We start from the raw sequence: 121896 nt of genomic DNA on the forward strand, positions 1-121896 counted from the left end.
CGAGGCAGAGCGGCGGCTGCGCTCGTTGGGCTCGTAGAAAAAAAAGGCTGATCTGGCTGGCGGGCATTTAGAAGAGAAGAGAAGAGAAGAGAAGAGAAGAGAAGAGAAGAGAAGAGAAGAGAAGAGAAGAGAAGAGAAGAGAAACTATCTTCTCCCGTATTCACCAGATCTGGCGCCCCGTCTCGCGGTTCGGAAGCGGTACTCTTCCCCCCGAGACGAGGGCTTGACGCTGCGTCCTCCGAGGAAAAGGTGATGTGACGAGCGTTGACGAGGTTTCGCCGCCTCTCTCGCCCCAGTGTGAGGAGCCACAAGAGCCTGCAGTTTCCCCCGATCTCCACCGAGGTGTTGAGATCGCGGGTGGAATCTTTGAGGGCAGATGGTATGCGCGCTCTCGAAATTCAGGCGGCTGCTGGGCGGGCGCAGCCTCCTCCGCATACCGGCTCCTCGCGCAGCAGGTCCTGACGGGCGAGCCCCAGGACCGCGGAGAGCGACCCCTACTGGGGTGGAGCGGCTTGCACCGCGGCACACGGTGACCGTCTCCCCTCGGTGCTCTCCGGGGATTTGTCTGTCAACCCTGCAGTTCCAGGGCACGGCAGGTCCCAGCGAGTGTTTTTCTCAGAATTCCCCGCCGGTAGTGACTGCGGGCCTGAGAAACTCGCCTCAGTTGCCAGAGACCGCGTCTCCCTCCGAAGCTCCGCAGCGAGACAGCGGTCTGGCCATTTCTCTGACACCAGAGGTCAGTTTCGAGAGCCTGATTCCCTTAGTAGACCATTGGGCAGTGAGCTGCCGAATGCGTTTCTTTGGGCCCTGCCTGGCAGGGTCTGGTTCGTTCAGAGGTCCTGACGGGCAAGCCCCAGGACTGCGGAGGACGACCCCTACTGGGGTGGAGCGGCTTACACCGCGGCACACGGTGACCGTCTCCCCTCGGTGTCCTCCGGGGATCTGTCTGTCAACCCTGCAGCTCCAGGGCACAGCAGGTCCCAGCGAGTGCTTTTCTCAGAATTCCCCGCCGGTAGTGACTGCGGCCTGAGAACCTCGCCTCAAGCGCCAGAGACCGCGTCTTCCTCCAGACTTCCGCAGCAAGACAGTGGTCTGGCCATATCTCTAACACCAGAGGTCAGTCTCGAGAGACTGATTCCCTTAGTAGATCATCTAGCGGCCAGGCAGCGGCTACCAGATGTGTCTCTTTGGGTCCTGTGGACGGTAGAGCATGGTTATTCCATCCAGTTCGATGGGCCACCTCCGCCGTTCAACGGGGTTTGCGTGACTACGGTCCGCCCCGAGCAGGCTCTGGTTCTGGGACAAGAAGTCGACAATTTAGTAAGGAAGGAAGCCATCGAGTGGTTCCTCCTCATGAAGTCCACGCCGGCGGCTCAGCCGGCACTTCATTGTTCCAGAGAAGGATGAGGGGCTGAGGCCCATACTGGATTCGGGGTTCTGAACCACTCAGCCAGAAAGCTGAAGTTCAAGATACTCCCTGGCAGGCAGATCGTGTCTCAAATCAGGTCCGAGGACTGATTTGTCACGACAGACCTCTCCAGGTACCCATCCTTCCCTTTCACAGGGAGTTCCTGAGGTTCGCTTTTGGGGGCAAAGCGTATCAGTATCGGGTTCCTCCTCTCGGCCTTACACTCTCACCCCGCACTTTCACTAAGTGTGTGGATGCGGCACTGGTCCCGTTGCGACTGCAGAGCATTTGCATACTCAATTGCATCGACGATTGGTCGATCCTCGCTCAATCAGAGCGGGTGGCGATTCGGCATCGAGGTGTCGTTTTCGCCCATGTGAAAGATTTGGGGGTTAAGACTAAACGCAGAGGAAAGTGTGCTTTCTCCAGCTAGAGAACCACTTACCCAGGCGTAGTGAGGGATTCAACCACGATGCAGGCTCGTTTGACCCCTGCTCGGATCGAGTCGATCCTCACGGCAGTCAAGAGAGTGCGAGAAGGCCAGCCATTCACTGTCAAGCAGTTTCAGAGACTGCTTGGGCTCATGGCAGCTGCGTCCGGCGTGACTCCTTCTGGCCTGCTGTACATGACGCCCCTACAGTGGTGGCTCAAGACCAAGGGGTCTCCCTGAGGGGAGACTCGCTCCGCGCTGTCTAAGTGTCACGCCGCTGTCCGTGCCTTAGACATGTGGAGGAATCCTTGAGTCTTGTCTCAGGGCCCGGTGTTGGGAGCTCCTTGTTGCCGCGTTTCGCTAGCGACGGACGCTTCCCTCACCGGCTGGGGTGCGGTCATGAGTGGCCACCCTGCCCGCGGTCTGTGGAGTGGTCGCCACCTACGTGGCATATCAACCAGCTAGAGATCCTAGCCGTGTTCCGTGTGCTCAGGCATTTCCTCCCAGACCCAAGAAATCACCACGTGCTGGTGCGAATATGGGAGCAGACGTCCTGTCGAGACAGGGGCTGAGGCCCGGGGAATGGATGCTTCACCCCGAGGGGTGAAGCAGATTTGGAAGGCTGTGGCCAGGCACAGGTGGACCTCTTCGCCGCTTGAGAGTTAGCGCAATGTCCCCTCTGGTTCTCTCTAGCCCCTCCAGCTCCTCCGGGACTGGACGCTATGGTACAGACGTGGAGACCGAGGCTCCGTCCGTACGCCTTCCCCCCCCGATCGCTCTGCTCCCGGGAGTTCTGGAGAGAGTGCGCCGGGACGAGGTCAGTCTACTGCTGGTAGCACCGTTCTGGCCGGGCCGAGTATGGTTCTCGGACCTGATTTCTCTTCTCGACGGCACCCCGTGGCCGGTGCCGATCAGGAGAGATCTCCTCTCACAGGCCGGGGGCACCATTGTGCACCCCCGCCTGGAGCTATGGAAGCTGTGGGTATGGCCTCTGAGGGGGCACAACTCATAGTTTCCGGTCTGTCAACCGAGGTTGTCGAGACCCTCCTCCAATCCAGAGCTCCCTCCACGAGGAAACTGTACGCCCGGAAGTGGAAGCTTTCACTTCTTGGTGCGGAGACCGCCAGCTCGACCCAGTCTACTGCCTGATTCGCGCAGTCCTGGAGTTCCTGCAGGCCCGCTTCTCCGCAGGGTTAACCCACTCCACTGTTAGGGTCTACGTGGCAGCTATCTCTTTGTACCACGCCCTTAGCGGTGGCCAGTCAGTGGGCAGACACCCCCTAGTTACACGTTTCCTCCGGTGCGCTGAGGCTGAGGCCTCCGGTACGATCATGCGTCCCGACTCGGGACCTGGCTGTGGTTCTGAGGTTCGGTGCGAGCACCTTGAGCCTATCGAGGAGATAACAGATGGACTCCTCACCATCAAGACCGTCTTCTTGTTGGTCATCACTTCTCTGAGGAGGGTGTGTGGCCTGCAGGCCCTGTCTGCGGCCCCTTTGATGGTGACTATGCGCCCGGTTCGGCTAAGTCTTTCTCTACCCCTGTGCGGGGTACGTACCGAAGGTTCCGGCGGTCATATCACAGCCAGTCGTACGCCAGGCCTCTGTTCTCCTCCCTTCGGGGAGCCCGGCCAGGAGAGGCACAACTGTATGTGTCCAGTGTGAGCACTGGGCACGTACATCCACAGAGCTGCCCTGTGGAGGAAGTCGGACCAACTGCTCGAGGGCCTTGGTCCGCCTAAGAGGGTAGGGCTTGGTAGCCCACTCTTAGTAAGTGATGTTGGATGCTGTCAATTTTGCTTACGAGGCCTCTGGGCTTGCCCATCCGTGGGAGTCAGAGTGCACTCAACCAGAGGTATGGCGGCCTTCAAGGCCTTTTTGGACAGATGTACCGATCAGGGCATCTACGACGCTGCTGGGTAGTCCACGCCCCTGACTTCGCCAGGTTACGACCTCGACATCCGAGCCACTACAGGCTCTTCTGTCCTCTTGGCCTGACATCAGGCAGGGACTTGTCAGTCTGGCGGCGTTGGTATAGCGTTCCCATATGCGTTTTGACGCAGCTCGACGTTCCTGGAAGGGAACGACCTAGGTTACGTATGTAACCCAGGTTCCCTGAAGGGAACGAGTGTTGCGTCTCGAAGCCATACTTCCGGCATCCCTGCCAGCGCTTGCTTCATGACATCAAGCTGACGCGGGCTCCGCCTCACGTGCTTATATACCTCCTGGCCGTGACGTCACCCCGCCTGTGACGCCTCACCCTTCTATTGGACTTGTTGTAGACGATATTCAGAGCGTCGGTTACGCTGATGGCGTTCCCATATGCGTTTTGACGCAGCTCTCGTTCCCTTCAGGGAACCTGGGTTACATACGTAACCTAGGTCGATTCTGTGTACTGTTTTTTTGGTCCAATAACTAATATCTCTGTCTTATCTGAATTTAATAGGAGGAAATTATTGGTCATCCAATCTTTTACACAATCTATTAGCTTAGATAGTTGAGAAGTTTCATCTGGTCTTGTTGAAATATATAGTTGAGTATCATCAGCATAACAAAGAAAACTAATCCCGTATTTTCCAAGGGGCAACATGTATATTGAAAATAGCAGAGGACCTAGGACAGATCCTTGTGGCAAATAGTCGATATTAAAAAAATAATTTTGCCTAAAAACTTAAAACTACAAACCACAAGTTTAGCATGTAGCTTTAGTTCTGGCAGGTCACATGAGTCAAGCTTGCATCAGCTGACTCTCAGCTGATCACATCTATCTATAGGAATACAACACCTACTACGGCATACCTATATAAGCTCTATTCAGTATTATTCAGCAGATTTTTGCTTGCTCAGGAGCAAGTTACCCTCCTCCATCCCCAACTCCTCCTTTCACCACAGTGAGGACTTGGCTTTCAGATAGTCCTTGTTGAATCAAACTCCTTTATCTTGAATAATGTGTTACACTTAAATATCATTATGTACATTAATGATATCTGCTTTGTTCTGTTCTGTTTACCCTAGGGGGGGTAATATTGCTGCTCTCTGAATTAATTTGATCCAAAAATACAGTAAAACAGCAATATTGTTAAATATTATTTCAATTTAATATAACTTTTATTTATATATATATATATATGTTGTATACAAAAAACAAAAAGATGCCTGTGGATGAAACTGTCAGCTCTGAACTCTCACTGACATTCAAGGGTAGGCTTTAAGATAGTTTAGATCCTACCTGTCCGATCGCTACCACTTTGTTCATTTAAATGGGGAGTCATCTCAATTATCACCAGTAAAGTATGGAGTGCCACATTTCTTATTAAAACAGTTATGACACTTAATATTTTTGTGGAAACCATGACACATTTCTTTTTCAGTATTTGAAAAAGAAATCTTTTGTAATATCAAAAATTACATTTCTGTCACTTTTGATTAATTTAATTATTAAAATTTAATTTTAACCTACACTGGTAATGTATCCAGTATAAAAAAAATGCTAATTAAAACTGGACGACAACCAATATGATCGCTAATTCCATCTACATCACATGACAACTAAAAGAGAAAGCAGGCTGTGCTTTTCACAAACTCCAGAAAAGTTCAGTCCTTGACATGGACATGGTTTCGCACTGTGCCTAAAACCCCAAAATAAAACATCATCCAGACACATATCAGCTTGAGGACATCTTCCGGCCTGACCACAACTGGGAGCCCGGTCTCGGCTCTCCTGGAGACAACAGTAAATGACTGAGTGACAGTGTCATCTCCTGAGAAGTGCTCTGTGGTTTCTCCACTACAGACCTCTAAATACATTCCGCATCTTCTCCTCCTCCTTTCTGTCAGATAGACGAGACACCTGTTATGGAGAGGTCATTAATGACCCAACTGCCGGCCCCCAGCTCCCTCTTCAATTGTCACTCCGAATCCAATTTCGCCAATATTCACTAGAAGCTGGGCAAACACTGCTGGATCCCCTGTCCATCAAAAACACCTGGTGTTTATTGACTCTGTAACAAAACAACACGAGAGCAGATTCTATTTACATCATCGTCTGCGGGCATACATACTGTATATGCACATTCGATTATATTTGGTCTTATATTTTGTCCTCCCATGGGTGACATTTCTTGATTTAGTATACAAAAAACAAAAAGATGCCTGTGGATGAAACTGTCAGCTCTGAACTCTCACTGACATTCAAGGGTAGGCTTTAAGATAGTTTAGATCCTACCTGTCCGATTGCTACCACTTTGTTCATTTAAATGGGGAGTCATCTCAATTATCACCAGTAAAGTATGGAGTGCCACAAGGATCTGTCCTAGGTCCTCTGCTATTTTCAATATACATGTTGCCTCTTGGTAATATTATTAGAAAATACGGGATTAGTTTTCATTGTTATGCTGATGATACTCAACTATATATCTCAACAAGACCAGATGAAACTTCTAAACTAAGCTCATAGATTGTGTAAAAAATGTAAAAGATTGGATGACCAATAACTTCCTCCTATTAAATTCAGATAAGACAGACATATTACTTATTGAACCAAAAAACAGTACACAGAATCTCTTGGATTACAATTTTCAACTAGACGGATACACTGTTACGTCCTCTAAAGTCAAAAATCTGGGTGTTATATTAGACAGCAACTTGTCCTTTGAAAATCATATTTCCCATGTTATAAAAACAGCATTGTTCCATCTTAGAAACATTGCCAAACTTCGAAACATGCTACCTGTTTCTGATGCAGAAAAGCTAGTTCATGCATTCATGACCTCTAGACTGGACTATTGTAATGCACTGCTAGCTGGTTGTCCTGCATCTTCAATAAACAAGCTACAGGTAGTCCAAAATGCAGCGGCTAGAGTTCTTACCAGGTCAAGAAAATATGATCATATTACCCCAATTTTACAGTCTCTGCACTGGCTACCTATTAAGTTCCATATCATTTACAAAATATTATTACTTGCCTCTAAGGCCCTAAATGGTTTAGCTCCTGCGTACCTAACTTGTCTTCTACCACGCTACAATCCAACCCGCTCTCTAAGGTCGCAAAACTCTGGACTTTTGGTAGTACCTAGGATAGCAAAGTCCACTAAAGGAGGTAGAGCTTTTTCACATTTGGCTCCCAAACTCTGGAATAGCCTTCCTGATAACGTTCGGGGTTCAGACACACTCTATCTGTTTAAATCTAGATTAAAGACACATCTCTTTAGCCAAGCATTCACATAATGCCAACCCCTCAGAGGACCTCAGAGGATGCCAATGCTCAGACAACATACAGAATTACCAAATTTTGCCATAAGTTAAATATATTAAGGTCCTGCAATATATAAATATATTGTGGAAACTTAATTTCCTGTAGAGCTGCTTTGCAACGATTTGTATCGTAAAAAGCGCTATACAAATAAACTTGAACTTGAACTGCCCTGCTGTTAATTTTAGCATGACACTATAGGAAGATTCATGTAAAATGGATGTTAGATTAGCTTATATAAAGAACAAATGTAAAGATGTTACATAATCAGCAAACTAGCACATAGTGTCATGTACTATTGATGTGGATTCTGTCGAAGGGGCAATTTACATTGACAATATTCACAAGCAATGTATGCAAAAATAGCCGTAACACTATAAGCTTGCTTTCTGACATCAAATATGCAATCTGTACATATCTGTAATGTGAGAGGATTTGAAAAATAAAACAAGACAAAAAGCAATAACACTCTCATCTCCTCAGAGAAACGTGAATTATTCATACGCACCTTGTCAGCTAACTGGAAAAATACTAACAGCCAAGGAATATTATTCACTTGAGGGACACAAAGTAGAGATCATGTACTTTAACTTAGTACATTAGAAACATTTTATCGGTTTGTGTTGACAATTCAGTGCAACACTTCTTTAATGATACATTGTGCTACTGTTATTTATTTTTTATTTTTTTACACTGAGAATCAAATTTCTCTTTATCTTTCTTATACTTATATTCTTATAATTTCTTAATACTTTTGAACAGTTTGGGATTTGTAATTTTATTATGCTTTTGGAAGGCTACATTTATTTGATTAAAAAGCTGTAATATTGTGAAATATTATTCCATTTAAAATAAATACACTAATGCATTTGTAATGTAAGGTATTCCTGTGATGGCAAACCTGAATTTTCAGCAGCCACTGCTACTCTGTCTTCAGTGTCACATGATTCTTCAGAAATCATTGTAATATACTGATTTGGTGGTCAAGAAACCGTTCCCATTATCTATGTTTGAAAACAGTTGTGTTGCTTATTATTTGTGGAAACCATAATACTGTCACGATGCACACAGCAGGGAGGAAGGAGGAACACGGAGACGAGGATGAAACTCAAATCATAGTCTTTAACAAAGACATCCAGGCAGGGCAAGAGAAGACAAGGCATGGCTGACACGGTCAGAAACACCAGGGAGTAACAAGTAGACCAGACGAAATCAAACTGAACAGACAGGACTATAAATACGCAGGATAATCATAGATAACGAGACAAAAACAGCTGGAAAAGAATGAACTAATAATCACACTAGACGTGGACAGGAAATAAACCAAATATGGAAACGAGAGGCTGGAACAAATGACACACACGGCAGAGGACTGACAGATACATTTTACATTCAGGTTTCATTAATTAATAGCAAGTTCAGTAAAACAGCATTTTTTTATTTTATTTTAGTCTTTACTGTCACCTTTGATCAATTTAATGTGTCCTTGCTGAATGAAAGTATTAATTTATTAAAAAGTACACAATTATATATAATAATGATATAATATTCTGTCTAAATAAATATAAACACTAAAATTAAATTAATCATTTTACTGCTAAAAACAAATTTAGGTATCACAACATTATGATGCATTAAAAATGTTAATTTATTTTTAGATTTGCTAGAAATTACACTTAATAGTGTTATTAAATTAATAAGATTTTAAAAGATTACCTTTGATGTCATCTAACGCTCACTTAAAAGTACATTTAAAATCTAAATGTAAAAATGAGCATGAACAATTAACATGCAACATCATCCATGCATTTGAATTAAAATAATAAATAAATAAAATTCCAATATCAGCCAAAAAGCAATAAGTTAAAGCGATATATGCAATAAGTTAAAAGTTGTATAGTTAACAAAGGTCTGGGAAAAGGCGGAACGATTTTCTAGAAAAAAAAGATAATACAGACAGAAAAATCTAACAAGAACATTCAAGGACTAACAAGATTTTGCAGCAGCCTTTCAAACAAGATCTATCAAAGGTGCAGGGGCTGAATCTTTGCGATAAGGACCTCGGAAAAAAAAAGAAAAGGAAGGCTTTGAAACTTCAAACATCAAACACAGTAAAACCTATACAATACATCTAAAGAGGTGGTATACATGCACTGTAAAGGCATGAAGTGTCACCTGAGAAAAAGCCACAATAGAAGAGAATTATTAATAATGCACACTTCAAAAATTGGATATGCCTGAATAACTAGAACAATGAATCACTGTTTGCATCTTAAGCAAAGAGGCTGGGGCACATAGGGCGTAGCTCTTGGTCAGATGCACAGAGATTTGTCAGAGATAGTGAGAAAGGCAGAAGGGAAAAAGCATCTAATATCGCATGGGTGACAGCAGGAGAGAAGAGAGAATGGTCGAAATTGCATCTCCAAAGGATCAAGGCTCTGTCAATTTGCACTTTAAAATGAGCAGCTGTAAATTACATGGACTTAAAGATGGACGAAAGCAAATGAAGAAAGCAAAAGAGCAGCAAAAAGAGGCTCGAGTGGCTCTTTTCCTCCTGTTCCTCCTGATTCGCTTTGATTTTGATAAACAAACCCCTCCAATCTGTATAGCAGGAACAGTAGGCCTACTGCATGTGCACTTTTGCTGTAGGGCTCTCTATTTGTAGCTCTAGTTTGTTCATATCTGCAGGAGAGCAGAACACCACGAGGTCTTTAAGGTGGAATTCGGAAGCGGTTTGACAGCATCGCGCCACCGTGTAACCCTGAATCTTATTATAACATGGTTCAGCCTTGCAAGGACATGGAGGTGTCAGTGCAAAGGAAGCATTTGACAGTATCATGGTGTGTTTGTGTGGAGAACGCTCTGTTGAACACCGCCATGTAAACAGGCTCGAGAGATACTGCACACAATAATATTTCCCATCAAGACTGAATTGATGACATAAGGAAAAGCAAGAAGATTCATTAGAGCTAATTATAATATAACACAATATCTTTTTGTTTGATCACACAGAGTGGAAGTATATGAAGCTGTTTCGTTGGTTCCAGAGATCATTTTTCTGCCTTCATTAAAATGAGAAACTGTGAGCCATGAAATTACTGAATGAACTATTGTCATCTGTGCAAATATTTGTGTAATATCAATATGCAAAACAGGATGCAGGAAATAAATTATTATGATTATTATGTGCCGCTGGTTTTCATTTTAATTGATTTTTCTCTGCGTGAGTGGGCATCATTAGTGCCAGCTTTTATTCTTAGATCTTTCTCCCACACACATCACTATGGACAGTCTCATGTGAGAAACCAAGAGATTATAATTAAATTTGGACTAATTGCACAAATATTAAGCTATTTGTCAAACAGTGAAGTCAGAATCAAAATATATTTCAGTTTGTATTGAAGACCTATACCTGTCACACTGAGAGTGAGAGTTTACCCTGTGGCCAGTGGAACTGAGTTTGATTGTGTTTTCATTCATTACTAGCACATTGCTCTATAATATGAGCAAACACTGCCCTCTTGTGTGCAATGGGTCAATGTTTTTGTATCCATCTGTCGTCTAATCATCTGTCTCTGTGGCAGCAAAAATTCAAACCACTGACTATACACTAGTGTTGTCAAAAATATCGATATTTCGATAAATATCGATACTGAAATATCTGAACGGTACCAATATTAATTTCCCGAAGTATCGATACACCGATACTAGCCGAGCTGTCACTTTCACTTCTCTCCAAAGGCGCGTGGACAAGCACCACACGTGACCGCACTCGTCTCCTTCGCTCTGGTTAAATAGCAATAGTGAAGTGAATAGAAAGATGACTGCTCTGGTTGTTAAAGAACACAGCAGGAGCGCTATCTGTAGGGATCAATGATCTCCGCGATGCAGAGAACGCGCACGGAATCCAGTCATACAAACGGAGTTTACAGTTTAAAGCGGAATGTCACGGAATTTGTCAAAGTTTGGATGAATTAATCAAAAGTAGGTCATTACACTTAAATCAAATCGCGATATGGACAAGTATCTGTAAATATTAAGCTGCAAAAGTCGATTTAAATATGAATCCTGCATGTTCTGCGCGTCTCTGTGTGAATGTGCTGCACGTGCGGTTGTGTTTACTAATGTGGCGCTCGCGATGATTTCAGCGTCTGCTGTCTCAATGAGGACATAAATACATCAACAATATCTCCAGAACTGATCTGAAAGGCACTTTACGAGCATTTTACCATTTCATTTGAGTAAAACTAGCATCATATCATACACACACAGAACTTAGAAGTATTCACGGCAACCCGTCAAAATAAAAGTTCGGTTTAACTTAACTTAAAGACCGTGTGCCAGAAATAGGCTATATTAATATTATTTAGTAGAATGTACATAATACTACTACTTACTACTACTGTTAATTTTTTTAAAGAAATAATCAAAGTATTTTAATTTTAATAGTAAATCCACTTCATTTGCCAAAAATGTAAATGTTTAATTTTCATTAATTCAAATATAAATTTATTAAAATTGTTTTATGCCTTCATCTGATATCCAGTCAAATTTAAATACACAACACAGAATTTCTGAGGGGGAAAACACATTTCATAAGGCTACTGTAAGAATAAATAAAAATTGTTTGTATGCATTCAAATAATAGACATGCTAAAACCAGAATTTGGTAACAATAAAACAAGGTGAGAAAAAAATAAAACATTTCATACGGCCCTAAACGTGTCATTTTTGTTACACTTTTAATAAATTAAATGTTAAATTGTATAATTTTCATGATTTTAATGAATTAGACATGCTTTTAGATTGATAGCATTTAATTTGACCATTAAAAAAAAGAGTCCAGAAAAATTCAAACAGAAAAAAACGGAATCCAGAACAAATAAAATGGAAAAAATTGAATGTAGAAAAAAATAAAACTGAATTTGGGGAAAAATAAAACGGATTTCATAGGGCCCTATATCTGGAAATATTTTGGTTATGAAGCAAATGAATTTGATTGAATTTAATCAAAATGTCTCCTGCACTACAAGAGGACATAAAACATTGGACCACGTTTATACTAATGTGAGTGATGCCTACAAAGTCACACCCCTCCCCCACCTGGGTCAGTCTGATCACCTCTCTTTGTTCCTGCTCCCCAAGTATACCCCGGTCATCAAACGTGTGAAACCTACAACAAGGACTGTTAAAATCTGGCTGGAAGGTGCTGACTCCACTCTTCAACATCAATTCCAGCTCACAGAATGGAGTGAGTTTGCTGCCCAGGCCACCACAAACTCTCAGATTAACATTGACACTTACACCAACTCTGTCATGGAGCACATCAACAGCTGTGTGAGCAGAGTGACTACACACAAAAAAATAAAAATCTTCCCCAATCAGAAGCCCTGGATGAACAGAGAGGTTCGCCTCCTGCTCAAAGCAAGAGATGCAGCCTTCAGGTCTGGAGACCAGGAGGCTTACAGCTCAGCCAGAGCCAACCTGAGGAAGGGTATCTGCCAGGCCAAACTCACACACAAACAGAAGATTGAAGATCACTTCAATTCTTCAGACCCCCGGCGTATGTGGCAAGGCATACAATCTATCACGGATTACAAACCACCTAACTCTGTGCCCCCCTCCAGCTCTGCCTCCCTCCCAAACGAGCTCAACCACTTTTATGCTCGTTTTGATCAAAATAATAAGGAGATCTCACTCAAAGCTGAGCATCAACCCAGTGAACTGCCTCTCACTCTCTCCACATCAGACGTTTACTCCACTTTGCGTAAGGTGAATGCACGGAAGGCAGCTGGCCCTGACGGAATACCTGGTTGTGTGCTTAAAGCCTGTGCGGAGCAGCTAGCTGAGGTCTTCACGGACATTTTCAATCTGTCCCTGGCCCAAACAACTGTCCCCACTATCTTCAAAACCTCCACCATCGTACCAGTACCGAAACATTCCACTGCCTCGGTCCCTAACGACTTCCGTCCTGTTGCACTCACCCCCATCATTGCCAAGTGTTTTGAGAAACTGGTTGCATCCCACCTAAAATCCTGTCTCCCTGCTACACTGGACCCATTCCAATTTGCCTATCGCCACAATAGGTCAACAGAGGACGCCATCTCAACAGCGCTTCACTCTGCCCTCACCCACCTGGACAGTCAAAACACACATGTGAGAATGCTGTTCATGGACTTCAGTTCTGCATTTAATACAGTAGTCCCCTCCAAGCTGATCTCCAAGCTCAGCCAGCTGGGAATCAGCACACCCATCTGTAATTGGATTCTAGATTTTTTGACTAACAGACCTCAGTCCGTCAAGTTAGATAACCTCTCCTCCTCCATCATCACCCTGAACACCGGCGTGCCACAGGGCTGCGTACTGAGCCCTCTCCTGTACTCCCTCTTCACCCATGACTGTGTTCCTGTTTATGGCTCCAACACCATAATCAAATTTGCAGATGACACCACGGTGGTAGGTCTGATCAAGGATGACGATGAATCAGCCTACAGGGATGAGGTGCAGCACCTGGCTGTATGGTGTGCCACCAATAATCTACAGCTAAACACCCAGAAGACAAAGGAGATCATTGTGGACTTCAGGCGGACTAGGAGTCATGCACACACACCCATCTACATCAACGGAGCTGAAGTGGAGCGTGTGTCGAGTTTCAAGTTCCTTGGCATCCACATCTCTGATGACCTCACCTGGTCCCATAACACCTCTACTCTGGTCAAAAAGGCACAGCAGCGCCTTTACTTCTTAAGGAGCCTTAAGAAAGTTCACCTGAATCCCAGGATCCTTGTGGAATTCTACCGCTGTACCATTGAGAGCATACTCACGAACTGCATCTCAGTATGGTACAGCAATTGCTCCGCATCTGACCGCAAAGCACTCCAGCGGGTGGTGAAAACTGCTCAACGGATCACCGGCACCCAGTTAACTTCCATTGAGAACATTTATTATAAGCGCTGTCTGGGCAGGGCAAGAAACATCATCAAGGATGCCTCTCACCCTAACCATGGACTTTTCACCCTCCTTCCATCCGGCAGGCGTTACAGGTGCCTACGCTCTCGCACCAGTAGGCTCAGGAAGAGCTTCTTCCCCGAAGCTGTGACACTTCTGAACGCCACACCACTAATCTAACTCCTGCACCTGCTTATTACTGCACTGGTCACAGTACTTTACACACATGCATTTGCACTACTCATATTTTGCACAGACTGCACATTGTTAAAGTCATTACACTATAAACTGTTTAAAGTTGTTACTGTACAAGCACAGTAAACTATTTCTATAAAATATTGCACTACTGCTATTTTGCATAGAATACATTGTTCTATCAATACTTTGCACACTCATCCAGCTGTATTTATTTATTACCACTGTTCTCACGTTTCTGCTGTTCATAATGTGTATATATAATCTGTAATCTATATAATCTACATTGCTCTGTTCATAATGTACATACAATCCCTACATTGCATTCCTATTTTATATTCTGTATATACTCTGCTCAATACTGTATATAGCAATTCCACTGTATATTCTGTAAATCATATCTTCACTTACTCTGCACTTATATGTATATAAAACACTATATTCTTGCACTTCTGGTTAGATGCTAACTGCATTTCATTAGCTCTGTACTTGTACTCTGCATAAATGACAATAAAGTTGAATCTAATCTAATCTAATCTAATGAGAATATCAACAAATAGAACTTTGGATTTTAATTAGTACATGTATTAGTAAACGTTAGTTTCAATTAACATTTAGCTAAGATTAATAAAAGATTAATAAATAAATCAACAAATGCAGTACCTCAAGACATTTTTTGTTCATGTAAAATATACCGCATGTTCTCGACTTGTTACATTTATCTTTAAATTAAAAAAATTACCCCCTTAATATTGTAGCAGTTTTTTCTCCGTGGTATCGAAAATGGTATCGAATATCGATATTTTTCAAGGTATCGTATCGAAGTTAGAAATTCCAGTATCGTGACAACACTACTATACACTCTGTTCTTTGGGGTTCTATATAGAACCCTAGGGTTCTATACTCAACTCCAAAGAACCCTTTATGCCAAAAAGGTTCTATAAGGAGAAAGAACCCTTTTTGGCACAAAAGGGTTCTTTGGGCTAAACTATGCTTTATGTTTACACATTAGGTTATATAAAATTATTATACTACATTATATTTGTGCTTTTATTTCAATTTTACTTTGACACACCTTTATTCCAAAGAAAATAAAACTTAAAATTTACATCTGCACTGAATCAACCTATTATTCCAACAAACTGATCTGGTAGAAATACATGTGTTCTAGCAGTGTATAGCAATCTGGACAGTTTGATCTATTCATTAATAGGTGCTAGTCTTCTATTTAATCAGCACACTAACATAATAAGTTCTAGTTATCATGTCATGTAAGATGTCCTGCAGCTGTTTTATTGACGAGCAACATGCTCATATGAGTTTCAGTGTTTCAGTTAGATTCTAAAAGGCTTTTCTTATAACTCATCCCCCCAAACAGATGCATAAAATGATCTTTGGCATAAACGGCAAACAACTTGAACGTTTGTCTATGCGCTGATCAGTTTTGTCCCGTCTGCACAGCGGCGCATTTCAGTCGCGCGTCTCTCGCGAGAGTGACCACTTAAAAGCGCGCGAGCGCCACAGTTTAAACTTCAACGGTTCACGGTGCGCTCAGCGCTCAGCAGAACGACGGTTACATTGGTAAGTGAGAAAATGAATTCATTTGAGCTTATTTTAATTACTTTTGCCTAAACCCTTGTCATTTTTAGTTAGACTAACGTTACACGTTTATTTCAAGAAGCTAAAAGAAGAAAGGTGGTTTATCGCGTTGTCCAGACCTGCGCAATTCTCCGGGAGGTTTGTCATTTTTAACATGAATCCCTGAAGTATCTTGATAAAAACTTTTGTGACTTGATTAATAATGCTGGCGAGAGTTCATGATATAGTCTAACGTAATTTTTATTTAATTTTTTTTTTTTGCCCTGTAGATTGTATTGGACCTATACATAACGTTATAGGAAAAGATGAAACAAGGTTTCGGTCAAATCACCGCCAGACTGCCGTTAAAAACATGAATTCAGGACCAAGAAGAACAAACAGAGAAGCAGCTGATGGAGATGTTTCCTTTTTTTCTGTGGATAACTGTGAGTATTTGGTGTTTGCAGTTATAGTATAGTAAAATATAATTATTTGTTTTGCTGAAGTAATTGTATAATATTCTAAACACGCTGTATTTGGTTGTTATAGATGTTCCTCTAACTCAGAGAGCACTTTATCACCAGTTTGAGTGCTGAAAAGTGGAAGTCAGAGGAAACATGACCAACCTGCTGCAAAACAATAACACAAAAGGTACATTATTTCTTTTTCCTCACAGTACCTACTGAAACTCATCAATCAGCTGATCTGAAGTTACTGATAACTTTTTTTTTCTTCTATATTCATCAAAACCAACAAAAGAACAGCAACATGCAAGTGCTATTACAAGTCTTGGTTAGCCTAAATTTATAAATCATATACACAGTTATTCAAAACCTAAAACTCTTCTTTCATGAGCTCCTGAGTACATTTATGTAGCCTGCAAGATTGAAAGATTCATGGTAAACACGAAAGCAAGATTTAAACCAAACTTTTTTTTTACTGTAAGCATTTGTGGTTGTGAATATAGTATTACACAGTACGAAAGAAAATAAATACATCAACCATGTGTTTTTGTGTAGATGTGTATTTATAGGCCTATTCTAAAGCCATGATTGGTTGGTGTAACCATGTTTGCACGTTTGGAATTAGTGTGACATTTTGACTGGTTGTGTTTGAAAAAGGAAATTGTGATACTTCCTGTTAGATTTTTGTGTTACATAGGGAATTGTGTGTTGTGTTTTGTAAAATGTTTTTTATGCAATTGAAAACTGAGTGAAAGGCTGAAAATTTGTGTGTTCTAGTGTTTGAGTGTCAGGTTTCAGAAACTGTGTGACAAATAAATATTGTAAGCAATATTGTTATCAATAACACTGAATTGATTATTATATTACACATATAATAATTAAAACATATAGGCCTATTAGAAAAAAAAATGCTTCATGCTTTTAGGGGCCCACCAAAAATTATCTGTATGTAGGCTACTAAAACACAATTAATTTCGCTGGTATTTGTGACTAGTGACAATAAAGGGCTACTACTACTAATACTACTACTACTACTACCACTACTACTACTACTACTTTGTTTGTATTTTGCTGAAAGAAAAAAAAACTGTACTTTGCTCAATACTTTTGGGTGGTGTAGTTACATATTCTACCAGCAGGGTAAAAAGGGGTGCTCAAGAGCAAGAAATTATCCACTAATTTACAGAACAAAAAAAAAAAAAACGCACCGAAATGGATGTTCAAACCTTGCAGGCTCATTAAAGTTACTAAAGGTAAGCAGCGATAACTAGATGAGTCAAATAAGGTGAGGATAGTAATTTATTATCCTGGTCAGGTCAGGTAATATAAAAGAGGTTTCTAAGATATATGAAGTAAATTACCTCACTTTCCCTAACAGATTTAGTAAGAATCTAGTATTACTATTGTAAAATACAATAAATGCCAATACAGTAAATGCCCATGTACTTATGCAAGAGCAACCCAGCTCTGTACCTGTGGGTATATTTGAAAGAGGGGATATGTGAAGAGAATACAGCTTGAAAGGAGGAGCTTTTATGGAAGGTCAGCATCAGAAGCATCAATCACTCTTCACTTTTTGGTCTACCAGGTACTTTCTTTGTTTTTTCTTAAAAAAAAAAATCCAGTGAGCAGGAGGCAGAAATTGGAATATGTTTATCTCAAAGGACCCCAACACACACTTATGAGCTTGGCATATTGCTTCATCCTTTCTGGCTATACTGCTTGAAAATGTGCATATGTGAGAGCCTACGGCACAGTTGCTTTGTCCTCTATTTAGGCATTTCCTGCAAGCAAACATGCTGAAATTTAAATATGATAATATGATAATTTCATAAATTCCACCTGCTGCAGGGTAGGATTTCAATCCACACTGGTAGCATATCCTGGCTTACTTACTTTCTTTTACCTTAGCAACCAAATGACTTAGAACAGTAGCCTTTGCCCTATAGATTAGGTTGGAATCACTGATCCATTGGGGGTTGAGGAAATAAATATTAATCAGGTATCATATCAATGCTTTAAAAATGCTCAAATAGGGAGTTCAAAGCCACTCTGAGAGAAAAAACAAACAAACATAAATTTCTAATTTATTTTAACAGATAAAATAAAACAAAATATCGTCTTTTATTTGAAATGGCAGCTGCATAACAAAAATGGAAATGAAATTAAATGAAAACTGAAATAATACCTGTTCAAAATGTCAACCATTTTTAGAGTAGTGAAGTTAACGCTATAAACTACCCATGTTAGATATTTTCCAGGCTTATTTTCTCATAAAACTTTAATCAAAATAACAAAACAAGGCTGGATTATAAACGTTATGTCATTCATTTATAAAAGTTGGCAATCCGACCATGCTGTACTCCACTAGATGGCAGGCTTTAACTTCACAATGGATTGTTCTGATATATTTAGATTATTACAATAGAACAGCATTTCACTTCCACTGTGCGTTATGTGCTACTTAAAGAAAACATTGTTAGGGACGTGAATTGCAATGGCAAGTGAATTTTAAGTTTATTACATTTATTTCTGATCTTGCAGTGGAAGATTCATCTATTGTTTTTATTTAATTATTTTCAGTGGTCACACTGTTGATTACATCTGTATCAATTACATTTAATAAATTTGAGAGAGTAAATAAACATGAACCCTACAAATGAGACCAATTTAGTTTTAACATGTATAAAGAGTAGTTGTATACCATCCTTAAGTTTGTGTGTGCGATATCTAACATTTTATTTCAAGTGACATCTGCCATGACATCTGTGTATAATTTTCTTTTCTGATATATCCTTGCTTCAGCATGAATCTAACTTATTATCTTGTGATATTTAAACTAGACAGGGGATGAATGCAAGGCTTTTTCTTTAAAGCCCTCATTGACAGTACTAAATACAAAGTCAGCATTTTTTGATAGAGGTAGGAACACTGTGTTTGCCTCCCCTCCAACAAAGCCGAATTCTCTTTGTGGACTCAGTATGGGGTTTGGACCTCTGCTTCTGTGGTTTTGGCAAGTTTGTGGTTCAGTAATCACAAGTGTTCATGTTCTCTGAGCATTAGGTTGATTTGCACTCCAGTGCTTTAAAAAAAAAAATATGTGATTACTGATATTTGTTCTGTTCATATAACTGTTTATAGTAAAAAAAAAACTTATTTGGGGCTGGTTTAAAGTTTGGATAGAAATATGAATTTGCAAATGTAGTGATCAGGCCATTTGAGTGGAGATCTCTCAGTGGAATGTATAATTAGACAGAGGCCTGTGAAGGGAGAGAGGTAGGCATCTCTCCAGCCCTTAGGCTACCAGCTTCAAAACATTCATAACTCCATCCAGTACGCAGTAGCTGGTATATTCCACATTTATTTGGGTATATGAATTATATTTTTTTGACAGATGAGCATATTAAAGGAATAGTTCATCCAAAAATGAAAAGTTGCTGAAAATTTACTCACCCCCAGGACATCCAAAATAAGTTTGTTTCTGCATTGGAACATTGGATTTAAAGAAATTTATCACAATGGATCCTCTGCAGTGAATGGGTGCTGTCAGAATGAGAGTCCAAACAGCTGATAAAAACATTTCAATAATGCACAGTAATCCACGCAACTCCATCAATTTACATCTTGTGAAGCAAAAAGCTGAAACAACCATCATAAAGGTGTTTTAACTTTAAACCGTTAACCATAACAGCACTTCCTTCAGCAAAGAACATCCATCCTCTGTTGTTTTCTCTCATCAAAATCACCGGCAACTTATTTGTTTGGAAATGTTTTGGACTGTTTATGCTTGTAAATGGTGCTTGATCTGTGCATATTTCGCTCCTGATTTAGACAAGACATTTTTTTTATGCCTTGATGATTGATTTGTTAATTACAAACATTCAGATTTCACTTCACAAGACGTTAATTGATGGACTGGAGTCTTGTGGATTATTGTAATGTTTTTATTAGCTGTTTGGACCCTCATTCTGACAGCACCCATTCACTGCAGAGGATTTGGTAAGCAAGTTATGAAATGCTACGTTTCTCCAAATCTGTTCCAGTGAAGAAACAAACTCATGTACATTTTGTTTTTTTACTATTTCAAACATAATATTAGTTGAGCAACAATAACAAAGTTAGAGCAATATGAGTGAAGCTTAGATATTCGATTAATATGGCTTGTGAAAAAAGCTCTTACGGGAAAAAAGGAGCTATTCTTTTCGTTGCCCTTGACAAGTGAACAATAGAGACGGTATTGTGGAGAGAAGGTCAGGTTGTGAAGCAGGTAGTGTCTGTGGCAGGTAACTTGGGCGAAGCATGGGGCTTTTGTCTGCGTCTGGCTCTCTGTCTGGACTCCCACGGCACTTGGTACCCCTCTACAGCAGTGACCGGATTCATCCTATTAGAATGCAGCTCTCATTCGCTGCCTCAGATCACTGGTGGAAGAGAGATGAATGATTTTAGCTGCATGGGAGAATGCCATGCAACCCAGTTTTTCTGCTCTTTGGATCCATAATCCCAAGCAGGTAGCAAACTATATGGCATATTTTATACTCCAATGCCATCATATCCTCCTCCTAAAACAGCAAGGACTACTTTGAACTGTTAAAATCATCTGTAGTATCCCTTACATAAATTAACAATGGTTTTATAGTAACCATGTTTTTTTGGCGTATTAATTAACATTTGTATAATCACAGTTTCACTACAAATAGCATGGTTAAACTATGGTTACTCTAGCAAAAGCATGGTTCATTTGTGGTTACCATGCATTAACAATAGTAACCATGGTTTTTTGGTTTTATTTGTATTAAACCCATGGTTAATTTTTGTAAGGTATGTGCTGTGTAGAAAAGTCTCGGTATATTTCTTTGAAAAAAACAAGCAGGAGAACAAAGTTATTTAACTTTTATTGAACTTTATTGTCTGGTCAAAAGCACTTTGAAAGAAATAAAAGAGTGCATTTCTGTTGTATTCTGTGTGAGAGAGAAGCAGAACGAGAGAAAGAGACAGAGAGAGAGTTTCAACAGTTTTGTAATGCATCTAATAGTGTGTCTGGTTTTACTTGGCAGTTGCTGTGGCAGCCCGGGAACTCATTGACCTCTCAGCTTATCTACACGGAGATGTGCTAAGTCTGAGGAGCTTCGCTTAAACACCGTCGACTGCCTGCAAATGAAACACACAGCACAGTTTCAGCAACAATCGCACATATACATCATTTCAAATGGCCCTGTGGTATTTCAATTCGAGCCGAAACCACACATTTACCATCTTATTAGAGGGTTTTAGAGATTGGCGCTCGACTCATCTGCGGTAAACCTACATATCGGCCATAAATAACAGTTACATTTCCATATGAGGCACAATATGCACAGTTTTTCGCTAACAGAGAAAAATGACAGTAAGCATTCCATGAAAATACCCCTACAATTATAGTGAAGTTAAAGCTCAGTATATGAGACATGCAGTGAGGTTTTCCTGCATTGAAGGATTATTTAGCCAGTTTCAAGAAAACATGTCAGCAAAATGTGACCTGGTGGCTAAGAAAGTGCAGGCAAACTTAATCATAGGATACTGTGTATTCAAATCAAATAGTGTCTGTGCACATCGTGTCTGCTCAGTAGCTCACGGACATGAGGGCTGCCGTCTTTGGGAGACAGACTGCTGAGAGAAAGTGACCTTGGTGGTGCCGATACAAATAATGCCACGGTGCACCACGTTGACGCTTGGGAGCTGAAATATGGGTGCACAGGGATTGGGTTGTCATGGCAACACCTACAAAGCAATGCAGTTGAGGGCACCAAGTAGACGGAACAGAGTTGAAGAGGGACAATGGGAGATTTAGAGCCAGAATATCATTTGCATCAGTTACAGACTGGATCCAAATGACAACACTAAAGTGAATCTCACAGGCGCTGAGTTGTCTGACGGTGCATGGTTAAAATTAGGCAAAAAAGATCATAAAATATTGATTTGCCTTGCAACAGCACATTTTCAAGAGATTATTACAGTTGAGCAAGAAATTGAAATGTGAAAATGTCATCTATATGCAGCGTATTGAAAGCAATGGCAGCAGCGCTCTCAAATGGAGTGAGTTTTCAGGTGACTGTCTGGGCGCCTGCCGCAGTGTCTGAAAAACCCAGACATCAGCCAACTCTGATCAACCCCAAGTGTGTGCTTGCAAATACGTGTGTGTGATAGAATAGAAGAGAAAGGGGAAAAGACAAATAGAAAAGAGCTTCGACCAAAGCAACTATTGTGTCCTTATTTGACTCTCATTTAGTAAATGGAGACAATAGCTTCGACCTCAAGCATCTTTCTTGCAATATCTGTTAAGAAATTCAGTCACTTTGAGGCCTTCCTTGACCTCCATGGGAGTACATATTTAATGCATCACTTAAATTGGGCAGAAATCGTGCCAGCTCTGCACTATAGAAATTACCCGCAATTCATGACTCATACTGTTACTGCTCTTGGTGGTAAATCACTGTAAAAGTCCACAATCAAGATATTTTATTCAATTTGCAATTCCAAATAAATCAGATTGTGATGTACCAAGAAAACGGTCCAACCAGCCTCATGATTTACTGCCAATTTCTTCCTCAATTTGATTTGTAATTTTCACAGTACATAGAAAAGTGCCTACTCTACAGTTTCATAAATCACTCACCATCTTATTGCCAATATCCAGCAAGCTGTAAACCATCAAGTTAGATGTTTTCCACTTTGAAACCCTTTTGAATAGTAACCCAAAGTGAAGTGACATACTGCCAAGTATGGTGACCCATACTCGGAATTCGTGCTCTGCATTTAACCCATCCAACGTGCACACACACACACAGCAGTGAACACACACACACCGTGAACACACACCCGGAGCAGTGGGCAGCCATTTATGCTGCGGCGCCCGGGGAGCAGTTAGGGGTTCGGTGCCTTGCTCAAGGGCACCTCAGTCGTCTTATTGAGGGTGGAGAGAGCGCTGGACATTCACTCCCCCCCACCTACAATCCCTCCCGGCCCGAGACTCGAACCTTTGGATTACGAGTCCAACTCTCTAACCATTAGGCCATGACTTCCCCAAAGGTACGCAACTCTAAAGTTAAGTCCTCTTTCCAATGTTTTATTTCACTGACGCACAGTGGCTGCTTTTAAGTGGGCATGCGTATTCGGCTGAGTGACTTCGGGCTTACTGTGCCATGCCTGACTGTTTTGTATTCATGTGGATGACTATCTCGCTACTGTTGCTGGGGGCTCTGTGGAGCAAGCACCTATTAGCTGGAAAACTGCCACGGCTTGGAATGAAGTTTAATAAATATATAAAAGCTATACAGTGCGTAATTGGATGGTTAGCGTCAGAGGACAATCAATTTTGTTGAGGTTGCATTTTTATTCACTCTTCTTTTCTTTTTTTACTCATTCTAGAGAGTCAGGGGTTCAAAAAACTGATAAAAATGGAGCAAGAGTCAATCTGAGTGATGTAATCAAAAATAATACTTACTGTATATATATTTATTTTTCTTACTTATTAATAGCAAAATCTTACTTAGCCATTGGCTTTATAATTACACCTCCACAATAAATGTAGGCTAATGCAAATGGGCAGCAGGTACTGGAATAGAGAATTATTAATATGAATTCAATATGAAGCAGGCAGGCATTCTGCAGAATTATGCTATTAATCCATAAATGGTTTGAAGACTCACTTACAGCTGTCATAAACCCAAGCAATGACATCTTGAAGCAAAGCAATTATCCTCAGACCTGGAGTCTGATTGGAAACTTTATCGACAAGTAAAATATTTGAGTGACGGTAATAAATCCCTCCTGCTCCTTAGATAAAAAAAATACACTCCTAATCCTCCTTCATTGTTCACAGACAGCACATGGGCAGTAATGGAATATACTGACCTTTTCCACCTTTTATTTCCATTGTACTTCTTGCCTCCGTGATAATTCCATAATAAAGGAGCCAATCTGCTTTTAATTAATCTGCCAGAGAACTTCTTCGAAAAATGATTGAAACCAGAATTTGCCCTCCCTACACTCTCGACAGTCTCTGTCTCTGCCAATATACTGTAATAGTAACCATATGCCCAGCAGGAAGCAAACCAAATGCATTACCTACATATTAAATTCCCAGTGAATTCTCCTTTTGATACGCCTTTTAATGCATTAGCTGTGCTTGTGAAAGAGCCACAAGATACATCTCGGTTTACCGAAACTGCATATAAAGAACATGTACATTTAGCTGTATTTAATTAGACATTTACTGTAGCATTGTAATAAATTGATGCTCTCATCTGAGAACTTGTTAGATGGAAAACCACCTAATCAGACACCTTTGCTGCCAGATGTGTGGTATTTCCCAATTTACAAACCAGTTGTGCCTCAAGGTGATAAAATTGTGTGAAATGTTACATTCAATTGTCATGTCAAGTTCAGAGTTTAAAATACAGAAATAGCCTGTGGGATATTCACACTTGTCATTCTAAACCCGTTAATGTAATCCCAGGTTCACTTTCACTTGTTTATTCTTGGTTAGTTTCACACAGTATATTTCACAAAGTATATCTGGAAACTAAACATTAACATTCCTATTTGCAAAATCAAATCAAAATGTGTGACGTGAACCTGTTTAATATGTGGAAATGCCACATAAACTGCTATAAAATCTTTTACAAAATATGTAAACTACAAGAATATACAATCATTTGTAGTACAAGAGTATACATTTTTCCCCATCAGATGCTAAAACTGACTGTTAACTGATTGCTTAAATCTCATGAATATTTAATGAGGTAAGCAGCGAAGCAATTTATGATTGGTTATGTGATGATAAACAAAACTCAGTACTGCATTGTTTTACATATACATTTTGGCACAACAATTAGAGGGTTAACATCACAAAATCCTTGTTAACCCTGCTCTAACCCGGGGGTTAACTCTCTTTCAAAAGCAGAAGTGAGAAATGCTTTGTCTACCCAGGGTTAAAAGTGGTGTTAACCTTGGATTAAGCGCAGTGTGAAAAGACCATATACATAACACAATATGATTAGTATTTGCTAAGTTGACAAACAGACTGTTGCACAAGCACGTTTGACTTTGTGAGAGAGAATTTTTTGGAGAGGTGCTAAAGCCCTCCACCTGTCTCCCAAGCTCCTGACCCGTGATTTTGAAAGAAGAACTCACGAGTTAGGGTCTCAGGGAACAAGAGGAGGGCAGCCATAACAAGCTAAGGCTATCTCTTTTCTTTCATCAAAGCTGAATTCAGCAGCTCCTACACTGCCAAAAGTTTGTGTCTGGCTGCATCACATCTGCTTTGTGTCCTACAGGATCACTGTGAAAAGACATTTGTCACAAGTAAAATACAAAGACATTTGCGCGAATATGCACGAGATGGAAGGCAAAATAACAATAGGATGATGGGGCGGAAAATGGAATGGCAAAGAGCTAAATGACAACTTGTGAGACTTGTTTCCTCTTTTTCGGATTGGACTTTCGATAGACAAATGCCCTCTGCTCTGCAGTCTTTGTGTGTGGAGAGGAAACACATCCCCTCCCCACCTCCATCTCAGAGCCAGACGGTCAGTCCTTCCTCTTTGTTGTCTTCTCTAAGTCATGACGGACTTGCAATCCCGCAGACACCCAGCAGAGACTCAAGGTGCGTCGTCCACATCACAGGTAGGACAAAGCGACCTTGCATTGCAGTTATATACATCAGACAATAGCTTTAGACATAGAAATCCCCAGCGAAAGTCTGCGATACTTTCAAATTGGCTGCATCGGACATTCAAACCCGTTTGCGATTACACCGAACTGCCTCAAGACAAAGATGTCAGTCGGTTATTTAGAGACGCGACTAGTTGGCAACTACATACAGATGTGGCAAACATCCGAACACCAAACCCCACCCCCTCTTTTACCTCTGCCGCCACTATTCAGTACGCTTAATTAAATCTCTCCCATCTGTGGTGGCAATTCAGTCTCTCACCCCAGCCAAAACATGAGTGATGTTATTCCCCTCACCTCTCCCGGCTCCTCCCCCAATCTCCTCCCGCCCCCCATACCTCTGCCCCGTGTCCTCCCCCGAGGCGGACGAAGGGGGGGGAACGGACCGAAGTGATGCTCCTGGGAATGAGTAGATTATTATCGGCGTTCACAATTTACCTCTGGCTTTCCGAACAAACGAGACGCCATCGCTGCCACCATCCATCTCTGAAGAAGAGAAAAAAAATCAGATTTGGAGGTGAAGAAGAGAAGAGCCGGGTGCTGAATCAGATGCAGACTGGTCTTAGGAGGGGGGCGGACTGAAAGGCGCAGGTTATTCCCGCCCCGGCGTTCGCTGCCATTGGCTTATGGGAGACATCCATCACCCTGTCCCGCAGTGGCAGGAGGCTGCGGCACATGAGTGAGACGACCGCTTCTCTTCAAGCACAAGGCAAATGGCCGGTGCCAGAAAGTGGAGCTGAAGATCCAAAGAAAAACCTCACGAACTCGATATCTTCCCGACAGCCGACCCTGTCATCAACCCCGTCCCGGCTCAGGAGACGCTAAACCTGAGGAGAGCAATAAAGCTTTCGCACAAACTATTCTGCGGTTGGTCTGGGTCAATCGCTGACATACTTTTTGCAAAATTAACTATTAAGCAATCATTTACACCACTGCTGATAGCATGTTATGAATAAGTCTATGCTTAATGACTAATTCATCATTAAGTACATCTAACATTATAGCACAAACACTGAGAATGGCAGAGAGGGTGCGTGTAACGATATAATGACTTGCAGAACAGCATATCCTGTGGTTCAGTTCATTCCCTGTTTCATTAACACTCCTGCCCTATGCAGGCATCCTCAGAGGAGCTCTGAATGTCAGTATATAATCTCCACTGCACCACAAGGAACAGAGCCATTTCTACAGCAACACATAATTCAAGTCCAAGTCCGCTTGGACTCCAGACTGCAGACGCTGGAGACTCTACAGGGCCAAGGGACTTTTAAACCAAATGAAATCAATGCGGGCCCTAAACTAGTGCCTGTAATCAATCAACTCTATTACAGCCTTTGCCTCAGTGTCTGGACACTGCTGACCCCCACCTTCACCTTTGGGCATTAAGGATGCAGTGAATACATTTCCAGCCTCACTCCTTGTGCAGTTGAGTGTTATACAAAACCATTCAATTAATGTACTCTTTAACACTATATCGGAATTGTGCAACATTCAGAATGTAACTGACTCTCTTTCAATTCATAAGTGCATCTATCTATAAATCTATCAAAGCTTTTTTTTTTTTTTTTCAGTACTTCCAAACAAGCCAATATTCATTGCTTGTCTTGACAAATTTGCTTTTCTAGTTAAAAATTAGTCATTCTCAATTCAGAATAGTGGACTTTTTTAGCATTTCTTCTCTGCTTGACTAAAATATCTTCTAGACCATGAAATCTGTCTAGTAATATTTCAGTTGAGATTGACTGTAATGGCCAATAGTGTAGAGTGTGCAAACATTAATAACTATCATGTCTTGTCACACCAAATGACAGCCTACTCTATCGACGCTGCCCATGCCCCTTGAGCTCAATGCTATTGATTTCTCTTAGGGGTCAAAGGGCGAGCCCGCATTGATCCATGAGACTCTCTGACAGCACCGAAAAGACCAGCTCCAGACAAATCGATGACACCTCAGTGCACCACGTACACATTATGGTTATTTACTGGACATGAAGCAAAAGCAAGCTTTATCACTTGTCTGTCAGGTACGGCAGAGCTAAGCAAAATTCATATTAAAACTTCAGAGAAAAATCCGTTGGGCTCATGAAATGGCTAAAGGGTGAACAGATGAGTGAAAAATTCCCCTCATGGAAACTTGTTGGGTTGCCATTGAAATTATGAGTGAAGGTCAACTGCTTTCTTGTGGTTTTACAAGATGAATGGACTGAGATGTAGACAAATACAGAATCAATTCTGTTCACCCTGTAGTCGAAATATGAGTCTCATTCTAGTGCAAAGATAGATGCATGAAATGAACTGTAAAAACAGAGACATCAAGGAAGCTAACAATAGGCCTTGGTTTTGAAAGCATTTGTAAGATATAAAACATTCTATTTCAGACTATTTTATCGATTTCAGCTGCAATTGAAGTGATTGGCTGCAGCTTTGCATCTGACAGACATAATCCTCAATGACTGGCAAGGTTATGCATGAATCTTTAATTCCATTCAATACTAGTGAAAGGATATACAGAAGTCCATCTCTCAGACAAATTCAGGTAATTCAAATGCTCGTTCCAAATAAAAATGCATTACATTAGATCACATTACTTAATTTGCCTTAGGATATTTATAAAAGTAGACAAAATCTCAAAGTTTTCTTTTAGTTTAGTTTATGCTGATCGGTGGCTTGTGAGCTCCAAGGAAAGCTAGAAGGTTGTACAGTTAACTCCCAGGGCAAAATTCTAAACCATACAACCTACTACCTCAACCTGGATGCACACAGTCTCTGTTGCTGTCATCCCTTTAGAAGAAGTTTACATAAACGTCAGTTGATAATAAATTACAATAGACAAGTCTGAGCAACTTCAATATGTACAGAAAAAGCAAAAGCAGGCTGGCTTTACATGCTGGACGACTTTCTACCACAGAGACAGAGACCCATAGAAACGAGCTTGTGCCATCAAACTTATCACAAGATCGGATCTACGGGTTAATGACAAGTGGCTGCTCATTTGATCATGGACTTGGAAAAACACTGCAGTGATTGTCCTACACTATTTAGAGACATAAAGATTTATGTTAATACTAATAATTTATGTGTGCAGCAAAAGATAATTGAGCTTCACAAATTAGTGAAGTGGCTCTAAAGGGGACCTATTATGCAAAAATCCCTTTTATAAGCTGTTTGAACACAGTTGTGTGGCCGCAGTGTGTGAACACAACCAGCCTATAATGTTAAAAATCCACCAACAAATTTTTTTATAAAACCAATAAATCATAAACAGTCTCTCCAAACGAGCTGTTTCAGATTCTCCCTCTGTGCACGTCACTGAGGGGAAAAAGTCCCGTCCATTTGTGACGCTGTCTGCCCTATTAGCATAAACACATCCCTGAGCGGTCTGCCATTACTGGAGATCTATACAGTATCATCACCAAAGAGGCTTTACAAATGTTGTGTTTTGGGATGCACTAATGAACATAGGAGTCGCCATAATCTCCCCCCATCTGAGCCGAGGACACTGTGGTTAAATTTCATTTTCGAAGGAAATATCTCGGAAAAAATCGGTAACGTCCCCTATATGTTTAGGAATCAATACCAATGCTTTGTGCATGGACGTCAGCTCCAGACAAAGTAAGTATAATGCGTTTGTTTTCCAAATTGCCCTTCTGAAAGAGCTTATTGGCACTCTGTAAGGTTTATTGCTAAAGCTATCATTGTCTTTGTGTGTTTTCACTGATGCTGCCTTCGAGTGCTATCAGAATGATCATGAATAGGAATGTGGTAGTTAAAAGTTGCATATGAAAGCAATGTGAGTCGATCGCTTGAAGTTGTCGAGCTCATAATCAGAATTGGAACTTATAAAGTTTGTAATAGCATGAGACCAGCTATGTTGTTATTTTTATCCCGCCGTGCTCCCCGTCTGTGTAATTCATAAACACAAATTTATTATGCATAGTATAATCAGATGACTAACTTTGAAACCGGGTAGTTTTCTGTAAAGATAACAGGCTTGTATTAATAGTGGAATGTTTATTTGCAAAGGCTAGCACTGTCTGCTAATGCAGAGCTTGAGCTCTTGAAGCTCCGCCCTCTTCTCTGTGAGCAACAGCTCACTCGCATTTAAAGCAACATACTCAAATTCAGCCCGTTTTGGCTCATACCCTAAAAGTGCCAATTTTAACAAGCTATAAAAATTTATCTGTGGGGTATATTGTGCTAAAACTTCACATATATGCTCTGGGGACATCCGAGACTTATTTAACATCTTGTAAAAAGGGGTTATAATAGGTCCCCTTTAAGAAAAGAGCTAGAGCAGTGAAAACTAGTTCCACCATCAGGGCAATAATTAAGAATTTCCAATCAACATAAAATGTTATGAATCTGCCTGGAAGAGGACATGTGTCTATATCGTCCTAATGCACAATGAAGAGCACAATTAATTTTTTTTTTCATTTTATTTCTATAGCACAAAATAATACAACCATTGTTGCCCAAAGTGCTGTACAAAAATAGAAAACCAAAAAGCCAAAAAAAAAAAAACAAATAAAAAAGAACATTTTCATAAATATACAAAGACAATGACATAGCACCACACACAAAAAAAAGAGACAACAAAAAAAACATAAAACTCAGCACTCAGAGATGTGAGATGTGCTCAAAGAGAAAGCCTGAGTTAATAAATAAGTTTTTAACAATGATTTAAAACTAGAGATCGTCTGAACTAATCTAATACTTTCAGGTAACAAATTCCACAGTTTCGGGGCAGCAACTGAGAAAGCGCGATCACCCTTAAGTTTTAATCTAGCTCTGGGAATTGTTAAAAGTTGCTGATCAGAAGATCTCAAGGAGATCTAGCAGAAGTATGACGTTTTACTAAGGCATCGAGATATGTTGGAGCTAAGCTATTTAAGGATTTAAAAACAAACACTAAAAGTTTGTATTCTATTCGGAAACGAACTGGCAACCATTTGAGAGAGAACAAAATCGGTGTAATATGCTCATGCTTGCGTGTACCTGTCAGCAGCCTGGCTGCAGCATTTTGAACTGCTTGCAAACGCGCCAAAGCTGTCTGGTTAACTCCTATATATATATATATATATATATATATATATATATAGTGTTACAATAATCGAGTCGCGAAAAAAATGAAGGCATGGATGAGTTTCTCAAGATCAGTAGCAGAGAGAAAAGGTTTTACTTTAGCTAGAAGTCTCAGCTTAAAAAAAGCATGATTTAACAACATTGTTGATTTGCTTATCAAATTTGAGTTCTCTGTCAAACCAAACACCTAAATTTTTCACAGCTACTTTGTTGTGCACAGCCAGAGGACCCAAATGTACATTTACAGAGGCTAAATTTTCAGTTTGTCCAAATAAAATAATCTCTGTTTTACTATCGTTAAATTTCAGAAAATTTGAGGCCATCCAGCTTTTTATGTCCCTTAAGCAATTCAGAAGTAGAGTTAAAGCATTCTTGTCATTCTTTTGAAATGGCATATAGATCTGTGTGTCATCGGCATAACAGTGGAAAGAAACACCATGTTTTCTAAAAATAGATCCCAAAGGAAGCAGAATTTGAGTGGCCAAAGACTCTACAAGGACCACAGCTGGAGAAATGTTGAGTTTTGGGGTCAGAAAACATTGTCAAAACTTGTCAAACAGCCCCTACATCACCACATGTTGTTCAGGAGGGTTTCAAGAAAAATTCTCCTCACTCATCCAAAAACAATCTCCAGCATATTCAGTTGTCAGACACGACTGGAACTTCAAATGGGACTGCTTCTATGGTCAGATGAAACTAAAAAAAAAGAGCTTTTTAGCAGCAAACACTCAAGAAGGGTTTGGTGCACACAGGGATAAAAAAAAAGTACCCGATGTGTACAATGAAATATACTGCTGTATTTTTGATGTTGTGGGCCTATATTTCTATATTTCATCTTGTTTAGACACATGGCATCATGGATTCTATCAAATACCAACAGATAAAAAATCAACAAGTGACTGACTCTGTTAGAAATCTTATAATGGGTCATATTTGGATCTTCCAACCGGACAATAATCCAAACACAAACCTCAAAAACAACACAAAAATGGGTCACTGGGCACAAAACCAAGCTTCTGCTATGGCTATTCCAGTCCTGAACCCTATAGAAAATGAGAAGAAGCGCCGTCATGGAGCTGTGAATCTGAAGGATCTGGAGAGATTCTGGATGAAGGAATGGTCTCTGATCAGGTGATCATGGTCAGGTGTTCTCCAAACTCATCAGGCATTATAGGAGAAAATTTAGAGCTGTTAAACTGGCAAATGGAGGTTTCAAAAAGTATTGAATAAAAGGGTGCCGTTAATTGTGGCCAATGTGTATTAAAGAAAAACATTTATTTCATATTGATATTTCCTCCCATTTTAAATTCTTATTCTCCATTGAGAGGTTAGACTTTTGTGAATTTTTTTTTTAATAAAAGGTCAAAAGGATTAACAATGCAGATTACTTTTCACAGCCTTCTTTGATCATATTTACCAAGGGTGCCAATAATTCTGACCACGACTGTATAAGAACATAAATAAATAAATTTGCTATACTTGAACACAAAAATTCCTATTTTATTACCTGTAGCGCCTAAATAACGAACTACATGAAATTAAAATCGCAGTAAGGATGCACTTTTATTAAAATGCCCAATACAGAAAAGCACATAATTATTTTGATGTTAGGCCAATAATAATAAATAGCTAAATAGATTAGATTTAAATTTTATACTATTTTGTGTAAAATAAATAAATGCACTACAATAAAATCTATAGTTTTAAATGCTACGCACTACAGTATTATGACAGAAAGAGATTTTAAAGATTATGTTTAACAATGTTATTTTTGTTATTAAAAATGAACTCCGATTTCAGCATATTACATATCCAAAAGGAAATAATAAGAAAACAATAACTAGCATCAATAACTGTTATTGTTCCTATTGTGCATTCCTTACTTATACAAACTGTTGAAAATAAAATCAACCTACATCCCTATAAATGTAAAGCAGTTATGATGGTTGGGGAGTTTTTTTGATGCAAGAGCTCAACTTTGTTAACGGAAATGGCTTCACTGAAGAAAAAAAAGTAGGTAGCTCAACAGATCGTGTTCCCCAATAAAATCTTTGACAAGTTCAGTGATTGATAACACAGAACTCTTGCCTAGTCCAAAACCTCAACAGCCTTTCCCACTCATGAGTCACTTAGGTAATCTTGCTGTAACAATTTATAAGCTCAATAGGGAAATGTATATAAATAATTATGATTAATTACAATTATTTATATCGGCTGACAGTAATAACTGTAGCAAAATTAAATTGCCATCAACTGATCTGTCCATCCAGCGAACATTCAGTGCAAGTTCATATCAACTCTAAGAAAGGATATTTTCTTGGCCACAGAAAACACCTTCTTAAGTATTAATACATTAGAGCATGTAGTAAGGGTCAAAATCGTAAAGGAACATTAATTTGCAAGGCAGAACCAGAAACTCATGTAATTTGTGCACACAACTTTTATTAACTAAACACTAACGCAAACTAGTCTAACAAACAAACATACATACGTACAATCACTCATACATGGGGAAAGGGCAAATGAGAGTTGATGGATGAAGCCATCAGGAAAACCAGAGAATGCAGTTATGGAGAAAGTCATTTAACCATCACCAGTAAAACCATCAGCACCATTTATAATGGGGTCTATAACTTATACTAAACCTCTGTTTCGTTTAGTTAAATGTTATACTTTCACTGCCTTTGCATTCCGGACACTCGACCCGACCAGTCTCAGATGAAAGTCTTAATGGTTTCAAAGTTTTGGACTCCCAATCACGTTCTTCCAGGTTGAAGAGTGATGAATTCCAAAGATGTTCTGAGGTAGAAATGTTCTTCCAAGTAGTGAGTGGAAAAAAAAGCTAAGAAAGAGATCTGTTGAGGTCCAAGGAGCTTGGTTGAATGGAAAAACTAGGCCGCAAGGCCTGGCACAAAACTTAAGGTGTTCAGAAGAGTTTTAGCTCTCATCTTCCCCATCCTCTTAGGATCTAACAGAACCGCAGACTGCCGGGGCGTCACTTACGTGAGAGCTTTATCTGCTATACAGGTCACAACTCTGGGGTGTCAAAGAGCCAATGGAGTCCTGAATTTTTGGAGGGAAAGTTTTACGATTCTTTGTCTCTGGACATGGTAATTTGCATAGGTAATTCAGCTGGGTTAATGCACAAACTTCTGAAGATTCTTAAGACACTAATATGTTGCATCATATAATATTCTCTCAATTAGATCATCTGAAGACGAATTGATAGAGACTAAACATGATACAGCTAGAGTGATATTAACTAGTGATCTATCATAAGCATGCATAAAATGGTGTACAATACACACAAACATATACAAGAACAGTAATAATATACACAATGACCTGAAGATATGTGTGTTCATTCAAAGAAAGGTTTTTCTATGAATTAATTAGAGAAGATTACATTTTATGACGTAATGTGTCTTTCCTAAGAGGAAGTGTTGCTCTACCCGCATTCCATTGAGCAATAAAACAAGTGTTATCAGATGGGTTGCCATGAAACCAGGGGCCTGTTCTACCTTCTTAGGTGTTAGATGCATTTCGGGGGGAAGGGTCCACAGATCCTCATAGTTGGCCTTTTGGTTAGGTGAGGGGGCATAAGAGATTATTTGTTAAATATAACAAATATTTGTGTGTCTGATTGGTCCAAATGTTACATTGCTTTTTCAAAAAAATAGCCAGAAATTCAAATACCGGCACGCCCTGGGCTGTCAAACTATGTTCTGTGAGGAAAAGTTGATCTCTCTTGCTAAGCTGAAAGCAAAGCTGCATCTTAGCATTACTTTTAGTAACCCTAACTAAACCACAGTTAGCTACTATTCCTAAACATCAAACAACATTGTAATGACAGTCTAAAGACTCACTAAGTACAGTATCAGTTTCATTACCTCTTGACCTCTCGCTTGACTGACAGCTTTTGTAGAGCGAACATTGTATGGGCGCACAGTGGTAGACAATGTTGGGCTTGGAATGAGAAATTTACAACCACCATCTGAGCTCTTTACTGTTTTCCATAACAAAACATGATGAACCAAAAACATCTTCCACTGAAATGGCCATGTAAGGTCAAACATATGTCTCTTTGATTTTGTGGTCAGCTTCCAAGTTTAACCTTGCCCATAAGCTGGTTCACATTACCAGTAAATTTAAATGGAGCATGGTGAATAGGAACCAAGCTATGAGGCTTTGCAAATAAAGAATGTGGACATGTCAGAATATACTGGCTAAAAAATAACATTTCATGCTCCCCACGCCAAAGAAAAACTCAGGTATCATTAATAGTCAACATGTGTATATATCTATAAGAATTATACCATTATACCAAAATACCATTAATTTTAGTTTTGTGTGAGAAGCGTTCTATCAAACAATAGAGCAGAGGAAGCATGATAAAATGTATGCCATGAAAGCAGTGCAAGTTGTTTTGAATAAAAGCCAAGTGCAAAAAAGGTAAATACACTAAACAATTTTTCACTCTGAAATTAATAGTACATTTTACAAATAATTACAAAGAAATGGCAAGTAATTGAAATTAGATGGCAATTTAAAGGAATAGTTCACCCAAAAATTAAAATTCTGACATGAGGGTGAGGATTACCCTAAATCCACAAGACATTCAATCATCTTTGGAACACAAATTAAGATATTTTTGATGAAATCCTAAAGCTTTCTGACCCTGCATAGATAGCAATGTAACTACCACATTCAAGGCCCAGAAAGATAGTAATGTCATCGTTAAAATAGTCCATGTGACATCAGTAAAGAATAATTTAAAATACTGTGTGTTCTGAAGATGAATGAAGGTCTTATGGGGTTGGAACGACACGAGGGTGAATAATTAATGACAGATTTTTCATTTTTGGGTGAACTAACCCTTTAAGTCATTATAAATGAATGAAAATGATTAATTTGTGGCCTTTTACTCACTCAAAGTTGGCTTATGGCTTCAGAAGACTTCAGAAATCTTGTCAAACTCAAAAAATGGCTAAAAGCACCATAAAATGGCTCCCATCGTTAATTTTTTTGTTCATTTTTAGAACTGGAAAGCCCCTGGTCACCATTGACTTGTATTACACGGAAATGAACAACGTGAACATTTTGCTAAACAACTTTTTTTTGTGTCACACATAATTACATTCCACTTGACATGGAACAATGGCAGAATTTCATTTTTCGAAATTTACTTGCATAAAAGTTTTTTTCATCCTGCCAGTTCCATTTCTTGTAAACAAAGATTAGCCTTGAATGTGACAAATCCTAGTTCATTTATGAAGAATATTTCCATGTATCATAAATTCCATCCCTTAGTGGATTTGTACCGTCTGACATGTGAGAATGGAAACCTAGACTGATCGATTAGTTTTATCCCAAGCATTAACAAAATTAATGAAATCAAGGACAGATAGGGATTGTTTTGGCAGTTTATCTGAAAAAGGGAGATATTTTTGGCTACAGACTAACTGTTTGTGCACACGTGAAGTGAACTCAATGGTGCCATTAGTCTTAAACAAGCAAATGTGAGCAGCAGCTGAGTAGGGCCCCTCACGTGCCATTTGGCTACAAGGCAGTGTTACATGCGTCGAGGAGTCACTCGGTTCATAGCAATTACTCAAACATATGACAGGACTCATGACTCACACACTGCACCGCATTTTGCTGAGTGAAAACAAGACTGGTCTGAATCTTATTAAAGTCAAGGAGAAAACTGACAGATCCACCACACTTCTCACTGCAGCTCTCCAGACCTGACCTAAAAAGGTTTACAAAGAGAACCCTTGCCATAATGTGATTTAATTCTCCAGCTGTTTGGAGAAAATATTTTCACTGAAAGCAGGAAAAAGCCAGTTCTTTCAATTATTTAATTAAAGCTCCTTTGCATTAATGGAGGTTACTTATGACTTATGATAGAGGTCAATATCTAGTTAGTACTTCACCAGCAAGGTGCATTTGGCCTTCACCTGTCTCATCAAACTTGTTTTATTGAATATTCCTTTTTGCCAACTTGTAAATAATTCATCAAAAAGTGAAGATCAACTAATGACTGAATCATTATAAAATACATTTGGCCAAAAAATCAGGTCCTATACCAGTTTGAAGTTTAGCCAACTACATTGAACCAACCCACTCTAACTTAAGACGAATTGGAGATAGGTTATGGGAAGTGCTTCTCTGTAATAATTCATAGGCAATTTTAACAGCATCATGCACCTGTGTGTGGTTTTCCAGGAGGAAGTTTTGGCCGGTGACACGCAAATACCACTGACAAACGGTGCACTTTTCCAAATGTAGAGATGTCACAGAGAAAATCCCTCTTTTGCTTGATAAATAGTCAATACTCATTAACTATGAGACTTCAATTAAGGTAATTCCCAACTGTTGTTTATATCACAATGTGTAGTTGAAACTACAGTAATTACTGTGAAAAATAATTAAAAGGAATGAATCACTGCAAACACCTTTTGGAAGAATTGTTTTACTTTTAGCATAATTTATTCTCGGAAATTATCATTTGGCTATCATTTGTATGTATGTGTATATATATATATATTAGTTACACTACTTGTTACATTTTAAATAGGGTAACTGTAATCTGTAACCTATTATATTTCCAAAACCTTCCCAACACTGATTGTTGGTAATGATTTTATTGGAGTACATTTTACAAGAAAATTTCAGTATTTCTACTTCAAAAATTCACTGTAAATTCAATGTTTTATTTGCTGTTTCTTTGTATTTGTCAAATTTAGTAGCGGTTTCTAAGTAAAATAGTTTAAAAGCTGTTTCACACATACACTGAAATGTTTTTAAAATACTTCAAAATAAATTAAAATTCATACCAACACTTGCATTTCTTGTCTCACTACCCTTCACTCACCCATCCATTTGTGTCAATTTTAAGCAATTATTGCTTTAATGGATGATTGGAAGAGCTGAGGCTACGAGCCTGAGGCGTGCAGGGAAAGGTCTTTTGTCAGCCCCTGTGGAAAGGGACCTGATAGCGCTAGTTCGATTCAAGTAGAGATTTGCTGGGAGAGGCTCCAAGAAAATGACTTTGTTTGACCCAGCTGCCAATCAATCTCCTCGCACAGTGCCAGACTAAACACTGTCAGTATTTTAGCGGGACTTGTTGGCGGCAGTTGTCGGATAATTGAGGGGAAAACTGGGGTCCTATTCGGGGAGAGATACATGAAGCAGCAGTAAATAGACACTCACCCCAGTGTCTGCGGATACATGACTGCAAAATAGTCAGAAGTCTGCAAAAGTTACATTTGGCCTACAAGCTGGTCATCACAAAAAGATTTCCGTATTTATAATATCATTTGTTTGAGGTGTCATGGTCGAATACTTAAATGTTAATTATTACACAAAGATAAACTTTTTTTTTTTTTTTTTTGTCGTGTTCATTTATTTTTCTATTAGAACAGCCTTGTATAAATATATAAATATTCTGACTGGTTATACAACACATACAGTCATTAGACTATCAGTAAGGCTGAGTAGTTAATTTATTAAATAGCAAATGCATTTAATTTCCATTGATTGATCAACATAGTACAGTAATTATTACAAGTTTTCAAACCTGAGCTGGGCAGCTTTCCTTTATTATATATTTATATATCTCAAAAGTGTTGAGGCCAATGTGATGGAAGTATATATTGATAATTTCTCACCATACAAGACTACTGCCAAGCACAACATTAGATGATTATGAAAACAGCAATACTTTATGAATTTCAAATGATCTAGGCTTGAAAATAACCATAAGCATCAATATGGCTAAATAAAGCATTATTTCAGGATCAATGCGAGCAAAGAGCTTGTGAAAGCATTCATTAGAATCCCCTTCCAAAAAATCAAATGCTATTTCAGTTGAATTACTTAATTTGTTAATTATTTTCATTGTCTGCAGATAAACTATGCTAAGCGTTAATTGCTTACCATAGGCGTGTGTATGTTATCCATTAGACGCCGAATCGCAGTACAATGAGGATGGTGAAATGCAAATGAACTAAAATGATACCAACTGCAATCTGCACTGAAATTTTGGTCCTCTCTCTCTCTCTCTCTCTTAAGGTCTTTCAGTTAATCACGGAGCGAGCAGTACTGGTCTTCATCTTGAAATGATATAAACTTAATATAGAAAACTGACTCTTTGTTTCTAAATATTTCAAGTTGTATTGAAGTTGCAAAAGTCTGGAAATTTCATAAGATTGAGCCAGACTAATGCTCACGCCTCAAGTTTCAACAGCTGGCATGTAAAAATGAAAATTCCCTCCATTTCATTTAATTACTATATGCAATCCTTATTCCGGGAGCTGGAGAATGTCACATGATCCAGTACCGATGTCTCAGTATCAAACAATACCAAACAGACCAGCCAAAATAAACTAAACCAAAGCTGATCAAACAAGAATATTTGTAATCCAACATTAAAAGCTCAAAATTGAATCAAAAGGTTCAAATTAATGTTGTTCCATTCACATATATATATTTATTTAGAATAGTATTTTACGGCAACACAACACTTGTTTATCAAAAAACTGGTAGCTTTTACAAAGGTTTCACTGAAGCAATAAAACATGTAATTAAAATGTATTATTATTAGACTAAACCACATAAGCCATGCTGAATGCTAAATGATTAACATGACAGGTTGCAAAATATTTACAATTTTGGAAATTCATTAAAAACAGCAGACATGTGATTTGCATGAAACACCTCCAAGAACCATATCAACCAAGTAAAGATTTGAAAAATAGTTCTTGATAAGTAGAGTTTTTTTAACCTAAGTTCCTGCAGAAGCACTTAAGAACCTTCATTTTTTTAATGCAATGCAACCTGCGTGCTTAGTATGTTTCTAAATAGTCGAATGACTCATGAACACCACTATCCCTTGGCCTCTAGATCCATTCAAGATCACAGCAGATGAAAATATCCATTCATTCAGATTCTGAACAGCACTGCTGTCATTGCCGCAGGCTGCTCTCACTAAAGAGCACCTTAGTGCGAGACTGCAATAAAGAATAATGACCACATTACCAAACATGCTGGTGGCACCATCGTAACAGCACTGGCGAGCTAAAATGAGGACAGAAATAAAAGGGTGAACCCCATTTTCAAAACCGCAGAAAGCTCATTGAGTTCAGGACATCAATGGAAACTGGAAATGCATTCAGGAAACTCGGGCTCATATTTTGGACTCTGCCTGGACCACAAACACAGACACTGAAGTTTGCACCTTAATTCTCAGATCTCTGAAAGCATTTACCACAGCACCACAAGGGGTGAGACTAAAATGTCTTGTGGCATTAGTAAAGCGTAGAACTTAAATGCCATTCAGAAGGTCATGAGAATGGGTTTTTAAAAATAAATGAAAAATAGGATCTGACCAGCCATGCATTGGCTTGATCGACAACAGCTGCTGTTATGACAATGTTTGGGAAATAAAACTGAATTAAATCCACTTCAGAAAATTTTTAAATTGTGACCAATCTAATGCTTTTCACTCAGTATTAAGTAACTGTTCACTATAAATTCTGTTTTTATATATATAACTATCCTCTTTAAAATGTTTTGTTGATTTGTTCCTTTTTTAAATTGAATTGTTATTTTTCTACTAAATTATACCATAATATAGTATGCTAAAATTTAAAATAATATTTTTTTTTTGTATATTGTTGTATTTGTAAACTTCAGTTTGCAAAGACAAAACCTATTGGTTAACTAAATCACAATAAAAAAAAAATAAAAAAACTTTCTATAAAAACTGATAATTTAAAAAAAGAAGTCTTGTTCTCTCTTTCTCTACTTTTGCATTCACTTCTGCTCTAGTATACGCTTTGCATTATGTTCTGCAAATATTGTTTGCATTTATGGTAAATGATTTGAGATGTTCCTCATTTAGATAAAAGTGTGCTAAATGACTGATTATATATATATATATATGTGTAATATATATACAGAAAATTTAGTTTTCTTTTGTGTTCATTTGAGTTGCAAATTATTATTTTTCTAGATTTGTGAAAGAGAAAAAAATTATACCATGCTTTTATTTTATAGAAATATAATTTTGTTTTTCACAAATGTAGAAATAAAAAATTAAATACAAACTATATTGTGTGCTTTGTGAATTGACCCTTATTTTTTGAAAGGATTGCACTATATTGTAAATTACATGATACATAATATTTTTGTATCCAACTAGTTCCTATTTATGAGCAAACTGAATGTTTCATAACTTTAATACTCACAGTTGCATTGCTTAGCATGTAAGAATCTGTGCACACTACAGTCTCTGGCAGGCAAAAGCAATGCAAAGTGGGATCCCTCAACACTACGGCTAATGGAAACAGAGTAGAAATGCATCATAATGAAAGCTGGGGTCAAACGAGGGGAACGATTCCTCAGGGGCGAAATCAAAACAAGGAGCCGCATGAAACTGGGACTCAGATTTCACTGCTGCACAATTCTATTGTGTGATACCACTCAGTGCTGCTATAATATTCATAATTACGGTAACACATTGAGAAGGGAGTACACTTTCTTCTTATGATATAATGTGATCAATGCTTGTTACAAACAAACAAGATTCTGAAATTACAGTGCACTGAGATCATGAAATATATGGGAAACATGGATCTAAATATTTATCTTCTACGTTGCTTCTCATGAATTAGCTGAACTTCAGTGTGGAGTTTGATACATACATACATACATGCCTGAAATTGCATGTATAAATTGCATTTGCTTACATGATACTGATTAGTAAATTAATGCACATTTGCATTATAGTTTCATATCTTTGGTTCATAATTTCATCATGTTTTAATGGTGCTCAGAAGTGTGATTAAATTAGTTTCTAACAAACTAATTTCAACAAACCCTCTGAAATGAAGTCAATCTCAGGTCAGGCTTAAGCTTCATTCTCTCCCTCTATTCCCCCCGGAGCAGACTCCAAAACTGAAATCACTCCAGGGAAACAGGGAATAAATGGTTATGATCCAGTTTTATGGAAAGCAAGGCAAAGAAATGTTCAATCAAAATCAGAGCCAGTAGAACAAAGAGCAAGACTACAGTAATAAATATTTGCCAAAACCTAATCAGAGTGCAGCAGAAAAGCAAACCTTATCTAAATCATTTTCCAGGTCAAGTACACTACTCGAGGGCAGCGAATGCTCAGCACCGGGGCTTTTTTTGTATAACTAAACAAATCAGGGGTATTTCTTTGCGGCGGCGGGGGGGGGGGGGCTCAAAATGTATGGAAAATATGCAAAAAAAATAAATTAAGTTAAATGAGTACGAGTTAAATTAAGGCCAACTGTTGGGGAAGTGGATCATGTAGATTCCTGGTGTTTCCGACGTTCTACCCCTGCTGTGTTACATGGCCTCAACCCCTTTTGTGTAGGGTTAACCCGTTAAATCCCACCAAAGTGGCTATTCAGTGGAGTGCCATCCACCCCAGGGGTTATTGTGACTGGCCTTTGTTAAGAACAATAGACGTAAAGAGGATAAGACACCAGTAGCACTTCCTAACTTCCCCCAAAGTCTTCTCACTTTCTCTACATTGGTAGGGCAAGTGCCTGGAGCGATTGATCTCCCCTTTTCCTGTTTAACGTTGAGGAACTTGTTTGTTTGATCCCAAGTGCACTGAAATTACATTAAATAGCCTGGCATTTTTCATACAAATGAAAACAGTGTCTTTTAAACTTTGCTCTTCTGTGGCTGCAGCTTGTATTTTAGTCAAAGTGTTTATTATAGAAAAACAGAAAGCAAAAAAAAGATAAAAGCTGCCTGTCTAGATGAAATGTATCATATTTAATAAACTCTGTACTTGCCAGAGCCACAAATGAATAAATACCATCAGTGCAACCTCATAACCAAATCAAAAATAAAGAGTCAAAATGCATCTTATACTGGTAGCATCAAATTATTTTTCCTTCATAATTTTGTAGCTATTTTTAGTGTCCGATTTTTTGTTTATTAAATCTGTGGGAAATAAAAAATAGTCTGTCATTAAATAACAGTTCTGTATCATAAAAAATGTTTATCATAAAATCACAGATTTAAAATAAGTTAAGTGCTTGGAATTATATGACAGTTTTAGCCTTCCCTTTAATTATGGGTCACTGGTTAGAAAATATATTCTTACTCTTGCCTCCCTCTAAGCAGGTGAACTGAGCTCAAGACTTTCCCACGATCCCTCAGTAAATCTCCCTTTGCTCTGCCCCTTTCCTCTGTCCCAGCCATCTGTCTATTTTTTAGAGTGCGTCTGGTGGAGCAAGTGTCAGCTGCTGGGACAAGTCCAGCATTCCAAAACAGATTTCACCATAACGCTAGAAATACAAATATTCTGATCCAAAAAAATAAAATGATTTACTAAAACATTGGAATACCGAATGACCTTTCTTTCTTTTTGTCCGTCTCTCATTAGAAAGAAACCCGTGGCATTCTGACAAGACCAAGAAAAGTGAATTTAAGAGGTAAGCATGTTTTTTATAGTCTCTGTGCTTATTTAAAACGATTCCCCATCAACAAGCATCAACATCTTCTAATATTATTTTTCTGACTAATTAAAATAGCACATAATACATCCAACAAGAGAAAAGAGCCAACGAGAATGTAACCAAAATTGTCAAGTATCCAACGGAACACAATAAAACAACATCTGCAACGTATCCAACAACATTTGACCTTCACACTCATCTTAAAGATTTTAATTTGGCTCTTTTGGAGTGAAATCGGACCCGTAAAAGCAATAGCCTAAATAACACCTCGCGTTAAAAAAAAAAAAATATTAATAAATAATAACACAGCTATATTACGCAGTCATGTGACATAGAGTCGCCTTTCTATCCTCCATCATTTTTCCTTTCTCTGGTGAGCAGCCCGTGCACGTATCATTAGAGCGTTAAAAGAAGCCGTGGGTCTCCTCCTGTGCTGCCTTTCCTCAGAACGTGTGACATTGGCTGGCTGAGAGCATGAGAACGGAGCCTTTTGAATAGCAGGATCCATACTTGGTTAGTAACCATGGAAGCAGATGCCTACTCTCTTTGCCCTCCTTACCTCCTTGCACCCTCAATGAAAAGAGGGCACGCCTCGCTTTCTTCTTCCTGACCGAACTTGCCTGGCCCTCAAAGGGAGCGATTGAGCAGGTCACTGGTCTAGACTTGTTTGCGTGGTCCACGGATCAGCCTTGAGGTAACCCTTGCTCCCCGTGCGTCGCACCAGCGCAGACTGCAGGGGGGGACATCGGAGATGTGAATTTGAAAAGGAGCTCCGTCCGATTTTGCCTTTGTGCCTTTTCCCTCATCAATCGGCTGAATATCGAACCCTCTGTCTGTGCATGTGTGAAACAGATAGCTTAGTAAGCATTTTTTCTAATCAAGCTCGCGTTGTGGGCCAACTCTCTCGTTTTTCTCTCTCGCACTTAGCCGCTCTCGAACCCTCCCTCTCTCTCTCTCTCTTTCCCTCTTTCTCCATTTTTCTCTCTCTTTCTCTTTTCCTCTTTCTGATTTCTCTTCCTCTTCTACGCTTCTCTGTTTTGATTATCTGGGACGTTTGGATAAGTATGTTGTGATACTTCTTATCAATGTCTTTTTTTTTTTCTTTTTTTTTATCTGTTATTGATTCTGAAGTGATTTCAGCTTTGTGTTACCTGTGGATTTTGCATTCTGCTATACAAATGTTTGCTTTTTCAGTTTCCACTGGAATGACTGCTACAGATGGACTTTTTAGACTATTTAAACAAAAAATTGGCAAATGCACTGCTTTTGTTTCCATTCCATCTTAAAACATGCTTGGATGGCAAATGGAAGAGTTTCTTTAAAAAAAAATTAAAACAAAAACAAATATTAAATGACATACTGATGTCTCACAAGGTGAGTATAATTATGTTCTCATATATTGCATATGGTATAACTGAATTTTTAAATAAGCTGATGTAAAGGATTAAATGGAAATAAAAAAAAAATCTTTTTTTTTTCTAGTGTTTAATGTATCTACCTGAAACATTTATGTTGCGTATCCTGGCATTAAAGCTGTGAGTCTTTGAACTTATCTGTGCCTCTCGGCACTTGGATGTGTTGCAATTATTGTTGGATTATTGGGCTTTCACTGTGTACATATTGTGATTACATATTTTGAGTACTGAATTTTGTCAAACATCACTGAATTAGTATTAGACTTCTTAAATACTAATGAATACAATGTGTTCTTAAATACATTGTTTTCATTAGGATTTTAGTCTGTGTCTGTTCAGAAAGGGAAAAAGACAACAAATAAAACTATTAAAATAATTTTAGTGATGCTAAATGTCATTCTTTAATTTGTGTTGAAATTATTTATATATAAAATTTTCACTATATATGAAAATTACATAGAAGTATGATATATAAATGCATCAATATAATATAATTTAAATGAAATAAATACCAAAAAGCATACTAAATAGCACAAAAAAGTTAAATATTTCTAAGAATATATGACAGCACAGTACATATTCTCTGGCAAGAAAAAGAATATGGCAAACATTAAAACTGAACGAAAATTATATTATATATTTTTATGGTGCAATATTATTAGACTGTATTTATGTTTTAATATTAAGACATTTGTTAACTAAACATTTCTGGCTATAATCAATTGTACGTGCTCAGTATTATCTAGTGTTTAAAAATATTTGAAAAAAAATATTATTAAATAGTAAAATATATAATCATTAATTTTTAAATGTAACTTCAAAAATATCCCATATGCAAGATGGGAAAAAGTATTTACTGAAATATATTCTAATACATAATATTTTCAAATGTTATTTAAAAGATTAATGCTAGCAAAGAAATGCTAGCAAGGATATTCTTGTGCTACTGTTTTTCTGATCCCATATATTTATTTACATAAATTACAATTTGTACCATTTATGGTCAATGCAGTTTCATAAAAATAATAGTTTTGTATCTTATCAGCCACTGTGAACATTTGTTCTTTGTCTGCTCAATTACGTTTCGGTGAAAGCACCAAACTGGGTGTTTAAGGGTGCTGAAGAGGGGATTTTTTGGAGAAATTTGATTGGACGGAGCCCCACGCAGTGTACCACACGTGCCATGTCAGTAGCTGGTGGTGAGGTCACAGAAAATGGAAGCTCAAGGTCTGAGTTGAGTCTGGAAATTACCCACTGTCTGATTCCATTTACTGCCTATTGTCTTAAAAATGCAGGCCTTAAAATGAACAAACATTAAAAAGTAATTGGAAAATTATTTCCAGTCTTTGCATTTTGAACAGCTGCTCAGAATGCAAAGCATTTGTTTTAATTATGGAGCTTTGGAATCTATGACTTTCACTCAATCATGTTCTCTTTTTTTCATATATAATTTACACAACTTTAATCCAAATTTGAACCATAGAACAAAATGGTGTTAGAAAGCCAAATTGTGGTGCTTGTTTTCATGGTGTAAATTTGTAGACTCATTTAGAAAGCTATTAGAAAATTACATTATTTCTATAAAAAATATAAACAGAGAGAGAAAGAGACATTTAGATACTGTGCCTTTCAAAATCATTTTAAGAAAATTTCTGAACAGCATTTAATTAATCTAAAATAGTGATTTATAATCAAATATCAAATGGAATTTAAAGAAAGAAACATAACTTTAAATAAAAATAATAATAATTTAAAGAGAGAAACTGCATTGCCAATGGAACAAACTCACAGAAAACCAACAGTCAACGTGACTCAGCCAATGACTTTCCCCATAATGCAATTTTATCACTTGCGGTATGCGTTAAACGGCCGTGTCCGAAAGTGTTATTTGTGATGTGCATCTTAGTGTTTTGACTTTGGGACAGCCGTTCAATAGGTTCTTTTGGCTCGCTCAAACGTGTGACTCACAATAGACAATGAAGCCAAGACCAGCTGTGATTTTCTGTTGAGCTCACTCTATGCATTATTTATAGTCATATCAGTAGATTAGGCAGAAAGCTTGACCCTACCGCATGACATTGTATCCAGCCCATTCATGTTCTGGTCACCGCTAACAAACGATAACCTCGTCTATCTGCCAATAATCTCACTGCTTTTCAGTCTTCGTAATACATTTTAATAGAGCTGAGTCTCGATCGCTCTGTCCATTTCACATTAATCTGTCTTTTTTCCTACTTCCACATGTAGGTTTTTATAGAATTTACCAAACTAAATCTGGCTCAATACATTCATTTTTGTGGATTGTACCTCAATCACCCTGTCGCTCTTAAAACAAACAAGAACCCCCTCAATATACGCAACACAAAAAGATCCCCTATGCATTACACAAGCTAACAAAACACCATTATCTGTTTAATTGCCTGAGAACTGTTAAATACCCTCTATTTACATGACAAGATGCAGCTAGTTGTGAAGTGTGACACAAACGAGTCAATACACAAAAGATGACGGTGGTCACCACCGCCCCTGCACCCCCCAAAGGCAGGAGTCCGACTCATGAATGACAGTGCTGCAACAAGCACCCTGAGCAAACACAAACACACACACACACACAAACCTAATTGCTTTTTAAACAGGTTAACAGAGCTTTAGCATCAATTCCAGCATTCAAAGACAGAAGCACACTTCACTGTACAGATGTTAAAGAAACAACCACAGAAGTGTCAGTGTGACAGTTACTATATGTGTGTGTGTGTGTGTGTGTGTGTGTTAAAAATGTAAAAATATATATATATATATTTAAATATAAAAATAGTTTATACATTTTAAACATGAAAAAATGTGGATACAAATTTTAGACTTTCACATATTTTTAGATAAGATACATTATATACAGTATAAATTTGTACAATTCATATATATATATATATATATATATATATACACAGAACATATGTAAAGTCCAGATGCACAGATTAACAATATTCTAGTTTTTAGAGTGTAAAAAATATGTATGCACATTTTATTTTATATTTATATTATATATGTTTTATATACTATACATTTTTGTGTAATTTATAAAAATATAAAAAATGTAAAACATTCCAAATAAAGTGCAGATGCACAAATATACAATATACAAATATAATATATTCTGCAAACATAAAATTATTTTTAAACATATTTGCTATAGTTCTATAAGGAGAATTTGGTTTGGTTATTTTGACACAGTGTGATAAAGTCTGAGATCATTAGAAAAAAAAATTCTACTCTGTATTTTTAATTTGATACAATTCAATTATATATTTCATTACAAATAATTTCATATTGGGATATTTATTACAAATATAATAGCAAATAAGATAAAAACTATTTGAGTAAAAAATTACCTAAAGCAAGACAAAATATTTGTTAGTGTAAACCAGATTTAAGACCTCATTCATGACTTAAGAATGTTTCACATGGTTGATTTTTTTTCACAGATTTGTCTATTTAATTAGTTATTTTTAAATGTTAAATATTTATTTTTCATTTCACATATCATATTATTTTTAAAATCCTGAAACTGAGAAAATGCTGGTATCACACTGCGCGAGAAAAAAAAAAAAGAAGCGTGAGGGAGAGAGATGGAGTTCATTCTGTGTTTTCTCCCTCTCTCTCTCCTTTCTCCTGCTGCCTTTTTGTGCCGTGCAGGAATGCGCTTGCTTTTCATTTCTTTCTTTGTGTCTTCCCCTCAGGCCCTAGCAGGCAGTGTCTTATGCCTCAGCAGGGTCATGGAAAACACAGAGACACATTCATGGCCACATCAAGTTTATGTGAGAATCTGGTCCTTCCTTGCCCCTCATTTCCATATGAATTGTTAATAAAATAGCAGTCCTGTGAGGGGGAGATCGCTCTACGAGGGGAAGTCAAGCAAAGCAACCTTGCTTTTAAAACGGCCTCATCCCTTCTGTTCTTTTGGTGCCAAAATGCTCCAAAACGAGCACTTGTCATCATTATTGAATGTTCAGCGTTTACCGCAGCCCAACCACCTGTGAACTTTTTTACAAAACACTAGTGGAAATTGTATATTTATATTAATAGCTCAATGTAAATAATGTGGATTTGAGAAATACCCATGTGACATTTCATGTTTTGTTATGTATAACAGTTACATCTGAAGTTTCTCACATAAAAGGCAACAATCTTTATTAGCTAACAATAAAATAAAATGGAGTTTGGGATCCACAAACAGATCCGCATTTTTAGGTTGGGAAAACAAGCTGTTCTCAAGCCAGTCACAGTTTGGGCCTTCTGGACAGGGAGCAGGATGCATCTTGATGGGCTGGCCAGTTGATTGACTATTCTTTGGGTTCAACACACGTGTCCAGTGACCCCGCCACACTTTCCCATGCCCTCCGATACCCCGTCTATTCTAACAGACATCCCTAATTCCCCCCATCAGCCTCGGCCATCACACTTGACAGCAGCCGTGTGCACGGCTTCCCTCTGTGATGTCGTAGAGGTTTGCTGTCCAATTATTAGAGGGCGAGGAAGGGTCAGGATGGGATGACGGGTGGTGATTGGACCAAATCAACCTGCTTCGGCTGTTCTTTATACAGGACATCTGCATCAATGATGTTTCACTAAATGTTTTGTGACAAGGAGCAAAAGTAACTTAAATAAAATCTTAAAGCGCAACATTTCTACGTGAGGCTGCTTAAATAAAATTGTAATATTTCCATACATTTCCATTATATTAAGGTTATATATTAACGTGTATTCATGTATACACATTTATTTAATCATTAAAAAAAAAAATTATATATATATATTTCAAATATATATATATGTCTATACACACACACACACACATATATATATATATATATATATATATATATATATATATATATATATATATATATATAAGCAACAGTAAAGACATTTTATATGCATGCATAAGATATGTGTGTATATACATATATGTACATACACACACACACACACACACACAACAAAACAAAATTATTATTATAAAAAAAAATTACATTTATAATAGAAGTAAAAATAATAAAAACTAATATCAATATTTCAAAATAATTATTTAAAATATTATTTATTATTCAGAAACATAAAATATAATCATATTTAATATGAATTAATAAAATAATTAATATAATTTGATTAATTATAAAATGTAAAATGACAAAATAATTAAACATTTTCGTTGACTACAAGATTTAGATTTTTGTTATTACAAGTTTATAAAATATTGCCAACACCAATCTTTATACTACTTAATGCGTACATTAGTTGTAAAAAAAAAATAAAAAATACTGGAGTATGTTTTAAAAGAAATACTATTTAAAAAAAATACTATAAATATACTAAATGAAAATACTAATCCACTGTATTACTTGACAATTCTTTGTAATTATTTGGGAAATTTACAAGCAATTTCTGAGTGGCAATTGTTTCAAAGAAAATTATACACCACAATTTTATATAGTGCTCAGGCCCTAGAATACTTCTATTTAGTGTTTTTTTTTTTTTTTTTTTTTAATCATTGAATATTCTGTATATAATTTAATAATATATACATATGAGATTCTATAAAAATCTTTGACGTCTTCTTTAAATCCTATAAATCTTCATTTCACAGGATGTCAAATCTCATAATCTCCCTCTTAATAACTCGTGTTATCATCTCTATCGTGCATCTGAATGAAGGGCTCTTCTGCTCAATCCTGCTTTGTGGTTCTGTACATCTGTTATTCATACAGCGCTCTTCTCATGATTAAGTCATCTCTTTGTGGACATGGATGTCCTCACTCTTCAGTGTTTTTGGACTTGCGGACAGATCATGCTGTGAATCGAGGGTATGTCTGCCAGCTTGATACACACAGAAGGAGAGCATGACATCAGGTCTTTGTCATTTGGAAGATCTATTCAAGGATTACAGTGGAGAATGAGCCCCTGCCTGGAGGAGGCTTATTTTACTGAAACCCTGGCTGTTTTTTCTCCAAGTACTTCTGGAAGTACGTAGCTTGGGAGAGTACTATAGTTGACATGACGTATACCTCCTATTTCAAATCTGAGTCTTTTAACCCTTGGGTGCCACTTCAAAATACACAAGAGGCTGTGTGGCTGCATAATAATATCACATGAGCTCCCTCAAAAGTGATAAAAAATGACAAACACTGATACTATAAACTGTTTCTGGGAAGTTAAGATTAAAAAAAATTAAAGTCTTCATTTTAGGTCCAGGATCTAAATTCAGTTCAAATAAGCTAAATTCTTGGCTATCAAACAAATGAAGTAGACTAGATTATGTATTACTTTCATAAGCATTCACACATTGATTTACTCCTTTTATTTGTTTTGTCATGAAAACATCCATAGTTCTGTAGATGTCATATTAACAAGAATTTATTTTTCACGGCAGTATTGAAGAAATAAATGGTTGTTTTGGCTGGCAGAATATCGTGCATCAAATCACCTTAAACCACTTATTTAAAAAAAAATTAAAAGAGAGAAAATAAAAACTGTTTTGTTTTTCTTCACTGCAAAACAGACTCTAATGGTGACAAGTCTGACATTACTTGCTGTTTGCTGAACCCGAGTACAAACTCTCTCGCTGTCTCTGCAGCACAGCACAAGACATTTCCTGTGGATATCAGTGAGCCATTCCACACACATACGGCTTCTTTTGTCATGTCATTTTCCCAAACAAGTGTCCTGTGAGTTTTTTTTTCCAATTTGCATTTTGGAAATTGTATACTTCCTTTGTATTCATCACAGGTGTTTGTACAGCTTACTTTTAAAGGAGATGATACATAAGCAGAAGCATGTTCAGACAATTCCAAGTAAAAAGTCATGTTTCACTTTGACTGGGATATCAGCCAGAAAGATATATGAAAAATAAATGAACATGCCAGGAATTGATTTTGATGTTTAAACATTTAAGTAATAACTTTTCTATGGCATGTAAAAAACATTTTATTGTATTTATTACTGATTTAAAATTTTCCAAGCAAAGCATCAGGATTTCCTTATATTACAAATTAACCTACAAAGCAAATAACAGATTGATAATTTACAATTATAAATATATATTATTTATTATATATTATCCCTGCATTTACTCAGCAACAACCAAAGATAATATATCTGACACTGATTTCCACTGTCAGTTGTGTACAATACAATACAAAACTTATATGCATTATATTGAGATCTCTGCTGCCAAATTTCAATCACAATCCAAAATATGCCACCTTCTTGATCCTTGTTTGATGTTGTAAGGCAAATTGCCTTTAAACCAACTGCAATGCACCAAGTATGAATGTTTTTTTTTAACGAGATTTGAAAGCCAATTCAGAGAGGATGATATGAAGTGCAAAACTATTTAAATTTTGATCTTTTCTTCACACAAAATTATAACGTGGTTTTAGAAGACGTAGAAAGCAGTGCATAAAATGGGACTTATTGTCTTATATTAACTTATTTTGAAAAAAGTTTTTTAAATTGTTCTTTATGTCAAAATATTGCACATATAATACAGCTTAAATGTAATTTGTTATGCAGTGGTTTGTGATAACGGTGGGGTTATGAGCTCAAACATATTGATACTGTATAATAATCCAATATAAATTATACTTTTATAATATAATATAAATTTGAATAGCATAATTTATGGTGGCCGAGAGAGCTCAATGCGCTGCAAGTTCAGAAAACACATGCAAATATAAAAAGCACCAGCAAATCAAGAAACATCTTCATCAGTTTGACAGCAGGTGGTGCAAATGCTCACAACACAAACAAATAAAGAAACACTGCAAATGCTCACAATACAACCAAATAAATTTTATTTGCAGTGCATTTCTTTGTTTGGTTGTGTTGTGAGCATTTGCAGCGTGTGTGTTGTCAAATTGTCGAAAGTTGCTTTCTTAATTTGCAGGTGTTTTTTCTATTTGCAGCGCGTTGAGCTCTCTCGGTCACCGTAATAATTCTATTAAACATTCTAAAAAAACATTGCAGACGAAGTTATTTACATGTAATATTAGTCGATTGTGAAGGCTTTCTTTGTGTGAAATCCTTCAATCTCAGGTGAAAATGTCACAAGAGCGACATTTTGGTGGTGGACGGTCAAAGTCACTACAGCAAAGTAGACAGCCTTCAAACAAACAATGCTCTCTCACCTGCCAAATACAGCTCTACTCTTGCATTCAAAGTAAAAGTCCCTGAATACTAAGTTACTGAAATGCCTACAAAATGAGCTATAAACTATAAGAAATCTCACTTATTTCCCAAACATTTAGCGTGTTTAATTTTTTCCTCATTAAATGGCTCCCAGAAGGCTGTTGGAATACCTACTAATACATTCAACAGCATAACGTGTGAACATGATTCAAGAAATTCCACATTCACCAGAGGAATTTGAACAAGATGGATCTAATCTGTCTTAATCCTCTGTGAACTCCAATTAGTTTTCTTGATCTACACTTGACCTGCTACTCCCATGCATGGCACCGCAGACCAAGAATCTTAACTTGGCTAATTGGGCCATCTTGCCGACTCGATGAATGTAGGTCTTCAAACAGCATTCCCAGCAGGGTGGTTTAGTGAACTCACCAAAAGTCTGAATAGGAAAACAGCTTTTCCACACTCACAGGAATGTCAATCATCATCTGCGTAATGTAATATATCTGATTAATGGTTAATAACTTCAAAACTGTTTCAACCGAAGCACTGGATGTACTGAAGAGTTAGTGAGAGTACAACAAATATAATTTAATTTACTTTTTCTTTTTTTTTCCTCATTCAAATAAAACTTTAAACTGGATGACTAAGCAGACTACACAAATAAACAGCATACAGGTCTCATGCAGCGATGAACAGCACACACAGGTAAATATTGAAAGCTATTACCAGAAAGTCCTTGAAAGTGACGGAGCCTGCTGGTTAGTGTTTGCTCTCGCCAAAGAGAAACTGGACTAGACACATGTACAGCTAAACACATACTTAATACGCTTATAAAAACCAGATATTATTTAGCTTATGAAATCTACTAAAGAAATATAATACTGAGATTTTATTTAATAATAATAATACACAATATTCATATAAATATTAAATACATCATATAAATAGTATAACATTATCTCTTTTATTAAGAGATTACATACATATGAAACACTGATAGAATCTGTATACACAAAAAACTAAGAAAGAAATTATAATACGGAACCAGGAACTGCTGAAAGTAAATTTTGCCTTTTGTTTTCACTTGATTCCAAGTAAAAGACTGAAAATCCAGACTAGGCCATGAACTTGTCCGGAACTCAAGCACAAAGCTTGGCTTTTTGCCTCGGTTCTCAGTTTCAGCTGATAAGGCACACAGAGCTTGTTTGAAAAGTCAACACAGAGAGAAAAAAAACTATTATTAAGGGAAGAATTGGAGATATTTAGAAGTCCATGTCCATTCCCATGTGTGCACATGCACATAATGGCACAAATGCACTTTACGCTCTCTAAATGTCAAAATTGTGTAGACAAAGAAGGCAGAACACACTTACCATGCTTTTAGCCTCTGAGTATCATAAAGAAAGTAAAGCATCCTCCTTTATCACAGTCTATTCCATTTAAGGTTTTGAAATAACTGCTGTCTAGGCCACGCAGAAACTTGGAGCTAAAGAAGTGAAACGACCTTCCCCCTTCCTGCGAACGATCTATTACCCCCCTCCCCACCCGACACCCCCTACCTCATCCATGAGTGGAATCGCTTTAAGTGCCTGTCAGGCAGAAAACCGGCTTCAGCATTGTGCAGCTGTAACGTTTCCCTGCCCCGTTCTCCAATGAGATCGGCCCATCCTTCACCACATGACCCACACACACACACTTACACACACAAAAAAAGAGGCTAGAAAGTGAAGAGCCGAAAAAGATACAGCAAATGCGGGGGGAGCATAATCCTGTCTGCAGGTTTGTGTACCTGAGGAGCAGGTTTAAGTTTCTAGTGCTTTTCTGACAGTTTATGGAGCACCAGGAGAGAGTGAGTGGGAGGGGGAGGAAACTGCGCATAATCCCTTCGCTGCAGAAACTTCCTCCCTCTCGCTCTCTCATAGGAGCTGCTGGCCCTTGTCTGGGCACTGGAATGCAAAGGCCATGCTTCAAGAGGCCCAGTCAGACAAGCCCAAGTCAGTCACTCCTCTGTGACCTTAAGCTTAACACTAACACGTGTGCATGGATGTGCGTTTAACCAAATTAGAGCTCCATTATCTCTTTTACACTTTTTAAGATTAGTTAAAAGCAAAAACTGGTAATAGTCAGGGTTGGGGGGTAACTAACTAAAAGTAGAAGGAGACAGGTGGGAGGTGCCTAAATTATATAATATGCTTGTTAATAATAATAATTTAACGTCACTGTTTCATTGTGGCATTGCCTAGTGGTATATACACTTTCATTTAAAAGTTTGAGAGCAGTCTTTTTTTTTTATTTTTGAAAGTTAAAGCAAAAATACAGAGAAAAACAGCAATACTGTGAAATGATTACAATTTAAGATGTGTTTTCTATTTCTATAGCCATTACTCCAGTCTACATGACCCTTCAGAAATCATTCTAATATGCTGATTTGCTGCTCTAGAAATATTTCTTATTATTATTATTAGTGCTGAAAATAGTTATTCAACTTAATATTTTGTAGAAACGGTAAAATTATTTTAGGATATTTTTATTAATAGAAAATAAAAAAAAACATAAAAAAAATAAATCCTTTGTATCAATGCAAATGTCTTTACTGTCACATATGAGTATAATTTTCTTAAAAAAAAAAAAAAAGGTTTTGGATGTCAAACGAGACAAGGATCATTTTCCATGTCCAACTGCAGCAGTGAAAATAAGTTACCGTGCCTCGAGGTAGGCTGTGAACCCAGGCAGAGTTTTCCGTCTGGTTTCACGGCCTCTCAGTGAACAGAACATCACTGTTTCACCATAAACACTTCTCACACATAAAAACTTCATGCTCATATGATCAGGATACGTTTCCTCTGGCCTTTGCCTTCCTCACAGTGTCTTAAGGCAATCACAAGACACAAATATCCCTCTGAGCCAGCCTCTCACGAAAGCAATACTATTTCCAGCAAGGCCGCTTGAACTAACACTTTCACTTAGAGTCAAAGCTCGAGATATTTAGAACTCAAGTGGGCTTTAGAGCGTTATCAACTGCTCATGTCTGCTCCAGACCACACATTTGCTCCTGCGCTGCTTAGAACCTAAATTAGAATCAAACTTGTCTTCGCTGTGCCCTTTTCGAGAATTATTCTTGAGACTAATCAGACCCTGGGAATCTAGAACACAGTGCTGAGGGCCTAGAATAGGGTCTATTGGACGTCCATTTGGACTCAAGCCAAACCTGGCACATATGACAAGTGAAGTAAGTGTTTGCTCCACCCATGAGGTCCTTATGAAAAAAGTGCTTTTCAGTATGACACAGAACCGCCTAACCTCATGTCTGACAAGATTTTCAAATATTATAAATGAATAAGAAGTCAAAGAGCTAATAGTTATTTACTAGTAAACAGTAAATAAACACCTTACTAGCAGCTGGATTTGTTCAGCTGTGCACCAAGTGACCCTTTGTTACACTCCGCCCCCTTGGTTATTGTTGCTCACTCAGACAAGCTTTACAGAAAGTCCCATAGGAAAGAATCGGATCTCTTATCTGCTGCCTTTCTTTAAAGCAAACACTAGATTACTAACTATGACTAAAAATTAAAAAAAAAGTCTGTTCTATCTCTTTTCTTAATTTATATAATTCTATTTCTGTCAAAATTTCTAATCTATGTAAATGATGCTAAGTCTTTTTGGTACAAAGAGTCATATAAAGCATTTCACTGCAAACACGGTGAAAAGTCTCATTTGAAAGCAATTACAATAACATTAGTGAACAGTTCTTTTTCAGCATACCCCATATTCATACTTTTTTGGATTATTTCTGTAAACGCTCGTTTAAAATTCTACCCAAACACACCAGACTTCCAGTCTTAGACATGAAAGAGTAAAAAACTTAACAGAATCAACGGGGAATTGCAATTTTCTTAGCCTGTGTATGCTCAGTCTTGAGATGTTTATATAAGGAAGTGCTGAAATATAAATCTTTGAGTGCTCTACCCTCAAACTGACATAGTAACGCTTGCATGTAACTCTATAGGATGATGAATTTGGTCCACACCCACCAGGTGCGCATTGAAAGTCAATATCATGAAATAAAGATTTTTTTTGTACAGTAAGATTAATACCACATTGACTCTTGAGATTTGTCCTACTGTACACCAATTTGCAATCAGCTGGCCTTGGCTTTTTGTCCGTTTTTATGATGGTCTTCCATTTGCATACGCTCTATGGCAGTGGGGTAATATTTCATCAGGTGCAGTTCACATCATAACATTTGCAGCCTGCTCACTGTTACATAAATCAAAGGCATAGGTAAAAGGTATGCAAAATTCAGATGACAAATTGTTCCTTCAGTCTTTTAGTTGTCCTATTTTCAAATTAAAACTATGGAAAATTTTTCACTTAGTCTTAAGTAAAGTTCGCTTAGTCATCGGAAAGTTAAAAATACTTCTCAATGACCCTTATTTCTAATGTTAGTAAGTCAAATAGTCAATAGAATAAATGCATATAAATTTGAAAATAAAATATTAGTGAGCACTGACTGACTGACTGACTCATTACTGCCTATTGAGAGTCTATAATAAAACTGTTGTGTTCTTCAAATGGTCACATTATACCAGCGTACAAAGACTATACAACTAAACAAAGGTAGTTAGGGCACAACACATTTATGAGCATCTCAACAATAACATCTCATTGGCTGGCAGACCTACCAGATTGTGAAGGCAGTAAATTTGATTGGATGGTTTTGTGACAGTAAACAGTATGTCTGTGTGAGAGAATGAATTGTGGGTTAATTGGGAGGTGCAGTTTTGCGATAAAGTCCTTGACCATCAAAAAAATTCACTAAGGGAACAGGAAAACCCCTGTTTTTCCACTCTCCAGCTTGGCTTACAAACTTGGGATTTCCCTTATTAACCAACTCTTGCCTTGATATGAAATGGAATATGTTGAACTACTACTATCAAGCCAGTGACCAAACTGCAAGCGATCAAATGGGAATAATGAAATCCTTCAAACCAAACACTATTGTTGTTTCTCCTCCGTTTCTCCTTCATCTGTTTTTTTTTTTTTTTTTTTGCTTGAGATCAAAGGCGAGGGTTTTAGCATTCCTCTGAATAAGCTTTTAGCTTAACAACACAGGACAATTTAGATCTCTCGCTGGCCAAGACAAAAGCTTCATGGATCTGTTAGCTGATATTCTAGTGCCTATTGTTACCCTTGAACCTGATAAATTTGACAGGGCCCAAGAGAATGGACATTGTGATTCCACAAAGCTCTCCCTCAATAACCGCGGGGCTAATCTCCTCGCCTGATACCGTAATAATAACCTTTTAATTAAAACAGAAAGCGACATTGTACAAGGACTAAGCTGCCCCATGCTAGGAAGTATAATGAGAATCAATATGTATACTCACAGACTATACGAAAGGATGTTTGAGGAAAAAAAGAGGCCTGTGTGAAGTGAACAATGTCACAAAAGGCAGATAGTGAGGAACAAAAATATTTGGTTATCAAAGGATCCAAAAAGATCAAAGGTAAATCAATGCGTCAAAGTTTTTATTAGTGTGAAACCTTTGTAATGATATTTATAAGCACAGACTTATCAAGGAAGACGGTGGGTTTATAACATCGTCATTACAAATTTGTGTTCCTTTTCTTTAACTAATCAGTTGCCTTTACAAAAAACTGGAAGGATTTAAAGAGAGCACAAAATTCCTATTAAAATACAATAAAATGCAGTGAATTCCTGATAGATTCCTTTCTACATTTGTGTCATGTTTGGGTAACATTTTACGTTTCTTTTATTAAAATTACAACTACATTTGTTTTTACATGAAATATAATGGAAATAGCTTCGAAAGCACTTATTAATTTTAATTTCACTATATATAGTATTAGTGTGTATGTGTGTGTGTGTGTGTTACACATAGTTGTTAAAGATTAATATATAGTGTAACATAAGTATTGCCCATTGTTAGTTAATGTTAGTTAATTTATTGTGGACATTATTGAGAAGTGTATCTTGTTTCATACATCATCAGACTCCTCAAGTTAAATGGGTCACAAATACTGTTTCATGCACTCTAAAAAATGCTCGGCTAAATAAAACCCAGCACTGGGTAAAATATGGACAGACCCAGCGATTGGGTTGTTTTCAACCAAAAGGTTGGGTTAAATGTTTAACCCAACTGCTGGATCAAAACAACCCAGTCGTTGGGTTTGTCCATATTTTACCCAGCGGTTGGGTTGTATTTAACCCAGCATTTTTTAGAGTGTGTTGACTTCAAGACTGGGATTTAATTTGCCACACAATAGAACTTAAAACAAAAAGGAAAAACTGGTTAATTAAAAAGGAAACCACATGATTTATAGCCAGGAAAGGTGAAATTCTCTGATAAAGATGTGGTTGCTTCAGTTTGGGTCTGCGAAACCTGCTTAGGAAAGCTGCTTGTCTATCCTCAGCCGTGCCTGGCACGCAGGGGTCACGACCTGGTCATGAATCGCTTCAATCAGCTCCTGGCTGGGACAGGAGGGGAGGGGAGCCGCGGGCGCTTTTGATCTCGGTTGGCTAGTCAAGCAGCATGGGTAAGATATCCCTCAGCCTCTCCTGCAGGTCGGGCTCTGTGGGAGCGGGGCTGAGGGCAGGTCAAGAGCACTGTTCTATTTTTCCTCTTCACTCCCATTCTGACCCGGTTGAACTCCCATAGCTTCCAGTATTGCCTCAGACATGTTGGGTAAAAAGAATGCTCTTATATGAGGTGGAAGGTTTGCAAGGCGTCCAAATATAGATCTAGACCAGGGGTGTCAAACTCAGCTCCTGGAGGGCCATTGTCCTGCAGAGCTCCAATACACCTGCCTGGAAGTTTCAAGCACTTGTAAATGCCTTGATCAGCTGGATCAGGTGTGTATAATTAGGTTTGAAGCTAAACTCTGCAGTGGCCCTAACTTGGTCAGTGTAGCGTATAGGAAAGACTACATGGAACTGCTAGAAGAGGACAATTTTCTCATCTGCTATTGTTAATGAAAGCCAGTGGTTTAAGAAGGAGGGGACATTCTCATTCGAACAAGCATTTGATTGGAAAAAAAAAAAGTTGTCAATGCCAATGATTCACCAATATTTCAGTCTGTTTTCCAAGAACAGAAAGACTCTACATTTTTAAAATCATTTGAAATGTTAGATTTGTTAACCTTTATCCTTTATATGTACTGGCATGTAGATAGTACTACATAAATACATTTACTGTATATATTTATATTAGTGCTGTTAAACGATTAACTACAATTAAATCGCATCCAAAATAAAAGTTTGTTTACATAACGTGTGTACAGTGTATATTTTATGTATATATAAATACACAAACAATATTTATCTTGAAGATATATATATATATATACACACATATATATGAAGAGTTTGGTTCCAAAACGCTATAAATCCATTTTGATTAATTTGAGTAAAATTGTGTTTTCTTTACCAAGTAAGTGGCAAGATGAAAACCACTATTTTCTGTTTCAAACTTTCACATAGCATCTCTAGGTTATAGTAACATTAAAAATTCAAATCCACATTTTGATTTTCAAAGATTTATTATAAAAATAATGAATGAATGTTAATGCTTTAAATGAATTACAACAATAAACGAAAATTTCATGAACAAGAACATGAACAATAATATCACAATAGACCACAGAAATTCCAAAATTCCTTTACATTCAACTTCCAAATGTGCATTGATCTTTGCCATGTTATATTCATTTAGTTGACTTGTGCTATACGCTGTATTAACAAAAACATTAATGGCATTAATAAAAACACTTACTTAGATGAGGAAAACTAGGATGCCGGGGTATTCAAAGTGCCGCCATTACCAGCACAGTCTACAGTGCGTGGAATGGTGCGCTGTGATTGGTTGAGCGTATTTATCGAGAAGGGAGACTGGCATTTGTCGCGGTTTGGAAAAAAGGGAGAAAACATGACAGAATAACATGGAAGATATCGCATTTCGCAAAAAAAATTTAATTGACTTTTCAATAGCGACCAGATTCAATACTGATTTTGGCGGAAACTATTTTTTATTTTATTTTTTAAATGGCGTTTGTCACGTTTTGGAACCAAACTCGTCATATATTCACAGGAAAAAAAACAAAAAAAAAACATTGTACAATATATTCAAATATAAAACATTTGCTTAACCGTGTATTTAAATTGCAATGTGTTGTAATATTGTTTTTACTGTTTTTTTTTTTTTTTTTTACCAAACCTTTGAACAGTCGTGAATTTAGGACTAGTAGCCTATGACTAGGACCAGCATCCACAAACACCAATTTTTTTAATCACAGGGTCTTTCATCTGTAAAGGAAATTGGTCATTAATGTAAGATTCACTTTTAAAAACATAACTTGGCACAGTTCCTATTTATCTATTCTCTGGTACAATACTCTGGCTTATGTCATTGATACACGATACATGAACAAGCTCAGAAGATGAGCTTCATACTGGAATCAGTGTGTGGTCTTATTCACTGAAGCTTACTCTTCCATTCACAGTGTCTCTTGACAGTAGAGGCTTTTTAGCTCTGGATATCGTCAAGCATTAAGTGGCTGAGAGAAATGGGATACATTCTGGGCACGCGATAGAAGACCAGCACTTTAACAGAGGTGAAACCAGGACAATGAGAGCCGTTCCTCAGTGCTGTGTTTACATTTACACCACACCTGCTTCCTCCACACAACTCAGAATATCACAGCACTCCCTCTCAGAGCCCTAAGGAGAAGTCCGGGAGTTACATTTTTTGACAGGAGAGTCCAATATAAGCATTTTCTTGAGATAAATGTCTGAGAATCCAAGTGAAATAAACCCTTACACACTCAATTTGTCATGTGCAGTGTTTAATACAACACAGCCCGGTTTATAATGCACTGATCAGACTTATCCAAAGGAAGAATTTGTATCATTATGACCATTTTTCTTTATTCCTGTAGGCTTTTATTAGCAAATTAAGTCTCCAAGTAAATTACTATAAATGAGATTCAGAAAATGCTCATTGATTGCTTGGGATGAATTGTGCAGGTAATTTGCCTGTTCATATTATTGAATTATGACTGCTTTATGCCGTTATCATTGTCTAACCATATTGGTTCTGCACTGCAAGCTACTATGGAAACACTTTGAGGATTTTGGCACCACCCGCAGTCCAATGACACTTAAATCGAGAACTTTTCCTTTTTAAACCAGCTGACAAACTGAACGGATATATAAACCAATAAATTGAGATGAGACAGAACAAGAATCCTGAGATTACACATACTTAAATCTCATCTTACTCATATTTAAAGTTGGCTCTGTAATAGCCTACAAGGTATGAGGAAAAAAGTATGATGAAATTCCTATTACTGGCAAAGCTTTCTCAAGAGACTTCGGGGAAAGTGACTGATCTGTCTACATCCTGCCATTAAAAATATCACATGTTTTTAGGAATAAGGGAAATCAAAAAGTGAAGTAAATTCTATCCCTTCTGATAATAAGCATCAATGTCATGTTGCTTAGCTATAAATGTAACACGTGTTTCTTCAACTACTGGTCACTTTTGATACTACAAATATATTTGCTTAAAGGGGTCCTATTATGATTTTTCCCTTTTTGAATTTTAGTCAGTGTGTATGTTTGGGCATAAAAAAAATCTACAAAGTTACAAATCTCCAAAGTCCCCTCCAAAGGGAGATTTTTTTATTTATTTTAAATCCAATTTCAAGAACTACAACGAATGACTCGTTTGGACTACAGCGTTGTTTTCCGGTGTTTGTGATATCACAAAGTGGCCCATTAGAATATCATTAATATAAATCCCGCCTACGGAAATTCAAATGGTTGGCGGGTGGATAGAACGCTCTCGGTTACTCACGTAACCTTGGTTCCCTGAAATGAGGGAATGAGACATTGCTATGGGAAATACCCTTTCCTCAAATACTACTGAAGCCTTATTGAATCATGCCAGTGAAACTGGCCAATGGCGTTCAAGCGTGCGAAATATGAGCGGGAATCCCACTCTATATAAGGCAGTGCTTGTACGTCATCCGTTCAGAATCTTTGACTGAAGCAACTTGGAACATTCCAAGATCCTGAGCTAGGTGGCACGGCAATAAGAGCAATGTCTCGTTCCCTCATTTCAGGTAACCGAGGTTAGGTGAGTAACCGAGAGCGTTCCCTATCAATTCGGTCACGCTACATTGCTATGGCAACATATAAAATCCCACCGTGTCACAGCGATGGAGCCTGGCTCGACTAAGTACAGTGGGTACGGAAAGTATTCAGACCCCCTTCTATTTTTCACTCTTTGTTATATTGCAGCCATTTGCTAAAATCATTTAAGTTATTTTTTTCCTCATTAATGTACACACAGCACCCCATATTGACAGAAAAACACAGAATTGTTGACATTTTTGCAAATTTATTCAAAAAGAAAAACTGAAATCAAGACTTTGTAAAACTTTACTTTATACACTTTTTTATTCTACTAACACTGTCCAACAGTAATTATCTACCCGTCACAAGAACAAATTTTGTCATTTGCTATTTTTTCTAAAATGTAATTTCCAAACATTTTAAATTATTTTTTAAATAAAACAACCATCTTCTTTGTATGCCATAAGGCTAAATTCAAAGGTAGTATTTTATTCACACTAAATACACAGGATTAAATATTTTCACACTTTTTTGGCAAAATTACAGCTTGAAATGATGCACAATAAAAATATTCTCTTACATAGATTTTGTTCTAGAAAGAATGTTCCTCATTAACACAGTTGTCTTCTTGGTAAACATGAACCAAATAAATGACACCAGAGCAGTGATTATTTTCATATATCCAACATCAAGCCCATAAAAACAATAAAAGTAAAATGGTGAACAACTACATTTCTGTAGCATTATGTGTGGAATTAACAATGTTAAGCATTATGTGTGGAACAAAATAAGATTGGTACTAAATCAACTGAAACAAGAAGTCATCTAGAAAAATGCAAAAATCATTTGTGCTGCTGAGAGATTAATTTAACTGAGTAATGAGAGATAGTGTATCGATATCAATATCAGCACCGCCTTATTTCATACAGAATGGATAACAAGTGCCAACACTTTGAGCTGGTTTACTATCTTTTTAGGGACAAAGAAATAAAGGCCAGTAAAATTTGCTTTTAAAACATTTAACAACTAGAGCACAAAAACAAGAAAAGAAAGAAGAAAAGAGAACTATGATGGAATGAAGTCAAAATCTAAATCCATTGACAAAGATCTTGGTTAGTTTTTTCTTGAATAAAAAGTGTATAACTCTGTAATTAATATTTTAAGAATTATTGCTGTTGTTTATTTTTGAGGCTGCTGGCATTTTTAAAAGTCATTTTACAATTAACAGGACAAATAGCTTCCTCAAGTCTAAAGAAAACTTAAGAAATGATCACTTGAGCACTAAAGACAATATACTCTCACTTCCCATCACATCATGTCTAGTGATCTAGACATCACATGATCCACCAGACTCTCCACATGTACCTTAGTGTCCAGTCTTCCAGCACTGTTTGACTGAGGAGCCTAGTTTATCCGCAAGAATGAACGGCCTAAGGTGGCAATACTGGAAAAATAAAAACTAAAGTGAAGAAAACCCTGGACCACAAAACCAGTCTTAAGTGTCAATTCTTCTAAATTAAGATTATACATCAATAATTATACATCATCTGAAAGCTGAATAAATAAGCTTTCCATTGATGTAGGACAATATTTGACCGAGATACAACTATTTGAAAATCTGGAATCTGAGGGTGCAAAAAAATCTAAATGTTGAAAAAATCGCCTTTAAAGTTGTCCAAATTAAGTTCTTAGCAATGCATTTTACTAATCAAAAATTAAGTTTTGATATAATTACAGTAGGAAATTTACAAAATAGCTTCATGGAGCATGATCTTTACTTAATATCCTAATGATTTTTGGCATAAAAGAAAAATCGATAATTTTGACCCATATAGTGTATTCTTGGCTATTTCTACAAATATACCCCAGCGACTTAAGACTGGTTTTGTGGTCCAGGGTCACATATATCAAAATAATGAATAAGAAATGGACACAGAACATCACATTTACCTGTGGTGTACTGCTCTGGTTTGGATCTGGAGTGTCTAACATTGTAATATTGAAGTCCGTAGAGAAACGGTTCAGGAGAATGGCAGCCATCTCTGCACCCACTTCCACTGGGACATTTGTCTGGAATAGAATGAACAGAATTGACCACCGAATAAGTCATATTAACATATTTAAAATTAATAAATAAATAAAACATGAGTTTACCTTAAAGGAATGAGAGGCATCAAACTCAAAACATTCAGCACAGTCAGGCACGGTGCCTTTATAGGTCACCAGCGCTTTGGTCTTGACAGAGTTTTGAGGCAGTTTAAAGATCCGGTAAGTTCCAGATGCATATTTAACATCACCTATAGTGACATATTGTAGGTCAAAGCACCACTGATTAAACTAACACATATGCTTGCCTCCAAGTCACAGAAAAGCACTTGAAAATAAATGTAGTTCAGCAATAATGTTGTTACCATATACAAATCAACAGTTTAGACTGTTACCAGTCTTTCTTTGAAGTTCTGGGTTGTGAACCACAATGTGACTGCCTGCAACCAGGTGGGGAGTGCTGAAGCCTATGTCCTTCCCCAGAGTGATGAGATCCCGCCAGTAGAGGGCACCGGCCATTCCCTCACCTGATAGGAACAAGCACTCACCTAAATCCACCAACTCTTAATTCAATTTTGCATTGATGATACATATTTTATATATGTTATTGACGGGTGCATTTCTGTTTGGAAACCACTGCTTTCTTTGTGTGAACCAGGGTTATTATAAAGAACTAAAAACATTAAAACCATCTGAAATAAAATGAACGTTAACTGAAATAAAATAAAACATTTAAAAATCATATTTTATTACTGCTATTTGCGAGAAAAAAAAAAAAAAAGGTTCTAATTTTTATTTAGTTTAACTTGATGTATAACTAAAATCTATATTTTTGAAAATTATATAGACATTAAAAAACAATTAAGAAATTACTCAAATAAAATAATAAAAAATTTAAATGGAAAATAGAAAAAATTTATTAATTAATAATATTAATAAAAGTATTATATTTACTATAAATGTAATAAAAGTTAATAAACTATATATTAGTATCTCAATTATGCTAAAATAACACTGGTGCGAACCCAGCAAGAACAAATTTTGGCATTTTTTGTCTTTTTTCCCCAAGTGTTAACTCTAATCTTCCCCATAAATTAATGTAGTGTAGTATGGTCTAAACGTCTAAAATGCATTAAATGAAAAAATGTTTACCCCACAGAACTGGATCTTCCTTGAAAGAGTCTGGAACTACTTTGCTTGCATACATGTCACTATAGTACAACTCTCCACCCTCCTATGAGATCACATATGAAACAGTTTTGTAAAGCTTTTTCTTGCATAAATATAATAGTGATGGGAAATTATCAGTAGGTATGTGATGGAAATATCTCACCTTCAAAACTTTGTAAGCTTCACTTATCACAGTCCTCTTATCTGGGCACAGACATATCACACAATTTGACCTAGAGAAAATAATTGGCCTTTTTGTAAAAAAAAAAAAAAAAAAAAACTTTTGCTCAGGCAGGTTAGGCCTTTATTATATGGAAAATGGCATAAATGACCTAAGGATGTGCATACACAACTACATCCAAAGAGTCGTTCTGTATCCCTGCATCACTGAGCTTCTCCATGTATCCTTTCACAAACACAGTGTTTGGTTTTGAGTATCCAAACGTCTCCTGATGGTACTGGACATATGTTTGCAAGGCAACTATCTAATTTTGGAGCAAACACAAAGGTTAATGGTTGCACTTGCTTAACACTTATTCATATGATTATATAAGATCATTTAACATTTTTCAGATCTGTTGTTGTTAACTTTCATAAAATAAATTCAAATTAATGTGTGAAGTACCATCTCATCCGTCATATCCAGCCCAATGACTTAACCTCTCTCCCCCACCAGTTTGCTGAGGACATAGCAGTCTCTGCCCGATCCACTGCCCAGATCAAGAACCGCACATCCTTCCAGCTTCTCTGGAATCACCAGCCCACAGCCAAAATACCTGCAGATTACATCATTTCATTCACTACTAAAACAACTCAGACAAATGTCAAGTTATGAGACATAATTTCAATAAAGATGTACCTCTTGCAAACATCTGGATGGACTTGTTTCAGGGCCTCACATGCACTCTTGGGCAGAGGTCTGGAGGGCATGACACACGCCGCATTGGTCTGTAAATCATCTGAAGTCTCCAGCCGAGAGCCATAATAATTCTGTAAGTATTAAAGAACGAGCTTTGCAAAGCGATGTTGTGGTGGCCTAAAAGAAATGCTAAAGCCCATTTATACTGAAAGCTTAAGCATAAATGTGACCAAAGTAGAACACTCCAGTAAGGGACATTACATGCTTGCAGTGTACACTAAGGGATTACGTTTTTGCTAGTTGACATTTAAATACATGCAAATGTGTATGAATAATATATCAAATCATGAATAATATTTATAAATATGCAAATATATATTCCTCTAATCCGACGGGGAAACTATAGAATATTGCTCAGTTCATCAAGAATGAAACAGCAAAACTGGATTGACGTAGACTCTTTAGTTTATTTAGGTAAAATTAAAAAAAATCGAATTAACTTTACCTAAATAAACTAAAAAGGCTACGTCAATCCATATCAAGTGATCCAGTGGAGGTTGCTTAATTTTCAATCAACTATCACATGCATCTAATATGGTAGTATTTAAAAAGGAACATTATTGTGACATCTTGATAAAGTGGTATCAAACATTTCTGGTCATGACTGCCATGTAAAAATGTTCACATGAAATCAAAACAATGGATGCAATACATCAACAACTCTTATTAGACCCCTCAAACGCAAAAGTACATTTTGATCACAGAAGTAAACGATGGGATTAAATGGAATGTATCGTCGTTGAACGTAAACATTATGGCAAACCGTTTTAACATTTAATCTATAACCTGTACTAGTATCTATTGGTGCCAATGCGCGTTGTGACCGCTTACCTTCACGTTTTCCTGAACAGCAGAAGACATGCTAAGGGTTTGTACTTTAATGGCCTCTGACGTATTTCACAGACTAATACTTTTGTGTATACAACTTCAGGGGCAAAGTCCTTACTACAAACTGTTCCTGCAGAATTCAACGTGAACGAACACCACTGGAGGGCGCAACGCGTCCATATTTCCATGGCACACCTTTCTGCAGTGACCATAACATGTCTTATGCCTCTTCCATAATAACTAGTTATGTTTAATGACTAATGGGCAGAAGTCTGTGCAACATTCTGTGTCTGTTCGCTGATTCCTTAAATTATCTTAAAGACCAATTGTGGAATAATTTACCTTTAGAGTAAGACTGGGAATTGGATAAGTCAATGATGCTTTGTCAAATATTGTCCAGGAAAACATCTGTGATTCTTAAGTGTGTATCTAGAGTAAAGTATGGATGGGGTAGTAGTAGCTATGATGTCTTGGCAGAGTTATGAGACAGTGGTGTGAAGAAGAGGCCTGACATGCTGTGATGAATACAGACATTGTTGCTCTCCCGTGTGTGCATGGAACTGGAAAACTCTTCCCACAGTGTCCTGCTTGACATTAAGCAGAATCAGTCAGCTGTGACCTTACTCTGCCCTCAGAGTCCTGAGTCTTTTAACAAACAACAGCCTGTACTTTGATTAAAGGGTGGTCCAAGTATGTCTGGTTTCACCCCGTTGTAAGCAAATATCTGTGGGACGAGTCTGAAAGGCCTTTGTTGTCAAAGATGAGACATTTTCCGTCCTAGAGATGAGTCTCCAGCTCCTTTCAGTGTTTGCTAGTTTGGGTTTTCATAGTATATTGACCTTTAAAGAGCAATCAAATAAATGGTACACTCTATAACATGTATATGGAATACATCCAATGAATAAAGGACATTTAAAAATTACATTTCTAAACAATGTATGTCATATATTTGACTAAATTAATAAAAATAAATAAAAAATCTATATTTTTCCTTACTCTTTTTATTAATAAATGATTAATAATTAATACAGATTATATATGTAAAAAAAAAATCAGTTCTAAATAAATTTTCTATGATTTATAATTTTCTAACCTATTTCTATGTTCTCAAACAGTTGTTCTCTTATGTTCTTCTAATGTAAAGTACTTTGAATTAGGTACCACTGTGTATGAAATGTTCTATATATATGAACTTGCCTACATATGCATAAATATAGATTATTTCAGGCCTGTTAAATGAATTGTACACTACAATCATTCATTCACATGCATAGCATCTGATTTGATTACTAAATTAACCTTTTGACTGTTTATCAAAGCTCTGTTTTTTTAATCCGTGACCCTTTGTACCGTATTCTAAATCCATGACCACTGTACCGCAGACTGAGACATCAAAGCCAGTGTTCTTTGTGCGGCATTTCCAGCCCCCCTCTGTGTTCTCTGACAAACGAATAGTTGTCAAGCTCCAAAACTTGACCTCGGTCTTGGTCCCGGACTTATTTGTTTAATTTCTGTTCCTTTTTTTGTAGTCAAGGCAAGCAAGAGGTTATTGTCAGTTCAAGCCTGACAAACATCTACACTGGGAAGGTTCGCTGCCAGACTAAAGGTTATGAGAAGTTGAAGGAAAGGGTAATCTTTGGAAGATCAAATAAAGTGGAAGTCAGAGGAGGGGAATGTGTACAGTGTCACACAGTCGGCCTTCTCCTCGGCAAACAAAACCCCACTGTTCCCCTTTCTGTCCTTCGCACATGCACACGTACAATCTCCGAGGTCTTTTTTAACCTCTGCTGCCCTTTTGAACCCCTCAGACCATCTAGTTAAAGCAAGCTATTGCAACACATTCAAGCTTAGTTATTTCCCTTTCACCACAAGAACAATGTATACCAGGATAGCATCAGATCCTGCTGTGTTGACTCACTGTGGAGGCTCAGAAGGATTATACAATGTGGTGTCCGTGAAATGAAAAGAAAAACCTTTAGACCTTTGAATCAGACAAAGACATCAATATAGAAGGGAAGCAGTGTCTCCTCAAAATATTGGATGAGAAAAAAATGTATTAACGCCAATATTACAAAATATAACATTAAATACCACTCGTTTTTCTAAAGAAACACTGTACAACCGTAACACCAGCTGGTAAAGTTACAGGCATTCATGGGAAAGACTCATTTAAAAAAAAGTAAGTAAACAACTCACACACTTAGATGTAACCAGTTTGTACGTCAAAATAAGACTTAAAATGGCCTGAAAACAGGATCTGTGGGTTTTAGTGAGTAATCAGCTTGGTGAAATTTGAAGTAAATCTGGGTGTGACCAATATTTTAACCAGCTTTGATAATGATCCGAAAAATTCAAAAATAGCTAAAACTATGAAAATAAATAGCTGAACATAAGTTCACAAATGAAATATATAGTTTAAATTGAGTTATTATTTTGGATTAAATGTAAAATACTTAAAAACACCAACTTTAATAAACAGCATATTGATTACATTGAATAAATAAATAAATAAATAAATAAAATAAAACTTGCTTCCTCATTTCAGAACACACCACTGTTAGATTCATCCCTGCACTCTTTCTCCTAATACTAATCTGGCATATCTAATGTGAGATATATTTAAAAATATATTCATGTCATTTTCACATGAAATCTCTTTTATGACTTTTCTGTTTGATCAAAGATGGAATATGCATGATCTCCGTCTCATCCACACACACTTTTCCTTGCTATGAATTATAAAATAAGCCACATAATAAAAGACAGTCAGCAAGGACAAGATATATATTTCATTGGCAAATTCGTAGTAAAGATGGAACCGCCTCTAGATGCGTACATGCATACAGTCAAGTCCTTTGCTTAAGTGTCAGTGATAGGAGTGCATGCATGGGCTGTAAGGGAGCCAAGAAGCTATATTTCATATGAGGAGTTCAGAGATCCCTAAATCACAGGTACGATTTAGAATTTCCCGCTTAAGCACAAGAGGCATTAACTAACATCAGCCAAGCACATCATACTTTTTATGTATTGTTCCACATCAGCGGATTCATGCCAACTGTGCAACTTTCTTTGATCCATCAAAAATGCACGCAAGCTCTTGTCCAATTACGAGGGAGAGGATCTATAAAAGAAACTCAGCAGGAATGTGAAGAGTGTCCTCCACTTAATCAGTGGCGCCGCTGCTTTACCGACTCTCCCGACAGCACTTTCCAGTTGTTCAGGTTTATCATCCCTTCTTTTACTAGCAAAATGATGCCATTTATTTTGCTTTTTAACATTCAAAGCACTGTAGAGGATGATTTGATCTGTTAGCTTCCCCTGAAACTCCAAAAGCATTTTTGATTCAAACTCATGTACAACTCAAACCTGCTTTAGCTTTAAGTTAATCCCATCAACTCTCACTTCAGCTACCCCCTCACTTTAACACAGACACATAAAAGGAGGTGTAGGCCTATATTATATGACCTAGTTTTGGAGGAAAACATAAAAGAAAGCTCATATTCAAAAACAGGCTTGCGTGCTTCTCCCAGCTTTGATTATTAAAACCCCTCGTGCTCCGTTGTCTGTCACCCAAATTTGTCTGCATGTCATTTTTGAGCTTTTAAGAATTTCAATATTTAGATGCGAGTGAACAGAAGGTGTGGAAATCATATTTCTCTTCTCTGTTTCCTGATAAAAGCAACCCTGTAGGCCCAAGGCAGGTTGTTCTTTGTTGCAGAGTGTCCCTTTCTTCCAGAATACCTTTTTACAGGCCACTGATCTGTCTTGATGTTGGCCCCAGTGATGCACGAGGTCATCTCTGTCCTATCACTTCCTCTCACATCTATGTCACCACGAACGACAGGAATTAAGGTCATGATTCAGTGCACAGCAGATACAATTTAGGTCAACAGCAAGGTTTAGTCAGCCACAAACACACTCTTAACAGATTCCTCCTAACTTCCTTTTTGCATGTAAAATCAGTTTTTGTGCAGCCAGGGGTCAAGCACAGGTCATACGATACTTGAGACATAAATCAGGACAGTATAAGGGGGAAAAAAAAATGTTGCAAGACATAAACGACAGATTTATTCTGATTGTGCATTTCAGAACTTTATTCGAAATCTGTGCAAGTAAACACCCAAATGAAATGTATTTTTAGAAATAATGATACACAATAATACTCAAACGTATCGCAGTTAGCCTGCATCAAAACAATATTTCAAAACCAATAGAAGTCTTTGAAGTGTCAGTGTAATCCATCTTTGTACTGTACAGTACGGAACATGATTGTTTAACCTGTTTGGTTTTCTTCATGTAAAAAATAAAATTGAGTAAAAACAAAATAAATATCTTCATATGCACATTTGTTTCAAAAGTTTCAACATTTTGCCCAGCGGTCTATTTCTCATGACAAACATACAGATCACATTTTTATGTATTGGGCTCCATGACAAAATATATATATATATATGCTTAAGACTTTGAATTTCCCCATGTTCAGTAATACATAGGAACCCTCTCATGCATCTGCATGCAACAGGCAGCAGTGTACTCTTAAATATATGACATAACAGAACAGATTATCATAGTTTAATCAGGAAACACATGCAAAAGAAGGACACAAATCATCCTCTAGAATACATATTCACATGGCATTTACTTTGAAGTCTCTTTAAGAAATTTCAAAACTAAAATGCTTTTCATTCATACAAAATAGCTGTCTTTCATAAAGATTATGCTATGTACATAAATATAGTTTATTACGAGTCTTTAAGATTGATGTCAAACGTAAGACTGTAAAACATCACAAGCAAACATATTTTTGTGGGAATGGCCTTAATACCACAAACACTCCCTTTATTAGATCAATGTGTCCATTAACATGACAGACAGCTGAGATTGGGCTGATTTGTCTCAAGTCGATGCAACAATCTCTTGCATAATAGAACAAACATATTATGACATGCTAATACCAAGACCTGTTCATAAAATACACAAATACAAAACATATGAACAAAAAGCAGTCATTTGTAGTAACTCTTGTGATTTTCATTCATCATCTTCTAGAGTATTGTAAAAAAACATTTCTGTCTAGACACGGGCAAATGCTGAGAAAGCAGAATAAAGAATAAAGCACATCACAACATTGTTTTCAATGGGAAAGAGAGAAATTAAAGAGGACACAGATAACATAAAAGTATACACACTTCACATACCATAGATATCAAGAAATCATGTTGTAATACTGATGGATTCATATTCCATATTATCCAAACATGATAATGAATATACAGCTTTAACGTTGCTGTTAGTTTATTCGAACAGTACAGAACCAATAAGAGATGCCTTTCTTTTTTAAAAAGGCAACCATTTCATTTATTTGAATGTATAAAAACTGTGACATTTAATGCCTTCCTGGCATAGACAAAGTAACAATAAATGGTTATTTCTTCATTTCAGCATGGTAAATTGAAGAATATTCACTAACAACTGCTGAGGCACAATCTGTTTATACAGATTATCATGTGCATCGGTGCATCATAACTCATTGCCTGAAGCCAAAAGTCTACCCATGTGTGGAAAACGGAGTGGGAACTGATATTGTTACAAATACATGAGGGCAAATCTGTCACACACCTTTTGTAGAAAACTTGTTTTCTTTGCCGCTTAGAACGTAGGAAAGAAATCAGCCAGAATGTAGTGCTTATAAATATTCAAATGAACTTTGGTTTCATGGTCTTTTTGTGAACTAAATGACACATAATTCAAGTGAAAAATGTGAGGTGCCTCAATAAAAACAAAAGTAGATAAGAAGCAGAGAGAATAAAAAGCACATTTCTAGTTCAAGCACAGATGCTGGTTCACAGTCCCAAAACTAGTATTTCTTCAATGACCCGTTAAGCCGTGTTGAGTCACAACTAAGTGTTCCATTGTAATTCTGTGAATTTTGTTTCAAAGTTCAAAGGCCTCAGTATCACCTGATGACTCGTTTTTGACCTTTGTCTGTATTTGTCCCGAGTCTACTTCTAAGCCCTCCCTCTCTTTAGCCAGTTGTGCATTGCTCCTCTGGAGCATATAGTACAAAATAGGGTTAGTCTTGGTAAACCGAGGGGAGTCTGGCCCATACTTGTGTGTTTGATCATCTCCATTAACCATCTTTGCAGGGCCCTTCAAATCCTTTGTGGTGCTGTAATTGATTTTTGACCTTGCAGGCTCCTGCTGTGTAACATGGGGAGTTTCTTGCCTGTGACTGCTTGCTTTTTTAGAAGATGCATTGCTGGGACTCAGGCTCTGGTGAAAGTTTTGAATTTCGCCTTCATTACATGATTGCTTGATTGTATTCCCATTCAGCACAATATGCGATGGTGAACTGAATGTACCCCTTGGCTGAGACAATTCCTTCAGGCAGTTGTCTGAAAGTAGCAGTTGCTTTAGAACATTGAAACTTCGGTTTTCGTTAGACTCATATGGTGGAAACCTAGCTGGTGGACTGTCAGCCCCTGGGGGGCTTGATGGGTCTCTGGCCTCTCTTGTCTCTAGATCTCTGGTGGCAAAACAACCACTGTTGTCTTCTTTCATGCTACCAGAATGTTCCAAATCCCTGGTATACTGAGTCGAGGAGTTATGATATTCTAGTTCTATTGAAAATTTCCGCTTCTTTGGGATTGTTGGTCCCTGGGTTTCAACAGATTCTTCTTTGACACAACTCTTGTTTAGGTTTTCTACTTTGTTTGGCTGAAGGTTTTTTTGGGGTCGTTTCTTTAGGAGATGACAGAGAAGACCATCTCTAGTGGGAGCCTCTGGGGACAATGGTTCTTGTTTGATGCTTTCATGAGAATGATAACTGGTGCTTTTTCTAGGCTCCAGTACTGACATTTTGTCATAGTCATACGTATGACCCTCTTCAACAGGCTCAGTTTTAATTGTATTATGCAAAGGAGGACCATTTGGTTGGCCAGTTGCCTGATGTGTTGGTTTTTCCACAGAACTATTTTTGCCATGTTGCTGTTTTCGTTTACTGCCTACCTTTTCTTTTTGAGGAGCATTGCCCAAAAGAAGTTGTAGAACTGTACGCCTTTCAAGCAGATTCTCAATCTCGGAGACATGCTGTGTTGCTTCGGGCACAGCTGAAGTTTTTGCTTTGGCCTCTTCCCACAGTGTGTTATTTCTCTGAATTGGTGAAGTGAGTCTCTCAAGTAAAGTTGGAGGATGGTTAACTTTCAGCTCTTGGGTCATGAGTTTGATAGGGGGTAGAGGTGCCTGTGCTGGAGGAGAAATGTCAGGGTTTTGTTTTCCACACTGAGCTAAATTCTGTAACAATTTACTAGCACTAAAGGCAGGTTCTTTTACTCTTACATCGCTTGCAGGTTGTTTTGCTTTACAAAGATCCAATGGGACAGACTGAGAATGGGGAGACCCATAAAGTGTATATGGGGATGCACTGCTGTTAGAGTCTCTGCTTTGGGAGAAAGTTGGCAAGAGTTTGGGACTTCTACAACTCAATCCACAGTGTCCGCTAAGGTCACTTATGTTCTTACACTTAACTGTACTGAAAACACTCTGGCTACTTGTAGATGCACTTGTGACCTTAGGGATTACAGTTTGCAGCAAATCTGGATTATCCAGACCTTTGTTTACTGTCTCGTTATTTTTGTGATCCAAGAGCAACTGTAATAGAGTGACCCTGTGATGAGGTTTCATCTCTGAACAGGTGTCCACCTCCCTGTGATCTGAGGTAACTTTGACTGGTGGACTCTCAGCCTTCCATCTGTTTAACGAAGACTCTGGGACTCTGTCCCGTACAGGTGAGGATGAAGTAGATACTGGTGTTTGTACATTTGTTCTGTTCTTTAGAGAAAGGTCAATTGGAGAGCAACTAGAGTAGGTGCTCTCAGTATCGCTACTGTCTTTTGTAAGACTGCTGTCGGGGTTTGAGTGATCGCTGTCAGAAAAAAGCGGAGAGGCCAGAGTGCCAAAGGTACTGAGGTCATCTTTCAGGTGACCCTGTCCATTAATTCGCTGTGAGGTGTTGTGACTGTTGAGAAGCTGAAGTAGAAGACTGCTGCAGTTCTGTGATGGTCTGCCTTGTTTCTCGAAAGGTCGACGCTCTCTAAAGCGTTGTCCTGTGCGCATGGAACCTTCTGACCTTCTTTGCCCTGAGGTCAGGCTTGGACTTTGTCGACTGGAGCTGGTTGACATTTGTGAAGGTATTCCATTCTTGGTGTGTAAGAGGCTTAGTCCATGAGTCTGGCCAGAAGTTGTAGGTTGTTTATCTTGTGTCTGCTGTGTGACCATGGCAGACAGTCTTTCACTGGCTGATCGTCCAGAGAGTTGGGCTTTCAGGGCATGTTCTCGAGAGTACTGTTGCAGGTGGGCCTCACTGGAGAGCAACAAAGCCAATTGACTACAGGCCACACTTGGTTTGGGCGATGGAGCGGGGCTTGATCTGATATTTACCAGGTTTGCCACAGCTTTTAGGCGCTCAGTACAAGATAGAGACTCTGGAGATTGGGAGGGAGAACTGCTCTGCAGTGCCTTGGGAGATTCTGAAAAACTTTCCTGGCTAGACCGTCGACGCTGATAAGGCACACTGTTGCTGTGGTTCTGCATTTTGCTCTTGCACACTAACCCTTTGATGTGGCTCAAGGCTGGTCTGTGGCAAGGCACATCTGCCCTGTCATCTTGTACAGGCTTGCTTATCTGGCAGGGGGCATCCGGTGGCCTCAAGCCTTGGATAATCTGCTGTGGCAGGGTCACGTTTTGAAGTCGAGAACTGAAAGACTGCAGCAAACTAGCTAGAAGTGTACTCTCTCCTTTATCCTGGGAGGTACCGTTCTGGCCACTGTGGTGGTCTTCACTTTGACCGTTGAGTGCAACAGAGGGTGCTGACTTCCGTTGAGTCTCACTCTCTGTCCAGGCCTCCGAGTTGAGGAGACGAGCCTTTCTGAGGTGCTGTGAAGCTCCACAGTGGGAATTTGTTTGGTTCTGCTCCTGTCGAGTGCCATGACTAGGCGGTGCATGCCCTATCCCATCCTTATTCCTCTGCTCTTGGCTTCCACTCCGTGTTGCTGCCGCACCCGGTCCTCCTACTACCTGATGCATGAGTAAGCCTTCCAGATATGTTAATACAGCAGAATCCTGGTGTGTTTCAGGGCCAGGCTCTTCCCCATGAGTCATGTTCAATACTATAGTCCCTTGTATGGTTGGCCACCACAATAGAGGGAAAAATTTTCTGTTACGTTCTGCCAAGAGACCTTACAGTTTTTAGCTTCCAAACCTTGTTTTTTTTTTTTTAGGTAAAAGAAAGGTATGATGTAGATTCACGAGCCATTCCCCCCATACAGGAGGCAAGAGCTAAGCATGAATGTAGTTTAAAATTATGTTTGCCATTGTTAAGATAAGCACAGGATCGTAATGCGGTCAAGTCTTGTGGGATTCCATGGCACTGGTTTTGTACTTCAAAGCTCCAGGGTTGTGAGTGAAATCACTGCTTACATCCAGTAATTCTGTCCACAAGGTCAGCTGGTGATGGTCCTGCACAAGAGAGAGAAACATGAATTGTGAAAAAGTATTAGCTAGATATTGCATACCACACATTATTGTATTCAACGAAGCAAATTTAGCTAATCTTTAACATGTAGTTTAACATTTTCGATGTTGATCAATTTTAGGGGCAAAAGACAAACATGAATAAAAAGTCTTTCTACCTTCGAGCCTTGATTTTTTTTAAAGACTAAACATCAGGTTATTTGATGATAAATGAAAATGATGTGCTACTTAGCAAGGCTAAAAAGTCCTCCGCCATTACATGCAAGTGTTTTCACAGTCTTTTTCACATGCCAAAAGGTATGAACTAAAGACCGATCTCACTCGTATACTGAAAGGTAGGGATACACGATATTTATCGGACCGATAAATTATCGCCCGATATGAGAGAAAATGCCGTCATTTTTATTGCTCAGATAAATAAATTAAATCCGATAAAGTATGCTTGCTGGTAAATCAATCAATCAGTCTGATTTATCTGAGATTCATCTTCTTTCCGAGTGCAAGTGATTGCAGCTTTAAACTGCAGTGACTCTCATCTTGTGTCGCGCTCATTACGTCATCATTTGCGAACATGTCTTCGCCGGTCTGGAAGTTTTTCTCGGTGGCAGAGGAGGACAATGCCATTGCTATTTCCAACGCATGTTCAGCAAGGATTCCGAAAGGAGGAAAAAAGGCATCAAGTAGGGTTGTGACAGTGAGGAAATTTTCCCACTGTTAATCGACGTGTGTCAACACCTTACCAACACCTTATTTTCACTTTTAAATTAACGGCAATTCGGCATCAATTGCTTGAATTCAATTCAAGCAACAACAAAATACAACATAGAACATATAGCTAACTTTTATTAACAAAACGAATAAAAATGCACCATGCTATATGCCTAATATAAAATAACAGATAACTTACAAATTTTAAATATGCATGGTAGGCCTATACAAAACTGAAAATCAGGAACAATACAATATACAAGACTGAGGAACAAATAATTATAAAACATAGAACGTTTATTAGTGAGATGGAAAGTTGAGGCACGGACTGCATATGCCTTGATGTAAAATAATGGAAAAAAATATCAGTTTAAATAAAAAAAAAAAATCAGCAAATACTGTGGAACCATATAAGCTAAATGAGAAACGAATGTTTAAAAAATAAATAAATAAATAGACCTTCCAATATCACCTTAGATAAATGGCAGGTCAACAGGCTTTTCAAAATCCCAAAATATTTTTTAAAACAGGCGCTTTTACATTTCGTTTTGAAACTCTTCTGCCATCGTCTTGTCTTTTTCACTTGACTCTTGTCAGTCAGCTTGACTCACTCTCCTCAGGTGATAAATGAAATCTGATCTGTGATGCGCGACTGTCGTTCGTTCACAAAAATGAACCGAAATACATGCCTCACAGACATGATAAATATATCTAAAGAAAGCTTTAAATTGCTACTTAACGAAATAAATAAAAACGAAAACAAAAACTATTTAATAGAATCGTTATCCGTGAAGATTCACTTCTCTCTAAAGGCACGTCTAACGAGGAGATGGCGAAGACAGAACTCTTCATCTGTGCTAACGACTCGCTGCTGCTGCGGGACACTAAACACCATCGAGTCGCTCTTAACAGTCGTGGCAGCAAGGACTCATGTTGTTTCCACCAGCGTGGCAATTTTTTTTCATCAATAATTGATGGATGTCTAAAATATAAAGATAAGGAGAAGCCTAAAACAGGCCCGAGGCCCGGCCCGCGTCTGAACTATGACGTCAATATTGGCCCGAAACCCGGCCCTAGGGACATAAAAAAGTAGGAGCCCGACTTTAAATTAAATTTAAAATAATAATAATTGGGGGCTAAAAGTGTGTGCAAGCATTACTGAACATGTACCGAGTAAAATATTACTGAAAATTGATTAGTAATGCCTTACACTACTGCGTTACAGCAAAAAGTAATACGTTACTGTAATGCATTACTTTTGTAACGCCTTACTCCCAACACTGCTTAAAGACTATATAACTTTCTCATCCTCGTGCACTAAAAACGTTGAATAGATGCATTTCTTTATGCATGAAATATTTCAATATAAATTTGTTGTTAATGAGTTGTTAATTGCAGATAACCCATAGTTCTGTCATAATTCTGATAAACCATTTCTGTTACAAAGTACTGTGGTGCCTTACACAAAAAATAAAAAACATTTGAAGAGTCAGGACTGATGCATGCTATAGTTAGGCCAGAGCTACTAAAATATCAGTTTAATCAGTGAATCTTAGATGTTGTATTCTCCTGGGTGCACAAACTGCAGATTATATTAAAATTATAATATAAAAATATGAACTTATCGGTGTCGGTATCGGCCATGAGAAGGACTTAACTATCGGTATTGGTTATAAATTTTCATATCGTGCATCCCTACTGAAAGGAATTCAATTAAGACTTATTCTTTACCATCATAGCAATAACCATCTTCCAAAGGTTTTTCTTCTCTTCTCCAGACTCTTAAGCAGTAGGAATTAGCTTGCTGAATCTCATTAAAACTGAATACACAGGGCTTTAAAGACTACTTGATTGATTTGACAGATATTAGGTAAAAAAATAACAAAGCACAGTCTCCTGAAGAGGATTAAATGTTTTGACAGAACTCTTGCCAAGTTAGACCCACAAAACTGTCAGTTGAGAACTTAGTTCTTTGGAAGACAACCACAGAAAGCTAACGGGTATTTGGAAAAGTTTTTTCTAATTATCTATAATAACTGGCAGGTTGAATTGAACAGTGCTCAGAGCAAAAATGGAGCAAAAGTGACGAAAATGGCCCAGTTATTATTAAACAATATTTCTGTTTTATGTTATCTTACATTTGATCAATTTTATATTAAATCCAGTATGTTATATATGAATTGATATATTTATTCAGGGTGCAAAAAGTTAATCGTTGACAATTTCTGACAAACATTTACTCAGCCTAGATGTTGATGGCTGGTTTGACAGACATCGGTATCACTCTCACCCTCTCTGCAGTCATTGTCAGTGCCTGGAGAATGAACGCCCACATGATGCAGCCTAGTCCTTCACTTCTATGTTACCGTAGTTGCTCTACATTATCTCAAAATATACCACCTCTGGATCACACAGTGCCATTGGCTCTGCATACGGACACATTTATTGTGTACATGTACAAGCCTGCTAAACACTATACTCACAACACAACTCGAGCCTCTTGGTACAGCACTACCAATGTCACAACAATGTCTGCACTTCATAGGAAAACGAAAACATAATGAGATGGAATTGTAAGTACTTAATCATGGAATACACACAAGGCTGACCTTGTCAGTGCTCTATGGTCAAAGTGAAGGTCAATGGCTATGGTTGATTTGTTCTGCTCCTAATTGGCACCTTTGGTTGTTCTACTTTGCTGGGACTGACAGGGGGTGGACAGTACGGGATGACCTTATCAAGATATCGGTCACAGGGGTGTGAGAGTGACAGGCCTGAGAAACTCCTATGCCACTACACAATCAAAATAGCTCTAATCTGGATATTATCTCTAAAGACAAATCATTATAGAACCGACTTCTAAACATTAATGGAACTGTAAAATAAAACGTATGTCTATTGCATGTCTATTGCCTATGTAAGTATCTTTCAGCTCTACTCTATGGATGTTATAACAATGATATAGTATAATAATATTTGTCAATGAAATAGTTGAGGAATTTCATGAAAATAGTTTGGAAGCTGAATCTGACTGTGAAAATGTAAGCTTTGTCTGACAAAGCGTTATATCTAATGTGTCAAAAAGTAGGAGAAGGTAATTGATTTGGGCCAACAACAACAACAACACTTCATCCTATACTTCTATCAATAGGCCACTGTAGCTTGTTGTCCTAATCCAATGAAAAGAGGAAACTAAATACTGACAACGCCGTCACCTGGTTAAACAGATAAGCAATTTCTTTAACACACTTATCTCATCTCCGAAGAAATATTCAGTATCTTACGCTAAAAAAGAAACTCTTTAAAGAAATTAGCCGTTTTAATAATGCATTCGGTAAAAACTTTAAAATCAAAGCTACAATTTTCTGACAGCTATGAGCTTCAGAATAACTGTAAGAAGTGATTGTAGTAGCCTGTCTTTGACAAAAACCTGGTTATATATGAGCCTGTTCTCTCAGTTCTTTCCAGAGTTTTTTGCCACAATACTATCACCATCAGTGACGCCAGTCACCCCCCCACCTCCCCCCCCCCCAAAAAAAATTCAAGATCATAAATTACATCCACTGTCCAGAAACTGTAATCCATTTAGGCTATTTAAAATGCATGATGAGGCAAAAGGAGCAAAACCTGCAGCATGCCCTGTTTGAAGTCAAGGTCACTCACTCCGCGGGGGACGTTTGAGTTGATGCAACAGCTGGCGTCCATACAAGGCATTAGGTCCTAATAAAAAGCGACAAAGCTGCCCTTGCGATGTGCGTTCATACCCGCCGTCTAGCTCTCAAAATAAAAAAAGGATTTTGGATATAGTTGTGCCACTGCAACTGCTAAGTTGTTGTTATCCTTTGGTTGCACACGTAGGCACAAAAGCCTGTAGAGCTCCAACAACACATTCCTAAGATAGCGTTGGGTGACTCAGTCAATCAGGGCCATGCACCATTCAAACTAGGTCACTGTGACCTACTTCCAAACAAGCATTATGGGCATCACGCATTGACATTTCCCAGCTGGGACACACCCCTTTAGTTAGGGCTTTGCCAAGTGCAATCTCTGACTCTTAGTAAAAGCATGAGTCTGACCTACATTATGACCACCCTAAGATGAGTTACCCTTTCACATGGGCAAGCACAGGGTGATACCAGAGCGTTTTAGCCAAGCAGAAGGAACTTTCCCAAGAGGACGGCAGAAATATATACAGGGGGCCCCTGCGTGTACTGTCACAAGACTCCAAACATAATTCCAGAGTCTTGCCACAAGTAATAGTCTTGACCTTAGACTTGTAGATTTATGATGGCAGCACAATGTTAACAGGAACACTTAGAGAAGACCAAGCTGGTTCAGCTACAGAATAACATGTATCTTTGTCGGTTCAGCTGAAAAACAAAATTACATACTGAAGTGATACTTTAGTGTGCTAAATCTCGTCAAGGAAAAATATATATATAATTACTGCCCACAACCAGAAAATGGGAACAAACAAAATGTTTGTACTCCTAATTGACTGTGGTAAATGGCCCAGTTTCCGGGACTGGAAATGACTTGGGGAACGTGAGCATGGGAATCAGTCTGTGCCCAAAAAAAACAGATCATTAAAATACCAAAAAACACTTCAAGTACTTGAGTGGAAGTTTTTGGACACAACCTTCAGAAAACAAGTGCTGTGACCTTTTTAGGCTCCACATAGGGAAAAAAGAATTTGCATTAGAAGACTTTCTGTGAGAAAGAGGCTGCTAGAAACTAATAGTTATACAACGATTTTAAGTCACCCTTCGCCCAAACTCAAGAGATCATGTTTATCAGGATCATAGTTTATGCCAGTCATTATGTAAACAGCTTTGACCAAGTATAGCACATCGACTGCCAGTAATGCAACGTGCAACTGTACATACAAAACCAAATACAAAAAGTCCATGACAAAATAAACAAAAGTCACAGTCTAAAGTGCAATCTAATAGTCCAAATCGAGAGGGAAGCAATGACCACTTTTATTATTCACAAAACAAATAAGCATTCACTGCACCATTGCCTTAAGGGTCAAATGAAGGGTCAGCATGTGCATCATGACCCTCACGTCATTTGTTAGTCTTTAGAGATAACTCAGCAACGTCCTCATCCAAAAAAGACAAGCTTCCACTTTTTCCAGGATGTGAGATCATTATAAGTTACTGGCAATACATGGTACATGTCACGCACAATGAGCCTAGGCCAGTGGATCTCAGCCATTTGACTCCACAGACCCCCATTGTGCACAACAATATTCAAATGCTCCATGACTTTTCCAGATGTTCATGATTTACTGGATGAGAACTTAAGGATAAGTATAAAAAAAAGAAAAAAAAAAAAAACTAACTGAAACTTTCCAACTAGTATTGGATTTTACATAAATATTTAAAGAGTTGTCAGAGGCGTAATGGGGGTGATGTTAAAGTCATGTGACCGTGGTGTAGTTTGTTTGCTAACTTCAGCTTTTTACTTCCGGCGACTGTATTTAGACTAAATTCACAAACTTTGTGGTCAGAAGATTATATTGATGAACAGGTTGAGTAAGAATCTCAAACCATTGTTGGTCACAGATCTTATTTTCTGCAGTAATCCAAAAGCCAAAATAAAAATCCAATTCTTCAAGGGAACCAGGGTTTTGCAACCTTTAGGTTGGCCTTCAGAAATATGTCATCGCTGCAAAACTCTATAAAACTGCATATTTCTTCATGTAAAACTTTTTAAATAAGGGAAAAAATACTGAACGCATCAAGTTACATTTCAACAACCTAAACCTGCCAAAACATGTCAAACCATTCACACAAATCAGACTCATTCACAACTTCAGAAAGCTCAAATTCATAATAGTCCCGGCAATGTGGAGGAGATATTTCTGCCATGCCCACATTGATATACAATATACGATCTTACCTTCTTACAGAGCTGTGACACCAAGAACAGGTACAGTGCAGTGATCAATTTTCTCTGCAGGCTGTAAGGCTCTGTCTGAATACTAATACACCTCAACAACATCCTGGCCCTCTCTTCTCTTTCCTTCTGTCTCTCTCTTCTTCTTTCTTTGGGGTTGACAACCCTCAGTGCCCTAGCCCTGACCAGTGAAGGAGGGGGGCAGCGGCTTGTCCTCTAGGCAGATAATCAAGGCCACTAATCAAGTGTGAGCACCCAGGTGGGGGATTAGATGCTCGCTCTAAGCAACTCAACACTGAAAGCAGCTAAGTGCGTGCACAACAAGGTCGCCATTAAACCTGTAGTAACACCGTGGCTGGTCTCTCTCACCCACACACTCTTATGTGTGCCGCAGCTACACCGTCAGTGCTCAGTCACACAAAACAGACTCTCTCACACACACACACACACAGGCATAGCCTCTCTTTATACACCCTCACGTACTTTTGCGTACACACAGAGAGGCACACGCCCACAGACGGCCCACTCTCTGCCAAATAGGGATAATTCATCATATTTTACAACTGATGGCTTTCTACCTCAGCTGAGTGATATTGCATCCTGGCAGCGTGACAGGAACAAGGCTCCGCCAGCCCTTCTGACAGCCTGCGTTTTGTGTCTTAGAAGACGCTCCGCTCTGTCACCGCACACTTGCACTTATAGTGCGAGAGCGTGCGTGCGTCTGTGTGTGGGTGAAGTGGAGCAGAGACTGGTCATGGCTTCATGACTACTTCAGTCAGCTAAGAAAGCTAAGCCAAGCTGAAATGCTTCAGCAGACAAGACCTTTACAGCTTGAACTTGCCTTGCAGCGGTTAGTGATAGAATTTCTTCTTTTTTTCCTTCTTCTTTATTAACGGAGAAAGTCTAACCAATGGCTTTCCAATGTGTGCAGTAAATGATCTGGAGAAAAAAGGGCTCATTTGGATCATTAGTCTGCTGCACATATGCTGTGAAATTCTGAAGGTGCTGGCATTAAGAAAAATACCGTCATTAGCCTAGCGCCTTTAAATACCAGCTGCTGTTTTGGTATTTATACGCACTAGCAACTATTTTTACTTTGGGAAATAAATATTATATTTTAAGAGTTTTGCTTGGGCAAAGTGCACAGAAAAAAAAATCAGCTGCGTCAGCAATGTGTAGGCGATACAGAAAAATAAGTCAATAAACAATAAAAACAAGATTTAAAAAAAAAATCTTGCCTTGTTTTCTGCCTGTTTTGTATGGCATTGTTTGATCTACTTCAAAAAATTAGCCAAAGGAAGAAAAAAACAAATGCCGGTATTGGAGGATATGGTGACTGATAAATTGTGTACCCATAATCTAGTGTTGTTATTGTTGACTAAAACTAAAAATATTCTAAATCATTTTTGGCAATTTAAGTAAAGTATTAGATGAAAACAAATGAATACCTAAACTTAAGTGCATAAAAAAATATTAAAACCTAAACTAAAAATTTAAATGAACAATTAAACTAAGCAAATTCTAAATATTAATAAATGCTATAATAGTATAGAAAAAAACTAAAATAACCCGAGTCATATTTTATATCATTTATTTTTTGTCAGCTTGGAAGGGGTGTTGAATTTTAAATTGTTTGGAAATTATATTTGGAGCTATAAAAATGCAAAACAATTAGTTTTCAAACACATTCCCAGAACACGCCCACTGTGACCCATTTGTTGAACAAACAGATAGCTCCGCCCCAAAGATACACCATTGGTTGAGCTAATGTTGCTGTGTCGAGGAGGTCTGGAAGGTCAATTAAACAGATCTAGTACCACAAATCCTTTGTTTTTACATTAATAAAACTACAAGCAAGCCATTTGTAGTTCAAACAAAGTAGGACTGTCACTCTTAACTTTAAATGCTAAATAACCAATGCCAACATACATATTTAACAGGCACAAATCAATTTTAATCAATAACAGCATTAGAATGTTTAGGTATTAGAAATATTAAAAATGTATTTAATATATCCGTCTGCTGTATATAATTATATACCCAACCCAGGAGACCATTATGAGCATCATTACAATTCCAGCAGAAGAGAAATCACATGTAAATGAGAGCAAAAAAGAAAAAAAAATATATCACTGCTTCTTCCTTCTGATGTTTTCGATCGGTTTGAGAGCTGGGAATTAAAGCAAAAGCTACCGTGAATCCGTGCAAGTGTTTTTGAGGATGCTGTGCCACCGGTCTACCCTTGACACATTGACATCAAGCTACTGTCATGTGACACTCTGTCATTGGCCACCTGGCAGATCCTCCACCTTCTCACGACCTCATCCTCCAGTGACCTGAGGCTCTGGGCCCGGGCCTGGCCCGTCAGGCCCCTCCCTATGCTCCCCCTGCTGCGGGAAGGTCGAACGGGTCATCGTGTCCTCATCTGTAATCCGCTGCCATTCGTCAGCAGTCGAGGCCGGAGGAGGCAGCCTCGCTACGAGGGGAGAATGCCCAATTAGGCAGCTGTCACACAAAGCAGAGGCTGCAGAAAGAGAGTGAGAGAGGAGAGGGGGAGGCCGGGGAAAAAAAAAAAAAACAGAAAAAAAAACAAATCACCCCCTCCTCTTTGTGGAGGGGACAAGCAGCTGCAGGTGCCAGTTACAGTGATATGTTAACCATTTCCACCCTAGAGCAGAAGGAGAGGGGAACGAGGCTCTCTAACCTTTGCTTTGTCTCCCGGTGGAATTCCTCTCGTGGGGTCTATGTTTACAACCACCGTCACATTCGGATGAGGAACTTGACTCGAATTATAGCACCTCAACTGTTAATAGTGCTAAGCTGGAAATGCATCCCCATATATCTTTTGCATTTGTGTGTTTGCGTCCCTCTCTGTTAATGTAACAGTAATGCATTTTACAGTAGTGCAAAGAGGTACTGCTATACATCTAGACAATGAAGACAAAGCTGTCAATCAAAGCGTCATGCCCATTCAAACTCAAGCCAAGTGGATAATCGACAACCCCTCAAGCTCAACCTTGCACAAAACTAGTAAAAGAGTTTTCCTCACATTTTTCCATACAGCGAAAATGAATAGTTAAAGTTAGGTGCCATTTTAAAAAAATGTTCTGTCAACTTAAGATTATAGGTAAAGTCTACATTTCATAACACAGCCAAAAAAAATAATTCCACATAATTAAAAAACATATAAATGACTGTGAATTTAATGGTAAAAGACTGTAAAAATGCTATAATAAAAACCTATTAATTGGTTAACGATAAGTTCCCCTATACGGTGAAAAACGGTATTGGACATTACATGTAATTTTACAGTAGTATACAGTAGTATATTTTTGGGAGTGAAAATGTTTTTGTAATTTAGTGAATAACTGACTTTCCCAGAATTCCCTGCATTTCAAATACGTTTCTTAGTCAGTTGTGTACATTACAGTTGTGTTACATCTAATGTTGTTAAATTAATGTTTATTGCATTATTTCAGTTTCCTGTGTGTTACCATGATGTAGTGTGTAGTGTTTGTGTGAATGACACTGTGCACCTTCTATATATGTTAGTGTTTAAAAGCTGCTTGAGATGGGCTTTTGTTTGTCATGTGACTCTCATCACCACCTGTTTTGGTGGTTATCAGTGTATAACAAAGGAACAAACCACAGCTGCCATTTTTTACCGTAAATTTTACAGATTTTTTATTTTTTTAGTGTATTACAAGGAGAGTATTATGTTTTTTGAAAGAAGTCCCATATGCTCTTCAAGGCTGAATTTCAATAAAAAAATTCAGTAAAAACAGTAATATTGTAAAATATTATTACAATTTAAAATAACATTTCTATTTTAATATATTTTAAAATCCTGTGATGGTACAGAGGAATTTTCAGCATCATTACTCCAGTCTCACAGATCCTTAAGAAATCATTCTAATATGAAGATTTGAAGCTCAATAAACATCTTATTATTATTAATGTTAAATAATAAACGTTGTACTGCTTGATTATTTGTATAAACTGACTTGTTTTTTTTTTTTAAATGTCTACACTTTTACTTGATAAATTTAGTGCATCCTTCCTGGATAAAATTAGTAATTTCTTAAAGATGTTACTGATGCCAAACTTTTGAACGGTAGTGTAAATAATTACAGTATTTTTTGCTTGTCAATGTTTTGTATCTTCTACCCTCTCAAATAATCACATCTTCTGTTTGTGAATGCCTATTTTGCACCAGGTGAAAATAAATGCAACCTTGTATATAAAATTGTCAACTATTTTGATTACTGTAATTAGTGAAAAGACCCCAACCTTTTATTGTGACTTCCCATGAGGGGTCAGCCCTTAATTAAGGGGGTAAATCTACGCAGTGAAACCCTCAGACAGGTTATGCTGCCGAAAAAGAGATAACCCAAACTTAAACGCAAAAAGAGATAACACAGCTGCAAGCACGGTCTTTATCAAGTTGAAGAGACCAAAGGGGACCATTTTCTTATCCTGCAACTCGCTCACAGACCTCAGGTTCCTCTTTTCTCTACGGTCACAATCTCCTCCTGTTTCACATGCCCCAGAAAGAGCAGGCAAGTACAGTTACCGAATGCTACAAGTTTAATCAGAGATGAATGAGGCGCTGGAAGGGAGAAGCAGCTGACTCGAGGCTGAATAATCGCTCCTTTTCTTAATTAAATGATTGAAGAAAAGCCAGCACATTAAAAGGAAGACAGTGCCTCGGTCCCCTGCCTTTTCCCTAGATGAGAGAGAAGTTATTAACACAGTAAAGTCTCTGCAGTCATCAGAGCCAAACACATGAGTCTAGTGAAGGGGCAGAGAGTTTTCAAGGATGTGACCGAACAGAGACAACTGTTAACTTAAGACAAGGTACAAGGCAACTCCTTATAAGACCAAAACTGCAGCTTTATTGCAAAGCTTCAAAACGATTCAATTCAATATGTAACCAGTACAGTGCAAATGCAGTACCACTGCTGTAGTATTTCTGATCTAAGCAGTTCATTTAAAACTGTATGCGTTTTATTTAAAAGCATGTCAACAAACCATGTTATATACTACTAGATGGGAAGTTGATCCCTACAGGCATTTCCATATTTCGTGAGATTTATGTCGTATTTCCAGAGATCCAGGGGCTTATCAAATATAGGTCTTTTTATAGTGAATTCTATGAGGACTACAAGTTGACACTGCAGTAAAGCTGGATGTACTGTAGATGTGTTGACAAGTTACATAAGCAGGTTTCTTCCCTTTTTGTGTCATGTAGGTGTCATGAATAATACACTACCATCCATCTGCTAAATTTAAAAACTTCCTGCTAGCTTTCTTCAAGACATTCCTCATGCAATAATGTCAAACAGTAATACATTTGAGGAAATCGCCATATTACAATGTCAGTGCATGCAAAACACACAATATATATTATGTAAACTTTTTAAAAAGTAATTTATTCCCGTGATGGCAAAGCTGAATGTTCAGCAGTCATTACTCAGTCTTGAGTGTCACATGATTTAATATGCTGATTTTTTTATCATCAATGTTGAACACAGTTATGCTGATTAATATTTGTGTGCAAAAATATATGTATTATTGTAAACACTGATGAATAGAAAGAACAGCATTTATTTGAAATAGACACTATCAATTTCATGTCAATTTAGCTGAATAAATGTTTTAATCTCTTACAAAAAACACTGACATATGTATATGAATATGATCATACAGTATACAAAAAAAGTACCATCATAAACCCTCAGGAAGCAGCTATACTTTTTCTGATCGTCATGGTAACCCAGCATCTAAAAAGCGCAGCGGCTACCCACGGAGCAGCTAGCGGTAGGCCGCCACCGCACATGGGCTTTTTATGTATCTCCAACTGTCCCTCCTGTGTTCCTGGCCTGCGCTCTGTACTACGGCCCACTCCCAAAAGAGCTGACAGTACACTTTCCATCGGTTTGACTTAAATAATAAGCACTTTTGAAGGACTTGAAAAAGACAAAAGTAATGAACAACTCAGGAGAGGCAATAGCTGTCCTGACACAGACGGATGGACATGGCGAAGCCTGTCAGTCCTACAGTTGCTAATTAGCAGTAATGAAGTTGGATTAAAAACTTAATGGGGGGGGGGGGGGTGATAATGCAAGACGAAAAGCTAAACGATTCAGCAAATCCTTGATAAGCTGTCACTTTAAAAGCAACGTTTACACAGTTGTTCTCTCTCCCTCTATCCTCTTGTCCTATTTTCTGTTTTGTTATTTATTAATGAGCGTCAAACAGTAGCAGAAATACTTTCAAATAATAGCATGGCCTTGCTCATGTCTGCCAATCAATCCATGTTCTGCTGGTAGGTTTGGGTTAGGGTGACTAACTAGTCATCCAACAACCGACTAATCGATTAGCATTTAACCATTATTTTATTTTTTACAATGGCACCACAAATGGGACACAACCTTCTTGAGAGGAGTTTTAAAGTGCTAACCTGTGCTTTGCTTTAGCATGCTAATAACCAGGGGTGTAGGAATGATCTGAAAAGTGGTGGGAATATAATATAAACACTGGGCTTGCTTCATGAATATTAATTGGGTGACAAAGATCGCTACGTTATCCTAACACATTTTCTGAAAGGCAATTACGTTGGTGCTAGCCATGATATGATTACCATTTACCATTTACGTATTCGTTTAATCCACTGCCAGCACTGGGTGCCAGAAGCATCCACTTGTTTTTCTTCAAGACATTGTTTAATGTGAACAGCTACGACAGTCTTCAGTATCACACGATCTTTCAGAAATCATTCTAATATGCTGATTTGCTGCTCAAGAAACATTTCTTATTATCAATGTTGAAAACAGCTGTGCTGATAAATATATTTTGTATGCAACAACATTACGTTAAACAACAATTAAACAACATTACGTCTACAATTTTTTCTTTGCAATGCCCAAGCAAAATCAAACTATTTTCTAAGTCTCCAATTCATCATTAAAGCAGTGCTATCATGAACTAAAACTCTTAAAAATTGCTAATCGGAGTTGGAGTAATGCAGAAATTAAATCATAAATTAAAAGCAAACTGAAAAATAAAGCTAAATAGTAATGTTTAAAAATACTAATTATGAAGTCACATAACAAAATTACTAAAACTAAAATAAAATGAAAACAGAAAATACAAATACTTACAATTATATTGGTTGATCAATGTACATATATCATCGTCCCTTAAAGGGATAGTTTACCCAAAAATGAAAATTCTGTCATTGATTACTCACCCTCATGACGTTCTAAACCCATAAAACTTTTGTTAATTTTCGGAACACAAATTAAGATATTTTTGATGAAATCTGACAGCTTTCTGAGCCTGCATAGACGTCAACACATGGAACAACACGTCGCGGTACTGTCGTGAACGCGCATCGAAGTCTGACACGGAAGAGGAGAAATTGTTGAATAATTATTTTTGTTTTCTTTGTACATAAAAATTATTCTTGTAGCTTCATAACATTAAGGTTGAACAACTGATGTCACATGAACTATTTTAATGAAGTCTTTACTACCTATATGGGTCTTGAACGTGTCATTTGCATTGCTGTCTATGAAAGCTCTCGGATTTCATCAAAAATATCTTTATTTGTGTTCCGAATATGAACAAAGGTCTTACGGGTTTGAACTGACATGAGGGTGAGTAATTACTAACAGAATTTTTATTTTTGGGTGCACTATCCCTTTACGAATAGCGTGTAGTGAACATGCCAAACCAGGCCATTAATACAAATCATTATTCTGACTAGTTGACTATGAAAGAAACTGCAATCTCTATTTTGGGTAAAATATCAATATATCATCTGTGGTATTGTATATACATCACAATAGCATCCGTTTAGCAGAGAATGTAAGCGTATGCCATCTCAATATCCTGAGTGCTCAGCACTGATCACATAAAAGAACTATAAAGGCTTGAAACAGCACAGAATTTAAAGGTGCATTAATTTCGGAGCCGAGTTTGAGATAACTCATACTTAAGTCAAATAAAACCCCCTGACGTGACAAACGGTCCTACCGATAGGCAGCCAGAGAACAGCATGTCTCAAGTTGTCGGCAAATGGGAAAGATGAGTAAAAACGGCCGAGCAAATGAGGCCCTGGCTGCGCTCACACAGAGCAAAGTGAACTGTTTACTCAGAGCACACAGGGGAAGATGACTTTTACTGCAACCCCATCCTCGCTCCCTCCCTTCCCCCACTTGCTCTCTCAGTAACACACACTCTTTCCTCTCTCTCTCTCTCTCACTGTCTGTAGTGAGTGAATGTCAGAGGGTGAGTGTGCGTGACCTTGAGTCGCGTCAGAAGCACAGCGAGGGTCGGGCTGCCTGCAGGCGCCCTTGAACTGCATCTGCAAGACAAAAAAAAAAAAAAAAACCTTCACAGTACCCTGATACATATCTCAAATATCCCGGCTTTCTCTAAAGGCCGTCTGCGCTATCAGTCCCTGTGATGAAAAATTTCATAGAGCCTGTGTACCTCTAACCTCACACCACAGAGGAATCGCAGCGTTATCTGCCTGTCTAGCCAAAGACACGATTTGCAATATGAAGGCAGTGCATCGTCTAAGAGATGGCACATGGGAGGGAATCGAAGTATAAGGGAGCTTAAAAGGAGGTCAGATAGCTTACGCACACTGATGTAGTGTCTCTCTGCTTCGAATGCCATCCATAACAGGGACATGCATGCCATGCCACCCAATTACATAAAGGAGGTGCGGAAATGTTGAGGTGCATCCCTTTCTGCCAGAACGTTTTGGCGTTTTGTAGTTGTTAAGAATAATATTTATATTTATTATATTATTTAAAAAAAAAAATTACATCCAGAATTCTTAAATTCAGCTCAGAAATTTTCCTTTTTAATTTTTTACTAATTAAATGTACACCATTTTCATAATTCCACCCTGCCACCTCAAAGAATGGTATGAACTATTCTGAACACTATTGCATTAACACTTCGTATATGCTCACCCTAGATAGGTGGCTTTTTCTGGGAGGTCAAAAACAGATACACGCAGAGCTTTTACAACGTGAACGATGACAGATTCTCAGAGGCCCAGGCCCCCTTCCGAGGAAGTAGACTTGACCACCTCGGCAGATGAAACCCTACACCCAGCCAATCGTGGCCGCACTGGTACCCAGCTGTTCTTGTCCTGCACTTGGGTGTGCTTCAGCCTGCATAGAGCGGTTTTTAGTTTAACTTCAGGAGGGTGATCAGGAGGGGACGGAATTTAGCGTTGTTCATCATCCCAGCCTGGTATGGCTGAAAACATGTTGCCAGATATCTTATCTGAAAATACTATGCATGCAGGTTGGCCTGAGGAGCTAAGTTTACACAAGTCACTGGAATGCTAGGACACATTTGCCTTTCACAACACTCAATATACATATCGTGACAAGAAGTAAAAAACAGAGCTTGTTAATGTTGAAATTGGCGAACACATAGGCGAGAATCCTTGTTCTTAAGAGGATGATATTTGAGCATAGTGGTATCCATTTCTCATGTGGCAACGGTCTGAACAACTGCCAGGGGTCCTGATAAGGAACCGAGACTAGGTGACCCTGAGATCAGAGGTTATGTTCACGGTCAAAATAGAAAGGCTGATTAGTTAGTCTGTCTTCCCCTTTAATACTAAGGGCAACATCACAGAACATACGAACCAGCCCAAAATGCTGGGCAACATGGCTTAAAAAAATTAAATAAAATAAAATAAAATATAGAATATGTATTGAATATTTTATATATTGTCATATGCCTTCAATTTCTTTATGTTATGCATTTTCTCTATGGGCTGAATAATGAAAATAGCATTTAAAAAATTCAAAATAAAAATTACGATTTTTCTGTTGCTCAAGTTTGAGTCTGAAACACATCTTAAAGTATTAAAACATCTGTCTTAACATTCTCATACTTGCTGTTTAGAAAACTTCTGGTCATAAAAAGGGTATTAAAATCATTGCAAAATCATAATTTGCATACCTAGCAAAATCATCACTTAAAAAACAAAAAAAAGAATATTAAATATATATCGTCCAGTCAGTGTGGGTTACACTGTAGAAATATTTCCTATAGACGGTACTGAATCAATGTCATATTTTTTATATTTGTAATAACCTTTCAGATCAATGTAATTCTATTCCACAAGATTCCGAATTCCATTCCAAGCCCTTTAAACTTATTTCACTGGGACTCTTTGCTTTTTGCTGAAGAAAATAGGTCACATATAGTCTTCCACTTTTTTTGACCGGACAAAAGAAAAGTTCAGCTGAGTTTTATCACATAACTCAGCAGAGACCACCTTCATTAACCCCAGCGAAGAGAGATCAAGCTCTCATATTGCCAGATGTGCTTTGGAGCCCTTATCAGCCAGCATGTATGTGAGACAGGCTGATCTTAATTAAATACTGCTCCTATCCAAAGGCTATGCAGTGCACTCGTTTTTACTCCCTTCACTGCTGCCTTTTCCCATTCAGGGAGGAGATTATTTCAGCGGCTAATGGCGGAGGACTCTAAAAATCCCTTGCCTTATTAAGTAACATATTGTGCCTCACGCTATCTTAAGCAAATGGTACTCAATAGAATTCAAAGCGAGACCTAACACCGTGGCTTTGGCTGTGACAGGTTGCCTCATTTTGGAGCCACGTTTACTCACTTGTTTGGTACCAAATGGTGTTTGTTGTTACTATTCTCAATTTCAACTCATCAACATCATTAGTCACCTATATGTTAATGTGGTCTATTTTAATTCACACTAAAACAGTGTATACAGCATGGATGAGTATTTGAAATGGGATATTAAATATGTGATAAAACCTGTGAACTTTTCAGATCACATGTTCTTGCATTCAAAAATAGCTGGATGGGGTGCTATAGAATGTAACGCAAGATGATTTTTAAAAAAGTTTAACTACTTTAAACTTCAAAATATCATCTTAAATGTGACCCAAATGGCATGAGATGCTGACAGACAACCAAAGACGCTACATTACATAGACCATCTATTTTAAAACATAGCAGACAGAATACAACAAACATGTCTAGTCACCCCAAGTCTACCATGGGCAGAACAACAAAATCAATTGCAAAACATTACTGTGAACTGTCAACCAGTGATTGGTTTATGTTCACTGATATGGAAATAGAACAAACAATATATTGACTTCTAGCACTATGAAATATCTATTCGATGCTTTCACTGCCAAAACAATGATATTGAATTACCTTGACTGTGTTGTTTTTAGCATACATTGATTAATTCCTATCAGGTAATTAATATGATTACCTACATACTACTTAATTCGCTTGACTTACCATATAATTTGTTAAGTCTTAAAATCTTTTTAAATGCCATAGATTTCACTAAAATACACGATGACTTCAGTTATTTTTACAACTATATTAATACAACAATAATAGAGATCACAAATTAATTTATTTTGGTTTTATACTTATAATAAGTGTGGAATTTTAGATACTGTTAAATTTGACACTGGTACTCAATTTTCCATTATAGTCTGGCCCGACAGAGCTCAATGTAAATAACGAGCTAGTGTAAAAATAGACTTTTTGTGCTCTGGAAAATGTTCCTGTGTTGGCCTAGTCTGTGTTTTGTCTTTCACATACCTCCCAGCCTGCAAACTGCCTGTCTAACCCTCGTCCGACCTTCAGCCGAGAGAGAGGCAAACATGGTTGACCTGCCACTAAACTTTCCCCGGCTGGATGATAAGCGCTTGTTTAATTATATTCATCTACATGGATCTGACATTGTTCCAGGATGATGTCAGAGCTCAGCAAGGTTAGCGGGAGCTGAAAGTGGATGGGAATGTTAAAGCCACCCACTGCAGCACTTTGCAGGCAGCAACTTTATTTTCTGCTTTGTTCCACGAGCTCAGAGGGCAGCTTCACTATCCGCTGTTACCGAGGGCATACAAGGGCATCCGCCGAATACAGGCGAACTGGTTAGGAACACTGTGGAAGATTGCATTAAAGAGAAATAAATGTCACTCAAACGTGAAATACGGCAGCTCTGCGTGCTAATAGCCTGTCGGATGCTAGCCCATGACAAAATGTTTGCGAAATTAACGTATTTTGGGTTTTATACGCTATAATAGTATTGTTTTTCAATGAGGTAACTTCAAAGCACCACATTTGTTCAAAGTTTCGAAATTAGAGCAATCGTAATCATATTTTAAGGAGGTTCACCCTTTTTTAGCGCGAACTAGGGGTGTGGGTGTGAACATGGAGGACATGCGAATATTTTCATGACAACAGCAGGTCTTGTGAAGTGATCACTCAAAGGTAGGTCAATTCCCTTTGATAGATAGGTTTACGTGTGTGCACCTCAGGGGGGGGAAAGAGTACGCAAGGCTGCTATAAAACAACTTTAATGGCTGAACCCGGTGCTGCTCCAGTCTTCATCTCATTTACAGGCAACTTGGATGTTTTATCACCTTCAGCTCTCCTTGCTAGCCTCGCCACCCACACAACCGAGCGGGTGGATGGTGGATGAGCAGACCTGAGCGCCAATTATATCATTGCCCTTATTTATGCCATTCAAATGTTTTCAGGTCAGCTCTAATCTCCTCCTAATCAGCGAGGTCAAACCACAAAAAAGTGCATATCGCTTCAAAAAACAGGCCAGCTAAATCAGAGGCATCTAGCTGCGAATGTCAGGCGAACCACAATTGCATAAGCAACAAAATGGCACATAAAAGCTGAAAATTGTCAGCCTGCTGTGCATAAAATGGAGGTTAACTGCAACATGTGAAATTGTGTCACTGCAGTTGACTGGAGTTGAGGTCTGGTTTGCGCAGGGTCACGTTGACGTGTATCAAAAGGGTATTAAGGTCGTAACTGTCGTTTTAGATTATCGCAAATCTCCTTAGATTTGCTCTGAAAACAGATCGATTTGCGTGTAAGTGGGCTCCTAATACAACTTATGTAACATACTGTGCTAGTGAGACCAGAACTTAGGTCAATAGTGTGTCAAAATATAGATGTTTACACCTACAAAAAACTCCTATGTGCAGATTAAAACAATAAAGTTCTGCTATCAGCAAAATTTGACAATCCAACAAGTGGCCTCCATTTTGAGCACTTTGGCCCAAATAATTCTACCCTAGCGTAGCAGTTCTGATTCGGTGTTCTAGTTCCTTTCTGCTGATGCCACAAATGAACACAACACAGCAAAAAAGTTACCATGAGGTTTGTGCTAAGAACAAACACATCAGTCTGCCCATCTAGCATGGTGAAGAAAGGACCAAATCGATCTTTTTTTTTTTTTTTTTTTAAAGCGTCTGAAGTTTTCAATGGGAGGTTTTAGAAAATCCTTTCTGTAATGGCATTTTAGAGCAAAACTTTGTTGGTGGGATACATCATAAAACACTTTAAATAGCCAGGCTCTCATCATGTCTCAACATGTCCTTCTGAATATTCAACTTCTTTAACTACCAATATGGGCTTTTTGACAGCTGTGGAAAAAACCCAATGGAAACCCAATCATTTACATGTATACAAATTATACAAATATAAATTTTTCACACACAAAATGAGGAAGTCACTAGATTAAAAAAAAAGATGTACTATATGGTTTTATACTATATACTAATGTAATCTAAAACAGTATATGAATAATGTTATTTTATAGGCCTATATAATAACAATAACAAAATGATAATATTTTATTAACATATTGCAGATATTATACATTTTCCATAAATATACACTACAGTTCAAAACTTTGGGGCTGTAAGCTTTTTAAATGTTTTTGAAATAAGTCCCTTATGTTCACCAAGGCTGCATTTATTTGATAAAAAAAAATGCAGCAAAAACAGTAATATTGTGAAATATTACTACAATTTAAAATATGTATTTTCTGTTGTAATATATTTTAAAATATAATTTTTTGGCAAAGCTGAATTTTCAGCATAAGTTCTCCAGTCTTCAGTGTCTCATGATCCTTCAGAAATCATTCAAACATGTTGATCTGCTGCTCAAGAAACACATCAATTAGTGCCGTCAAGTGATTAATGGCATCCAAAATAAAAGTTTTTGTTTACATAATATATGAGTGTGTACTGTGTGTGTGTGTGTGTGTGTATATATATACACATACACGCGCACACACACACACACATACATATATACACACACACACAGTATATATTTCAAAAATATTTACATATATTTATATTCATATAATTTATATTATATATAAATATATTTAAAACATAACTTATTTTCTTAAATATATACATGCATGTGTGTGTATTTATATACACATAATAAATATACACAGCACACACACAGATATATATATTATATAAACAAATGTTTATTTTGGATGTGATTAATCGTTTGACAGCACCATTATCAAAACTGAAAACAGTTGTGCTACTTGATATTTTAGTGGAAACTATTTTAGCTTTTCAATATTAATCCATGAATAGAAAGTTCAAAATCACAGCACATTTACTACCCCCCCCCCCCCCCCCCCCCACCCCACCCCCCAATGATAATAATGATCACTTTCACCTCAGTTCATCTTAAACAGTCTGGCCTAACGCTTTACTTGAGGCTGTTATCTTCCACAAATAACAAATCATGTGTTCAGGTGATCTGACACACACAGCTTTCTTCCTGGAGCCTTGTTTTCACCTCAGCTCCGGAGAGATCATTGTTCATAATTAACCCAAATCACTGGTCGAGGGAAGATCATGTGTCCCGACCTGACAAAACAGCTTATTAAATCGTGCTTGACCTTGGCGTGACTCCTAAAGTGGATGTCAACCTTGAACTGCGGATGACACACTACCACCAAACGGCCTTAATCCACTCAACAGAACAAGCTGGATCAGGTTTCAGCCCCCATTATTGGAGATGCCCGCTAAAAATACACCAACGAACAGTAAAGTGCTGTTCCAAAGCAGCCTGGATGATAATTATCTCATCCTGGTGGGAAACAATCTGGCCCTCTGGGTCAGGTCTGAGGCCGTGAGCGAGGGTGACGATAGCGTCATCCTCAACGGTGTGACCAAGACATGTCCGCCACTTCCAAGTTCTCGCAGAGCTTCTGTCTTTAGTATGCGCTACTTGGGGGAAGGGTAATGTTCTGATTTACTGATGACTATCAAATGGAAAAACAGCTGCCCCTTTGTGATGAATGAGGTGACACTTTTTGTTCAAAGCGCCAATAAAACCTTTAAACAAAGCACAAATAACCACAACAAAAAGACTACACCTCTCTAGCGATGCAAAAGCACCAAGAATTAACATATCAAAGTGGCCTGTTGAAAACACAGGACTGTAATATTTACCCAGCTGTCCCTCGTCTTTCTGTCTCTCCATCACCGCAGATTCCTTCCACAGTCCAAACACGGAGGGCAACCAGACTACGGCAAAAAAAATGTGCCATGAGCTGAACTCAACAAAACCGCATCCCCCGGGTAACGGCATGAACTACACACCCACAACGTGTTGTGAAGGGGTGCCTGCTGTTGCTCAGTAACAGATTAGCCCAGTTTATGCTTTTGCGCGGTGGATCCGCTGCCCATCACCGCTCGCTCTCTGCCAAATCATGGCCAGAGGACTTTCCAGACACTCACGCTAAACAGTCCTTGACCATGAACTCTCTGACTGTTCAAACATTTTCAAAAACCTTGAACACTTCTCTGTGATGCCCGTACTGCCACAGAACTTGTCTGGAATATCTTTCTTGATAACAGCACATCTATTTTTCAGTTTCAGCCGCCTTTGGAAATAACAGCAATGGTATTTAACTCTGAAATGAGCAAAGCATACAAGAAAATATTAAAATGTCTTTAAAGAACATATTATTTTGGCTGAACATGGTGTTTCCTCTCATTCTCAGTGCCTCTGGCAATAAGAAGTTAATTTACTAGCTGTAGAGAGACCCATTTGAGAAAACTGACAGTGACTGTCAAGAATGGAGAAACTATTAGAAAATAAAGCAGAAAGAAAATCTTTCCCTCTGTTGAAAGTCCAAACTCTAGATAGATAGATAGATAGATAGATAGATAGATAGATAGATAGATAGATAGATAGATAGATAGATAGATAGATAGATAGATAGATAGATAGATAGATAGATAGATAGATAGATAGATAGATAGATAGATAGATAGATAGATAGATAGATATTTTAAAAATCAGGCTAAATATAGTTTGGATAATAAATAATATGGAATAGTTACATAATAGAACACTTGAGTGAAAAAAAATATTACATTGTAAATATGACTTAATGAGCCACATTTGAAGTCTTAAACAGGATAAATTAAACATATACGCACATATATCGGTTTAAACTCAGGCTGTATATAGTCACAGTACAGCAGAATATCTACCCGCTGACACATTTCCACCGTGGCACATAATATATCATCAAACATCCTTCCCTAATATAAACTCTGAAAAGGCCAATGCGCTGTACGAGCAGACGGTAATACCCAGCGTTTGTATTCAAAGTGGTGACAATCTTTTCTCACCATATGTTATAGATTACCAGGCAATGAATTCTGTTTAATTAACTCTTAAGAAACACCTTGAAGGTCTAAGTTCAAGCTGTGCATTATTTTCTTGATCTGCTCACCACAGAGCCGTCTTTGTCTCGGCAGGCAACCGTTGGATTAGATTTTCCTAACGACATCTAGCAAGCATGACCTCATATCTTATCGAACTGGGTACACAAAAATGCAGCCGGTGAAATCACCCGTGTCGTAATGTCGCCACAGAGCTCCTTGGAAAGACTTTACTTTCACAGAACCTGGCAGAAACCAGTCTCAAGCACAAAGAGTACGATCATGAGACCGTCATGGTCCCAAAATGTGGGTACAGTGATTCTCGCACCTTTCATGCGGCTCTCAACGTGGTGATAAATCCATTACCTCAGCCTCACGTCCATCTCACATGCTGCTGTCCTCTCTCGCCATATATCAATCTTCTCAGTCATTCATCAATTCTAAAAATCCCCTTTTAGTTAATTGCCAAAGCAATTTAATTTCTAAAAAAGCCCTCTGAAGAGCAAGTCATAATGAAGTAGGGATACATCCAGCGACTCTCTCTGACAACGCCGCTCTTTTTGTGCTTGCTGGTGTGAGTGGATGAACGGTGAAAGATGCTTGCATTAAAGCCATATAATTATGTGAGGGTGAAGCACTCCACAGCTCAGCTTATTGTAGCAGACACAATGCCCTTGTCTGAGCTCTGTAGGCTCCAGAAAGGACAGGCGGCTAAGAAGTTGTGAAGGACAATCCCCCCTAATAGGACAGCACTGCGACAGCCTTGGACTCTGAATTCTCTGCTCGACAGGGGACATACATCAATCCGTCAGCCCAGCCATGGACAGCCCTGTAACCTTCAAAATTCTCAGGATCGGTGAGGAATGATTGGCATTCAAGTGAGCCACTTTTCTCAGTGGGCTCTGCTTCATATAACCCAGGGTAGTTAAATTAAGACACCATTGAATAACAGTCTTAAGTCCAATTTAACTATCGCCCCTACTGCGTCCTCTCAAGCCTTCCATTATGCTGATCCTGCCACATGGTGACCAGCGAAAACCTTTATCCCCACAGCCATTAAAGCTGTCTAGAGACCTAGACGCAGGAGTCAGGGCAATAGATGTTGGAAATGATCGGGTCAACCTGCCATTCTAATTCAAAACTGACTGCAGAACCAAAATGTAGTGGTTCTGGTGAATATTTCTGGAAAATATTTTCAGAATCAGCCAACATCCAAACCAACAAAGAGTGAAAGTTCTAAAAGTCGCTGTGACATTTATAAGTAGGCCTAGATGGAATCTGCAGGAGTTTTTTACGTTTTCTACACTGATTTTGAAGGAAAATGTGCAAAATTCTGTGCTATGGATTTTAATATGGTAAAAATGTGTTTAATGGAGCTTTTATTGGTATATGAAAGCATGCATATGGGTAGCTGCTTTAAAATACTTCTGGGGCATTGACGTACTACAATACCTCTAAAACTGTAAAAGTTGAGAGGAAAAGGAAGTGGGCGATAGTTTCTTATGTATTGTGATGTACACACAAAAAATTATTTCTATGCATTAGTTGTTGACTGGCTGTTAAGATGTGGGTGTTCCATTCATGTAACTTATGTGGTCAGGTCACACAAGAGGTTGTGTTAACCGAAAATTCTCAGTAATTGACGGAATTCTTTTTAGCAGTGCCGGAAAAATCTGAAGGCCGTCCATCACTTTGGCAGATTACACTGAGGGTGATCTAGTGTAATTCATAACTGTAATTCCTAGGCCTGTCCAGTTGGTGGCGAGTGTGCTCCAGTGAGGCAGCAGAGCGCACAATCGTCTCCAGAACACAAATAAAAGTCTTTTGCTATGCCTTTGATTACGCACAGGCGAGTAGCTAGTAGTAAATCGAATCGCTTGATCCGAGGGGTCTACAGCGATCTATCATGCCACCACATTAAAGAGCGCCAAAACGGTATTTGTTGCTTGAATTTCCTAATAAAATTGACAGAATTTGAAATCTGAGACTGTATTTCATATCAAAAGTAACAACGCACAAAGCTTAGCCTATTGCCTACTGTGCATTCATCAAATGAAAACAGCATTGATTGGGAGTTAAGAAGCGATATTGGTTCATAAAAATAAGAATCTATTAAAACATATTTTGTTGTTTTTAGTGTCCTCCGCTGTCACTGAAAAGTGACGCAGTCTCTGTTCATCTGTTCTCTTCATAAATAAATGCCTATATGCTCGTCCATTAGGTTCATTATCAAAAAATGAAAACGTGAACAAAAATAAAAGCAATTATATGGGTTATTATCATTTAAAATATGAAAATTACAATTACGGGTAATAATAGATTATGACTGAATTTTTACGACCCTGTCCGTCAAAATGACGGACAAAATTAAAGTCTAACGCAACCTCGGGGTCACACATAAATACATAACCTCTACATTGTGTTATTGTTATAGCGAGGCAAATGTTCTGTAGTGCACTAGAAATGCTCACTAGTCACAGCGCTTATACATACTTTAATCTCAAATCTTGATGCTGAAACCTCAATGGACATGTAATACATAACCTATCCATAATCAAATGTCTGAAAAATGTGACCTAGAAAATATCACAAAAGATTATGTGAGGGGTGAAGCATGTGTAGAACTTGATGAATGAATGTCATTCCGATTCTACAGAAATACGTGGAAACTTCAGCGGGCACGTCTATAAAACTAAATAGGAATCTGTAAAAAAAAGTAGATTACGGACATAAATAGCTCAAATAATCCATAGATTTTAAGGAAATGCATTCAAACCCAACCTGTTAAGTTTGGCTCCTGATTTATGAGAGTCTTAATGCATGCAAAGTTAAGGATAGCTGCACACGTGCCTAATATTGGCCTACTCTATAAAAACATCACTGATACACATCGCTCGCCTCGGGACATTTCTATTCTACAGATGGAAAAATCATTTCTGTGGAATACTGCTGATAGATGAGCTGGCACACGGAGACATGATTTAAGATGCTTCTTTCCTTTTGCCCTCCACTTTTGCTTACGCCATTAGTTTAATACAGGACTCTTTGCTTGCATTTGTCTTTTTTTTTTTACCCCCCCCCCCCCCCCCCACGGACCACAACACAAGCCAATTTAAGAGGCACTGTAAATGTCTTTTTCTTAAAGCTGGTGCACTGCTGAGATCTCATTGATCTCTGATGTTTACAAGATCACGTTCAGCCGGTTGTCTCTTCAACAAACCGTTGCTTGCGCAAGCACATCTCCTCCTGATTTATATGACCCCGATCTCACAGTGGGCTGGCTGTAAGTTTTTTCCTTGCAAACTATGAATAATGTACTTCAATCTCCATTATGGTCAATCAATTATGGGTTATGATTGAGGGGCGTGATGACCTCCTGTCTGGTAGATGATCCTGTCATTATCTCAGGAACAATGAACCCCTTCCAGCCATCCATTCGGAGACACGCGCACACACAAACATTTCACCTTTTCACTCCATCCCTCCATTTCTTCATTCTGGCTATCTTTCCACATGGTCAGATGGCATTTACTGTTCCGCCCTGTGCAAAACGACAGGAGTATTTCTGTCTCTCTATGCCAACCGCATACTCTGTCAAAGTCCAGTTACCTGAGCTTTGAAATACGATGAACTGACATCATAATATTATTCAGAACAACAAAAAAAGCAATGCAAGAGTTGGCAAACATCTCCGTAAGGACTATGTGAGCATCATTTGGGAGTCCAACCATATACAGAAAAGACCACAAGCACTTCTATGCATAATCAAAAACAAAACTAAGCAAAAATGAACTTGAATGAACAGGAATGTTAGCAAATCAAGTCATTCCAAACCTGTATGACTTATACTTTCTTCTGTGAAACACAAATTTTTTTTTTAAAGAACAGCTTTTGTCAATGCAACGAAAGGAAATGGGGTCAAGAACAACATGGAATGCCATTGACTTTCATTGTATGAAATTAAATCTTCTGTGTTCCACAGAAAAAGGAAAGTCTTGGAATGACATGAAGGTAAATAAATGTTGAAAGATTTTCATTTGTGGGTGATCTAGCCCTTGAATAACAAATGATGTTACAAGCAATGATTCATTTACAAATACAGAAAACTTGAGTTGGAATTCAGTGCACAAATATTAGTATTAACTGGCTGTTATCACTATACAAGATATTCACCTCTTTTAATCTAGACTTCAGTGACAAGATCGTTTATAAAAGCTTTCCACACAGCCTTTTAAGAAAGGCTAAGAGCAACATTTTAAACAAGCCCACACAACATAATAAAGTAAGCTTTAACATAATGTGAGTGGGTAGTCAGGTTTTTGGGTTACATGTCATCATGATCTTAAGCAAGCTGTTCCTCCCGAAATGCAAACATTTGGGACTTTTTAAGGCCAGAGCAAAGAGTAAGGTCTGATCTGATGTAAAAAAATAGAACCACCGCTGCGGTTTTGATTTAGTCATGCTTTACGCAAACATAAAAATGAACATTAAAAATAGTAAAACAAAAAAAAAAAAAGTCAGTGTCTCCAGATCATAATATACATCTGGGCTAATGACACAGCACCATGCTCATTCAATACTGTCAAATGTCATGAGGTATATTTTTTTCTAAAGTGCCTATGAGTCAACACCCTGAACATTATATACCTCAGGTCCTGCTGTTGTTCACAGTTCCACGCTGATTTAAGAAACACAACAAAAGCCAGAGGCCTAAATGTATAATATGTAAAGGTACACTCAGTAACATTATACTGACACCTACTGGCCTGGAGACGTGTAGTATATTTACTAACTGCTGCCGCTACACTAAATGTTTATCTTTTGTTTTTCTGTTTTTCAAACTAACTATATAAATACTTATAATACATATTCTTGGATTCAATCACAATGCATTTGCGTGCATTGTTGGTGATTCACGCTGTAATACAGCTGACGAACTATTGTGATTTCTCTCCGTGGAACAGTGACCAACATTGGCATTTCAAAGAATTTTTTTTTCTTTAATGTTTATGCGTTGCAAAACATCTACCTACTTTTTAAAAGTATAAAATAAAGTAAATATTATTAATAGTAGAAATAACTCAATTGCATGAGATGACAGTGGGTCATGTGATATCAACATGGCTGCGCCCATTGGGGCGACCACCTCAACATAGAATAAAACAGCATTGCTTTAAGGCATACACTATATGACTTGAGCATCATATCAGTGTACATCATTTTAACGCTATTTCTCAAAAGTTCAGTTAATTTGTAAAACTTTGCTAATGAAAAAAAGAAAAAACTCAGTTCACCTTTAAATCCAAAAACATTAAGTAGCTACTATCATCCACATGATGAAAAAAATGATATAAACATATGATGTTCTTACACATCTCATAAGCCACTAAACACAATAATATTTTCAGAACGAATAAACACTAGATTGCATGAGAAAGATCATTTCACGTTCACAAGATCTTGGATCACTTGAAAGATTTTACACAAACACTTCGAAGAGTCTCGGTTAGACTAAACATGAGGGAAGCAAGGTGCCAGACTCATCCTCTTATCACAGCGACAGTAACAATGTATCTAGTGCTTTAACTCGGTTCGGCTGCTATTAGCACAACACTCTTTTATATCACATTTCACGTGCTTGCCAGCACCCTCTATAAATGTACTCAAGTAGCTTAAATTCTGGTATAGGATGCTTATAAAGGAAGTCCTTGTCGCTTTCATGTAATCGTTTGATCACATGCATAAAGAAAATTCGATAAATAAATAAGTAACGCACATATTATACGCGCATGCCCGCATGTAAACATTCAATGAAATAAATGAAGACTCAAAATGGAAACGTCAGCTCCCACCACCCCATATATCCCCTGTTTATATATCCCCTGTTTATTTTATATATATATGCACAAACCATTCAAATACATAGCGGATTCTAGCTTTGCTGCTAATGCATGGATAAAACAAACGAATAAATAAATATAACGTTACCAGAAATCTTATTTTCACACCCAGCCTTACCTGCGCGCGGATGGTGAAAAAAAAAGAATCCCGTTGAAAATTATGCTGCATTCAGGGAATAGTCGGAGACACGTATATTATATTTCTCTTTACGAACAATTGAGATGTAAAAAAAAAAAAAAAACGGAAAGGTGAATGGGGCTGACAACGTCTATTCCCCACATGTGCGGTTTTCTTGTGCTCTTGAGTCCTGCAGTAAGTCGCTTGACTGAATTGCTTATTCAAGGTATCCCCGGCACTTTGCAATGCCATGTTCACTCCTCCTACCCTCATGGACGCTAGTGAGATCCGATTCGCGAGAGAATCATTCTTGTACTGATTCGGAAGAACCGATTCGTTAGAAAATCACTTAAGTGTACCTTAATATGAAAAAGGTCTATTATGTTAACCACAGTTGCAACAAAACACCATAATTACTTAGCATTTCTTACTAAATAGTAAATTAACATTCATGCTATGCGAGGTCTCAGGATAGCTAGTTTCAAGATAAACAAAGGTAAAAAAAAAAAAAAAAAGATTATGTTTGCTTGCATTTTTAATAGCACTATAGTCGCAGACAGTAAATTAACTTAATTTTAATAATAGTGGTCTGTTAAACAAGAAAAGAGAAAGAAAACATGTTTTTCCATGCGCTCACTATTTTTCGCTGAACCCCCTCTCGAAAATCTGTGGGGTGGATTACATTAACATAAACATTTGACACAATAAATATAATTAATAATAAATTTAGCTATAAACAGTTCTACCCATATTTAACTATATTTTATAACAATAACAACAAAATAAAGAAGTGTAAAATGACTTAATGGGAAGACTTTTGAGTGATGACTCAAATGAATTATTGAATCGTTTTAATCGGCTCACTACAAAGAATCACCCGAGCGAATCGAATCGCTGAATTGAATCGGACTTCCCAATGCTAATGGACGACACCCTTAAAGCCACAGCTTAACTATTTGTCCTCTTGCTAACTCTGTGCTTTAAATCAGATCATGGTTTGTATGATCACATGTAATCAGGATCACACAAGACTCTCAGATTGAACTCTGTAAATTCATGCCTGCAATACTTTAATCCATAAGTGCTTTTTCCTTTTTTTTGCAATTTGCATAAAGCAATATCTATCTATCTATCTATCTATCTATCTATCTATCTATCTATCTATCTATCTATCTATCGCAGATGTGTCAGAAAATGTTACATTATGTTATTTTGAATTTTAATTCATAGATATTACAAAAACATTATCAAAAAGAAGACATATTGTCTAAAATCTGTTTGTCATAGTAAAAATGAATGTGACAAATATTAAACTAAAAAAAAACAGCGTTTTATGTCACAGCCTGCCTAGTTCAGCCTTTCTGTGCCTTGAGAAGACACAGCTTTTACACCAAGTTCACACCTCTTGGGACCCCATATGACCAGTCAACAGTTCTGGCTGGAGTAAACATGCCCCGCTGGGGTTACAGATGGGCTATATCCTGATGGGACATAGTATCAGCCATCAAGTTTTTCACAGTTTTTCTCTTGCATACAAAGAGATGTTAACATCCCAGCTGCCCCACCTTACTACAGTAGATTCCCTCTCCCTCCCAAGACAGTCACATGTTTCACTGTTGTGTGACAAGCGGTGAGAAAAACCTTTTGCTCATGTGTGATGTTTACTGATTTTCAGAGTTCGCTGACTAGATATGGTTAAAGATAAAGATTTAAAGTGAAATGTTAAATTACTATCCAAATAAAGTCTTTATATTTGTACAGCGCTCTTCACAATGCACATTGTTTCAAAGCATCTTTACAGAAAATCATCAGAATCAGAATCAGAATGAGCTTTATTGGCCAAGTATGTTTACACATACAAGGAATTTGTTGTAGTGACAGAAGCTCCACAGTGCAACAGAAGGACAGTAACAGGACAGGACACAGGTAATGAAACAAAATAACAGGAAATAGCCAATGACCAATGTACAAGCAGCAAAAAAAAATAAGAAATACACAATATATAATATATAATATAGGCGACTATGTATGTACAGGTCAAGTATGTGCAAATTAGAAATGAGAAAATAAAATAAGTGAGTGTGGTGAATGGATAATGTATTAGTTGTGTGTTTTACGTTTATTTATTGAGTGTTCATGAGATGTATTGACTGAGGGAAGAAACTGTTCCTGTGTCTGGTCGTTCTGGTGCTCAGAGCTCTGTAGCGTCGACCAGATGGTAAAAGTTCAAAGAGGTTGTGTGCTGGATGTGAGGGGTCCAGAGTGATTTTACCAGCCTTTTTGCTCACTCTGGATGAGTACAGTTCTTGATGAAATCATGATGTTAATGCTTATAATAGCTTAATATCTTCATGCCTTATAGTAGCATTTAGCAGATTAGAGCTGGGAGCATTTATATAGAGAGCTATGTGATAATACAGCTTGCGTTTTACAATACAAACAATCATGTAACTGAGATTTGCTGTACTGCTTTATGGGAGTATACTGTATGTATAAAGGTATGTAGAATATACTATATCTCCAACTTATATCTCTGGGCGACAATATACTTTTGACATTATAGTGTACCAAGTGGGTTTTATTATTAATTTAGAACATTAAATGATGAGATGCTCAATGCACTACCCCCAAAATTTGTAGGAGTATCATTTTATTTGAACTAAAACAAATTGGTTGTAATTCATTTGTGTATATTTATAGAATATTCTACCAGCACTCAGATACCAAAACCCCCTTTTATCACAGCGAAATCAAAGTCATGCAATTATGCTTCCTTTAAAGTATAATAATGGTTTTAAATAACACATCCATTTCCTCTGTGTGATTCTAGAAACGGCTAGTGGCTCAAACACTGATCCCCGACCAGAGAGCAGAGGCAAAAACAAAGAGACTTTGGCCTCAGCATGTGACGGTCACAAAGGGAAACATTAGGTCTGCCAGGAGACAATGACCTTTGATTGCGCTGATTTCCCTTGAACTTTCAATGACCAGGAAGAGCAAAGGCTCCCTGGGCAGGCAGGTGCAAACAAGGATATGGGGTGAGAAGCGCAAACTGCCATCTCCCCTTTGGACTCAAATACAAAGGTTGCTGGTCTTGCCTAAGAGGCCACCACTGAGAGGAAAATTACTGTTTAACACAATATTGACACAGTCACTGAAAATAGGCTTTGTGAAGTGAGAGCGTGATGAACACTGACTACATATACAGCTGCATAAAAATATAAATATGACAGTTGTAGCTGACAAAATCGAACTATTTAATATCATTAACACAGCACAAAATTGCTACGTGATAACTTGTGTTAATTGATGCCCACAACCAAGCTGCGAGTCTAGGTTACTGTTGAAATGCTGATGATGAGGTTTTGTCACTTTATCTTCATATGACAATGTACATTTCCTCAAGCAATATGTTCAAATGTCTTGGCGCATAACTAAAAACAATTCAGTGAATCTGTCAAAAAGTTATTCAGCAGCCTGTCACAGATGTTTTGTCACGCTAAGCTTTTTTAAATTAACTAGAACTGGGTCAAACCAAGGCTAAAGTTTTGAGGGTGCATAGGGGAAACTAGGGCTAGAGGTCATAATGTCAGCAACTATAAAGATTTAAGTCCAAATACACAAATGTTTTCTGTTTTTTTTTTTTTTTTTTTTTCTAGCAGTGGTTTTATATGTTGGTTTCAGATAAAAAAAAATGGCCTTCCTGTAGCTCAAAAAATAGATGATGCTAGCAAAACAGGGGTTTGATTGTTAGGAAAAGCAAGATCTGATATATCTTGAATGCAATGGAAGTTTCTTTCGATAAAAGCATGTGCCAAATACGTCAATGTCTTTTTTTTCCAGTTAGGAGGAAAAAAAAATCTTATATGTTCAGATTTTAGAATGAGTTTTTGAGAAAACAAGTCAAGACAATAAAAGAATTATGTTTGCCAAAACATGTTATTTTTGTGTATTATATCTTTGCAGTTTTAAGAAAAACGTACTCAGTTACTATCGTAACCTCGGTTCCCTGAGATACGGAACGAGTACTGCGTCTTGATAAAGACGCATATGGGAAAAAGCCTTTTTTTCTCCTGAACTGAAGTCTTATACAATCACGCAGTGAAACTGCACAACTATTGGTTAGTGCAGTGTGTAAAAAACGAACCAATGGGTCGGCAACAGAGCTGCACGAGCCTATGGCGACGAAGCCTGCCAGATCCTGCCAGAATGGGCGGGGCCATCCGCTATATAAGCGGCCGTTTTTTTATTTAGTACTGTCCTGAGTAAGATATTTTCCATAAAAGATGTTTACATATAGTCCACAAGACAAAAAAATTTAGCTGAAATTTTTCAAATAACCCCATTCAAAAGATTGGGAACCCTTGGTTCTTAATACTGTGTGTGGTTACCTGGATGCCTAAAGGAGGCGGAACGCTCGAAGTAGATCCTCAAAGCTCTGACAGGGCATAACAAGGATAACTCCCGGTCCTCCTCAGAAGGAGGAAGCGCGGAGAGTGTGATGACCTGAGCTCTGAATGAAGTTGAAAGTACCTTGGGCACGTAACCATGCTGTGGTTTCCAGGACGACTTTGGAGTCATTGGGCCCAAATTCCAGGCAGGTAGGGCTAATAGAGAGCGCCTGTAGGTCTCCTACTCGCTTAACCAACGCTAGTGATAGTAGCAGAGCAGTCTTCAGCGACAGTGACCGAAGGTTCGTAGACTGTAGTGGCTCAAAGGGAGGGCCCTTCAGGGCAATCAATACAGCAGGCAGGTCCCATGTAGGGACGGTAAGGGGCCGAGGCGGATTCAACCTCTTGGCTCCCCTCAGAAAACGGACAACTGAGTTGTCTCTGCCCACCGATTGGCCTGCTATAGGGGCATGAAAGGCCGCTATAGCTGCTACGAACACCTTGAGTGTGGAAGGGGAATGTCCTTTATCCAGCAGCTCCTGCAGGAAGGACAGAACCACTGCTAACTCAGAGGTAGACGGGTTTTCACCGCGGTCTAGACACCAAGTGGAGAAAACAGACCACTTAAGGGTGTAGAGGCATCTCGTAGACGGAGCTCTAGCCGGTGTTTAACACTCGCTCTGGGAGGCTGGTTGGGCCAATCGTGGGCCAACGCGTCCCTGACCTTCGAATAATAAGTTGGGCAGTGAGTCTTTGGAGGCGAAAAGATCTACTTCGGCCGTGCCAAAGATCTTCCAGATCATCTGAACTGTCTGCGGATGGAGCATCCACTCCTCTGAGGAGACATAGCTCTGAGATAACATATTTGCTCCTTGGTTCAATCTGCCCGGCAAGTGTGCTGCTTTCAGTGAGCGCAGGTTGAGCTGAGCCTACTCCAGAAGGCGCTCTACCAGGATGAAGAGGCGCTTCGAGAAGAGACCTCCCTGGTGATTTATATAGGACACCACGGACATGTTGTCTGAACGAATCAGCACATGGCGTCCTATTAGGTTTGGCAGGAAAAACTGGCAGGCTCGACATACTGCTAGCATCTCCAAGCAGTTGATGTGGAAGCCTTTCTCCGCTTTCGACCAATGGCCCAAGGTCGGTTTGCCTTCGCACAGCGCCCCCCAACCTGTGTTGGAGGCGTCTGTCGTGACAACTTTCCTGTTGAGGGGCCACGCCCCTCTCCATCCATCGTGGGTTCTTCCAGGAGGATATGCAGGTGTCCGTGACGCCATGCATGGGGTAGAACCTGTGGTTTCAACCAGCGTTGGAGGGGCCGCATGCGAAGCAGGCCCAACTGTAGCACTGGCAATGCTGCGGCCATGAGGCCCAGCATTCTCTTAAACGCTTTGAGGGGATAAGCGGTGCCGCTCTTGAAGGAGGCCGCGAGTTTCTGAAGCGCGTTCTGGCGCTACCACAGGTCTCATCTGAGCTGATTCTAGAACTGTTCCCGGGAACGATACCCGTTGAAATTGACCCTGAGCCCCAGGTGCTCTAAGTGGCTGAGGAGGAGGAGGGTCCTGTGTGAAAGTAGCTCCACCTCTGACTGGGCCAGAATGAGCCAGTCGTCGAGGTAGTTGAGAATGTGGATTCCCATCTGTCTTAGAGGGGAAAGAGCCGTGTCCATGCACTTCGTAAAAGTGCGGGGGTCCAGAGACAGTCCAAAAAGAAGGACCGTGTACTGATAAGTCACTCCCTCGAAGTCGAATCTCAATAATCGTCTGTGAAAGTATGCGTCTTTCAGGTCCAGAGAACAGAACCGAGCGAATTGGAGTGAATAACCTCATTTTATTATCCCCATAACCCACTCTGACACTCCGGGGATGGCCTTCCAGGCCTCGGCCCGTGTGCCAAGGGGTTGGAGGGACGGAAGAGGAAATCTGCTCTCTTTTTGAGAATGTTTTTTTTTTTGTTTGTTGTTTGTTTTTGTTTATTTTTTCCACTATCACAGCGGATGGTTGCTTGGTCGCTTGTACGGGCCCTGTATTCGCAACAAACACAATTCCCTCTGCACCCGGAGATGAACGGAGTGAGAAGAGGTTTAAGAGAGGCTGTTTGGTGGACTGTCTGGCCGCGGCGGGACTTGGCCCTCTCCTCTTCCTGCCCTGCAGATCAGGAAGACGCCGGAGGTGCAGGGTCCAACACTATCCTGGGTCGGGGGCCCTGGCGCTTCGGAAAGGGGTGGTGTCTGGTGAACGGGAACGCCCTCAGCGTCTGCTGAGTCTTGGCAGGCTGAGGGGTGGAAACGGCAGGTGCAGGCTTCGCAGGCTGCTCAGTCAGCACAGGTTTAGGGTGACTAGGAGCAACTGCGGAGCTGGAGCGCTTTGGCAGGAAGTGTTGCATGGCCTGTGACGCCTTCTGCGCCTCTGTGAAGCGCTCAGCAAATCCTTTCACCGCAGGTCCAAAGAGGCCGTTGGGGAAATCGGGGCATCAAGGAAGGGGACCTTGTCTGCGTCCTTGATTTCCATCAGCATGAGCCACAGGTGGCGCTCAAGCACCACCAGGCTGGCCATGTACCTCCCTATCGTCTGGGCGGTGGTCATGTTGGTGCGCAGAGCCAGGTCTGTTGCACTTCTCAGCTCCCTGAGAGTCGCAGGATCAGGCTCAGACTCGTCTAAGGCAGAGAGGAGTTTGGCCTGATAGACCTGTAGAACCGCCATTGAATGAAGAGCTGAAGCCGCCTGTCCAGCTGAAGCGTAGGAGCGTCCAGCGAGTGCTGAAGTGGTGCTCCATGGTTTGGACAGGTGGGCGGCCTTTGCCTTCCAGCCGATGGCAGTGGGTGGGCAGAGGTGAGCAGCCACTGACTCATCTAGTTGAGGCATCTTCTCGTACCCTTTTTCTTCAGCGCCTTCAATTGTAGTGAGGGCGGATGAAGCTGAAGTACTGAGGCGAGCAGAATAGGGGGAGCGCCAAGATCTCGTGAGCTCGTCGTGAACTTCAGGAAAGAATGGCGAGGGTCGCTGGTGAGGGGCCTGACAGCGCCTCGGCAGGAACCACTCGTCGAGACAATTGCGAGAAGGCTCCTCTGGTGGAGACCACTCCAATCCCAGCTCTTCGACCGCCTTCGAGAGGACACAGAGAAGTTCGGCATCTATCCCAGCTTTGGCGGCGCTGGGCGCGGACGAATGCAGGTGGGCAGAGTCAGCTACCGACCCTGACAGCTCCTCAGCGTCCGAAGCTGTCATCGGCCAGCTCTTCATCACATCCCCCGAACGAGACCAAATCGCTCGCGCTTGCAGAGTGACGCTGGTCAGGTCGGGAAAAAAGGACGGGAGAAACCTCTCTGTGTGGAGAGAGCGAGGCACGACGTGAGCTTACTCTAAGCCGGGCGCTGAGATTCTCTGCCCTGCTGTTTTTTCCTCACAGGTTCCTAGGAGGAAGAAAGCGGGAGGGCGCGAGGGGCAGGGTCACTCTCTGAAAAGAAAGCGATCCGCAAGCGCAAAGAGGTGAGACTGATGCTCTTGCAGTGAGAACAATCAGAGCCAGCGAGCACGGCATCTGCATGGGATTTCCCCAAACAGGAAACACACTCGCTGTGACCGTCATCGGCGTGCAGGGGAGACCTGCACGAACCGCTGTAACGGTGCGGCATTTGAAACAATGCCGTATTTGCTCTTTTAGAATGTGAGTTTTCGCAGCTCGAGGTCGCTGGTCCCGTTCCCAGCAGGCTTCTGGGATCAGCGGAGGCGAAGTTGTCGTCACTGAAAGAGAAGAAATCTGAGGATCCTATGGTGAAACGGCCGCTTATATAGCCGGAAGGCCCTGCCCATTCTGGTGGGATCTGTCGGGCTTCGTCGCCATAGGCTTGTGCAGCTCCGCTGTCGACCCATTGGTTTGTTTTTTACACACTGCACGAACCAACAGTCGTGCAGTTTCACTCCGTGATTGAATAAGACTTCAGTTCAGGAGAAAAAAGGCTTTTTCCCATATGCGTCTTTATCAAGACACAGTACGAGTGGAGTATCGACAGGGAACTTTGCATTTCATAGTTATTTTACAGCTTTAATCATTGCTGAAAAGTCTATGTTTAATTGCAGTTTCCATTGTGACAACTTACCCCATGTAGTGGTACAACATTCCTGGCTATTGATGAACATGTTTTATGGTTAATAATAATGAAAATGTTCAAAAGCTTTATTGTAGCCAATACTTTAAGGTTTGTGCCCATATTGTGTTTAATTTTAAAACTAAAACCAACCCTGAGAAATATTCAATGAAGTAAAAAATGTGACAACTCTTTACTATATCCTCTTGTTCACTTTTAAATGCTAGGATGTTGCATTTACAACTAATTTGGCAAAGCATTCAGATTGCTCAGAGGGGTTAATTGCTTGTTTTAGCCTGTGGTTGGCGTCCATATATACTGGAGTGTTTCCTGTCCATTAAAGTGTCAATTATTTGTTTTTTGTTTAGAGAATGTCAATATCCCTACTAGTTGGTTAATGGGACATAATACTTAGTGGCTTTTAGTTGGTTTTGCCATCTTCTGATGTGTTGGCCAGGGGAAGCGTTGTGGCTTTTGGATGCATGCTTGTTTGAGGTGAGACACCCTGTGGATTTAGGCCTTGTATCGTAATGTAACCCTCGTTATTTCCCTGAGCGATGCAGATCAATAACTGCTGTTTATGCATGCGGCCCACATATACGGCACTACATTTCAGAGAAAGGTTGCTATTATGGCTGCTTAAGATCTGGCACGGTTTCAGCGTCCAAAGAAGAAGCAGTGAAAATGAAAGACAAATGTCCTACCATTGAGGTCTCAGTGGATAGGGAGCATTATGTTGTTTGTTCAATGTGAAAAAGAGAACTTATCAAATCATATCTCAAATAAAACATTTATTATTCATAACAGAGAACAATAATCAGATGTTTACAAGACATCGCAGATGCCGGCTAGATGCGGCAGAGCAATGTGGCCAAAGATCTCAAGACAGCAAATGAGAGGGAAGTGGACGAGAAAGAGATGGAGAAAAAAGGAAATAACCCCATGAGTGTATTATGTGCAGGGTTGTGACACACTGTGGCTTTCTGCGCTTGTGTGGCAGAACGGAGAGCGGGGGCGGAAGACTTGGCGTTTTACAGAGGAAAGGCCTCACTGTGTGCACATTGTGCAGCCATGTGTGGCATCACAACAGTTCACATCTTACCCATGTACAGTCTCCCAATTTTTCCCAAAGGGACTTCCAATTCTCATTGGCCTTGTTCCCTTTTTATCCAAATGCTTAAGCATGGAAAATCACTGACCTAGCTTTGGGGAATCTAAAGGGTTAGGGATGTATGAGCTGCGCATAACCTGCTATGAAATCTATGAAATCCAAAATGCATTTTTAAAAACGTTGATGTTGAATGTATTCATCAGTATTCCATTCCACTCTGAAAAGATGCTTTGACTCCTCCTAGCAATAAAATGTCATTTGAGTAAATCTCCCTTGAATCTCGGTGGGACAAATGGTTAATATTTCTCCTTTGTCCCGAGGAAGTCATGTGATAATCCAACATTTGAATGGGGTAACCCTATCAAAAGCTGGACTTTTCTGTGACAAATTGCTTATGTTAATCTCTACATGAGCATACCTCTTATCAATGTGCTGAGGTCCCACATTTATTTTGCCTTGGGCAACTGTCTCCTCCATGTGAAGGATCTCATATTATAATCCACAGATCACGTTGAATGGGGCAAGTATCTCATTTCTCATTGTGCGCTCCTTCCATTTAGGATACATGCTAAAGGAAAGCCGACTGAATGAGGATTGGAGTTGAATAGGACCGCAGGGTGAGGTGCTCAGAGCTAGGGCTGCTAAGTCATCAGGTGGAGGGTCATCTTAGCCCTTTGTGTGATTTAACGCTGGGTAAATGTCACCGGCGAACATCCCAGATCTAGCTATTCACTCCCAGGCTTTCACTGAGTCTATAATCAGTTCTCAAAACAATGTTAAAGGGCTTTGCGGCATTGAATGTTTTCGGCTCAAATGTCTGATAATTGTTATCCAATTAGGCATGTCAGATGGTTAATATGTAATATATCGGTAATCAAATTACTTGAACTCAAAACATTACATCATTATTTTTGCAGAAAAAGAAACCAATATATTGTTTGTTTTATTTCCACTATTGACAGCAATTGGTTTTATGTGTTCAAGTCATCCTGGGAAGTTCATATTTAGGGAAGTTACAACATCAGATGTGTTCGGTCACTTCAGAGCAAGGAGGCGGTGTACCTTTACCCTACTTCTATAAAGTGATGAATAAAGGATGTGCATCAGATGTGTTTTTTGCTTATGTTTTTATCCAAATGAAATGGTGCTGTAAATCGAATCGTTATACATTATAGCATAGTTGTACCTTACCATTGTCTTTTGTACATTCAACTTAGCTAGTTTTATTGTAAATAAAAAACTTTTTCACTCATTGACATGCCCCCAAATCGGACACTCAGAATAAAGAAATGGTGCATTCAATTAATGTTGGAAAGATCGTATTTACGAGTTAATCGCACATGAACGCTAACGCAAAGTCGTAATTAGTGGGAAATTAGGAAATTTACTTAATTCCTGACTCCTGAGTTTCCGTGTCAGTGAGAAAACCATAATTATATGGATTCTGTTTTGTTTCTATAGGCCTATTAAATTGTATTAATTTAATTAACATATTAAGATGACAGCTCTGCGGCTGCGGCAAGTGAAAATCAGTCATCTTACTAGTCAACAACACGACGTAGGCCAAAGATTACTACCACAGTTGGCTCATTTTTTTGTTATTATTTTTTAATGAGTTTCTTTTTCTGGCATGTCCTATATTCTTTCAAAAACATGTCAGAATTGTCCGACGCTCGCGCAGAAGGGGAGCTGAGAAGCAGGTCAGGCTCTGATCCACATGTGTCGTGGTGGATGTGTGCTGAGGGGGAGTGGAGCCCCGCCAAAGCGCTGCAGCAATGTGTCAGACCTGCTCGCTCTTTTGTGGCGTGCCATTCATTCTCCTCGCGTGCTTTGTTTTCACATCTTGTTGACCTACTTTGCGCTCTTGGAGTAATCCTCCTGGCTCGTTCCACGGGTGGTTGGGGTGGAGCACTTTGCTATGCCTTTCGCTCATTAGAATATCAGATAGCAGGAGAAGGTCTCTCCAAAAACAAGAGAGAGAGAGAGAGAGAGAGAGAGAGAAAAAAAAAACAGGAAAATCATCAAGGACTGTCTGGAAGTGGACATGCATTGTCTCAAGGGCCTGGGCTTGAACTCATTTACCAGAGCCTTGGCCTGTAATCGCGAAGACTATTCTGAGTCAGTGCATTGTGCTTTTGAATAAGGCTAACTATTCTTAGAGGAAAGACTTTGAGTTGGTCCCCAGCGTCGGCGGGTTCAATGAAATATAACCCTTTTTGAAGCTGGGCTGGTTTTATTCGTCTGTCAGACTTACTTAGAGCTCTCAGATTGTGAAGTCATTGTAATCTTATGCTAGTTTGACTAATGCCTACTCACGTAACGTTCATTATGTTTAAGAGGCAAAGCATGTTTTAACTTTGAGTTATGAACAGAATACAAACTTGGTGTGTTTTTTTTTGTAAAACTTGGAAACTTACTACTGTATGTAAGATTTCTCGATTATGTACATTAAATTATGTTATTTTCATCATTCTGATTTTTATGATCCTCTTAGATTGCTAGAGTCCCTGGTTAATAAACTGGATCCTGCCCAGGCCCTTCCCACTCCAAAGCAACCAGCATAATTACAGAAAGGATCTTTAATTAGGGCAAAGAGAAGAATTATCCAGCTGTGGCCAATGCAGTCTTCTCCTACATCATTTTCTCTTTCAGTGAGCCAAAAAATCAAAGGAGGGAGAGGACTAACAGAGAGGACAGGGAGGGCACCTTGGTGGAATTTACCCAGCAATGTTGTTTTTGCTTCCTCACATTGTTTTCTAGGACTTTACCCTCTGTCCTTCACCACAGATTGGAGATCAGACTTTCCCCGTGTCATTTCAATTAGTACACAAAGCTATATGATATTATATAATAATGATATAACATACAAAAGTACATTTATGAAGTGAAGTGAAGTGAAGTGACATTCAGCCAAGTATGGTGACCCATACTCGGAATTCGTGCTCTGCATTTAACCCATCCAAAGTGCACACACACAGCAGTGAACACACACACACACCGTGAACACACACCCGGAGCAGTGGGCAGCCATTTTATGCTGCAGCGCCCGGGGAGCAGTTGGGGGTTCGGTGCCTTGCTCAAGGGCACCTCAGTCGTGGTATTGAGGGTGGAGAGAGCGCTGTACATTCACTCCCCCCACCTACAATTCCTGCCGGCCGGAGACTCGAACCTTCGGATTACAAGTCCGACTCTCTAACCATTAGGCCACGACTTCCCTATAATATATAGATTAAAATGTTAAAATGTTATATTTGTTTTCCCATTTTAGACATTGAATCAAATCAACAATTTAGAATAATTTTATTGTAATCATAATTCATAATTTTATAATTGTATTGTTTAATTACAGTGCCCTCCATAAGTATTGGAACAGTAAAGACAAAATTGCTCTGTTGGCTGTGGAGTCAAGACATTTGCAAATATGATTAAAAGATGAATATGAGACAAAACTACAGAATGTCACATTTGATTATTAGCCATTTCAACATATACAGGTACATCTCAAAAAATTTGAATATCGTGAAAAAGGTCAATATTTTTTGTCACTCATTTCAAAAAGTGAAACCCATATATTATATATATTCATTACACATATAGTGAAATATTTCAAGCCTTTATTTCTTGAAATTTTGATGATTATGGTTTACAGATAATGAAAACCAAAAATTCAGTGTCTCAGAAAATTAGAATATTACATAAGATCAATAAAAAAGGGATATTTTAAACAGAAATGTCAGGCTTCTGAAAAGTATGTTCATGTCTATGCACTCAATACTTGTTGGGCCTCCTTTTGCATGAATTACTGCATCAATGTGGCGTGGCATGGAGGCGATCAGCCTGTGGCACTGCTCAGGTGTAATGGAAGCCCAGATTGCTTTGATAGCGGCCTTCAGGTCATCTGCATTGTTGGGTCTGGTGTCTCTCATCTTCCTCCTGACAATACCCCAGATTCTCTATGGGGTTCAGGTCAGGCGAGTTTGCTGGCCAATCAAGCACAGTAACACCATGGTCATTGAACCAGCTATTGGTACCTTTGGCAGTGTGGGCAGGTGCCAAGTCCTGCTGGAAAATGAAATCAGCATCTCCATAAAGCTCGTCAGCAGAAGGAAGCATGAAGTGCTCTAAAATTTCCTGGTAGATGGCTGCGTTGACTGTGGACTTCAGAAAACACAGTGGACCAACACCAGCAGATGACATGGCAGCCCAAATCGTCACTGACTGTGGAAACTTCACACTGGACTTCAAGCAACATGGATTCTGTGCCTCTCCACGCGTTCTCCAGACTCTGGGACCTTGATTTCCAACTGAAATGCAAAATTTACTTTCATCTGAAAAGAGGACTTTGGACCACTGAGCACCAGTCCAGTTCTTTTCCTCCACAGCCCAGATAAGACGCTTCTGACGTTGTCTCTGGTTCAGAAGTGACTTGGTAGCCCTTTTCCTGAAGACGTCTGAGCGTAGTGACTCTTGATGCATTGACTCCAGCTTCAGTCCACTCCTTGCTTGACAGTATTCTCAAGCTTGCGGTCATCGTTGTTGCTTGTGCACCTTTTCCTACCCAAATTCTTCCTTCCAGTCAACTTTGATATATGCTTTGATACAGCACTCTGTAAACAGCTGTAAGCTCTAATCATCAAAATTAAAACAAAAAATTTTTTTAAATGTTTTACTCTACATGTAATGAATCTAAAATATAGGAAAGTTTCACTTTTTGAAATAAGGTAGAAGAAAAAATGAACTTTTTCACGATATTCCAATTTTTTTAGATGTACCTGTATATGTTTTACCAAATAAAAAGAACAGCACTTTTAGAGTTCATCCCACTCATTGATGTGAGCATAAGTATTGAGACAGTTGAACATAAGGCAAGGATATAAAAGATTAAAAGCTATTATTTAGTTGCAGATCCCTTTAGCTGCACAATCACAGCAGTGAGTCTGTGACCCATAGACATCACCAGCCTCTTGGTCTCATCCTTTGAAATGCTTTTCCCAGCCTTTAATACAGCCAATTCCAATTGTTGCTTGTTTTGGGGAGTTTCTGCCTTTACTCTCCTCTCCAGCTGGTGAAATTCATGTTCAATCGGATTTATATCTGGAGATTGACCTGGGCAATCTAAGACTTTCCATTTCTTTGCCCTTATAAATTTGACTGAACTGGCAGGGTGTTTTGGGTCATTGTCCTGATGCAATATGAAGCACTTCCCAATGAATCTGGTGGCATTTTCTTGAATATTGGTTGGCAAGATGGTTTTGTACCCTTCCAAATTCATTCTGCTACTGTCATTATAC

The 121896-nt window shown here is 38.6% G+C and overlaps 1 protein-coding gene, 2 long non-coding RNA genes and 1 pseudogene across 6 annotated transcripts; 1 reads left to right on the forward strand and 3 right to left on the reverse strand.

Annotated features, from left to right (window-relative positions):
* Positions 1 to 15740: 15740 nt before the first annotated feature.
* On the forward strand, positions 15741 to 22811 carry LOC306854623. 2 transcript variants are annotated; one of them, XR_013782861.1, is made up of 5 exons: positions 15749 to 15812; positions 15910 to 15968; positions 16100 to 16255; positions 16359 to 16460; positions 21328 to 22811. It is a non-coding gene; the product is annotated as an uncharacterized lncRNA (long non-coding RNA). The 2 variants fall into 2 exon arrangements; XR_013782860.1 differs by lacking the exon at positions 21328 to 22811 and having other exon boundaries at positions 15741 to 15812; positions 15913 to 15968; positions 16359 to 17459.
* LOC306854622 lies at positions 18350 to 54761 on the reverse strand. Its single transcript, XR_013782859.1, has 3 exons — positions 54548 to 54761; positions 21321 to 21421; positions 18350 to 20691 (listed from the first exon to the last, which is right to left on the reverse strand). It is a non-coding gene; the product is annotated as an uncharacterized lncRNA (long non-coding RNA).
* Positions 54762 to 64696: 9935 nt separating this feature from the next.
* LOC306853950 (arsenite methyltransferase-like) lies at positions 64697 to 68326 on the reverse strand (annotated as a pseudogene). The gene is made up of 10 exons (XR_013786059.1): positions 68297 to 68326; positions 67406 to 67536; positions 67172 to 67322; positions 66895 to 67031; positions 66710 to 66779; positions 66529 to 66610; positions 65772 to 65903; positions 65485 to 65627; positions 65281 to 65400; positions 64697 to 64774 (listed from the first exon to the last, which is right to left on the reverse strand). The product of XR_013786059.1 is annotated as an arsenite methyltransferase-like (transcript).
* A 4033-nt stretch (positions 68327 to 72359) lies between these two features.
* Positions 72360 to 107236, reverse strand: LOC306854465 (nuclear receptor-interacting protein 1-like). Of its 2 annotated transcripts, none has more exons than XM_079392502.1 (2): positions 107014 to 107236; positions 72360 to 77809 (listed from the first exon to the last, which is right to left on the reverse strand). In XM_079392502.1, the coding sequence occupies exon 2, from the start codon at positions 77450 to 77452 to the stop codon at positions 74228 to 74230; it is 3225 nt and encodes a 1074-aa protein (XP_079248628.1). In that variant the 5' UTR covers positions 77453 to 77809; positions 107014 to 107236; the 3' UTR covers positions 72360 to 74227. The 2 variants fall into 2 exon arrangements, with proteins under 2 accessions (XP_079248628.1, XP_079248629.1); XM_079392503.1 differs by lacking the exon at positions 107014 to 107236 and adding an exon at positions 84440 to 84567.
* Between the last annotated feature and the right edge of the window lie 14660 nt (positions 107237 to 121896).

The sequence above is a fragment of the Barbus barbus genome (genome assembly GCF_936440315.1).
Source record: "Barbus barbus genome assembly, chromosome: 34".
NCBI lineage: Eukaryota > Metazoa > Chordata > Actinopteri > Cypriniformes > Cyprinidae > Barbus > Barbus barbus.

Coding starts and splice junctions, on each gene's coding strand:
- LOC306854465 (XM_079392502.1), bottom strand. CDS start 77,452: ATGACTCATGGGGAAGAGCCTGGCCCTGAAACACACCAGGATTCTGCT.